The 144,179-nt window shown below is 42.9% G+C and overlaps 1 protein-coding gene, 1 non-coding gene and 1 pseudogene across 4 annotated transcripts; all 3 read right to left on the bottom strand.

The window, feature by feature from the left end:
• Nucleotides 1-24,944: 24,944 nt before the first annotated feature.
• Nucleotides 24,945-27,143, bottom strand: LOC105881360 (ORC ubiquitin ligase 1 pseudogene; annotated as a pseudogene).
• Nucleotides 27,144-39,936: 12,793 nt separating this feature from the next.
• FAM81A (family with sequence similarity 81 member A) lies at nucleotides 39,937-135,411 on the bottom strand. Of its 3 annotated transcripts, XM_076004429.1 has the most exons (10): nucleotides 135,341-135,411; nucleotides 122,016-122,126; nucleotides 90,121-90,217; nucleotides 88,833-89,106; nucleotides 68,912-69,030; nucleotides 55,239-55,368; nucleotides 53,284-53,390; nucleotides 48,946-49,081; nucleotides 46,455-46,650; nucleotides 39,988-42,280 (listed from the first exon to the last, which is right to left on the bottom strand). In XM_076004429.1, the coding sequence occupies exons 3-10, from the start codon at nucleotides 90,138-90,140 to the stop codon at nucleotides 42,156-42,158; spliced, it is 1,107 nt and encodes a 368-aa protein (XP_075860544.1). In that variant the 5' UTR covers nucleotides 90,141-90,217; nucleotides 122,016-122,126; nucleotides 135,341-135,411; the 3' UTR covers nucleotides 39,988-42,155. The 3 variants fall into 3 exon arrangements, with proteins under 3 accessions (XP_075860545.1, XP_075860544.1, XP_075860546.1); XM_076004430.1 differs by lacking the exons at nucleotides 122,016-122,126; nucleotides 135,341-135,411 and adding an exon at nucleotides 110,404-110,500 and having other exon boundaries at nucleotides 39,937-42,280; XM_076004431.1 differs by lacking the exon at nucleotides 122,016-122,126.
• LOC142871634 (U6 spliceosomal RNA) lies at nucleotides 63,095-63,201 on the bottom strand. Its single transcript, XR_012919867.1, has one exon. It is a non-coding gene; the product is annotated as a U6 spliceosomal RNA (small nuclear RNA).
• Nucleotides 135,412-144,179: the final 8,768 nt, after the last annotated feature.

The raw sequence follows: 144,179 nt of genomic DNA, 5'->3' as shown, positions 1-144,179 counted from the left end.
AGCTTTGTGGCCCAGGAACTAATAGGCTATACCATATAGCCTAGGTGTGTAGTAGGCTAGGTTTATGCAAGTACACTCTGTGATGTTTGCACAATAATGAAATCACAAAAGGACACATTTCTCAGAACATATCTCTATCGCTAAGCCACATATGACTGCAATTCCCTTTAGAATTTCTAAACTTGGAACTATTTAATGAAATCAAGAGTTTTTGCTGAAGACTCATTGTTCAGAGAAAAAATAATACGACTGAGTAAGTTGAGAAAATTAGTTCTCTTTTTTTAAAGAAGTTTTTATTTTAAAATTATTTTACACAATACAAAATTTTAATCACATAAAAAGCCTGCAAAGACTCCCATTTCCAGGAGTGGCAAATTTGACAATTTGGCCTAACCCTCCCATTCAGAACAACTAAAGCAGCTGAACAAAAAATTTTTTTAATCTGCTTAAAACATCTAAGAGCTAAAGATATAGTGAATAATTACTGGGCCATTATTCAAGAAAGGATGAATATCCAGTGAGGTGAGCCTATCATTTGTTATTTACATAATCTGAAAGAGGCCCTGGACATAAGCTTTTAGGAACAGGGGGGCAGGATGTGACAAAAGTAGAGAATCTGGTTAAGATACCTTGCATGATTTGGGTCGTGGCCCCTCAGAGCTGCATCTGAAGAGTCAACACACTGCAGGCTACCTTTGAGTCATCTGAGTGACCTAGAACAATCACACCTTGGACAAAGGCAAACCCCCAGGCAGAGGACTGAGGCAAATGAAAATTCTGGTGGGAAAATGTAATATTTAGCGAAACTCCAATTATTTTCACGAACATATTTTTAAATACGAAGCCCAGCAACACAATCAAAGATGACCAGGCATATAAGGAGACAAGAACACATAATACACAAAAGCTATCGGAAGCTACAGATCATTAAAACCAGACCCACAAAGGCCTCAGGTGTGATTGGAACTATCAGACACTGACTCTAAGATTTCTCTGCTTATCATGACCAATGAGATCAAAGATAATATGAAACATATTGGCAGAGAACAGGAAACTTAAAAAACCTAAGTTATTTGAAAAATTAGAATTAGAAATTCTGAGACTGAAAACTGTAATAGTTCAAATTAAGAACTCAATGAGCCATAGGTCTGATTGACTAAAATAAAGAAAATATTAAGACCTCAATAAATAGGTTTACCATCAGATCAGGCACAGCTGAAGTGAAAATGTGCAAATCAGAAGTTAGTCTGAAGTGATGGTATACTAGTAAAGCAGCCAGTGGGGGGACCCTGATTTGTACTGTTTGCCAATTTCCATGGTGTAAATAGTGCCATATGATGATGCCACATTCCAAGTTACCAATGGTTTTAACAACCAGCTCACAAATTTTCTTTTTCTTTTTTTTTGAGACATAGTCTTCTCTGTTGCCCTGGCTAGAGTGCCGTGGCGTCAGCCCAGCTCACAGCAACCTCAAACTCCTGGGCTCAAGCAATCCTTCTGCCTCAGCCTCCCAAGTAGCTGGGACTACAGGCATATGCCACCATGCCCAGCTATTTTTTTTAATATATATTTTTAGTTGGCCAATTAATTTCTTTCTTTTTTTTTTTTTTTTTTTTTTTTTTTTTTTTTTGAGACAGAGTCTCACTTTGTTGCCCAGGCTAGAGTGAGTGCCGTGGCGTCAGCCTAGCTCACAGCAACCTCACACTCCTGGGCTCGAGTGATCCTCCTGCCTCAGCCTCCCGGGTAGCTGGGACTACAGGCATGCGCCACCATGCCCGGCTAATTTTTTATATATATATCAGTTGGCCAATTAATTTCTTTCTATTTATAGTAGAGACGGGGTCTCGCTCTTGCTCAGGCTGGTTTTGAAATCCTGACCTTGAGCAATCCGCCCGCCTCGGCCTCCCAAGAGCTAGGATTACAGGCGTGAGCCACAGCGCCCGGCCCAATTAATTTCTTTCTATTTTTTAGTAGAGATGGGGTCTCACTCTTGCTCAGGCTGGTTTCGAACCCCTGACCTTGAGCAATCCTCCCATCTCTGCCTCCCAGAGTGCTAGGATTACAGGCATGAGCCACCACGCCCGGCCCACAAATTTTCTTTATACTACAAAATTTAATAATAGGCTCTCACAAACTGTTGTAAGCAATCTATTGAATACTTCTGGTTCTGAGGAAAATATCTACACTGAGACACAGAAAGTCAAGGATAAAAAATGCAGATGAGAGGTAAGAGAAATAAAGGATAACTGTGAAAAGATTTTACTTGTATTTAATTGTAGTCCCACAAGGAGAGGAAAGAGAGAATGGAATAGAAGCAACCTTCAAAAAGATAGTGCCTAGAAACCAAAATTGATAATAGCTTTTAATCTATAGATTTGAGAAGTCTTATAAGCCCCAAGCAGAATAAATAAAAAGAGACACCTACCAAGACCCATGATAGGAAAATTGAAGAAAACCAAAGTTGAGGAGAAAATTATGAAATCTAGAAGCAGCCAAAGAAGGAAAAAATCTTATTGTTTTCAAAGCAATTAGAGGAAGAGGTAACATTTCAAATTAAACCATAGAAACTAGAAGATAATGGAAAGATATCACCAAACTTCTAAAAGGAACTGCCAACCTAAAATTCTATAACTAGTGAAATTATCTTTCAAGAATGAAAGTAAGGTAATTTTTAGGCAAAAATTAAACAGTTGCTACTGGCAAACTGTATTAAAGGAAATTACTAAAGAGTAATCTTCAGGTCACAAAAGTTAACACCAGGTGGAAGCACAGAAATAAAAGGAAGGAACAAAAACAGTAAATCTAAATGCATAGTAAACAAGAATAGCCATGTCTTGTGGGATTTACAATGCACATAGAACTAAAATATTTAACAAGAAGAGCATGTAAGTCTGGTGGGATGTAAATGGGCTCAAAGTGTCTTAAGGTCCTAAGATTATCAGCAAAAGGATAAAAGCAACAATTAACTTCAGCTTTCCAAATTGATGTATAGATTCAAAGCAATTGATCTCAATCCAAAGCTCAGCTCTCTTTTTTGTAGAAATTATCAAGCTGATTCTAACATTTACTCTAAAATTCATAACATTCATGCAAAGGACCTAATTAGCCAGAACAACTTTGCCAAAGAACAAAATGGAAGGGCCAGTAGTATCTGATTTCAAGATTTATTATGAAGCGATAGTAATCCAAACAGCATAGTATAAGCATAAATATAGAAAGACAAATAGATCGTTAGAGCAGAATAGAGTCTGGAAATAAACCCACATACATATGAGGAACTGTTTTTTGTTTTGTTTTGTTTTTGTTTTTGTTTTGAGACAGGTCTTGCTCTGTTGCCCAGGCTGGAGTACGGTAGCATCATCATAGCTCACTGCAGCCTCCTCGAACTCCTGAGCTCAAGTGATCCTCCTGCTTCAGCCTCTTAATTGAATAGCTGGAAATAGAGGTGCATGCCACTATGCCCAGCTAAAATTTTTTAAGCTTTTTTGTAGAGACAGGGTCTCACTATATTGCTCAGCCTAGTCTTGAACTCCTGGCCTCAAGCAATTCTCCTGCCTCAGCCTCCCAAAGTGTTAGCATTACAGGCGTGAGCCATTGCATCCACCCATCTAGGGTTCTACATTTTGTTTATCGACTAACCCAGGATAAGTTACTTAATTGTTCCCCAAACTCTCATCTGTAACATCAAGTTACATCTCTTCCATCTACACTCAGTAGGGTTAAGGACTAAGTGAGTTAATATATAAAAAGGGGGCCGGGCGAGGTGACTCACACCTGTAATCCTAGCACTCTGGGAGGCCGAGGCGGGTGGATTGCTCAAGGTCAGGAGTTCGAAACCAGCCTGAGCAAGAGCAAGACCCCGTCTCTACTATAAATAGAAAGAATTAATTGGCCAACTAATATATATAGAAAAAATCAGCCGGGCATGGTGGTGCATGCCTGTAGTCCCAGCTACTCAGGAGGCTGAGGCAGGAGGATTGCTTGAGCCCAGGAGTTTGAGGTTGCTGTGAGCTAGGCTGATGCCACGGCACTCACTCTAGTGTGGGCAACGAAGTGAGACTATGTCTCAAAAAAAAAAATAATAATATGTAGAAAGGGGCTTTTCAAAAATATACAAAAATATCATTCAGATGATCAAGGTGCAGGGGGAGCCCATAGGCTGTAATCCAAGGTCTTCATTTTTTCATTTTTCTATATGGAAACTGCCAGTCTGGGAGTCTCAGCCAGAGGCAGAATTGGAATTAGAACTCTGGCCTCCCCGTGCTGAACACAGGGGCTTTTCAAAGCTGCAATGTTACAGGCCACTGGCAAGTTGACAGTGAGGCTAGAACATCACTCAGTCACTGGCATGGCATGGCCTGGGCCCCAGGTGGGCTGGACCAGAGTGCTAGCGTGTGTATAATAATGATAGCGTAACCTCGAGAAAGGCCTGTCTCCTCCCTCTGGGCCCAGGTTGCCTTATCAAACTGAAAGGATTAGCCTAGATGGGTTCTGTGTGCTCTTTGGACAATCATATTCTAAAATGTTATCTCAAGGCAAATCCTCAAACATATACACCTAATACCACAGGGTACAGAACAGGCATTTCTGATTATACAAATTTCCAACCCCACCCTCATCTTCTATGACTTCTCATTTTTTGGGATCAAGTCAAGTTCAAGTTTCTTCTCTCGACACTCAAGTTCCTACTACCAACAACCAACCTCACCGCCCTGAGGCCGTGTCACCATCTAACTGGGTTCCCTGCTTCCAGCTTTGTCCCTGGCTGTTCTGCACAAGGCAGCTACAGGGAATGAGCTAAAATGTAAGTCAGATCACATCACTCCTCTGCTCACGACCTTCTCATGGCTCCCGTCTTAGCCAAAGCCAAATTCCTTGCAAGGCCCTATATAATGTCGCTCCACCTCTTCCGATTCTTGGACAACTTCTCCATCAGCTCCGGCCATGGGTCTCCTGGCTATTCCTGGCACACACCTCTTTCCTCTGGGGCTCTGCTCTCATGTGTGCTCCCTGACCTAAATGCTCCTCCCCAGCTACCTGCATGTCCCAGTCCTTCCCATCATTACTCAAATGTCACCGTCACAGTAGAACCTTTCCTGATCACTCACTTTAAAGCCCCGTCCCTCCCCACATACGTGCATGCCCTATCCCCTTTCCTGGTTCATTTACCTCCATAGCGCTTGTCACCATGTACTTTGCTTATTTATTTTGTTTATTGCCTGTCTTCCCCCACTGCGGAATTTGCTCCATGAGGTCAGGGATGGTCCCTTTTGTTCACCACTGTAGCCTCAGCACCTAGAACAGTATGTGGCACATGGCAGGTGCTTGATATTTTTGGACTGAATTCTGGCCACAGGGAGATGGAATAACATGTTGAACTAGTTTACGTAGCTACGTGCTGAAAGAAGAGATAAGAAAAGCTTGAGTAGGTCCATGGACCAACTCCATCTGGGGGATGATTTTTAAAATTAGAGGGGTGTATGGGTGTGTGTGCACACGCGCATCGCGTGTGTTTAACGAAAGCAGGAAAAGAACCAACCTGAAAAGGTAATAGAATCATTCACCTAAGCTGAGAAGAGTTCATGGGCAGACATGAGTCATGCAGTTGCTCTAATTGTCATAAAGGTCTTCCAGATGTCAGGAAGTGACCAGGGGCACAGCCACCAGGAGGGAAATGGAGGAACATTCTCGCAACCAGTGAACCCAGAATCAACATAGGTATTAGAATAAATACAGATAGCAAAGAGGATAAAAGAGGCAAGGTTAAATATTTACCCTGTGCTCACGATAAATGCATTAGCAGGACATGGAGTTGGGGAGACAGTAAGGATTTTGTCATGGAGTTGGAGCCAGACTAGAAGCAATTATTACCTCTCCTCTGATAACTCCACTGGGCTCTCTGTCCCTGGTGTCAAGGTCACTGCGAGTTTCACAACTGCATTTGCCCAGCATGCATGGCGGGGCACACAGTTGACTTTGCCTGACCACAAATAGGAAGTTGCTGAGCAAGGAACGAGAATGATGGGAGTCTGCCAGGGCCTGTGGGACTCATAGTGAGTGACTGTCTCCCTGGCATGGTGTAGTCAGTCAGAAACTGCCCATCCATGTGCATGCTGAGAAAATGCACCATTAGACACTTCCAAGCAAACAAATAGGATAAGCTACACCTCCTTCAACACACCGTGTTTGGAGTCTGATCTTCTCTAAAGAGAGGTGGAATCCAGTTCTCGGTGAAGAGATATTTCATTCTGCTTTGGGTACAGGCTGTGCCATGCCCTCTCCCGTTCTCACCATCTATTTCCACCTTCCTCTTTGGCCTCTTCCATCTCCCCTCCTGCCTCTCAGATCCCAATTGTATTTTTCTCCCACTTCTATTTCTCTTCAATTTCCAGTAACAATCACAGGATGTGACACCTTTCAGTTGAAGGGTGTTGGTTTAAAAAAAGAAGAAATAAAGAGAGGGAAAGGAAAGAAGGAAGGAAGGAAGGAAGGAAGGAAGGAAGGAAGGAAGGAAGGAAGGAAGGAAGGAAGGAAGGAAGGAAGGAAGGGAGGGAGGGAGGGAGGGAGGGAGGGAGGGAGGGAGGGAGGGAGGGAGGGAGGGAGGGAGGGAGGGAGGGAGGGAGGGAAACTAGTCTATATTTTCTGTGTGTTTTCTGTTCCTGGAATCTGAGTAAGTTAGTATTCATTTGATTTGTTTGTTCACTACATCCAAGCTTATCTCAAAAGGAGGGTTTAATTCAAATATACATAAAATATACTAAGATTTTAAAAACTACCAGTAAGAAAGGTAAGATAAAGGAATGTTACAGCCCAACCAGGTTCCTTGCCCTCTGCCCAGTGAACTGGGCCAATACACCAAGACAGCAGGTGTTGCAGCAGAGAAAGAGTTTTATTTCACAGGGCACCAGGCAAGGAGATGGGAGTCATTCCTCAATTCCATCTCCCTGAGAATTTGGGGGCTAAGGTTTTTACAGGTGGTTTGGTGAACAAAGGGCTAGGGAACTGGGTCTGCTGATGGGCTGGGGATGAACTCAGGGGTGGGAAGCAGAAATCATCTTCTCAGCTGGGACATTTCCTGGGCAGGGGGGTCTCAAGTCTTATCGTATCCGTTCCCATGCCTGTCCATGTGTCCGGTTGAGGTCAGTGGGTCCCCTTGAATGCACGATCTGAAAATATCTCAAAGAACAGTCTCAGGCTTTACCATAGCAACTGTATCTATGGAAGCAGTTGGGGAAGTCACAAGTCTTGCACCTGTCAGGGAGGATAGTGCCATTGAGCAGTGAGCTTACAGCAGTAAGGAAGTTAGGGAACCATGGCTGGTTAACTTCTGGCTATATCTATACTTGTCTAGAAATCAGACTTTTATTGCTATTTTTCCCTATGGCTTTCTATTATTTTAATATAGGTGATTTCAGTCCTCCCTGGACTTGATGACACCTCATTCCTGAGGAATAGAATAGAATTTCGAGAGGTCTCAACTTGAGCCCGCTCCTAGGGGGCCACTATTACCGCAAGTGGGGCAACAGGCAGTGCCTTATCTCAGCTCTCATTAGTTTCTTGGCAGATGTTAGATAAGGTTTTCCTTATAGTGAGGTTCACCTTTTCAGTTTTTTCTAGTGGACTGTGGTCTCCAGGTTGTATGGAGATTCCAAGTTACAGTGAGAGCTTGGGAAATGTTCTGTGTGATCTGGGCCAGAAAATCAGCAGCAGCATCACTCTGGATGGAAACCAGTACTCCAAACTGAGAAATAATTTCTTTTATTAAGGCCTCAATTACATGCAAGTGCTTTCAAGAAAGAAAAAAAAAGAGAGAAACAAATGTAAATGAAAAATGAAGAATAAAATTTTTTTTTAAAAAGGCCTCAATGGCTTCAGAAGTTCTTTCTGTCCAACAGGGAAAGGCCTTGACCCAGCCCAAGAAGGTATCCACAAAAACAAGTAGACATTTGAAATTTCCTGCTACCTTTGGCATCATAGTGAAATCAATCTGCCAGTCCTCTCTGTTGGCCCTTCACCCCTGGCCTGAATGCCCTGTGCAGGGCGGGGCAGATGACTAGTTTCGGGGTGTTTTAAGCACAGAGGAGACATTTTTCTGTAATTTTCTGAATTTCTTTTTTTAATATGTGGACCAATGGTACATTTTTGTATCCATTGTAAGGTGGCACCCCTACCATAGTGGGTGGAGTCATGAATATGTTTAACAGTGTCATTGATAAGACATTTGGGTACCAGAACTATTCTCATCTCTTGTATATCCACCCATCCTGAGTCCCATGGTTGGGGTCAAACCCCCAACCTAGCGTTCTTTTCAGGTCTTCCTCTGAGTCTATGGGAGTTTCAGGGTCTAGATCTATTTCAGGCAGCAAGGGCATCAGTAGGGTTTGGGGGACCTTTTTCTTTGCCATTTCCTTTGCAGCCTGACCTGCCTTGATGTTTGCCCCTTGCCACCAGACGCTCCATCTGCTGCTGTGCAAGGCCATGTACTATAGCTACCTCCCTGGGGGCTAAAATGGCATCTAGCATGGCCGGGCGCAGTGCCTCACGCTTATTATCCTAGCATTCTGGGCGCCCGAGGCGGGAGGATTGCTCGAGCTCAGGAGTTCAAGACCAGCCTAAGCAAGAGCGAGACCCTGTCTCTACTATAAACATAAAGAAATTAGCCAAATGACTTTTTTTTTAAGAAAAAGAAAGAAAAAAGAAATAAATGAAATGAAATGGCATCTAGCAGGGCTAGAATTTCTTTAAACATGTTTTATTTCTTTATTGCCAGAGGTTAGGAGTCCCTTTTCTCTCCAGATGGCCCCATGAGCATGAACAACAGAAAAAAAGCACACCCAGAATCCATGTAAATGGTCACGCATGCTCCTTTACCTAGCTGGAGTGCCACGACAAGGGCTGTCAGTTCTGCCACCCTTGCCGAGGCTCCAGGGGGAAGCACTTCAGCCTCCAGTGTTTGCCATGAGTCACCTCCGTGCACCAGCTCTCCTTTGTCCCAGATCCATAAACTGCTTCTGTCAGGAAACGTCTCTAAGTCTGGGCTTTCTAGGGGTATCGTTATGGAAAGACGGGCACTTGTCCACGAGGCCACAGCAGAAGGACAAGGACAAGTGGTTGAGGAGAGAGAAGGAAAGAGAAATTTATTACTTTGCTGGCAAAGGAGGGAAATGGTAGACCATAGTTTCGAAATCCAAATTCCTGTACCTAAGCAGAAATGCAGAGCTTTTAAAGTGTGTGTGTGTGGGGGGGGTTAGTTCTAGGCTATTGTCCTTTAACTACAGTTAATGATCTAATCATCTCATCACTGCTGAAGAAAAAGTTTGACTTTTGCCCACTTGAGGCAGGGAGGCAGATCTCAGTTCCCAAAAAGAGTGGGGGCAGTTTTAAAGAGACAGAAAACCTTTTATCTGAGTTTTTTGTTTTTTTTTTTTCCAGGCCATTCCACCCGGTACATATTCCCCATTCTCACTTTACACTTCCGTATCCGTGGGAGGACGGGTGACTACCCCTTTTACAGTACTTCTGTCAGATCCGGTAGGATAGAATAAACTTGTTCGATTATTTGTGAACAGTCACGCACAGGTTCAGGTGGCATTTGAGGGAGTCAGGGTGGCAGGATTTGAAGTAGAGACTGTTGTCAGCGTTACATTTGCATTGTCTAGAAAGACAGCCTGGTATCTGCCAAGCCTCCCAGAGGGGAGCCAATATCCTGCTTTTTGTTCCAGCCACCAGAGGCCCACGCTGCAGGGGGTGTGCACAGGGGTGGACTGGCCTATGGTAAACTTTTCTGCTTCCTGAAGCAGGTCACAGGTGTTTGCAACAGCCCAAAGACAAGAAGGTCATCTCTTTGTAACAATGTCCAATTATTTTGAAAAATAAGCAATAGGTCTCTTAATATTTCCCAGGTCCTGAGTTAATAATCCCGGACTTACTTTACTCCTTATCTCTCATGCACAAAAAGATTAAAAGGTTTTCTTATATCTGGGAGCCCAATGGTGGAACAGTGAATAGCTTTTCCTTGCTATTTAAAAAAAGGCCTTTTGACAGTCCACAGTCCATTCTAAGGGTTCCTTATCTCCTCTCTTTAAGGCGTCAGATAGGGGCTTAGCCATACACCCGAAGTTAGGAGTCCCCCTACAGCAGAATCCAGCCCTGCCTAAGGAGCCCCGCAGCTGTCGCGGAGTTGTGGGTCTGGCCTTATCCAGAACCATGCCCTGGTCCCGTGAGGTCGGTAAAGTATTAAGCAGATTCTGAACATCTGCCCAAGTAGGGTTGTGGGTTGCAAATATTGAGGACAGCAAGCTTTCTGTTATTCTCGGGTTGTTACACTACGTAGGCCTGTTGTTTTTCCAATTACATAAATCAGAGGTGGAGAACAGGGAGTGGACCCAGATAAGTCCCATGGGCTGACCTGTGGCAGCATGGATGCCCCATAGGCCTCTGCTGAAGAGGAAATTCCCCTCCTGGAGCTACAGTGGCACCTGACCAAATTGATTTCTCTGTTGGGTGTGGGAGATCATTCCTTTTGTCCTCAGCCCCTGGCCCTGTGGAGGGGGGTGGGACCCTGGTTTAGGGGCTGGGGGCTCAGCTTCAGCCCCTCCATAAGGAAGAGGAGAGAGAGCTGGCGCTTGTTGAACCAGGCCATCAGAATGTCATCGTCCTTTTCTTGGAATTCAGGCAACACAGGCTTTGTCTCACCACCAGCCTTTTGGATCATAACCTTACCTCTCTTTTGCATTGGTTTATGTTGCCAACGCAGCAGAAAACACTGCACATAGAGGATCTCATGCCATTTTTCTTCTCATTTACCAAGTAAATCTAGCTGCAGAATTGTATTATAGTTAAGGGACCCATTTACTGGCCACTGTTTTCCCAACCCCAATGAGCATTGTGGCCAAGCTGTATTACGAAGGAAAACTTTTCTGAGTCAGTCGGGGGTATCCAAAAAATTTCTGATTCACCAGCAGGCAGTCCAGTGGGCTCTCCTGTTACAGCAGGTCCCTGGCTCCCCATGGGACAAACTGGCTGTGACAATTTGTCCCCAGCCCCTGACAGGGAGTCTCCAGTGATTTGTAGGGATGCCCACTCTCAAGACCAGACCCAAATCAAATATTTAATTCTCTCTCCCTGACAAGAAGCCCTAAGTGCCAGAGGGGGCATTTGGTGGCTTCTCTATAGTCTGGAAGTTCTCACAGAAAAATCAAAGGAACCCAGGGAGGGGCTTTGCCGGGATGGGGAACAAAAAGTGGTTCAGCTCTCTGTTGCCAAGGGGGAAGAATTTTAAAGGCAGTGAACAAAAACCACGGACCTGCCCATTTTTTCAAGCACTTCCCCTCCACTCTGATAGGGCCAAGTGGGAGGAGGCCTGAAAAAGTCTCCTGAGGATCCCATGGGCCGTGGCGAGCCCCTGCCCCCTCACCCTCCAGGAAACGTGTTAGGGAATAAAATGTAAGGGAGACGCGACGACACAAGAAGGGGTCACAGTCAAGCACGTGATTCCCACACACACAAACAGATTCAGGCACACGCAGACAGGACAGAGCAGACATGAACAATGGGACTGAAACAGGCTTCCAAAAGAAAGTTCCAGCCAGACGTGGTGGCTCACGCCTGTAATCCTGGCACTCCGGGAGGCTGAGGCGGGAAGACTGCTCAAGGTCAGGAGTTCGAAACCAGCCTGAGCAAGAGCAAGACCCCGTCTCTACTATAAATAGAAAGAAATTAATTGGCCAACTAAAAATACATAGCAAAAATTAGCTGGGCATGGTGGCGTATGCCTGTAGTCCCAGCTACTCGGGAGGCTGAGGCAGGAGGATTGCTTGAGCCCAGGAGTTTGAGGTTGCTGTGAGCTAGGCTGACACCATGGCACTCACTCTAGCCTGGGCAACAAAGTGAGACTCTGTCTCAAAAATACAAACAAAATTCCAAGCCGAAATTCTCAAGCGTATTCTTCCAGGCAGGCTCCCCATTCTCTGTCCGAATGGGAGAAGACTCCCCAAGATAAGACTTTCCTCATTCCTTTCCACTAATCTAAAAATCCTTGAGTATACCTATGCCCCTTCTATTAGTTTGGACTAATTACAGACTGGACCTAAGGCCATGCAAGGCAAAGGTTACGTCATGCCTGCAGGCCATCAATTTGCTCAACAGGTCACTTTGTGCTGTGGCTTGCTCTCTGATTAGCAGACCTGCTTATATAACTTAACTCAAGCATTCCTTCCTACTGACTCTAACTCTTTAAATAAAGCTTTATTTCTTTAACCAAAAAGATCTTTAAAAGGAAAGACCACCAAGACCTGCCAAGGGCCCCAAAGCCTCCACGAGAGGCTAACAAATCAGGAGGACGGGAGGGGACAGGGTGCTGGCGCACACAGAGCACTCACCAGAGGCTCTTTTTCAGTGCCAGAAACCGTCTCCGCCATAAGCCAAAGTCTCTAAGCAACATGAATTGACAATGTCCCACTGACAGAGATGGCGCCAGAGGTGACCCCACGGTTGAAAAAAGACTACTCGGCCTCAAAGGCACACACTTAAGTCCACCCCGCCAGTGAGAGGCAGCCAAACCTCAGGTAAGAACCTAAAAGGGCACTCTCGATGAGCCCCCGATTTTGTTACAGCCCACCCAGGTCCCTTGCCCTCTGCCCTGTGAACTGGGCCAATACACCGAGACAGCAGGTGTTGCAGCGGAGAAAGGGAGAAAGAGTTTTATTTCACAAGGTGTCAGGCGAGGAGATGGGAGTCATTTCTCAATTCCATCTCCCTGAGAATTTGGGGGCTAAGGTTTTCAAAGGTGGTTTGGTGAACAAAGGGCTAGGGAATTGGGTCTGCTGATGGGCTGGGGATGAACTCAGGGGTGGGAAGCAGAAATCATCTTCTCAGTTGGGACATTTCCTGGGCAGGGGGGTCTCAAGGCTTGTTGGGTCCATTCCCACCGCCTGTCCATGTGTCCGGTTGATGTCAGTGGGTCCCCTTGAATGCACGGTCTGAAAATATCTCAAATACCAGTCTCAGGCTTTACCATAGCAACTGTATCTATAGAAGCAGTTGGGGAGTCACAAGTCTTGCACTTGTCAGGGAGGATAGTGCCATTGAGCAATGAGCAGTTACAGCAGTAAGGAAGTTAGGGAACTGGTTAACTTCTGGCTATATCCATACTTGTCTAGAAATCAGACTTTTATTGCTATTTTTACCTTATGGTTTTACATTATTTTAGTATAGGTGGTTTCAGCAATAAAAGGGAGAGAACACACAGGCGTTTGAGGTTGCAGTGAGCTATGATGGTGCCACTGCACTCTAAGCAAGGCAACAGAGCCACACCCTATCTTAAAAAAAACAAAGTGACAGGACACAAAATGGAATTATGAATTTGGCTAATACAAAAATGTATACCAGGAAGTCTTATTCCCTTAAGAAAATGGGTCACAAACTCAGCTCTAAAATTTCTAGCTAAAAAAAGCTATGAGTCAGCCTGAGCAAGATCGAGACCCCATCCCTACTAAAAATAGAAAAAAATTAGCCAACCCACTAAAAATAGAAAAAATTAGTCAGGCAGGCATGGTGGCACATGTCTTTAGTCTCAGCTACTCGGGAGGCTGAGGAAGGAGGATCGCTTGAGCCCAGGAGTTTGAGGTTGCTGTGAGCTAGGCTGACGCCACGGCACTCTAGCCCTGGCAACAGAGTAAGACCCTGTCTCAAAAAAAAAAAAAAAAAAAAACTATGAGTAACATGGATACTAATGTCTACCTAATTCTAAGAAATAAATGGGGCCGGGCGCGGTGGCTCACGCCTGTAATCCTAGCTCTCTGGGAGGCCGAGCCGGGCGGATCGTTTGAGTTCAGGAGTTCGAAACCAACCTGAGCAAGAGCGAGACCCCGTCTCTACTATAAATAGAAAAATTAATTGGCCAACTAATATATATAGAAAAAATTAGCCGGGCATGGTGGCGCATGCCTGTAGTCCCAGCTACTCGGGAGGCTGAGGCAGGAGGATTGCTTGAGCCCAGGAGTTTGAGGTTGCTGTGAGCGAGGCTGATGCCATGGCACTCACTCTAGCCTGGGCAACAAAGCCAGACTCTGTCTCAAAAAAAAAAAAAAAAAAGAAAGAAATGGAACTATTTAAGAAACACGTACTTGACCTGATACCAACACAAGGAAGAAATTTCTTCTTTAGATACAATACATGAAGGTTGTACATTGGCCCGAAGATAACGCGAAACTGAGGAATTGAACTCTGCCATTCTTTGTTCCAAATTTTCCTGAGGGTCCTGTCATAACCATCTTAGCATTCCTTTCCACTAATCTAAAAATCCTTGAGTATACCTATGCCCCTTCTATTAGTTTGGACTAATTACAGACTGGACCTAAGGCCATGCAAGCCAAAGGTTACGTCATGCCTGCAGGCCATCAATTTGCTCAACAGGTCACTTTGTGCTGTGGCTTGCTCTCTGACTAGCAGACCTGTTTATATAACTTAACTCAAGCATTCCTTCCTACTGACTCTAACTCTTTAAATAAAGCTTTATTTCTTTAACCAATTGGAAATCAAAATCTCTGAACCCACCTATAAGCCCCCGTCTTCGATATGTCCCACCTTTTGGGGCCAAACCAATGTACACCTTCCATGAATTGACTTGTGATTTTACCTGCAATTACTGTCTCCCTGAAATGTATAAAACCAAACTGTAACCCAACTGCCTTGGGACCACTTACTCAAGGCTTCTCAGATTTGTGGATCCCTGGGCCAGCGGTTACTCCCATTTGGCTCAGAATAAACCTCTTTGAATTATTTCAGAGTTTGGCTTTTTCCCCCTCCATAAACAGAGAGAAACTGAGTCACGTGAAAGATGAAACCAAGAAGAAAGGCCTAGAAGGTCAGGCTGCTGACATCTGCGGAGCCACCTGGGCCCAGACCTCTCCTTGCATTTCCTCATGAGGATCCTGAGCTGCTTGAAATGACTTGACTCTAGCCCTTCTACACAAGGAAGCCACGGGGCTACTTGTTAGGTTTATTGCAGGCGGGAGCAGGAAACATGGGCATGGGACAATATGTGGTTAGTGCAAAATGCAGGCTTGTAAAACAACAGCCGCAGGAGTCTGGGGAGTCCTCGACTTGGCAGGTCTGGCAGACAGCTGCAGCCCGCATCCCTTCCCCTTCCCTCCCTGATGGACCAAGGCTCTCCCTTCCCAGCTCTCGTGATAAGGGTGATAAGGACGGCGCCACAGCAGAAGGATGGATGCGACTATAGCAAACGGGTCATAGGGGTTGGTTGTTTGAAGAAGAATTTACTACAAACAGCTGCTCTGCCCACCGTCCTGTGCCGCATGTAGCAGGAAGCAATTCTTCACCTGCCAGACTGGCCCAGAAACAAAGAACTGAACAGGGCAGGTGGGAAGGGTCAGCTGTCCCCGTTTATAAAGACCCTCACTACACCCCCTTCTGTGCTAACTCTCTTTTCGGACTCAGCCCACCCGTGCCCGGGGGAATAAACCAGCCACGCTGCTCTCACGTAGCCTGTGTGTGACATGGGTCCTTTGGGTCATTCATTCATTCACCCTTTGACTACTGTTCACTCTTTCTGTTCCTGTTTCTGTCCGAAGGGCCAGCACCAGGCCGCCTGAACCCGAGCCCCTCTTGTCTGGCTGGTGTGGGGTAAATGCCTTGCCCCCATCCTTGTCTCCCCATCCTTGTCCCCCTGGCTCCTCTCCTCGTTACAGCCCACGCGGCATCGCCTCAGATACCAGATCACAGCACGATGGGTGGGTGAGGGGCCTTTGGGGTCACCTCTGCCGGATTTGGGGGTGTCCAGAGTTTCCTCCCACACACGTGGGTGTAAGCTACTCAGCTCTCCTCACATTCTATTGTTGTTTTTTTTCCAATTTATTTTTATTTTTGTTTTATTTTTCTTTTGAGACATAGTCTCACTTTGTTGCCTAGGCTAGAGTGAGTGCCGTGGCGTCAGCCTAGCTCACAGCAACCTCAAACTCCTGGGCTCAAGCAATCCTGCTGCCTCAGCCTCCCGAGTAGCTGGGACTACAGGCATTCGCCACCATGCCAGGCTAATTTTTTCTATATATATATTAGTTGGCCGATTCATTTCTTCCTATTTATAGTAGAGACGGGGTCTCACTCTTGCTCAGGCTGGTTTCGAACTCCTGACCTCGAGCAAACCGCCCGCCTCGGCCTCCCAACATTCTGTTGGTATTTATTAGTTTCAATCCCAGACACCGCACTTATCCTGACCTCAAGCCCGAAGTTCAGGCCAGGCGCAGTGGCTCACGCCTGTAATCCTAGCACTCTGGGAGGCCAAGGTGGGAGGATCGCTCAAGGTCAGGAGTTCGAAACCGGCCTGAGCAAGAGCAAGATGCCGTCTCTACTAAAAGAGTAGAAAGAGAGGAGGATCAAGATGGCGGACGAGAAACACCGCCAGAAAGAGTGTCTCTGCAGAAAAGACAGATTCTAGCAGAAATTAGAAAAAAGAAGCAAGAAGGCGAGCATACAGCAGACGAGGGCCGGAAGGAGGGGTACCTGAGACCCCGGCAGACTCCACGGGCGGAGGCTGCGGAGGAGAACTGGAAGCTGAGACCGCCGGAGAAGCCCAGAGACCAGCGGGAAGGGTAGGTGGATAAATCACCTTTCCCCTCCCCTGCATTTGGGACTGCTGGTGGGCTCCCCAGCGGGTGGAGAGACCTGAGGACACCAGCCCAGAGACGGCCGCCGCCAGCTAGCGGTGAGCCTGTAGCGGACACGGCACCAGGCTCCCAACTCCCTCGGGGCACCTCCCTGTGCACAGACCCGAGCAGGCACCATATTGCCCCCTTCTCCCCTCCGCCGACCCTACCCGAGGCTGCCCAGAGAGACAATACAGCCACCAGCCGGAGGCACCTCCAGGGAATGGGACCTTCCCTTTTGGGACCCTACAGCTGACTCAGGGGAACTCAGACTGTGAGCTCCCTACCTGCCAGCCCTCCCAGGTGCTCCTGGCACAGTGTTCCCAGGAGAACGGTGCCGACTCAGAGGCTGAGAGACACAGACACAGCTTGGGCTCCCTGTGGGTGAATTGGGACCAGAACTCCTCTCCCTGATGGGGATACAGTTTGAACTCTGGGACCCAGAGGTCAGACCTGCAGACCAGATCCCCTGCACCAAGGGCTAGCATTGCCCGGGGCACAGAAGGGATATTTGTGAACAGCCTGCTGAGGTGTGTGTGCCTCCAGGGGCAGATCAGCGTCCTAGAGGGCAACCCTCCCACCAAAGGGAGGCTGTGCGCCCAGCCCAGGCAGCGTTTCTGCGCAGGGAACCTCCCCGCCAGCATCACAATCCGGGGAGGCCTGGTGATGTGTGGTCTGGCCTGCTGGCAGAGGCCCAGGAGTAGCTGCGGAGTTGGGGAGGGTGGAAAGAAGCGAGGCCTGCTCCAGACTGCGGGTCTCAGACAGCCCCACCCCCACAAGCAGACTTTCTGGCCATTCCAGCCCCGCCCTGACAGCTTTTCCTGGAAGCATAGAACAGAACTTTGACCCCTGCTAATGGCATTGGTGGCGCCTGAGGGCAGGCTTACCCAACCCAGCTCCACCCAGAACAAGAGCTGATAACAGGACACAAAAACAACAGTGTAGCCTGTTCCTCCAAGCAAGCACCACCTACCGACAGGGACGGCATCCTGCACAGTCTTTTCACGGCACCCACTGACTCATTATACAGGGAGTGGTCGAATCTCACCCACAGACACCACCTAACGGCTCAGAAACTAAACAAGGCGTGTGAATACCCAAACAAAAACCTAAAGGAAAGAAACAACAACTGATCGACATGGGAAGAAATCAGCAAAAGAACTCAGGAAATATGAAGAACCAAATGGAAAACACACCCCCAAAGAGGAGCACCAGCCCCCTAGAAACGGACACCAACCCAAATCAGGCAACCAAAATGACAGAAGAGGAATTTCGTATGTGGATCATAAGAACACTCACCGAGCTGCAACAACAACTCGATAACCAACACAAAGAAACCACAAAAAGCCTCCAGGACCTAGAACAAAAGTTCACTAAAGAAATAGACACAATGAAGAAAAGTTTAACTGAACTCCTGGAAACGAAGAATCAATTCAGGGAACTACAAAATACAGTGGAAAGTCTCAAGAACAGGGTAGATCAAACAGAAGAAAGAATCTCAGAGATTGAAGATAACACCCTCCAACTAAATAAAACCATCACAGAGATAGAGCAGAGAAACATGAGAAAAGAGCAAAGCCTACAAGAGATGTGGGATTATGTGAAGAAACTTAATGTTAGGGTCATAGAATTACCAGAAGGGGAAGAGGACAACACCCAAGGGTTGGACAAGCTATTTGAAAATATAATAGAGGAAAATTTCCCAGACCTTGCTCAAAATCTCGATATACAAGTTCAAGAAGCTCAGAGGACCCCTGGGAGATTCAATGCAAACAGGAAGACGTCACGACATGCAGTCATCAGACTGACCAAAATATCAACTAAAGAGGCCCTTCTAAGAGCTGTAAGACGAAAGAAGCAAGTGACATACAAGGGAAAGCCAATTTGAATAACACCAGACTTCTCTAATGAGACTTTACAAGCAAGGAGAGACTGGGGCCCCATTCTCACTCTTCTGAAACAAAACAATGCCCACCCTAGAATCTTATTCCCTGCAAAACTAAGCTTCATATATGAAGGAGAAATAAAGACATTCTCAGACAAGCAAAGTCTCAGAGAATTCACCAAGACAAGACCAGCCCTACAAGAAGTACTCAAAACAGTGTTACGCACGGAACACCATAATAAAAACTCACGAATATAAAAACAACCAAAACCCAAAGATTAAAGGCCAGATAATACAATGGCTCAAGAGAGAAATCAAAGCAACAACATCTAACCCAACAGAATGAACAGTAATCTACCTTACCTATCAGTTCTCTCAATAAATGTGAATGGCTTAAAGTCTCCACTCAAGAGACATAGGCTGGCTGAATGGATAAGAAAATACAGGCCAAGTATATGCTGTCTTCAGGAAACACATCTAACCTGCAAGGATGCATATAGACTAAAAGTAAAAGGGTAGAGATCAGTATTCTAGGCAAGTGGAAGCCAAAAGAAGGCTGGCGTGGCAGTTCTAATTTCAGACAATTTAGTTTTTAAACCAACAAAAGTAGTGAAAGACAAAGAGGGTCATTATATAATGGTGAAGGGCATGGTTCAACAAGAAGAGATAACAATTTTAAATATATATGCACCCAACTTAGGTGCACCCAGTTTCATAAAGCAAACCTTACTGGATCTAAACAAATGGATTAATAGCAACTCCATAATCACCGGAGATTTCAACACCCCACTGACGGCACAAGACAGATCCTCCAAACAGAAAATTAATAAAGAAATAATGGACTTAAACAAAACCTTGGAACAACTGGGTCTGACTGACATCTACAGGTCATTCTACCCCAAATCCACTGAATATACGTTCTTCTCATCAGCTCACAGGTCATTCTCTAAGATTGACCATATCCTAGGACACAAAGTAAATCTCAAGAAATTTAAAAAAATAGAAATCATACCATGTACCTTCTCAGATCACAGTGGAATAAAAGTAGAAATCAACCCTAACAGAAACTCACATTTCTACACAAAAACGTGGAAATTAAACAACCTCCTACTAAATGATTACTTCATAAATGAAGAAATCAAGATGGAAATTAAAAAATTCTATATTCCTACACTGCTGCTGGGACTGCAAATTAGTTGAACCTCTATGGAAAGCAATATGGAGATACCTTAAAGCGATCCAAGTGAATCTACCATTTGATCCAGCAATCCCATTGCTGGGCATCTACCCAAAAGATCTAATGACACTCTACAAAAAAGACACCTGCACTGGAATGTTTATAGCAGCACAATTCATAATTGCAAGGCTGTGGAAACAGCCCAAGTGCCCATCAATCCAAGAATGGATTAATAAAATGTGGTATATGTATACCATGGAGTACTATTCAGCTCTAAGAAACAATGGTGACATAGCACATCTTATATTTTCCTGGTTAGAGCTGGAACCCATACTGTTAAGTGAAGTTTCCCAAGAATGGAAAAACAACCACCACATATACTCACCAGCAAATTGGTATTAACTGAACAGCACCTAAGTGGTCACATAGGTACTGCAGTAATAGGGTATTAGGCAGGGGGGAGGGGGGCGGGTATATACATATATAATGAGTGAGATGTGCACCATCTGGGAGCTGGTCATGGTGGAGACTCAGACTTGTGGGGGGAGGGGGGAAATGGGCATTTATTGAAACCTTAAAATCTGTACTCCCATAATATGCCAAAAAAAAAAATTTAGAAACTGGAAAAAAAAATAGAAAGAAATTAATTGGCCAACTAATATATATATATATAGAAAAAATTAGCCGGGCATGGTGGTGCATGCCTGTAGTCCCAGCTACTCGGGAGGCTGAGGCAGGAGGATCGCTTGAGCCCAGGAGTTTGAGGTTGCTGTGAGCTAAGCTGACGCCACGGCACTCACTCTAGCCTGGGCAACAAAGTGAGACTCTGTCTCAAAAATAAATAAATAAATAAAGTGTATAATTCAGTAGGTTTAGTACATCATTGTGTGACCATCACCCCTATCAAATTCCAGAACATTTTCTTCACCCCAAAAAGAAACCTTGTTCCCCATTGGCAGTTACTCATAATTCCACCTTCACCCCAGCCCTTGGAAACCACCAGCCTACTCTCTCTATATATAGATTTGCCTATTATGAACATTGCATGTGAGTGGACTCATACCATATGTGGTCTTTCGTGACTGGCTTCTTTCACTTCAGATAGCATTTTCAATTCCATCCATGTTGTAGCATGTATCAAAATTTCATTCCTTTTTATGGCTGAATAATATTAGGGTATATATTCCACGTTTTATTTATTCATTCATCAGTTGATGGATATTTGCCTTGTTCCCACCTCTTGGCTTCTAGGAATATTGCTGCTGTGAATATTCTTATGCAGGTCTTTGTGTGGATATATGTTTTCAATTCTTTGGGATGTACCTAGAAGTGAAACTGGTGGGTCCTGTAGTACCTCTGTATTCTTTATTTTTCTCTCTCTCACTCTTTTTTTTTTTTTTTAAAGGCTGGTCAAGTGGAGCAGTGGGAACAGAGAAAGAAAAGGAACAAAGGAATCTGTAACTGGTTGTGATCAATTAGTTGTAAACAGTGCTGCACTCGGACCAACCTATATTCTCTATATTTAACGTTTTGAGGGACTGCCTGTGACCACACAGTTTTCCAAAGGGGCTGCACCGTTTTGCAATTCCCACCAGCATGCATGAAAGTTCTGGATTTCTCCACATCCTTGTTAGCACTTATTATGGCCTGTCTTTTTTTTTTTATTTTACTTTTCTTAATGAGGTTCAAGTGGTATTTCATTGTGGTTTTTTTAATTTGCATTTCCCTCATGACTAATGAGGTTGAGCATGTTTTCATATGCTTATACTATGTTCCATTTTATTCTATTAAGTTCAATTCGTTATTTCAACTGATCACATGTTTGGATCCTGTTCCTATCTTTGCAATTCTCACAAAGTGAGACTCTGTCTCAAAAAAAAAAAAAAAAAAAAATGCTGCCTGAGTCAGACTCATCTGGGTGCTGGTTAGAACTCCAGAACCATTGAACCAGAGTCTCTGCAGGGTGGATCCTGAAACACCACATTTGGAACGAGCTCCTCAAGGATTCTTCTGTACACTAACATGTGAAAAACAGACACCTAGAAGTATTGTTTTCCATTTATTGCTAATAAACATACATGTATTAATAGAATTATTTAAAAACTTTTATTTTCTTCCAAGGGTACACATCTCATAATCAGCGGAATGAAGACTCAAACCCAGACCTTCCAAATCCTTGCCTGTGTTCCTTCCCGTGTGCGACAGCTGCCTCGCTCTTGTCTGTGGAAACCTCAGGGGTGACGTCACGCAAAGCCTGCCACCTGCTTGACGCCACGGAGTCCTGTCACTTTCCTTGAAGATGCAGGCGTCCCTGGATCTCATCGCACTTCTTTAATTCTCTCTCTGTCCCTTCTAAAGCATACATTCCAAACCAAAGGGTCCTGCAGTGCATGTTAAGCAACCGTAGGATACATATCCACGTAACCCAGATAGCAGCTGATGTATGCCATCTTCCCTCACCACCTCATCCGCCAGCAAACGGGAGTGACTGCGTGGGAGTTTAAGCAACCATAGACCCAATTAAGCTTTATGCACCAAAGCGTTTCAGAAATTACTGCTCACCTGTGATTGGCTGTCCTCGGTGGGATGTCCACCTTGGTCTAATCAGCTGTGATCAGGACATAAGCCACCTGGGCAACAGAGAGGGTGTGCAGGACAGTCTTATTTAGAGTTTGGGCACAGTAGTCACCACAACTGACATTCCTAGTGCAATCCACAAGGTGGTCATGTCACAGAAGGACTATTGAAAGTCAATTCTGTGATAACTAGTGTTTCATACAGTTTCATGTCATTTGCTAATTTACTAATGCTTCACATACAAATAATACCACCTACTCCTCTGTTTTAATACATTTTCAGTAACAATCACATATTCAATAATATTTATTAATTGTCTATTAATTGTTGGTCCCTTTGCTGGGCATCAGAATATAGTTTATATTCTGAGAAGGATTCGGGGTCTAGAGAGGGGAATTCACAATGTGAAGAGGGCAGTTCTTACCACCAGCAAGCATTTTCAATGTGAGAAATCTGAGAATAAGGAACACCCTAGGAGGCTTTATTTAAAGGCCAAGCTACCAACACCTGCCCACCAAGGCAGTAGAGAGCTAGCAGAAGGAGGTGTTACAAAGACACTTTGCAAACATGACAGGAGTAGTGAGGGAAGGGAAGAGGGATTTTTTTTTTTTTTTTTTTGAGACAGAGTCTCACTTTGTTGCCCAGGCTAGAGTGAGTGCCATGGCGTCAGCCTAGCTCACAGCAACCTCAACCTCCTGGGCTCAAGCGATCCTGCTGCCTCAGCCTCCAGAGTAGCTGGGACTACAGGCATGCGCCACCATGCCCGGCTAATTTTTTCTATATATATTAGTTGGCCAATTAATTTCTTTCTATTTATAGTAGAGACGGGGTCTCGCTCTTGCTCAGGCTGGTTTTCGACTCCTGACCGCCTCGGCCTCCCAGAGTGCTACGATTATAGGCATGAGCCACCGCACCCGCCCAGGAAGAGGGACTTTTAAAGCTGAAAGAAATGAATTTTGCACACTGGTGCTGCAATGTTAACTTCCACTCCTTTCTCATTCTCCTTCCTTTTCTGTAGCTCTGAAGGACTGGGGGAGGATGACCTAAGCAGATCGTGCAAACAAAGCAAGGTGTTGTCCCAGGACTTCTTCCCAGAAGTTTTAAGATCATAATCAGATTGTACTAGGGAACTCACCAGACCTGGAGTCCAAAGAGCTGGGTGCTCAGCCTTGCTTCACTAGCTATGTGACCTTGACCAAGCTTCCTTGAGATTTCCTATCCCTATTTGTAAAATAAAAACAGTCATTTCTTACTCATCGGGTTGTTGTCCAAATTAAATGAGATATGTATTTTATTTTTTTATTATTTTTTTACAGTGTTTATGACATCTTTTATTCAATTCACATAGAAAAGCATGCAGTATTAATGTAAAACAGTATGATGTTAATGTAAAATGTTCAGTACACATTAGATAAACAGGTCATTAGCATACAGACCCATTCTTTTTTTTTTTTTTTCCCCTCTCCTTACAAAGGTTAAATGAAGACAGACCCATTCTTAAAGGCTTATATAGGCATAACAAACATGTTTAGAATAATATACTTTTCCAGAACCTAAATTAAAAATTGTGCTTACCTCTTACTTATCCTCACTCTTTGAATATTTTTCATGAAAAAAACAATTTTTTGTTTTACATAAAAGATATTCTATTAGTCAACTGAAACTTAGGTATGGAAAACACAGCAAGCAAAAATGCTGTAGTTTCCACAAACAACAGTAACATGCAATCCAGAACTTTATCACTCTTAAAAAAAAAAAAAAAACACCTCCCCTGGGATATAAGTGGATCAAGAACTTGGCAATGAGTACTTCTGCACTTCTACATCTAGAATAATGAAGCAAGGATGTTTAGGCTCTGTTAAATACAAGTGTTCCATGCCTTCTTTCTAAAGTATGCTCAATTTCTGATTTTAAACACAAAGATGAGCAAATATGTTACCTGACATAAAATGAATATTTTCACATAGTAAATGTATCCTTTCACAGTAGCAGAATGTTTTCATAAACCTGTACAAAGCATAATGTTAGAAAAAATGCAAACATATACATAAAACCTAAAAAAACAAAGGTAAATCAATATTTGACTAAAGTTAGAGTGCTGTTTCTCTATCATGGCCTTAAATAAAAGTTAAGCCATCACTAAACATAAATTTAAAAAGGCAGGCAAAATAATTTCCACCTTAGGAAAAGCTTTAAAGAAACTCAAGTGTTCTGTGAGCAGTATGTAAACAAAACTAAAAGTTTTATTTAAGAAATCCAAATTCTGAAGATAAGTGAGGCTTAGTAACAGGCTACTATATTTAACAGTTAAATAAGATTCCAAAAAAACAAAATACACCCAACCCAGATACATATAAAACTCATTACAAAAAACAAAGAAAGAAACAAAAAACAAACTAACAGCAGCAACAACAACAAAACACCCCTCTCCCTAACTTCTCTGGTTTAAAAGATCCCTCCCTCAACACCCCCTCCCCAAAAAAGAAAATCTTCTATTTTTTCTCTTAAAGTCTTTTCAAAATGAACCAAAGTATTCTAGGTGCAGGTTAATCTACCATTCTGACTTGACCCTTGACTAAAAATTATCAATTCAAAATTGTATAGAATTTTTATGAGGAGAAAAACTTTTATACTTCTCTCAGGACAAAAACACAAATGACACCTTTCTAATGAGTTAACTTTTAGTTGCTTTTGATGGGCTGGCATTGGAAAGGCTGCTCTGGATTTTTCTTTTCGTTGACTGATTCACATTTTTATTTCTCTTTTCAGGTACAAAGGAAGTAGACCAAGGAGACTGAAGGTGGTTCTGAAGACTGTGCATCTCTGAGGACATCTAAACAAAGATGACCCAAACCTTTGATCTTCAAATAGTCCATGTGAACTGCTTAGCAAAACACCCTGGGAAAACTCTGTTTGAAACAAACAGCTTGGGGGTTTGGTTTCATTAGTTCCTGGATTAGAACTAGGATGGAGTGAAAAATCCTCATTCATTTCTTGGTCAGATGGAGATAGGAGAAAAAAAGAAGTGGGTTTCCATTCATTACCATTTTCTAACTGATCAGTACTAGTTAGAGAACCTTTGGAAAGGTTTAGCTTAGTTCTTTCTTCCAACTTATCAGATTCCTCAAGAAATTCACTGCCTTGAGATGACTTTGACAACCCATCCAAATCCACTGACTTAAAGCCATTATTGCAAGGGCTTTTGCTGTTGTCTGACTCTGACATCATTGAATCCAACTCAGAGATTTTGTCAAGGTAAGCAGCATCCATTGATGCTTCGCTAGATGTTCTTGTCCGATTCATTTCAAAAGAGCGAATAGAATTCAACCTCTTGGATAAACATGAGCCTGGTTTCTCACCCAATTTCGAAGATATTTCTCCAACAGAATTTGCTATTGTGTTCCCCTCTGAACTTTCAAAATCCAAGCTTTGGGCATAGCTTGTAGAACAACAGTCCCCAAATCCTGTCTTTGGGGAAGTAAACCATTCTGATTTCTTTTCATTTTCATTTCTACTTATATCATCTTCTGAAGAATCCTTATTAGAAACATTTGAAGAATCACAAAAATCATCAAACACCAATTTTCTGAGATGGTTGGAGTGCTTTTTGGAACCTCCAGCTTTGATCACAGAGCTTTCTCTATTTTCTGGAGTATTGAGCTGAAGGCAACTAAGGGACAAAGGAGTACAAGGAGCTGGAAGACCATAAAGTTCTTCATCTTTGTAGGGTACACAATCACTTGGTTTATTACCCCACTCTCTTTCCAGATAAGTATCCGTACTTGTATCTGTCACATCTAACATGATTTCTACCCGTTTCTGAGATAGGTCTTTGTTCTTAGAACAATTTAGCTCTGTACTGCTGGTGCTTTCCTGCCTGGCAGAACCCGTGTCAGAGAGTCTGCTTGCTGGAGGGCTTTGCCAGGTGGGAAGAACTCGAGGTGGATGAGCAAGGCTGCTTACTGGCACTATCACTTTGCTTCTTTGATGCCACATCCTCCTTGCTGCCTTTGCTCCCCTTTGCCATCTGCAGAAAGGGATCTCTGGCAAATGCAATTCATAGCTTTCTTCTCTTCACTTGGATTTTTTCAGCTGTGCAACTTGAGATTCTAGTTCCTCTATATACTTATCACTTCGTTCCAGGGCTTTCTTGAGGCGATTGGTTTCACGTTCATACTGTTCTACTTTGGACTGAAGAGCTGCAACTGTAAACCTTCCAAACTTCTGGGGCGATCTGTTATCAACTTCAGCCTTCAGTCGTAAATTCTCCCTCACCAGGCCACCATTTTCCAATTTCAATTTTTTTTATTTGCCTCCTTTAATTTAATCCACATCATCTTTCACTTTTTCATAGATTTCATTAGCTGTTCTGAGTTTTTTCTTCCACTCTGCTACAGTTTCTGGGTCAATTTCACTTGAATGATCTGCAACTGGATGTTTGTCTTCATTTTGGTTGCCCTGCATGAAGGTTAAAGGATCCAGAATAGTCTTGATCTATGACTCCAAACTGAGATTTTTTTTACTCTTAAGCTCTTCTACCTCCTTCTGCAGACAATCTATTTCGTCCCCATATTCTTTGTGGAGTAACTCAAGTCTAGTTTTCCGAAGGTGCTTCCTGGCTGTGTGGCTTAGCATAGGTTCACTTTCACTTGTCCCTCCAATAATCTCTTTGCAGGGATTTTCAGGAGTGATGGGGACTCTGCAAAGCTGGACACTGGCTATTATTCTTCAACCACAAATCAATACAAACTGAACAAAATACATGGCTGTTGATGCATATGACAGGCCAGCGTACCTTCCCCAAGCAAATGTGGCACGTGATGGGTAGCGTGAGTGACAATGTAACGTTGTGCACGGTCTGAGCATGGCAGCATTCAGAATCCCGCCAACACAGAAGTCCCACCTCGAGATATGTATTTTAAAGTGTCTGACATGTAAAAAATGTTCCATTAAAATTAGTAACTTCAGCCGGGTGCAGTGGCTCATGCCTGTAATCCTAGCACTCTGGGAGGCTGAGGCGGGGGGGGGGGGGGATTGCTCAAGGTCAGGAGTTCGAAACCAGCCTGAGCAAGAGCGAGACCCCGTCTCTACTATAAATAGAAAGAAATTAATTGGCCAACTAATATATATAGAGAAAAAATTAGCCAGGCATGGTGGCGAATGCCTGCAGTCCCAGCTACTCAGGAGGCTGAGGCAGGAGGATTGCTTAAGCCCAGGAGTTTGAGGTTGCTGTGAGCTAGGCTGACGCCACGGCACTCACTCTAGCCTGGGCAACAGAGTGAGACTCTATCTCAAAAAAAAAAAAACAAAAGTAACTTCATCTGCGAATGAGAATAATAACAGAAACACAGGGTTGTTATAAGGGCTAAATCTTTTAGGTAAAAGTGGTTTGAGAGTTGCATGTCCTGTACCTGTATCAGGTTGTCATTATTGGGGACATTTGAAGAGAGGTTGTAGGTACATTCTTAAAAATTTAGCTTACTCTGGGAGGCCGAGGCAGGAGGATTGCTTGAGCTCAGGAGTTCAAGACCAGCCTGAGCAAGAGCAAGACCCTGTCTCTACTATATGTAGAGAGAAATTAGCGAAACAACTAAAAATAGAAAAAAATTAGCCAAGCATGGTGACATGTGCCTGTAGCCCCAGCTACTCAGGAGGCTGAGGCAAGAGGATTGCTTGAGCCCAGGAGTTTGAGGTTGCTGTGAGCTAGGCTGACACCATGTCACTCTATCTAGCCTGGGCAATACAGGGAGACTCTGTCTCAAAAAAAAAAAAAAAAAAGAAAAAGAAAGAAAGAAAAGAAAAAAGAAAAAAATTAGCTTATTGCTCCATCTAGTGATAGACTATAGTCCTGGATCAGTTTTAGAAAAAGAGCTGAAATGAGGTTAAACTGAAATGATTTCTGCTTCCTGCGTCTGATGAAATCAGACAAATCTACACCTTCCAGTTTTTAGAACACCTGTTTAAGAGAGGTCTGCAATAAAAATTTATTTTTCACATTGCCCAGAAATAACACATAGGAGAGATAACGTGCACAAAGGTACTTGGCATGGAGTAAGTTGCTCAGTGAATGATTAATTTGGTGGTCCCTAATATTTTTACCTTCCTTTTTGGTAGTTTACCCCCAAACATAGACCATTAAGAAAGATTACGTAACGGATTGCATTCATTAATTTATTTTATTTTTCATTAAGCAGAGATTTGAAGCCATCAGGAACTATTGATTGGGGCTTCCGATGAGTACAGGACAGGAAGCTTCACTACAAAGTGCTGTCATAGTGCAAGACAACATAAGGATACCAGAGACCTCAGCCTGCAAGTCTTTTCATGGTCAGTAACTGACTCCTGGTAGACATTTTTAAATATCTAGGGAAATGTGACCCTACTTCAAGTAGATCACAGTCTAGGGAGAGGACACGAATGTGTAGATAGTGGAGATAATAGTTTTGAAATATACTAATTTACTGTGTCATTTGCATGTCGTTGCCCCTACCTGCCCCTAGTTCTGCAGAGACATCACTTTGCCCAAGAGAAAACTAGGATTTTTACAGCGGGAATGCAAACAGGACACAGTCCACGTTCAGCTTTGAAACGCAAAATAGCTACCTTGAAAGTACAGGAAGATGATAGTCTTAAAACCCAGGCTTTGTGGTGAGAGAAAGAATGTTCTAAATTCCTTTGGCTGCTAGTAAGCTGTCCAGGGCACTGACTCTAAGCCTGAGCCAGGTCACAAGCCAGCTGCCACCATGCCAAAAGAACACTGTCTCTAGCATTAAGGGGCTAAAGGCATCCCCACCCCGGGAAGCAGGAGGATAGGCCAGAGTGGAAGGCCACTCCGGAGAGGAAGCAGAAATATTCATAGAAATCTTGACTCTCTCTTTCGCCCAAGTGGAGTGTGGGGAGGAGAGAGGAAAGTTGGCAAACACGTTCTCCCTGTCCTTTCTCTTTGGGGTGAAACTCTGAGTGAACAGACTCGTACAAATGCCCAGGGAGGGCTGAAGTAGCTAAGAACATCGTGGGGCGTAGGGAAGGCCGAAGACTTACTGAAGACACTGAGCATTTATTTGGTCCTGCCCGCATAGTTTGGGCAGCAGCACAGCAGCTGCAAGACAGGTGCACCCTGGCCAAGGAGCCCGGGGCGAGAGCCTCAGAGGTGCTGACGGACCAGCAGGGGCCTGGGGCAAGGACAAAGGGACTGCCCCATCTGGGATTTCTTGGTAGGTGCAGGGGTGAGTGCCTAGCACAATGTTGGGCATACTCAAAAAAACATTAGCTCACCATACAGGTGGCAGTTGTTTATTAGAGAGTGTAAGAGCCACATAGCACCAAAGGAAGAGTAGTGGCTAGTATAAAGAAATGGTGTGATACGTGGTAGTTTTAGGTGCAATCTGCTCTCCTTGAGCACTATGTCAGTTAGGGTCTACTCAGGGACACAGAACCCTCCCTAGGTGTTCCAAACACAGAGAAATTCATGCAGGGCATTGGCCACCCACATTATGGAAACTGAGAAGCCAACCAAGGGACACTGAGGCATCCAGAGATTGTAAGAGCAGGAAGCCCCTTACTAACCATGTAGCTGGAAAAACAACACACTGGCAACTAGATGAACATTGAATGCCTGAATTGTAAATAGCTTTATTTTGATAAAAAAATATTTAATAGTCAGTAAATTTTTAAGATTAAAATCAGCTTTAAATCATTTTTACTTAAAAATACTATATTCATCGGGCCACTGCACTCCAGCCTGGGTGATAAAGTGAGACCCTGTTCTCTAAAAGCAAACAAAAAAATTATATTCTCTAATTTGCATTTTATCTTTAATTTTAATAATTTTGAATATTTTAGAAAAAATTTAAAACATAAAAAATTTTATTTTAATATTTATTTTATCAAAATATATTCAAATTTCATATGCATTTAATATAATTACTTTTTTTATAATTACATTTTAATCCTTTATAGCTTACTTGTAATAAAACACAAATTATTTAAAAACCTCGATTGTAACAACACAATTAGTGATTCACTGAAACAAAGGTAAGCAAATATACTTTATGGAATTAATACATGATAATTTATAAATTATACATCTTTATTTGATTTGATTTGATTTTTAAAATTTTTTAGAGACAGTATCTTGTTCTGTTGCCCAGGCTGGAGTACAGTTATGCAATCCTCCAATTCCTGGGCTCAAAAGATCTTCCTATCTCAGCCTCCTGGGTAGCTGGGACTATAGGCAAGCACCACCACACCCATCTAATTTTTTCTTTTACTTTTTTGTAAACTAAAAACATAGGGTCTCACTATGTTGCCCAGGTTGATCTCAAACTCCTGGTCTCAAGTAATCTTCTTTCCTTAGCCTCTCAAAGTGCCGGGACTACAAGGCGTGAGCGACTGGGGCCAGCTAATTTTTCTATTTTTTTGTAAGAGTGAGATGGGGGTCTCCCTGTTGCTCAGCCTGGTCTTGAAGTCCTGGCCTCAAGTGATCCTCCTGCCTCAGCCTCCCAAAGTGCTAGGAATACAGGCACGAGCCACCATGCCCAGAACTATTCTAACCCCAGTTCTTTCCTCAACTTCATCTGCCAACCCTTATCCTCAATTGTTTAATCTGGTCTCTTCCTTTCATGAAAGACCATTTCCTCAAGTGCCTGCTAATTCATGGCTGTCCACTTTTTGAAGAGTGAGGCACTGAAGGAGCAAGCTAGTTAGAGAGAATGGTCTTCTGGACAGAAGTGTACAGCTGATAAATGCGGAAGGGAACAAGATGACAATGGGTGCATTGTTTCAGGATGAGAACAAATCATTGAGTACAAGGATGGTGGGAGGCTGGGTGCAGTGGCTCACACCTGTAATCGTTGGGAGGCCAAGCTGTGAGAATGGCTTGAGCCCAGGAGTTTGGGACCAGCCTGGGCTACATAGCAAGACCCTGTCTCTACAAAAAAAAAAAAAAATGTTTTATATTGGCCATGTGTGGTGGCACACACCTGTATTTGTAGCTACTTGGGAGGTTGAGGCAGGAGGATCACTTGAACCCCGGGGTTTAAGGTTGCAGTAAGCTATCATGACACCATTGTACTTGGGCAACAGAGCCAGATCCTGTCTTAAAAAAAAAAAAAAAAGGTTGGTGGCAACTGAATGGTCACATAGGGCAAGAAATCACCTGATTACTTGCTAGTCACAGGGGATAAACGTGACTTTACAATGGCAGGATCAATTGCTGCCACCTTAACCTAGAGATCAAGGTTAGCATCATTACAAATAGTGGCACCCCAGATATTGCAAATAGTTCCCCATATGATGCAATGTGGCAAAAATGCTTAATCTGGTCTTTAGATTTACCTTCCAGTTTTTTAGGAAAAACAGCAAATACAGGAGCAAGCTATAAGTCAGCAATAAGAAGCAATCAGACAACCCCAGAAAGTAGGGCCCTAGAGTACAAATGGCCCAAGGTCTTCAACAACTCAATATGGGAGATGGGTGGGAAGAAGCCAGTGGTCCCTCCTAGATCAAAAAAGACTTAAGGAACATAACAACCAAATGCAATGCGTGGCCCTTGGTCAGACCCTGCATGGAACAAAGCAGCTCTATAGGTCATTTTGTGGCTAACTGGCAGCATTAGATAATATTTGTTAGAGATGTAAACTGAAACATTGTGAGGTGAAATGTCATCATGTCTACAATTCACTTTAAATGTTTCAGGAAAAAATGATAACAGTTTAGGTGATGGGTTTATTGTACTCTCTTCTTTAAATTCTCTGTGTTAAACCTGTTTATAACAAGAATAGTTATTTGAAAGCCTCAGATGTAAAGGAGAGAATATGCCATCTCCTTTGCCACAAAACCCTGGCCCCTACCACAGTCCCTTGCGTGTAAGAAGTGCTCGGTGACTACTACTTGAATGGTACATGTGATATTTGATTTGACACTAAGGAAGTTTTTGGTGACCTTCACAAGAACAATTTTGCTGAAACAGTGAGAGCGGAAACCAAACTGAGATGGGTTGAGGGATTAGTGGCAGGTAAGGTGGTGGCAACAACAAGAGCAGACATTCGTGTCAATGTGTAGATATGACGTTAACTCTCTGAGCTGTGACAAAGGAGGGAAATAGGGCCATTGCCAGCTTTAGGCCCTGGGATCCCCTCATTCTTCTTTGCATGTTTCTTTTATCACCGTGCTGGGGGTCGTGTCTTTACACGCCTGTGTCTCTCCCTAGATAAGCAGCCCCATGAGGACTTATCACAATGCCCAACACTGACCACAGTGTCTGACATGTACCATGTTTCCCAGAAAATAAGACCTACCAGTAAAATAAGCCCTAGCAGGATTTCTAAGCATTTGCGCAATATAAGCCCTACCCAGAAAATAAGACCTAGTGATGGGTGTGGCTACGCAGAGCATCTGCACAACCTATGTATGCACTTTGTCGAGGAGCAGTAAAGAAGAGGAGCAGCCCTCTCATCTGCCCCATGAGAGCTCTATTGCTCGGCATGAGAGATTGGGGCCAATGGTTCTAAAGGAAATAGAGTCGTGAGAAATTCAGGATGGAATTCCGGAGTTTGGAGAGTTATGATGATGTTTCAGAAGACAACGACTTAACTATATCTGAATAAATGTAGATTGTTGTACCGTGCTTAAAAAAAATAACACATCTCCTGAAAATAAGCCCTAGGGTGTCTTCTTGAGGAAAAATAAATATAAGACCCTGTCTTATTTTCAGAGAAACACGGTATTAAGTGTTCAGTAAGTTTGTGGCAGACATGAATGAACAAACAAAAGGGTCGCTAATCAGCCTAACTTCTAAAGAAAGTTACAGGGATGCATAGAATTATCAGGGATTAGAGGCTGTAAAACATCCAAATTGAACACACTTTCCGGAGGGGAAAGAGGCTGTACTGCACAGAAGGTGCTAGTACCATGCCTGGCAGACAAGTAACTCCTACAGAAGATCTTCAGGCCGGGTGTGGTGGCTCACGCCTGTAATCCTAGCACTCTGGGAGGCCGAGGCAGGAGGATTGCTCAAGGTCAGGATTTGGAAACCAGCCTGAGCAAGAGCAAGACCCTGTCTCTAGTATAAATAGAAAGACATTAATTGGCCAACTAAAAATATACACAAAAAATTGGCCAGTGTTAGGGACCGACCTTCCACAGCCCCACCGGACAGAAAAGCAGAGACATCGAGGATGTAATTACACAAGAGGAGGTTTATTTTCTGGCTAGCCAGGGTCCAAGCCCTAGAGCACCAACGCAGTGGCCACTCTTGCAGGCAAGGACCCCGACCGGGGTTGCAGCGTGCCTTTTATCCCTATGGTGCATACGCTATGCAGTGGCTGATCACGCGTGGATCATGCATTGACCTTTAACATGATTGGTTGGCCGGTAGCCCCACTATACAGGGGTTCAAACAATGCAAAGTTGGCGCAAACAAGCAAGCAAGCAACGGTTTCCATGGCAAGCAAGCGACAGTTTCCAGAAGCCGGATGTTGGTTCCAGCTTCACTGGGGGTGTGGGCCTTGCAGGTATGCAATGTCTCAACCCCTCACACCAGGCATGGTGGCGCATGCCTGTAGTCCCAGATACTCGAGAGGCTGAGGCAGCAGGATCGCTTGAGCCCAGGAGTTTGAGGTTGCTGTGAGCTAGGCTGACGCCACGCCACTCACACTCTAGCCTGGGCAACAGAGTGAGACTCTGTTTCAAAAAAAAAAGAAAGAAAAGATTTTCAACACCTCGCCACCTGCTATGGTTTGAATGTACATGTCCCACCAAATTTCGTATGTTGGAACTTAATCCCCAAGTGAGGTGGGGCTGTTGGGAGATGATTAGTTCATGAGGGCTCTGTCCTCACAGATGGGATCAATGTCCTCATAAAAGGGCTGAAGAGAACCAGCGAGGCCCTTTGTGTGATGACGCGGCAACAGGGCGCCATCTTTGAAGCAGAGAGAGCAGCCATCGAATCCGCCGGCTCCTTGGTCTTGGATTTCCCAGCCTCTAGAACCGTGAGAAATAAATGTCTATCATTTATAAATTACCCAGTCTTGGATATTTTGTTAAACAACACAGACTAGACATCACCCCAAAGATGAGAAGAGAAGAGAATTGGGTCCACAAAGTAACAGCAAAAGCAACGGTTGTTTCCTACATGCCTTACTCTTTCTGCTGTGTATTTCTGAAAGTAGGGGTCAATGAACATGTATCTGTTGAGTCATTCCTCCCATTAACTCCCATCGTGTAAGAGACAACTCCCCCAGACATGCTTTCCACCCATTACAAAGTAGAAGGTGCCTTAAGAATACAATATTCAGTTTATGAAAACCTGGGAGGCAGCACAGCGGTGGAGCTAGGGGCATGGGCATTGGACTCAGCCACCTCTTGGGGCTCTGAGGAAGTTCCTCCCTTCCGTTCCTCATCTGTACAGTGTGATTAATACAATCAGCCTCATTCGCTTGTTTGGAACGTTAAATGAACTTGCACTCTTGCCCCCAGGGCCTTAGCACTGATTCCTTCAGTCTGGAAATTTCCTCCTCCGGGCATCTACCTGGGTCCCCTTCACCCCCACCAGGTCTCTGCTCACACACTGCCTTGCTGGCCATCTGCTTTGACTTTCACCTTCCCTCCTGGCACCCCCTACCTCTCTGGCCCCTGCTTCATTTTCCTTCAGCTGCCGCATTTGGTATTCACCTGTGTATTTTCTCTCCCAACCGCCACCCCTCTAGAATTAAAGCTCCAGAAAGGCCGCATTTTTGTCTGTTTTTTTTTTTTTTTTGCACTGCCATATCCCAGCCAGCGCAGAGTTGGTGCTAACTCAGTGTCAGGGTTACAGACATCCTATTCGTGCATGCTCTCCTGCAAAGCCCACTGCTCAGGTACTCAGTTTCCTGTTCTAGAACATGAGAATTGAGCTCCCTGATCTCTAAGGGCCTGAGGCATTCCCTGGGGTTCTGGGTTCTCCCTATTGAACCAGAGTCTCTAGAAGTTTCCATTCTCTCCATAGGGGGCAGCAAAGGACTGTGAAACCCAGAGGACTGGCCTGGTGGCTCTGGAGCTCTCCTCACCCTTCTCCAGTGGCTGACGGCCAGGGATGGAAACGTGGGGACATCTTTGCTCGTCCCTCCCTTCCTCCACGTCTCCGAGGAGTCACACCTGTTCAGAGTCAGATCTCTGCTTTATGTGTGGCCCAACCTAGTTCCAAGAAGAACTGAGTCACGAGTGTCAATATTAAACAAAGCATGGCAGCTAGGGATAAAAACAGACCAGAGACCATCCAGAGCAATCAGATACACCCAAAATAAGCTAATTGTAATAACTGAACACTGAATTTAGCTCCAAATTTCGACACATCCGGCCAAGGTCAGGGTCAGGGGAAAGCAGGCTCGAATGCAAGATGTAGGCAGAGGGGCAGCCGAAACCCTCAGGGAGCAAGTAAATAATATTTTAGTGTAATGTTTCTAAAAGTCAAAATTAATTAAAAAAAATCTTCACTATAAATAAAGTGTCCAATTTTTACACAAGATTGCATAAAAACACGTATATGTGGGCATACATTTTTCCTTTCGTCTCAATTCCCAAATAGCACCACACAGCACAGGCAGATCTGGTCTTTACTTGAGATTGATACTTTGTTATTTGCCTGTATTCCATTTTATGTATAAAGCACATTTTGTTTATCCAATCATCATTTGGCTATTTGGACCTTTTGGCTATTGTGAATAATGCTGCTATGAACATGGGTGTACATATATCTGAGGGTGGGGTGGGGATTATTTTGTTTTTTTGAGACAGAGTCTTACTCTGTCACCCAAGCTAGAGTGCTGTGGCATTTGCCTAGCTCACAGCAACCTCAAACTCCTGAGCTCAAACAATCCTCCTGCCTCAGCCTCCCGAGTGGCTGGGACTACACAGGCCCATGACATCATGCCTGGCTAATTTTTTCTATTTTTAGTAGAGACAGGGTCTTATTCTTGCTCAGGCTGGTCTCAAACTCCTGACCTGAAGGGATCCTCCTGCCTCGGCCTCTCAGAGTGCTAGCATTATAGGCGTGAGCCACCGTGCCCGGCTTACATATATCTGTTTGAGTCCTTGCTTTTCCTTCCTTTGGGCAGGCGGATCCACTTCTAAGTTCCCTTCACATGATTACTGGACAGTGTCAGTTCCCTTTGGGCTGTTGGACCGAGAGCATCAGTCCCTTATTATACCACGTGACCCCCTCGATAGGTCGCTCCCACCAGCACCAGTGATGAGAGAAGGAGAGAGGGAGAATAAGAAAGAAGCTACAGTCTTTTTATAACCTAATTTCAGAAGGGCGAGGCCACCACTTCCGCCATGTTCTCCATCAGAAGCAGGTCCAGCACACACTGAGGGGTGGCCGTCGCACCAGGAAGTGAGTGCCGGGAGGCGGGTGTCACCAACAGGCATTTCACAGCCTGCCCACGACCCAGAATGTGGATCCGACAGTCAGGTCAGCCTGCCGTGCAGGTATCTATGTAAAAAGATACCTACAGAGGTCTTTTAACTCTGGGTTTATAGGAAGGACAAAATAACTTTTTCAAATTAACTGAACCGAAAGCCCAGAATGAGAAATATAATCTGCCATACATTTTCCTTTTACTTTTTTTGGACCCCTGCTTTTATATCAGATGCCATACATTTTCTGTTTTCTTTTTTGAGACAGAGTCTCACTCTGTTGCCCAGGCTAGAGTGAGTGCCATGGCGTCAGCCTAGCTCACAGCAACCTCCAACTCCTGGGCTCAAGCGATCCTCCTGCCTCAGCCTCCCGAGTAGCTGGGACTACAGGCATGCGCCACCATGCCCGGCTAATTTTTTGTATATATTTTTAGTTGGCCAATTAATTCCTTTCTATTTTTAGTAGAGACGGGGTCTCGCTCTTGTTCAGGCTGGTCTCGAACTCCTGACCTTGAGCAATCCTCCCACCTCGGCCTCCCGGTATTTTCTTAAGGGTACTTCTATTACAGTTGCTGCTACTAGTCAGTGGGGATTCTAATTCAACTGTCAGTTTTTCTTCACCATGGGCACACGACGCACACCCTGCGTCCAGCCCAGCCCACACAGACCCCTCCGGTTCATACCTCACGTGCAGCCTGCCATGTGGGCCACAGCCCTGCCCCCACCCCAGTCTTGGATCTCATTTCCCAACTTGGACTCTGGGCCCTGCACCCTCAGCCTCCACATCGGCCCGCATCCTAGCCAAGAGGGAGCCTACCTTTAGCCCGGCTCTGGTCCCACCCACCTCAACCCTCTCAGCGGTGGCCTTGCCACACTCGGGCACAGGCCTGGGGAAGCCTTGCCTGCTCCTGCAATGACACTAGCTCCCCTAAGGTCCCGCCCGCCCTGGCCACAACATCCAGGGGTTGTCCCCACTCTGGCCCTGCCTACCTTTCTCGCCATCGGGGCTCTACCACTCTCCTGTGTCCCAGGCTGGGATGCCACTTTCTTTGGAGGTTGCAGTGGCTTCCCATATGTGGTCGACGAGCAGATAATGGAACAGTTTGGACCAAAACATGGACTCCATTTGCTTTTTTTTTTTTTTTGAAACAGAGTCTCGCTTTCTTGCCCAGGCTAGAGTGAGTGCCGTGGCGTCATCCTAGCTCACAGCAACCTCAAACTCCTGGGCTCAAGCGATCCTCCTGCCTCAGCCTCCCGAGTAGCTGGGACTACAGGCACGAGCCACCATGCCCGGCTGATTTTTATATTATATATATTAGTTGGCCAATTAATTTCTTTCTATTTTTATGGTAGAGACGGGGTCTCGCTCAGGCTGGTTTTGAACTCCTGACCTTGAGCAATCCGCCCGCCTCGGCCTCCCAGAGTGCTAGGATTACAGGCGTGAGCCACCGCGCCCGGCCCCCATTTGCTTTCTATGTCGCATTGCCAATATCCCCTCTCCCATGCCCCGGGTTTCACTATTTGGTGCCTACTATTGCATAAACTGCTTGAGTATTTTGAAAATTATAAACAACCTCCCTTTTAAAAATTATTATAATCTCCATTCTGCAGCTGAGTAAACTAAGACACAGAGAGGTGAAGAGACTTGTCCAAGCTCAGGCGGCCAGAAGAGTGTAGTGACAGAAAAACTCCAATTAGTTACTTTTGAGTTTCCAGAATGTCATGGATAGTTTGATTTGATTTTTTTTTTTTTTTTTTTTTTTTTTGAGACAGAGTCTCACTTTTGTTGCCCGGGCTAGAGTGCCATGGTGTCCACTTAGCTCACAGCAACCTCAAACTCCTGGGCTCAAGTGATCCTCCTGCCTCAGTCTCCCGAGTAGCTGGGACTACAGGCATGTGCTACCATGCCCAGCTAATTTTTTCTATATATATTAGTTGGCCAATTAATTTCTATTTTTAGTAGAGAAAGGTTCTCGCTTTTGCTCAGTCTGGTCTCGAGCTCCTGACCTCAAGCAATCCTCCTGCCTCAGCCTCCCAGAGTGCTAGGATTACAGGCGTGAGCCACCGTGCCCCGCCTGATTTTTTTTTATTCAGGCTGAGATCCTATCGGGATGATCTCAGTTCGGATGGCGCCAATTTTTTTCTGCTCTATGTTTGCCCAACACAACCCATCTCCCAATGTACAGAGCCACAGTCCACTCCCTACGACAGCCCAAGCACGGAGGACCAAATGCCCGTGATCCTGCAGTCCTGTGGCACCAACTGACCCCACCTCCCATGCCACCATCCATACAACCAGAGGACGACATCTGACCCAATAGTAAGATTGTCTCTTTAAGCATTTGGAATTGGGGCATTAAAAAGCAAGAGTAGGCCGGGCGCAGTGGCTCACGCCCGTAATCCTAGCACTCTGGGAGGCTGAGGCAGGAGGTTAGCTCGAGGTCAGGAGTTCGAAACCAGCCTGAGCAAGAGTGAGACCCCGTCTCTACCATAAATAGAAAGAAATTAATCAGCCAACTAATATATATAGAAAAAATTAGCCGGGCATGGTGGCGCATGCCTGTAGTCCCAGCTACTCGGGAGGCTGAGGCAGAAGGATCGCTTGAGCCCAGGAGTTTGAGGTTGCTGTGAGCGAGGCTGACACCATGGCACTCACTCTAGTCTGGGCAACAAAGCAAAACTCTGTCTCACTAAAATAAAATAAAATAAATAAAAAGCAAGAGTAGTCAGAGGGCAGAATGTTAAGCTCATACAGAGATGGGGCTGGAGTCGGTGGCTGGCACGTCGAGCCATGTGGGAAGCCCGGAGGTGTCCTCAGCAGCAGAGCAGTGTGCTGGCTCAGCAGCCAGACTGTGGAAGGAGGCTGGCCCGTTTGAATCACGGCTCCCACTCACTAGCTGTGGGATTTGGGCCAAGCTGCTTACGTTTTCTCCTCCGTAAAATGGTAACACAAGCAGACCAGGGGTGCGGCACGGGCACATGACACACACTCAGGAATGGCCACCGGCCTTAACCCAGAAGCGACAGGCAGCAGAGAAGCCCCCACCACCCAGGTAACCCACAGTCAGAGCAGCCCCCGATGACATTCCAGTTCCCAGAGCACCTGCCAGGACGTCAGCACTGTATTTCAGCCCTCCCAGGGTTTCCATGGAAAGCAAAGAGAAACATTTCCTATGGCATTTTACCTAGTTTTCACCTCAACACTAAAAAGACTTTTAAATTTAAAGATCATACACATTTTTTTTTGGAAATTTTATTATTATTATTTTTTATTATTGCAAATTTCTGGTAAAGGAAAGAACATGGAAGCCGATTCTCATGTAAACACTGGTGAGCAGAGTCCTGCGGTGGCTGGCGGCTCCCCACCTTGGCTGCACACTGAAATGCCCAGGGCCTCTGACACATACGATGCCCGCCACCTGCTGCCCAGAGGGTCCGACTTCATGGGTCTGGGGGGTGCAGACAGGCACCAGTAGCTTTGCTAACTCCTCCAGGTGATTCCAACGTGTAGCCAAGGCAGAGAACCCATGTGGTCGCTCATTGTCGGGGTAGGGGGGCTGGCAATGTCAGAAGCACCTGAGAAGAGTTCAGCTGACAGCCGAGTGTCACCTGCTTACATCACCGCCCCCACCCTGGCGGGAGTCTAGCTGGTGTCCCTCCCCCATCTTCCCAAGTGTCAGATGTGCTGATTCTTCCTCCTCAGACGCCCCAGGGGAGAGAGACGCTGGAGGGCATGTGGCTCTCTGTGGCCTGGCATGTGGCTCTTTGTGCTTAAGCGTGACAACTACACAAAACTCGGTTGCTCTATCGCAAAAAGAAATTCACTTTCTGATTCCAAAAGAGTATGAAGCTCTCTTTTCTTGGTTAAGTGGAAATTTGTGACAAAATAAGAAAATACGTGTTGGATGACATATTCCTCATATAACCGCTCACGTCCAAAGTTTAAAATAAAAAAAATTGACAAGCCATTGAGAGTAAAATGTTATGTACTCTAGCAGCATATTTTATATGGGCAAACAGTAATAGCCAGTTAGGTATTTCATTTGCGATTTATTCTAAAAATAGAAAATGCTTTTATTTTCCTGAGTCCTTGACAAACAAAAGAAAAAGAATTTTATTTTATTTTAAAAGTATTCCTGTGTTTCTTTTTCTTGGGGCACCCTCACAGTTTAGAACGGTGCGTCTCACTGTCAGTTTTTACATACAGAGGTGAACAAACATCACTGGTGCCAATTTTCAAAGACTAGTCAGATATGGCGATTGAAAATAAAACACCCATCATCTACACAGTTGCTCAAGATGGAAGTTTCTTGACAGTGTTATAAATGCAATATCAATTTGATTCTTTGTCCATACAAAAGTATGAATTTCTATTCCATTAGTAAGACTGAATGATTAATGTCTTAACAGTGACAAAAATTTTAGAACATTTAAAAAATACAGAGGATCCCATTTTTACATCATAATTCTAATGAATTATCATGCCTTCTATTCTGTCTTCATAACTTTTATAGGGTACAGTGCATTGACATGATAAAACCAAGGCACAAGAATACAGTTACAATAAGTGTATACAAACTCGAGCACTTTGTGCCGATTTTGGAAACATTTAGAGAGATCGTAAAATCTGAAAAATTATCACATTCTATTATGATTAATGAACAATTAATTGTGCAGTAAATAGACTATTAACCACCATTCCGTTATTAAAGATATGGCTATCACTATACAGGCAGTAGATAATTCAAAGGTAGTTTTAAATATTAAAACTGGCATATCTAGGTGGTTGCTGTAGATATTTTGCCTTGCATTATCTAGATGAGTTTCCATTTACTTCGCATTCTATATGGCAGTTATCAATTTTTAAACTATTTCCGTTACATAAATGGTGGGGTTTCTTCCAAATGTCAAATCCTTTCCCCTTACAAAAGACAGCAGATTTACAGGAAGATAACCAGTATAGGAAATGCATAGACAACAATAATCAAATCCAAGTATGGACTCAAAGGTTGGATTCTAACCTATCGGGACATTCTCTTAATTTAGGGTGAGGAGCAACACATTCCTGGGACAGCTCATTAGTTTCTGAATTAAAAATCACCATGACATTTTTCGAAATAGTAAACAGTCTTGGCTAGAGCATCAAGCACTGAAGAAAAATTAAGTCTTTTCATTCATAAAATGAAGAAGATAAAAAGCTTTTTTTAAAATCCAGGGGGAGGGGGATAATTCCATTGAATTTAGAGAAGTGAAATAAAGTGGTAAAAATCGTACTGAATACTTTTAAAGAAAAGAGTGTTTTCAAGACTCAAGGTAAACATTTAGACCCATGAGAACACATTTCTTGGCACATGCACGCAGTGGGTGGAACGACCCTGAACACAGCAAGGGCTACAGAGGTGTCTAGCCCCAAGCCCCACTGGCAAAACCTTCCTTTAGGTCCCTGTCCCACCCCCCTTCACACAGGAGCTTCCGGCTTCTGCATTTGTTGGATTTGCTTCTGTAGCTGGTCCTTGTCCAGCTTCATCTTGGCTTCGAGAACTTGCCTGAGAGACCCTATGCTTTCATAGATGGCTGTAAACCCTGTAAGGAGAGGTAAGTTTCACAGGAGTTAGTATTTTTTTTAAAAACACTGTATCAAATTCTGTAGCATATAATAATGGTTGATTCTGGCAAAAATTATTAATAGATGCTAAAATCCCTGGGGTAAACGTTTGATGGGAAACAAGTGAGTTCCATGCTCTCTCTCTCTAGAGATTACTTTTTTTTTGAGACAGAGTCTCACTTTGTTGCCCAGGCTAGAGTGAGTGCTGTGGCGTCAGCCTAGCTCACAGCAACCTCAAACTCCTGGGCTCAAGCAATCCTGCTGCCTCAGCCTTCAGAGTAGCTTGGACTATAGGCATGTGCCACCATGCCTGGCTGATTTTTTCTATATATATTAGTTGGCCAATTAATTTCTTTCTATTTATAGTAGAGACAGGGTCTCGCTCTTGCTCAGGCTGGTCTCGAACTCCTGACCTTGAGCAATCCGCCCGCCTCGGCCTCCCAGAGTGCTAGGATTACAGGAGTGAGCGACCGTGCCTGGCCAAGAGATTACGTTTTGATTACAAACAGGGAAAAGGAACAATGGGAGAAATCTGGCATATAACACTTTAACCAAGTGCCCAAAGCTCACATCACCAATACTGGGAACAGCCAACATTGGGTACCTCCTGATAAGATGCCCTAGGTAGGACACAACATCACTTCCGTGGCACTTCTGTCCAAAACACACAACCTGAATCATATATCAGGAGGAAGCAAACAATCCCAAACTGAAGGGCATTCTACAAAATACTGGCCTGGATTATTAAAAAATGTCAAGATCACCGAGGAATTGATGCAAATGAACAGAGACTAGATAAACATGCTTACTATGATGTGTGATTCTGGATGAGAACATCAGTGGCCAACGGGTATATTAAAAGGCGCTGAACATCACTGATCATCGTGGGAATGCTGTTAGAATGGACTTTCATCAAAAAGCGGAAAGATAACAAGTGTTGGTGAGGGTGTGAAGAAAAGAGAACCCTTGTACGCTGTTGGTGGGACTACAGAATGGGGCATCCATTGTGGAAAACAGGACAGAGGTCCCTAAAGAAATTATAAATAGAGCTATCATATGAGCTAAGGATCGCACTGCTGAGTGTACACCCAAAGGAAATGAAATCACTGCCTTATAAAGATATCCACCCTCCCAGGTTCACTGCATTATAGCTAAGATATGAAAAAAACAGTGCCTGTCAATGGATGAATGCATTTAAAAAGCTGTGGTGTATATATATATAGAATGAGTATTATTCAGCCTGACAAAGGGAGATCCTGCCATTTGCCATGACGTGGATGAGCCTGGAGGACATGATGCTAAGTGAAATGAGCCAGGCACGGAAAGACAAATACTACGTGATCTCATATATGGAATCTAAAAAAGAGACAGAAAGAGAGAGAAAAGAAAGTCAAATACAGTGAAATGGTGATTACCAGAGACACAGGAGGAGAGGAGGAAATGGGTGATGTAGGTCCCAGGATACAAACTGCAGATATGTAGCCTGAATAAGTCTAGACGTCTAATGTACAACATGAGGACCACAGTCAGTAGCATTGTACTGTATTGGGGATTTCTGCTGAAAGAGTAGATTTTAGGTGCTCTTCCCACATACCCACGAAAAAGGGTAACTATGTTAAGATTATGGATGTTAATTTGCTTGAACAGAGTAACCATTTCACTATTTATATGTATATCAAAACATCTTGCTGGGGAGGAGGGGATGGGTATATACATACATAATGAGTACGATGTGCACCATCTGGGGGATGGACATGCTTGAAGCTCTGACTGGGGCGGGGGGCAAGGCAATATACATAACCTAAACATTTGTACCCCCATAATAGGCTAAAAAAATATTGCTGTGTACCTTAAATATATACAGTAAAATTTTTTTAATTTTTAAAAAAAGAACCTGGACTGGAAAAGATTTGCTCTAAAGAAAACAATAAAATTTTTTTAATTTAAAAAAGAAAAGAACCTAGACTGGAAAAGATTTGCTCTAAAGCTGAGAATTGAATATTGAAAAACTTTTCACTGAGTTACATTGTACATTGTAGTTATTTAAGGGAATACCTTTGTCCTTAGAGTATATACGCTGAAATAATAAAGGGGTAAAAAAGGCATCATGACTTCTGCAACTTCTAAATGATTCAGGAAAAAAAATTATATTCATATATACATATGCTTACAGATATTAAGCATATTTCTAAAATATTAACAATTGGTGAATCTAGAATATATAGAGTTTTTGGACTATTCTTACAGCTTTTCTAAATTGGAAATTATTTCAAATAAAAAGTCAAAAAAAAAAACCCATTAAAAAAGGAGTTCAGGCTGGGCACAGTGGCTCATGCCTGAAATCCCAGCACTTGGGAAAGCTGCAGGAGATCTCTGGAAGCCAGGGGTCCAAGACTAGCCTGGGCAACACAGCAAGACTCCACCTCTAAAAGCATAAGAAAAATTAGTCCACACCTGCGGTCCCAGCTACTTGGGAGGCTGAGGTGGGAGGCTCTCTTGAGCCCAGAAGTCTGAGGCTGCAGTGAGCTATGATCACACCACTGCACTCCAGCCTTGGGGACAGAGTGACATTCTATCTTTGAAAAAAAAAAAAAATTTAAAAGAAGGAGTTCATATTATTCTGCATTCCTATTGGTTTTCAAATGTTTAAAAGAAAAGTCTTATCTTCATTAGTAAAATTTATAATTTTCACCCAAAAAATTCTCTTCATGCAACAATTCATGAAAAAAATAATTATACATTAAAAATAATGTTCTTACTGACATAGACAGATACAACATATTACTAAATAAAAACAGCATGTAGAGTATGAACTTTTATCTGGAAAAGCGCATGAATATCCTACATGTAGTGGACGCCTTTTCAGCCTTCACCCATCTGCACCCAGATACTCAAAATAAACAGCAAAAATATTTAAAATATATATATATATCCTACATGTATAGAAAGATGTACATAAAAGTGACCTCCAAGTGAGAGTTGTATTTTAAAAAATATTTTACCCTTTATGATTTTCCATTAAGAAATGCATTGTTTTTATAGCAAAAAATAGTTTTTTAGTTTTAATTTTCAAAAGGCTCATATGCATTTAGGTACTAAATATTAACAACCCCAGTGGTGTGTTCAATGGATAACAAACTAATCCAGGAAATGATGCGAAGATAAACATTGATGAAATATTCAAATGCCATATTCTCAGAGCCCAAAAGACTGAGAAAGAAAACTCGTTTTTATCTTTACGAGCTCTCCAATTCACAAACTTAATTGTAGCTTCTATTTAAATTAAATAATAAACTTCTGATAGCAACAACAAAATTATCCTTGGGATAACCAACTACTTTTATTTCTACGGGGCCAAAACAGAATGATTCCAAAGAAGAAAATTCATGGAATCACAGAATTGGAAGGAGCTAGGAAATAATGTAGTCGTGCTTTTCATGCCAAAAGACCGTCTCCTCCTTTCCTGACCACGATCAACCAGCATCCACTTGAATACTGTCAGTAACAAAGAATTTTCAAGCTCATAAAGCTATTAGTATCTAACAGGAACCATTAATTGTAAGATACTTGGGCCTCACATTGAGTTAAAATCTGTCTTCCAGTAACTTCCACTTACTGGTCCCAGTTCTGTATTCCTGAGTTCAAAGTGTAAATGGAATCCCTCCTTTGTACAACAGCACTCAGAACTTCAAATGAGCTCTCTAATGTTTTCCTCTAAACGAGTGTGACTTAATGGGCCTTGTTGACTTCTGAGCTAAGGGCAATCATTCATCGCTAGGGCGGTGGTGCTGTATGCTGCTAGCAGCATGAAATAAGCCCCCCAAAGCCCCTCAAAGATACATGCTTACTTCTGAGTCATGCTGACCTTGGCTATACAATGACAGGAATCTGCAGATAGTGCTAAAGAAAATGCTCAGTTGCAAGCTGAGCAATTGTAGTTTTGTTCGCCCATCCCTCGTGGCGGCTCTATATATGGTTGACATGCACACAGCATTTTAGCTCCATGCAGCACGACTACTTAGAAAATCAACAGAGTGCATTTCACTGTTACCACCATTAGCCAGGTTCATAGGTCGCTGCAGAGCCACACTAATCAATAGGCTTTTAGATGCAATAGAAAATAAGCCATGGGAGGGCGTTGGTTGGGCCTACCGGCATTAATTTCTGCTTTCATTTCCTTTAGGCTCTGGTTCATCTGCAGCTCCAGCTTGGTGATGCGCCCGTGTATCTTCTCCTCGTCCTGCTTTGTCCTCGGCCCATCACTCGGCTTCCTCTGACCCTCTTCTATTTTGTCCAGTCTGGCTGACATGTGGCTGAGCTTCTTCTCCATGTCCCTTTCACTGGCTCCCTGAGATGCACGATAAGAAGTGGACTTGATTACTCGAAAAAGAAAGTCTGTACAGTGTGTGCATCAGCCATAATAAATAACATCACTTAACAACAACCTGCGGGGAACAGAATGGCTTGCTTGTTGGTTGCTTGTTGCTCAGCCCAATATCCGTTCTCCATTTCTCCCTTAACAGATCCCCAATTTGCAGCTGGGTACAAGGTCATCCAGAATAAAGACTACATTTTCCACTGTATCCTGAATTTGGTGTGGCCATGTGATTATGTTCTAGCCAATGAGATGGAAGCACAGGTATGTGGCAGCTTCCAGGAAAAGTTAAAAGATAGCTAATATCCTTACTCCTTCCTTCTTCCTTCTGTCCCTGGAATTCAGACATAATGGCTGGAATTCTGGCAGACATTTGAATTATGAGGACGTGGGTTACTCTCTAGGACTGGCAAAAAGTTAAGCTAGAAGGATCCTGGGTCACTGAGGACTGACAAGCCATTGTATCAGTCTTTTTTTTTTTTTTTTTTTGAGACAGAGTCTCACTCTGTTGCCTGGGCTAAAGTGTTGTGGCATCAGCCTAGCTCACAGCAACCTCAAACTCCCAGGCTCAAGTGATTCTACTGTCTCAGCCTCCTGAGTAGTTGGGACTACAGGCATGTGCCACCATGCCTGGTTAATTTTTTCTACATATTTTTAGTTGGCCAATTAATTTCTTTCTAATTTTTAGTAGAGATGGTGTCTCACTCTTGCTCAGGCTGGTTTCAAACTCCTGACCTTGAGCGATCCTCCTGCCTTGGCCTCCCAGAGTGCTAGGATTACAGGCTGTATCAGTTTTATATTGCCTATACCCAGACTTCTTTTATGTGAAATATAAAATAAGCTTCTATTTTAATAAAGCCATCATTATTCTGGGATTTACTGTTAGTTATTAAACCAATCCACATGTAAAAGTAAACAATGATCCAAAGACCCTGACTTCTTAGTACCAATGTGTTAGTAGGAATCTAAGTAAATCAATCAGATCTGGTGAAAATAGGGGGGAAATATTTTTAAAATACATTTGAAATATTAAAATATTTTGGAATATTAAGTATTTTCTTTGCTTTCCTTTCCACCATGCTTGGTTTTTAGGGATTCTGTGTAGCAGGCGGGCTTTAGAGGCCAGGACTACGAACAGCAAGCTGTCAGTGGGATACAGCAAGACAAAGCTCTCCTGACTCTGCTCAGTGCACGGTGTGCAACTCCACAGCCCCGCATCTAGAAAGAGCAGAGTCAGGCATGCAAACCAGTCACTTCAGCATCAATCATCAAAGTCCAACAGGAGGAAGTAGTGCGAGAGAAGGGAAAGGGAAATGGTCACACTAAATAACCAAAACCCACAAAAATGTGCTTGTAAAGTTGCTTGTGCTTGTAAATGTGCTTGTAAAGCTTGTAAAGTGGTTTGAGCGTCTACTGATTTTGAAGACTAAATAAGCAAGACTTTTTTTTTTTCCTTTTTCAAAAACTATGTTTTATTGCTTTTGATTGACCAATATAATGAGCTCATTGGTTCCAAGGGCATTATGCTTCCATTACATGTCTTTCCATAAAAGAAATACTTAGGCTTTTATGTCTCATCACACTCATGATAAAAGTAAAACCAATGAATGCAACAGCTAAATTATACTTCCTTTGCTTTGACATTTTAAACTTCATCTTAACGCCAATGCGAATACAGATAGGAGCAAGACTTTTTTTGATACGGTTTTTGAGCAGTTCTGCGAACCTTAATTCTGAGACAGACTGGGGTGAACGGAGAAGGAAGATGAAAAAGAAAATAGTAGATTTTGTTTACATGTTTGCGCTGTGCTACCGCACACGGCCACTACGGTGGAATGGCGGGGTCTGGAGGGAAAAATCTATTCAGCACCAGTGAAAAGCAAAACCAGATCAGGAAATTAAAACGAACCAGGATGAAGTTGGTAACTGTTAGTTTTGTTTGTCTGTCTGTTTAATCAAAATGGTCCCTAGACTTTAAATAACTGTTAGTTTATTTAGAAATGGAGACGGACAATTTGGATCGTTAAGATCTTGGACTTAAATTCATCTTAACTAAAAGTACTGAAATTTTCTACTTGGTCTTTGTTAACCAAAACAGGTCAAAGTGCTCCATCTCTTTAAGGAGTACAAAGACTCAATAATGAACTAAGGCAACAGATTCTTTAGGTGCTGCCAACTAAACCAGTGATAAGTTGGCAAGTATTATTCAAACACTATAGGCCCCCACTGAGTAACTTTACCAAATTATTGCTAAACATCAATACCTACACTGTTTTCCTTAACAACCAAGGAAAGCTGATCAATTTTCTGTAAAAGTTCTTTTTCTATCCGCTCTTGTTCTTGTTGCAACCAACTTCGTGCCGATAAAATCTGGTTACTGAGTTCCTCAACTGTACCTTTAAACCTAAAAAGAAGAAAATTAGCAAGTTAGATGTAGAACAATTTCCTAATGACATCAAACAACCTCCATTTCCAACTATCAGACTTACGGTAAATACGTCAGCATTAAACTCAGCTTGGTCAGAATTACATCCTTGCCTTTCCTTAGTACTGCCTTAGTGCTGAGCTGGGAAGCGGAAAGGCAGGAGGACACAACAGAAAAGCACCTGATGATGACTCCTAGCCACGAGGAGTAGGCAGTATGGGCGCTGAGGTGACACACGGTGACACAGAGCTGTGCCAGGTGCTACCTCTACAGTTCCGGGGTCCACAAGTGTCTCCCATCTCCTCTGCGAGGTCCCCCTCGTTCCCCGCCTCCTCTTCCCTGTCCCTTCTGTCTCCCATGACTGGAGCCTGGCTCCCTTTCCCGCTGATGCTCCCCAAATTGCTCTTGCCCCAGATGGATATTTTCTAATTTAAGTCAAAAGGGAAATTGAAAGGAAAAGAAAACACCTCCCAACTTTCTAGGCCTCTAGTCCTCTCCCTTTCCAAATTCCTTTTATTAACAGTAGCTGCCCATATATGCTACCTCTCCTTAATTACTTTTTTTCTAATTTGCATTATGATGTGCAATAAAAGCACAGAAGAATATGTCATGTGATTTAATTCATAATAACATGAACATCCATTGTAGCAGAGCCACTGCTTGTGCTGCAATATCTGTTCTCTTCTTCCCTATTAATTAAGAAGCCCTTGAATGGCAACCTGGCACGTGGCTGTCTAGCCGGAGATCGCACTTCCCAGCCTCCCTTGCAGTGAGGTGTGGTCACACGAGTAAGTCGGACCGTGGGACGCACGTGGAAGTGATAAGCACACTTTTCTTTAAAAACAATGCTGCTGCCATGCACTCTCTCCCTGACCCAGCAGACTGGGAAGAAGCAAGGACTGGAGCCACAGAGAACCCAAACTGAGTTGTGGGCGCTGCCCCGCCTGCTCTGGGCCACTGTTCCCTCCACTGTTGCGTGGCAGCCACAACACTGCAGCTAACCTGAGCCCCAACTAACACAACCACGTACCCCCCAGCCCACTTAAGACTTCTAAGGTCCTGAGTGTGCTCCCCAATCACCCCACACCCCTAGACATAACCATTAACTGGAATTTACTATTCTTTATCAGTTTATTGGTTTAGATCCTAAAACGACATATTTTCCAGCATTGCATATGTTAAAATTTTACCTAAATGGGACAATAACACCGTGTGAGTTTCTACAACCTCTTTTTTCGCTCAACACTCTATCTGTGGTATTCATCCATGCTGATGGGTATAGCTGTGGCTAATTCATTTTCATTTTCATTGTTGAATGATATTCCATTTTACAAATATACAACAGTTTATCCATTCTTTTGTTGATGGATGCTTGTTTTGGTTTGTTTTTATCAATCCTTGCTATTACAAATAATGGTGTTATAAAAATACTGACACATAGCTCCTGATTCACACATGCAAGAATTTCTCTAGGGTATGAACATGTGCAACTTTTCCAGAAAACACCAGCTTGCTTTCCAGGGTAGCTGTAACACCTCACATTTTACTCGATGGTACAAAGAGGTCTTGTTCTCCGCATCCTTGCCAACACTTTTGCATATCTGATCTGAATTTTTGGCCTTTGGATTTTTTCTAACATTTGGAAATTATACACTGTAATTTTATTCCTTTCGAATAAAAATTTTAATAGACACATTTAATTTATCAAAGCCTAAAGTTATTCAATATCTGTAATGTGATCCTAAAAATCTCCTTAGCACACTTTAATTTCAGAAACCTTCCTCCTAATTTATGTGTTGTTGTAAGGTGATATTCTACAGTGTTTGGACACTGCACAAATTAGACCTTAATATTATTGTCCGTTTAGTTTTCCCATTTCATCATATTGTTGGCTCATCCTTTCTTCTTTTATCTCAGACCTTCCTTTTGTATTATTTTCTTTTTACCTAAAAGCTATCTTTTAAAAATTCCTTTAGTAAACTCTGAGTTCTTATTTGCCTGAAAGACCTTTATTTTGTCATTGTGTTGTCAATCATTCTGTCTCAGCACGTGAAGGTTTTAGACCACCTTCCTCAGCCTCCGTTAACACAGCCGAGAAACCAGCATTGGTCTGAGTTCTCTCTCGGCCTTAAGATCTTCTATCTGTGTTTGGTGATCTGCAGTTTGACGTATCTAGTATCTAGTCTTGGTTTTTTGTTTTTTGGGTATTTTTTTGAGATAGAGTCTCCCCCTGTTGCCCAGGCTATAGTGATTGCCATGGCATCAGCCTAGCTCACAACAACCTCAAACTCCTGGGCTCAAGCAATCCTGCTGCCTCAGCCTCCCGAGTAGCTGGGACTACAGGCATGTGCCACCATGCCCAGCTAATTTTTATATATATATATATTTTTTTTTTTTCTTTTTAGCTGGCCAATTAATTTCTATTTATAGTAGATATGGGGATCTCGCTCTTGCTCAGGCTAGTTTCAAACTCCTGACCTCAAGCAGTCCTCCCACCTCGGCCTCCCAGAGTGCTAGGATTACAGGCGTGAGCCACCGCGCCCAGCCTAGTCTTGGTTCTTTACTGATTCCACTAGAATGCATCTGGCTTTCTACATTCGAGACTTCTCTATCCTCAGTTCTGTATAATTATCTGCCACCAGATCTTTGGCTATTGCTTCTCCTCTGTTTTCTCTATCGTCTCCTCACAGAGTTCTGATTGGGCACAGGTTGGGCCTCCTCACTCTTGTCCTCTTATCTTCGCTTTCTACCGCTCCCACCAAACCCACACCTGCACGCTGGCCACCCCCATCCAGCCGCCTGAGTCCCACCGCCTCACCCTCACCATCCGTTCCCGCCACCCGTGCCGTCTATGCCCTCACCCTACCCTGTGTGGTAAGGCCTTCTTCAGCTCTCCCCTCAAACCTCCCTTCCTCAGGAGGGCCCTGCCACCAGGCCTCTGTTACTCTCGTAGCATTGCGCTGTTAGTTTCCTGGGGCTGCTCTGAGAAATTACCACAGACTCGGGGGCATAAAGCAACAGCAGTTTATTCTCTCACAGTTCTGGAAGCTAGAAGTCCACGGTAGGTGTCACTGGGGGAAAGTCAAGGTGTCTGCAGGGGTGGTTCCCTCTAGGGGCTCTGAGGGGAGAATCATTTCCTTGCCTTTTGCAGCTTCTGGTGGCCACCTGTGCTCCTGTAACCCCGCCCTCCATCTCCAAAGCGTGTCACTCCAGTCTCGCTCCCACTGTCACATGGCCTCCTCTCTGGACTCCGACCCTCCTGCCCCCCTCTAGTGGGAACGTCTGGCTCACTCAGTTAACCCAGGATAACCTACCTTTTTTTTTTTTTTTTTTTTTTGAGCAGAGTCTTGCTCTGTCACTCAGGCTAGAGTGCCATGGCATCAGCCTGGCTCACAGCAACCTCAAACTCCTGGGCTCAAGCGATCCTCCTGCCTCAGCCTCCCAAGTAGCTGGGACTACAGGCATGTGCCACCATGCCTGGCTAATTTTTTTTCTTTCTATTGTTAGTTGTCCATTGAATTTATTTTTATTTTTTAGTAGAGACTGGGTCTCACTCTTGCTCAGGCTGGTCTCAAACTCCTGAGCTCAAGCGATCCTCCTGCCTCGACCTCCCAGAGTGCTAGGATTACAGGTGTGAGCCACCGCACCTGGCCCATAACCTATTTCCCTAAAGTAACCACATGTACAGAGTCCCTTTTTCCACATAAGGTTACATATTCGCCAGTTCCAGGGATAGGGACACAGAGATATCTGGCGGGCCTTTATTCAGCTTACCACAACGACACTCCTTTCCTTCAAAGACCTGTCACCACTAGCAAGAATACAGCATATGCTTATTTAAGTAATTGGTTGATTAATGGTCATCAGCTCCATAGACTGTCAACCCCACAACGATAAGAATGGAATCCTCTTTTTGTGCATTCCTTGTTCCTCAGCTCCCTGGCCAGTACTCAATAAGCATTTTTCGAATGAACACATGGATTATTATCCAATCCCTAAAAACAATAATTATGAAGGAAATGTGGCAACATGCTATGTGGAAACTTCTCCTTTTAACTTCCATTATCGTTTTCACTTTGTACAAGAAACAAAATCCAAGAGGAAAAAATATATATAATATTGCATAAACTCATAAAGAACTTCAACCAAAAAAAAATTTTTTTTATAAATTGATTACTTACTTCGTGTCCAAAAGCTGAAGCTGGTGGTTACTGTCTCTGTGGGACATCTTCAGTTTGGTGCTCTGCTCCGATATTGACAAGTCCACTCTGTTCAGAAGCTGAGAAATCTGAAAAAGAAACCTTGCTTGTAAATATCATGTCTAACCTCTTCAGATGTAAATTCAGAAAACATTTAGTAAGCCATATTCTAGTCAACAGCACTAAGATTCAATCAAATTTAGTAAATTCATTTAGGAGTACACCTCATCTTTCCACCTCCGTTTTTTTTTCTTACACACCTGTCAAAAATAAAGACCAGTAGCACTGCTGAAATATTCATCATGCACCAGCCCTTAACTGTACAGCTCCCTGATGAGCATGTCCAACTCCTGCCCAGGGCCACCACTTCTACTGGCTGGCATGAAATACAGTCAACTTCACCTTGGGATTTCTAGATCAGTGTGGCTGCTAGTCACAGAAAATGAAATTTTTATTGTTTATGAAATTCATTAAGGTCCCATGTTTACCACCATATCAAGTCAGGTCACCAGTAAATATAACTTGTAGACTATATCCCTTCTGCTCCCTTCTCCCACTACCTACCCATTTCCCTTGTCTTTTTTTTTGAGACATAGTCTCACTCTGCTGCCAGGGCTAGAGTGCTATGGCATCAGCCTAACTCACAGCAACCTCAAACTCCTGGGCTCAAGCGATCCTCCTGCCTCAATCTCCCAAGTAGCTAGGACTACAGGCATGCACCACCATGCCTGGCTAATTTTTTCTACTTATATTTAGTTGTCCAGCTAATATACTTCTATTTTTAATAGTGATGTGGTCTCACTCTTGCTCAGGCAGGTCTCAAACTCCTGAGCTCAAACGATCCACCCACCTCGGCCTCCCAGAGTGTTAGGATTATAGGCGTGAGCCACCTCGCCCAGCCTCCCTTGTCTTTTTTACTAAAATTTAATGTTAAACTAGGCCTTTGTGAAATGTCTACATTTTCTGCAAAATTTATGATGTTTAATGTTCCTTACTTAAAGCTTCATGGTATTTGTCAGATCCAGAATAATGAAAAAGTATGTCTCTTTTGATGAATTTCTGTACCTATTTTACTTGGCTTGGCTACCTACCGGGAAGCTTAAGATTTCCTTACAATTTTCTGGTGAAATAATTCCATCCTCACTCATTCTTCAAAAAAAAAAAAAAAAGTATTGGACTTGTCTTTTTATTCTTTTTTCATATTTCACATAGTAGCTTCAGATCATAGTTGAAGGTAGTTAGAGTTTAAATATTTTTAACACAATAAATTGGCCAGATGCCCCTGTTTTACTGGAATAGCCTCTCTTTAAACAAACAAGAGCAAATATGGCAGATACTATGGGAAAAGTCTTAGAAGACAAGACTTAACTATGGCAAAGTGCCCAAAAACCAAACTGCGAAATGCCGAGAGTTTTGCTTTGTGAAATTAATCTGTGAATTTCAAGGTCAAATGCTCTCAGCTCCATTAGCCAGCCTACCCTCCAGCTTTGTCCTACTTTTGTCTCACACACAGACTGTGTGAAGAGGTAGCACACACCATTGGTCCTAAGTGAAAACCATAACTATTTCCTGAGCCAGAGACTGGGACAAGTGGCACGGAAAGCAATGCTTGGCCACTTACTTGTGCAAGAGATACTCTCAGAGATGGAATTTAGAATTTCTGGAATATATTAATTGTTTTAGGAACAAGGGAAAGAATCTTTTACAATTGGGACTATACAGAAAAATCTTGGTGGTTTGGTTGCCAGGCTCATGAAGAGCCGCTCCAGTCAAATAGAGAAGGAAGAAGTAAAAAAAGAGAGAGGCTTTTATTTGCATAAACCCATGCACGCTGGGTGCCCCAGCTGGTTTCTCCTGTAAGAAATAATCAACACCATGTTATTCTTAGCTAAGAATAAATTAACCCTCTTTTAAAAGCTACCTGAAACAGGTCATACCTGTCCCTCTGCATCTTTGATTTTTGTTTCCAGGATAAGTTTGGCAGCTTGCTGTTCTTTGTTCAAGTGCTGGAGCCCCTCGTAGGTCGTTTTGTGCTCTGCAGAGAGCCTGGCTATGCTGGCGTCACATCTGTCCGGGCAGAGAACAAAGCTACTTCTTATTAAAGTTTAAAAACGTGCACAAAAAAAACCAACAACAACAACAAAAAAAAAACGTGCACGAAAGCTTCTTTACATACTATAAAATGCAAAACCCCACTCAAAGAAGCTGCGCTATCCATCATCCTTTTGAACGGAGGTTCAAATAGATTCAGAGAGCTGCCCTCATTATGGTTTTTAAGCTAAACCACTTAATGAGGATAGAGACGTAACCGCCAAGAAGCAAAGTCTTTACAATGCTCATGGGTATGACACTGGATATCCGGTGAGAGCTCGATTACAAAGAGCATGTCTGGTGTGCTGGGTGTGGTCTGTCTCTGCTCAGCACCACCCTGCCCTTTAAAATTCGGGGCCTCCTTGGATCCGGGAAGCAACTTCTACCACATTGGAAAGGATCTCTTCCAAACTGCTACCAAACAGCTGTAAGGCTGCGTGCTTCAAGCAGTGTCCAGAGCACGGAAGGCTCTGCGGCTGGTCCAAGCTCGAGTGAAAGCTGCTCTGCCCCACGGGCCTTGCAACTTAGCAGATCCAAAGGTGCCCCAGAGATCTGTGGCAGATAAGTTGTGCATGAAGCCTCTGTCAAGCCCCACCAGGAGAGTCGCAGAAGAGACCCCTAGGAATTTAGAGCTAAGTGATACCCTGTTTTGAGACAATCACTCCTCTTTTGAGAAGAAACTGTTGGCTTGCTACTGGGCTCTAGCAGAGAGGACTGAATGCCTAAGCATGGGACATTAGGTGACCCTGCAATCTGAACAGTCCATCACGAACATTATGCCATAAAGGTGGGCATATGAGAAGCACTCCATCTTTGAGGGGAGGTAGATTATAGACATCAGACTTGAGCAGGTCCTGAAGGCACAAGTAAGCTACAGGATCCCAGACTCCCGTGGCATCTACCCCTGCCACTGTGCCAGCTCTGCTGAAACCCAAACCCATGAGTTCTTCAAGTACCTATAGCTTCTCAGCCAGGCGCAGTGGGCCACACCTATAGTCCCGGCTACTTGGGAGGCTGAGGCGGGAGAATCGCTTGAGCCCAGGAGCTCAAGGTCATCCTGGGCAACATAGCAAAACCTCATCTCTTAAAAAAGAAGAAGAAGAAATAAAAATTTAAAAATAAAGAAAGATGCTATGGCTGCTTGAAGAGTTCTTGATGACCAGGTAGACTGAAGGAGAAAAAGTCAGGCCTGGCTCACAGACATTCAAGGGAAGTAGCTAATTGTAAGAGATTTGAGGGGAAAAAGAAAATTGGAGGACTGGCGATAAGGAAAACAGGTTATATAAATGGATCACTCATAACTGACAAAACATTTTTGCTTCTTGTGAATTCTCTTGGTATCACAGGGGCTGAAGCGCCCAAACTATACTTCCCAGAGTCCTTTGCCAGAAGGGTTCTGAGTTAGATTCCGCCAGTGAGAGGCTCTTACGCGAGACATGGAAGGTAGAAGAGAAGAAGCCCTGACTCTCCCCTGGGAGTGGTAAATTGCAGGTGTGAGGTGTAAGGCACATTCCTGCAAAGCACTGCTGTGCTGTAGGCAGCTAAGATTATCAATGGCTTCTTTCTGTGGTTCTTACATATAAACATTAGGATCATCTTATCAAGTTCTATGTAAAACTCTATTGAGATTTTAGTTGTCATCTCGTTGAGTCTAAAGATCAATTTGAGAGAACTGACAGGGTTTTTTTGTTTTGTTTTCTTTTTTTGAGACAGGGTCTCACTCTGTTGCCTAGGCTAGAGTGCCACAGCATCAGCCTAGCTCACAGCAACCTCAAACCCCCGGGCTCAAGCAATCCTCCTGCCTCAGCCTCCCGAGTAGCTGAGACTACAGGCATGCACCACCATGCCCGGCTAATTTTTTCTATATATTTTTAATTGGCCAATTAATTTCTTTCTGTTTTTAGTAGAGACTCTCTTGCTCGCTCTTGCTCAGGCTGGTTTCAAACTCCTGACCATGAGCAATCCTCCCGCCTCGGCCTCCCAGAATGCTAGGATTACACATGTGAACCACTGTGCCCGGCCAAGAATTGATAGTTTTAAAAATATTAAAGCTTCCTATCTTTGAACAAAATTTCTATTTACTTCTGTTTTCTTGCTATCTCCATATTTAAAATTTGTAAAAATGTTCCCTGTAGAGGTCTTGAACATATTTTGTTAGAGTTATGCCTAGTTGCTTTTATTTTCTCTGATTTTATTTTTAATTGTTATCTTCTTTTTAAGTATATTTTCTAGGCTGGTGGCACACACCTATAATCCCAGCACTCTTGAAGGCCAAGGCAGGGGGATGGCTTGAGCTAAGGAGTTCGAGTGATTTAAACATAGGTTAAGGAAATTTTCTTACATTCCTAATTTACTAGAGTCTTTATCATGAATAGGTATTGTACTTTCTTCAATGTTTTTGCATCTGTTCAAATAATCAGCTGACTTCTCTCTTTTAATCTGAAATGTAAATTCAGCAAGGTGACTAGATAACTTAATATATAAAACTCAGTTTCCTTTTGTAAACCAATAGTGAACAACTAGAAAATAAACTCTTTTTTTTTTTTTTTTGAGACAAGAGTCTTACTCTGACACCCCAGCTAGAGTGCAGTGGTGTCATCGTATGTAGACCACTGCAACCTCAAACTCCTGGGCTCAGGGGATCCTCACACCTCGGTCTCCCAGAGTGCTAGGATTACAGGCATGAGCCACTGTGCCCGGCCACAAACACCTCATAGAAGGCGACTTCAGGGTTCTAACATAGCTGTGTGCATGAATACAGAGCTTTAGTTAAACAAGAATTTTCAGTGAATCTGATCAGTTTTCCCATTTCATCTTGAATGAACCAATAATGTACTCGTTACGAATTTTCCCTTTTCAGGTCTTTGGGCCACTGTTGTTTTTGTTTTGTTTTGTTTTGTTTTTTTACTATCATTTGCTGTGTACTTATGGGCCACTGTTACCTCCCAGGTACAGTTCCAGGTTATGGCCATCAGGTGGCAGAGTGACTCTATTGCTAGGCCACGTCATCAGTGATGGCAGGGAGGTGATGGCAGTGAGGGCTCTGAAGCCCATCAACAGAGTCCCAAAAGTCTAACAGCCGGCATGACTTGGAGAACCATGCTTAAGCAGAACTTCTCTGACGGCTTATGACATAGTGGCAGAGCACACGAAAGGCAGTAACATTTAAAACATTAATTTGGTTGCTTATTTTCCACATTATTATAATTTTCGTATGTATGCATAATTATTATATATATGCAACATTAAGCCCTTTAGAACTGGCAATCATTTAATGGAATCAGACTATAGAACAATTTATGTCCCAGGGCATTGTCAGAACAGTAAAGCGATACGTCAGCAATTAGCAGAACCTAAGATTTGGATGTGATAGCAACAGAGCCAATGGAAGAAGAAAGAGGTAGACAAAGGGAGCTTTGCCAAAACCATGGTCACTGCAGGTGATTGTGCCTACCCAAAACTATACCCTTTGAGGAGTGACATCAGAGGTTCCACACTGCAGGGGAAATAGAGATCCCCAAAATAGTCCAGCCATGCCACTAACCAAATAAGCAAGCAAACAACCACAAAAACAAGCCTAGGGGGCTTATACCCAGAGTTGCTATGATATACTACCTAAATGTCCAGGAAAATGTGAACTATACACGGGGGGGGTGGGGGGGGGGTGGGGGGAAGCAAGTAAAAGAAACTGTTGTGAGAAAGCACAAATGTCAGATTTATAAGATAAGGACCTCAGGCCGGGCACGGTGGCTCAAGCCTGTAATCCTAGCACTCTGGGAGGCGGAGGCGGGCGGATTGCTCGAGGTCAGGAGTTTGAAACCAGCCTGAGCAAGAGCGAGACCCCGTCTCTACTATAAATAGAAAGAAATTAATTGGACAACTAATATATATAGAAAAAATTAGCCGGGCATGGTGGCGCATGCCTGTAGTCCCAGATACTCAGGAGGCTGAGGCAGCAGGATTGCTTGAGCCAAGGAGTTTGAGGTTGCTGTGAGCTAGGCTGATGCCACACCACTCACTCTAGCCTGGGCAACAAAGCGAGACTCTGTCTCAAAAAAAAAAAGATAAGGACATCAAACAACTATTATAAATAAGGTGATCAAATATAGGATGATCAAAACCACACCTTAAAAGTAAAGGAATGTATAATGACAATGTCTCATCAAATAGAGAATATCGATACAGGGATAGAAATTATAAAAAATAAGAACAACCAGCATCACTACCACCACCACCACAACCACATGAAAATTCTGGAATTAAAAAGCACAATAACATAAATTAAAAATTCACAGAGGGGCTCAACAGAGGATTTTAACTAGTAGAACAAAGAATTGGCAAACTTCAAAATAGATGGATAGATGAAAACAACCTGACAAACAGAGAGAAAAAAAGAAGAAAGAAAAGTGAAGAGAGCCCCCGGAAAATGTGGGACACCATTACATGCACCAATATATGCGTAACAAGAATAACAGGACAGGAAAGAAAGAAAGGAGTGGAACAAATATTCAAGAAAATAATGGCTGAAAACTTGATGGAAACTATTGATCAACACATACAAGTAGTTCAACGAACTCCGAGTAGGATAAATGCCAAAAGATCCACACCAGAAACATCACAGTAAATATGCTGAAAACCAAAAACAAAGAGAAAAATTTGAAAGCAGCAAGACAAATCAATTCATCACACACAAGGGAACCAGAATAACATTAACAGCTGATTTCTCATCAGAAACAATTGAGGCCAGAAGACCGTGGATGACATATTCAAGGTGCTAAAAGAAAAAAGCTGTCAACCAAAACTACCTTCTTTCAAAAATTAAAGGCAAAATGAAGATATCCCAGAAAAAACAAAAACTGAGAGAATTTACGATAGAAAACCCACTCTACAAGAAATACCAAAGGAAGTTCCTCAGGGTGAAAGTAAATGCTCCAGATAGTAATTTGAATCCTCATGAAAAAACACAGAGCACTGGTGAGGTAATTATGTAATTATAAAGGGCAATATAAAAGAATATTTTGTCTCCTTTCTTTTTTTTTGTTGTTTTTTTTGTTTTTTGTTTTTTTGTTTTTTTTTGTTTTTTGTTTCTTTGTTTTTTTTGGTTTTTTTTTTTGTTTGTTTGTTTGTTTGTTTGTCTCCTTTCTTAACTGAAAAGATACATCACAAAAATTGTAACTATAAGAAAATTGAGTGGCTATACTAATATCAAACAAAATAAACTTTAAAACAAAAAGTTATTAGAGACAATGAGAGACATTTTATAATGACAAAAGGGTCAATCCATCAAGAACATATAACAATTATAAACATATATGACCTAACAAGAAGGCCCTAAAATATTATACATGAAGTAAAAATTGACAGACGAGAAGGAAGAAATAGACAATTCAACTATAATAGTTGGAAACTTCAATACTCTGCTTTCTTTCCTTTCTTGTTTTTCTTTTCTTCTCTCTCTCTCTCTTTTTTTTTTAGACACAGGATCTCGTTCTGTAAGCCATGCTGGAGTGCAGTGACAAGTGATGTGATCATAGCTCACTGTAACCTCAAAACACCTGGGCTTAGATAATCCTCCCACCTAAGCCTCCCGAGTAGCTGGGACTACAAGTGCGTACCACTAGCCCATCTAATTTGTTTATATTTTGTAGAGACAGGGTCTTGCCATGTTGCCAGGCTTCCACTTTCAATAATAATTAGAACAATTAAGCAGAATATCAAAAGCAAACAGAAGGCTTGAACAGCATTATATACCAACTAGACCTAACAGACTTCTATAGAACATTCCACATAACAACGAATTCTTCTCAAGTGCACTGGAATATTCTCTGGGATAGACTATGTTTCAGGCCATAAAACAAGCCTAAACAAATTTTGAAAGGATCAAAATAGTACAAGTGCGTTCTCTAATCACAATGGAGTGGAATTAGAAATCAAAACAGAAAGAAATTTGAGAAATTCACCAATATATGGACATTATTAAACACAGTTCTGAAAAAAAAAATCAATGAGTCAAAAAATTGGAAAGTTAGAAAATACATTGAGATAAATGAAAATGAACACTCAACATACTGAAATTTATGGATGCGGCTATAGCAGTGCTTAGAAATTTATAGTTGTAAATGCCTACAATAAAGAAGAAAAATGCTCAGTGTGGTGACTCACACCTATAATCCTAACACTTTGGGAAGCTGAGGCAGGAGGACTGCTTGAGGCCAGGAGTTCAAGACTAGCCTGACCAACATAAGGAGACCCTATCTCTACAAAAAATAGAAAAATTAGCCAGGCATGCTGGCATTTGCCTGTAGTCCCCAGCTACTCAGGAGGCTGAGACAGGAGGATCAGTTGAGCCTAGGAGTTTGAGTTTGCATTAAGCTATGATGATACTACTGTACTACAGCAGCAGAGCAAGACGAAAGAAAGAAAAATGAGAAGAGAAGAGAAGAGAAGAGAAGAGAAGAGAAGAGAAGAGAAGAGAAGAGAAGAGAAGAGAAGAGAAGAGAAAACCAACACTTGAATCAATAATCTAACCTTCTACCTTAAGACACTGGAGAAATAAGAGCAAATAAAATCCTAAACAAGTAGAAAAAATAATGTAATAAAAATTAAAGTGGAAGTTTATGAAAGAGAATTGAACAAAGACAGCGAAAAATCTATGAAGTTAAGTGTGGGTTCTTTAAAAAGATCAACAAATTTGACAAACCTTTAGGAAGATTCAAATTACCAAAATCAAGAATTAAAGAGGGACATTTCTACTGACCTTACAGAAATAAAAAGAATTATAATGGAATACTATCACCAATTGTATGACCACAAATCAGGTAAATCTATATGAAATGGACAAGGCCCTACATATAAACTACCAAAACTGACTCAAGAAGAAATAGTAAATCTGGAAAGATCTAAAATAAATAGATATTGAATTAGTGATTTAAAAACTACCCACAAAGCAAAGTCCAAGATCAGCAGCTTCATTGGTGAGTTCTACCAAACATATAAAGAAGAATGAATACCAATTCTTCACATGCTCTTCTAAATAACAGAGAACACTTCCCACCCCATTTTATAAAACTAGTATTATCATGATATCAAAACTAGACTAAGAAATCACATGAAAATAAAACCAAAGACCAATATCTTTCATGAGTATAGATGCAAAAATCAACAAAATACCACCAAACTGATCCAGCAATGTATAAAAAGGAGGATTACATATCATGACCAAGTGAGATTTATTTCAGGAATGCAAGTTTGGTTTAACATCAGAAAAGCAATTAATGTAACATATCATATCCATAGAAAAGGGACAAAAACCACATGATCTTCTCAATAGATGGAGAAAAAGCATTTGACACAATCCAACATCTTTTGTGATAAAAACAGCTAACAAATTGGAAGAGACAGAAACTTCCTCAACTTGATAAAGAGCATATACCAAAAATTCCACACCTAACATCATACTTAATAGTCAAAGACTGGGTGTTTTCCCTTAAAATCAGGAACAAGACAAGGATATCTGCTTTTACTACTTCTATCTAACTTCATACTGGAGGTTCTAGTCAGGGCAATTAGGCAAGACAATGAAATAAAAGTTATCCAGATTGGAGGGTAAGAAGTAAAACTACTTCCATTTGCAGATTATATGATCTTTTTTATCCTCCTTTTTTTTTCTTTTTCTTTTTTTCCCTTTTTTAAAATTTTATAATATTTTATGGAACGCTTCACAAATTTGCATGTCATCCTTGCACAAGGGCCACGCTAATCTTCTCTGTATCGTTCCAATTTTAGTATATGTGCTGCCGAAGCGAGCACAACATGATCTTGTATGTAGAAGATCCACCAAAAATTATTAGAAGTAATGAATGAGTTCAGCAAGGTTGCAGGACACAAGAATATACAAAAATAGCCTGTACTTCTATACAGTGGCAATGAAAAATCAAAAATGAAATTAAGAAAGCAATTCCATTTACAGTAGTATCAAAAAGAATAAAATACTAAGGAATAAATCTTAAGAAGTATAAAATTTGCACTCCGAAAACTACAAAATATTGTTGAATGATATTAAAGATGACTTAAATGGAAAGATACCCATATTCGTGAATCAAAAGACTTAATATTTTTCAAATGGCAATATTCCTCATAGCTTTACAGATTCAACACAAGTCCCTATCAACATTCCAGCTGGCTTCTTTGCAGAAATGAACAAACTGTTATGGAAATACAAGGGACCCAGAATAGCCAAAACAATCTTGAAAAAGAAGAGGAAAGTTGGAGGACTCACACGTCTCCATTTCAAAACTTACAGAGCTGTAATAATCAGGACAGTGTGGTGCCAGCATAAGAACAGACTAATAGATCAGTGGAATGGAATTGAGAGTCCATAAATAAACCTATACGTCTATGGCCAAATGATTTTCAACTAGGGTGCCAAGACAATTCAATGGGAAAAGAATAGACTTTTCAACAAATGATGCTAAGACAACTAGATATACACATGCAAAAGAATAAATTTGGAACCCTCCGTCACACAGTATATAAAATATTAACTCAAAATGGATCAAAGACCTAAATGTAAGAGCTGAAACTATAAAACTTAGAAGAAAATATAGGCACATAAGTCTTTGTGACCTGGATTAGGCAATGGTTTCTTAGGTATAATACCAAAAACACAAGTAACTAAAAAAAAAAAAAAAGTAAGTTAGAAATACTCGAGATTAAAAACTTTTGTGTTTCAAAGAACACAATCAAGAAAGTATAATTTTCAAATCAGCTATCTCATAAGGGAATTGTATCTAGAATATGTTTTTTAGGCCGGGCGCAGTGGCTCACGCCTGTAATCCTAGCACTCTGGGAGGCCAAGGTGGGCGGATTGCTCAAGGTCAGGAGTTGGAAACCAGCCTGAGCAAGAGTGAGACCTCGTCTCTACTACAAATAAAAAGAAATTAATTAGTCAACTAATATATATAGGAAAAATTAGCCAGGCATGGTGGCGCATGCCTGTAGTCCCAGCTACTCGGGGGGCTGAGGCAGGAGGATTGCTTGAGCCCAGGAGTTTGAGGTTGCTGTGAGCTAGGCTGACGCCACAGCACTCACTCTAGCCTGGGCAACAAAGTGAGAATCTGTCTCAAAAAAAAAAAAAAAAAGATTATGTTTTTAAAAACTCCTACATCTCAATAATAAAAAGATAACCCAATTTAAACATGGGCAAGGGATCCAAATAAACATTTCTCAAAAGACATACAAATGACCAATAAGCATATTAAGTGATGTTCAACACCATTAGTCATTAGGGGAATACAAATCAAAACCATGAGATACCACTTCAAACCCACTAGGATAGACACAATCAAAATACAGGTAAAGTGTTGGTGAGGATGGGAAGAAATTGGAACCCTTACACACTACAAGTGACAATGCAAAATGGCACAGCCACCTCGGAAAGCAGTCTAGCTGTTCTGTTCCCCACAAGGTTAAATATAGAGTTACCATATTACTCAACAATCCCACTCCAGGCACATACCCAAAAGAAATGAAAACACATGACTACACAAAAACTTGAACGAAAAATTTCATAGCAGCAGTATTTATAACAACCAAAGAGTGGAAACAACCCAAATGTCCAATTGATGAATGGATAAACTAAATGTGGATAAATTAAATACGGATAAATTAAATGTGGATAAATTAAATACGGTGGGGTATTTTTCAGCCACAGAAAGGAATGAAGTACTGACACATGCTACAACATGGATAAACTCTGAAAACATTATGCTGAGTTTCAAAAGCCAGTTCCAAAAAAACCACATTTACATAAAATGTCTACAAGAGGCAAATCTATAAGAGACAGAATGTAGTTGGTGGCTGCCATGGATTGGGGAACTGGGAACTTAGAGGAAAATGGGGAGTGACTGCTAATTGGGTATGAGGTTTCTTTTTGGATGACAAAAATGTTCTAAAATTGATTATTGTGATGGTTACACAACTCTGTGAATATACAAAAAAACCACTGGATTGTATATTTTATTTTATTTTAAAGTAGCGACGGGGTCTCGCTCTTGCTCAGGTTGGTCTCAAACTCCTGACCTCGAGCAATCTGCCCGCCTCAGCCTCCCAGAGTGCTAGGATTACAGGCGTGAGCCACTGCGCCCCGCCGTGGATTGTATATTTTAAAGAGGTGACTTATATGGGATGTGAATTGTATCTCACTAAAGCTGCTCAGAAAGAGAGAAGAGAAAGGATGTCAGAGGCCGTCATGAGTTTCTATTAGGCCTTTAGGTCTGATCAAATCCTTTTTTGAGTGTGCTGTGCTTAGTGGGTTAAATGTGTTTCTCACCTCCCTGGAGAACTTACCTTTGCCCCCCACTTTTTTTGAGACAGGGTCTTGCTCTGTTGCCTGGGCTAGCGTGTAGTGGTGTCATCATAGTCATCATAGCTAACTGGAACCTCGAACTCCTGGGCTCGAGTAATCCTCCTGCCTCAACCTCCCAAGTAGCTAGGCCTACAGGCACAGGCTACCAGGCCTGGCTAATATTTTCTTATGTTTTATGCAGACTGGGTCTCACCATTGCCCAGGCTAACTCTTAAACTCCTGGCCTCAAGCGATCCTCCCACATGTGTGAGCCACTGTGACCAGCCTAATTTTTTCTTTTTTCTTTTTTAGTTTTTATAGAAATAGAGTCTTATTGTTATGTTGCCCAGGATGGTCTTGAACTCCTGGCCTCCAGTGATCCTCCCACCTCAGCCTCCAAAAGTGCTAGGATCACAGGCATGAACCACCATGCCCCAATGGCTTTTGCCCTTCTGAGCCAGATCTACAGGGGGAAAACCAAGGCCTGTTTCCTGTTAATCACAATACCAGTGGATCCGTAAAAGCTATAAAAGTAAATATAAAATGACACAGCAGCCTGGTAACTTAAAAATATCACTTAAAAAGTTCATACCCCTTCAATACAATTACATAATCAATGCAAGAAAGCCGAAACTTTGCCAAAGAATTTTATTTCACATGAATTCATTTCAACAATCAAGTCTCATTAGTATTCCAAGGGAAAGACAAATATAGCCACAAAACAGAGCAAAAATATCTGGTATTTGTAACAAATGTTTCTGATGGTTTTAGAGTAAAAAAAAAAACCATTGAATTGTGACAGGGAAGGAAAAAGTTGGGTAGAGAAGTTGATAAGAAACTGAAGAAGTGTGGAAGGTTCCTGAAAGTATTGATTTCTCTACCTATTAGAACCAGTGCCGTAAGGACAGTCTCACTGCTATTTCCCCTACGATGAGAATAGCTACCACCTGTTGCATTCTCATCTCATCCACCCCAAGCAGTGCCCCTCCCTTGGTCTTCACCTGCAACTAAAGTGGCTATTAAGAGCCTCCAAATTGTCCTGATGTCCCTACTCTGCCCTGCAGCTCTCAAATTCGTCTAACATCTTGTTGCTCCAAGAGGTACCATAGATCTGGGGTTTCTTTTAAGCCAAACTCCACAGAGCCAAATTTTTTCAGTCCTATTACAATGACTTCCTAGATCGTTTTTTGTTCATCCAAATGATGACTGTTGAGTTTCTACTGTGCTCAGAGGCTGTTCCAGGGGCTGTTCCAGGCACTGGGCTACAGCAGTAGAAGATACAGAACCCCACCCCAGTGAAGGCGGCAGAGCGAGGAAAACAGCACAGAGATGCAACAGGGTGGAGAGCGCTAGGGGAGCTCAGAGGAGTGGGGGTGTCAGGAAAGACTCCCGGAGGAGGTGACACTTGAGCTGAACTTTAAAGGCTGACAAGAGGTTAGAAAGGGAGGAGGAAAAGCATGCTAGGTACAAGAAGAGCATGCACAAAAGCATAGTGATAGGAGAGCGTGGCCTATCCAGGGACTAACAGAGAGCTGATCGCTTCTGGAAAAGGTACAGAGCAGGGGTGTGGGGAGGAGAGGAGGCCAGCAGGGTGTCCATCACCGAGGGTCAGGATAAGGAGACTGGAGTTCATCCAGACGAGGCCAGACAACCACAGGAAGAGTGGTCAACCGGTCCTCCACTCAATCCACGCAGCCCTGTGCTATTAGACTGATCTTTACCCAGTAGACCCAAACACGCATGTGCAGCATTCAAGGCCATTAATGTGCTTGCTGTCTGCTCTAAAAAGGCCATGGATCCCGTGGGTGCCTGTCCTCTCCCCCAAACCTACTCCTTGCAGACCACCCTCTCTGCCACCTCTGGCTGACCTAAGTGCCACTTGCTCCTCAGCTTCAGTGCTGATGCACATTCATGTGCTTGGTTTTTTTGTTTGTTTGCTTGCTTTTGAGACAGAGTCTTGCTCTGTTGCCAGGGCTACAAGTGTGCTTGGCTCTTAACAGCAGCAGAGGGCAGAAGAGGCCCATAAATACTTTAGACAACCACATCCCAGCCAGATAAACAGAATCCGAGACACGGTCCTCGTGCAGCACTTCTCAGATGTTTAACGTGCGCGTGTATGCAGGGACCTTGTTAAAATGCAGGCTCTGGCGGGGCAGCTGTGGAGGAGCCCAGAGACTGTCCCTTTCCAACAAGCGCCCAGGCCTTGCCCGTGCTGCTGACCCCACTTTGAATAGAGAACAGCACTTTTCTTACTGGGGGGAGAGCTGTCTTAAAAATGTCCAATCTATCACAGACCAATATTTTCAGAAAATAAAATAAAAATGAATTATAAATAAATGAAAAAATTTTAAAAGTAAAAAAAAAAAAAAAAATTTAAAAGTCATACAAAAGGCTGGGCGCTCGATGGCTCACGCCTGTAATCCTAGCGCTCTGGGAGGCCAAGGCGGGCGGATTGCTTGAGGTCAGGAGTTCGAAACCAGCCTGAGCAAGAGTGAGACCCTGTCTCTACTATAAACAGAAAGAAATTAATTGGCCAACTAATATATATATATAGAAAATATTAGCCGGGCATGGTGGCACGTGCCTGTAGTCCCAGCTACTCGGGAGGCTGAGGCAGAAGGATTGCTTGAGCCCAGGAGTTTGAGGTTGCTGTGAGCTAGGCTGACGCCACGGCACTCACTCTAGCCTGGGCGGCAAAGCAAGACTCTGTCTCAAAAAAATAAAAAAAAAAAGAGAGAACAAGCATATGATTTGACCTGGCAAGAAAAAGAAAAAAACAAAACAAAATTACTAAATATTATAAAGTATTTAAAAAGAAAAAGAGAGAGAGAGAGAGAGAGAGAGAAAGTCATACAAAATCTAAGTCCCAACTTTGCACTACCGGATTCAATACACATAATATTGCCCTACCAAATTGCACAGGTCACCTGAATGAACTCTCCCAGCATTTCCTCCCACACAGACAACTCTAATTGCAGAAACACAAGACATCGTGGCCTGCTCACAGTCGGGCTTGACTTGTACCACTAGATTTTATGGACAAAGCAGGGAGGGGCTGTACGAAAGAGTGCAAGCAATTTGCTTTTGGGCTTCATGAATATATTCCCCACCCGAATGGAGTTTTTTAAACAAGCAGTTTTTGATGAGCAGAGTCCCCAACATTTACACACCTACCTTGCCACTCTTCCTCGAAGATCTCCCAAACCTGAGAGCTGACGCATCTCCAGGGTCTTTAAGGCAGAATTAGTTCCATAGCTAATGTTGTCCCTGGCACGGATCTGCTCCTGGAGTACCTGGCCAAGACACAAAAAAAAAACCACCAAAGGAGTCATTTGAGAATATACATGAGGCCACAGAAGCATTTTGTACTTTTGGCAAAAATATGAATGTTTAACTCGTTTTTTTTCACGAGTGGTTCCTTTTTAACAGTCACTTGGTAAACCAGATATACAGAAAACCAGGGGGCTTAGAAAGAGAGAGAGAGAGCGTGACCTTAGAGACCTTAGGGAGTGTGACTTTCAGACCAAGTCCTTTAATTTAATAATAAAAACTAAGGCCCTTTATTTTTATTATTTCTTCCTTAAAATGAACGCTTTTTTTTCTTTTAGAGATGAGGTTTCTATTTTTAGTAGAGACGGGGTCTCGCTCAGGCTAGTTTGGTTTTGAACTCCTGACCTGATCTTCAAGCTGTTCTTCACCTCCTAGGTTCAAGCCATCCTCCCACCTCGACCTCCCGAGTAGCTGGGATCACAGGCGAGAGCCACCATGCCTGGCAGCATTTTCTTTTTAATATAATATTTGCAGGGTCCATAGGTTGGGTATTAAGTGTTTTCTTTTTTATTGCTTTAATTTCGGTTTTAAATCCCTCTTTGATCTAAGGATATCTAGGTATAAAAGGATTACTTAAAATTGTGTTTTTTCATTTTCAAGCTGTTACTTTTTTGGGTAATTTTTATTATTTCTTTTCTTTTCTTTTCTTTTTTTTGAGACAGAGTCTCACTCTGTTGCCCTGGCTAGAGCTGTGGCATTAGCCTAGCGCACAGCAACCTCAAACTCCTGGGCTCAAGCAATCCTCTTGCCTCAGCCTCCCCAGTAGCTGGGATTACAGGCATGCGCTGCCATACCCAGCTAATTAATACGGGATCTCGCCCTTACTCAGGCTGGTCTGGAACTCCTGATCTTGAGTGATCCTCCCGCCTCGGCCTCCCAGAGTGCTAGGATTACATTACATGCGTGATCCACCACACCCAGCCTATTTATTTCTAATTATATTGGATTATGATAAAAATATGGTCTATAAGATATTTAATTTTTTGAATATGTTAAGGTTTGCTTTGTGGCACATGATTGATTTCTTTTAAATGTTCCACAGACATGCAAAAATATGCATTTTCTGTGTAAGGAATGAAAGGTTCAATATTGACTACTACATTGAGCTTGCTTATTCCATAATTTTTCTCTAAATCTAATTTGTCTGCTAGATCTCTCCAGCTGTGAAAGAGGAATTGCAAATTCTCATGCTGTGAAATATTTTCATCAAGTTCTCCTTATGCTTTTAATACTTTTTACTTTATACACTTAGCTGCCATTTTATTTGGTACACACAGATTTATGATAAAAGCATTGATTGCCATTATATAATAAACTTCTTTATCCTATTTAGTGCTTTTGATATTAAGTTTCACCATACCTGATATTAACATTGCTACTATGTTTTACAAATAATAAATATTTGTGTGGTCTAGGGGCTCACTTTGTTGCCCAGGGAGTGTCATGGAGTCAGTCTAGATCACAGCAACCTCAAACTCCTGGGCTCTAGCAATCCTCCTGCCTCAGCCTCCCGAGTAGCTGGGACTACAGGAATGCGCCACCATGCCCGGCTAATTTTTTCTATATATTTTTAGTTGCTCAATTAATTTCTTTCTATTTTTTTTTTTTTTTTAGTAGAGACAGGAGCGCTCTTGCTCAGGCTGGTTTCGAACTCCTGACCTTGAGCTATCCTCCCTCCTCAGCCTCCTAGAGTGCTAGGATTACAGGCGTGAGCCACCGCACCTGGCCTGAACTTAAGGCTGTCAGGAAGTCTGATGCTTCCTCCTCTATAACTATCTTGGCTGCTTATGCCTAGAAGTTTTTAAGATTTTTTTCATCATCTTTAAAGTTCAGGAATTTTATCAGAATGTACCTAATTGTGGGTCTTTTTTTTTTTTTTTAATTTAATTCTACCTAGAACTCAGTGAACTTTTCAATCCACAGTCTCAGATTTTTTTTTCAACTCAGGTAAAATTTCTTCTTCTATGTGACCCATATTTCTTCTCCATCTGTTTCTTTCTCTCCTGGAACTCCCATTAGTCACATGACGGGTGTCCTGATCTGTCCGCCAGGGCTTTTATCTTTTCCTCATGGTTTCTCCTTTTTTTTTGAATTTCACTCTGATGTTTCAGAGATTTCTTCTATTTTGCTTGTGGGCAACTAATTGCCTCTCATTCATCTACTGACTTTTAAAAATGTTGAGTTCAAAAAGAAATGTTATGTTGTACTTGGATCTCCTTAAATGCAGGGATTATTTTTTTATTCAAGACTCATCTGTTTCCTATCTCATTCGTGCTGTTTCTAAGAAGGAAGAATAATTCCTCCTTCTGGCCGCTGGGTCCATTAGATGGGATGTGACTTTTCTGTCTCTGCTCGTTGGTGGCCTTAAGTAAGTGGCCCTCAGTGGGCTAGAGGTACAGCCAGTGAGAGCACAGGGCCGGTCTCCAGCAAGGGGAAGCCTCTCTCCATCCAGCCCTCCCTCAAGGCCCCCAACGCAGAGGCAGTGGGGACACGGCCCACCTGGGTAGCTCTTCTACCCCTCCATGGGGCAGGAGACTGGTCTAGTCACATGATGTAAGGCAGTGAGCCTGGCCCCGCCTCCTCGGACTCTAACCATGAGGTGCCCGCCCTCACTGCACCATGTGTTCCAGGCTGGGTCTCTGCCATGCCCCCGCCCCTTCCTGCCTGCCTATCCCAGCTGCTCAGGAAGGTGGCACTGGGACTGGGAACACAGTGGAGGCAGGCACACCAAACCACCACCTTCGCGCTTCACCTCCTGCAACGACCCAGGCGTTTCGTGAGGACATATTCCTGGATGTCCACTTGTTGCTATTCATTTCTAGAAATGTGATGGTTTCAAGACATACTGACAATTCATGATCCCATTTGCAGATGAACAGGAAAGCCCAATTAGAGACAACTGAATTATGCTTACATAAATTGTTTTTGTGTTCCCTTTTCTCAACTATTTTTTTCTTTTCTCTCCCCCCCCCATTTTAAGTATAACATACCTAACAGAGAAGTGAACCTGTGTACATTTTTTAGGATTTTCCAACTTTCTAGTCAAAAACAGAAATGAGCAATGGGAGTATTCTGTTTTACTTATTGGAAACTTGCTTGAGGCCACCTAGGGATGGTGTGACAGTGGCAGTAAAAACTTATTGCACTGAAAGAAGTTTCGAATTGCCAGACCTATCTATTATTGCCTGTAGTTTCCATCTTTTTCTCAATGAACCTGCTTTATGAAGAAGAGAATGCAAACTAGTTACAATCACCTGTGAATGACAAAACGTTAGTCATCCGAATGTGTTCTCGCAAGGAAACTTGGGATCTGACTAATGCAATTCTGGCACTCTCCCACTGACGAAAGGCGCTGGCAAGCTCTCTCTCTCTCTTAACGGGGAAGTAACACCTATTAGTTATAGTTAATAGAAAGTAACACGTTTTATTTTTTACATACAATGCTTCAAACCTCTGTTTATAATAGGGCATGAGACCAGTGGTTCTCCAACATCTTTGGGGTCCATAAGCATCACCCAGATGGCTTGTTTTTACACACACAAATTCTCAGGCCTCATCCTGAGAAAACCAAAGCTAGAGAATGGGCCCAGGAACGTGGCTGTCCGCGGTCCACAGACCACTCTCGTGTGACACGACATTAGATGCTGTAGAAATGGCAAAGGCTCTGACCAATCTTATTTCGTCTGAGCTGTTTTCAATCATGAAGCAGAAAAATCACTAAGCAAAGACAATGGAAAGCAATTCACAAAGAAAGAGCTAAAAATAATTAAACAGTACATTTAAAAAAAAAAGGTTCAATCTTTCTGCTAAGCAAAGAAACAGGAAATAAAAATGATACCATTATAATGTACCACTCTGGCATGGGATGTTGGCAGTGGGGGAGGCTGTGGGGTGGGGGGGCAGGGGTGCATGGGAACACTTTGTACTTTCTGCTCAATTTTGCTGCAAACCTGATTGTTCTAAAAAATAAAGTCTCTTTTCTAAAAAACAACAAAAAATAACCCATACCATTTTCACTTATTAAAAAAGCAAATCTCTTTTATTTATTTATTTACTTTTTGAGACAGAGTCTCACTCTTGTTGCCTGGGCTAGAGTGCCATGGCATCAGCCTAGCTCACAGCAACCTCAAACTCCTGGGCTCAAGCGATCCTTCTGCCTCAGCCTCCCGAGTAGCTGGGACTACAGGCATGCACCACCATGCCCGGCTAATTTTTTCTATATATATTAGTTGTCCAATTAATTTCTTTCTGTTTTTAGTAGAGACGGAGTCTCTCTCTTGCTCAGGCTGGTTTTGAACTCCTGACCTTGAGCGATCTTCCAGCCTCGGCCTCCCAGAGTGCTAGGATTACAGGCATGAGCCACCATGCCTGGCCTTTAATTTATAATACTAAAAAAGTATATCAAAAATCAACAAGGTACAGTTGGCCCTTTCTGACATAGCTTTTCTAGAGACTGATGCTGCAAAATATATTGTGATAATGTTCATAACCTTTGACCCAGTAACTCTAGTTCTTGGAATTAATCTTAAAGGAAAAAATGAGAAAAATGACAAAAATGTTTGCACAAAGATATTTTCATAGTGTGTTATATATATATCAAGTATTTTATAAGATACATGATTATGCAAACACTAAGAAGTTCATGGAAGCAGAAAACAAGGGAAAATGGGTAAAATGTATTATTAAGCAAAAAGAAAGGGTACAAAATAAATGTACAGCACGATTCTAGCTGTGTATTAAGATGCATATAGCTGGGCGTGGTGGCTCACACCTGTAATCCTAGCACTTTGGGAGGCTGAGGCGGGCGGATTGCTCAAGGTCAGGAGTTCGAAACCAGCCTGAGCGAGACCCCGTCTCTACCAAAAATAGAAATACATTAATTGACCAACTAAAAATATATACAAAATATTAGCCGGGCATGGTGGCGCATGCCTGTAGTTCCAGCTACTCGGGAGGCTGAGGCAGTAGGATCGCTGAGCCCCGGAGATTGAGGTTACTGTGAGCCAGGCTGACGCCACGGCTCTCACTCTAGCCTGGGCAACAAAGTAAGACTCTGTCTCAAAAAAAAAAAAAAAAAAAAAGATGCATATAAAATCCTAGAATGTTAATGTGTTACTTTTCTCTAGGGTGGGATTATGATTGACTCCTTTGTTTTGTATTTCCCACAATAGGCATACTTTTATAGTCAGAAAAAAAAATGTGTGTGTTTTTGAAGCTTAGATATAAGAAAAACCCATTTAAACTTCCAGAATTCTTATGCAGATGAAGACTATCTTGTATGAGAAGTGCTTTGAAGAATACAGAAAAGAATTCTATCTGAGCTTAACACAGTATTCACATTACTGAAAAGTTATATGAAAACAGAAGGCATTAGAGAGCTTGCTATTTAAGGTGATTCTAGAATGAAGCTTTAGAAAAACAATTCCTCTGTCAAGTCAAATAATGTTCCCTCATTTGTCATTTGGGAACAATACAGCATCATGATGCATTTACTTTTAAAAGTTTCTATCCTTGAGTTTATATTATTAACATCAATTCTCCACTATTGTCGATTTGACTCAAATAACTGGTTTATGATGTCCACTATGTACTGAGTCCCAGGTATGTCTTCAGGGAGCTCAGCTGTGGCAGGGAAGACTGCAGGGTGGTAAGTGCATTGCCCAAGTCCATACAATATCCCAATATTCTTTTCAGATAACTGTCAATCTTTGACAAGATCTCGCTATTATTGCCCAGGCTGGTCTCAAACTCCTAGCCTCAAGCAATTCTCCCTCTCTGCCTCCCAAAGTGCTTATGCCTATAATCCCAGGCATAAGTCACCATGCCCAGCCTCAAGTCCATACAATAAACATGCTTCACACGAGCACAGAGAAGAGGCCAGCCACCTTGAAAAAGTGATGCCACCAGTTTTCATTTATTTATTTTTTCAAGATACGGCCTATCTTTGAAGAACCTCCTTCCCCAAGACAGCATGGAATAGGGACCTCCACGTGACCCTCAATGTGCTATATAATGCTATTTATGCAAAGGTGATGACAAACCCATGTCCTGGGGCCTCCAAGCTGCCCAGACAGGACAACATGGCCGAGGAATGACCAGGAAAGAAACAGCTCGCTGTGTTTCTCCTTCCCCAACTCTTCCTTGATTGGTAAGGAAACAAAAAGTGCAGCTCCAATATCACTTAGAAAAAGGCGCCACCACAGCAGGGCAGGGTCTTATAGAGTAATCCTTCTCTCCATGGCTTTATCACAGAGGGAATGGCCTGGAAAAGGCTAAAATGCTTTACGAGCTGTCTCTTTAAAGACCCACTCACCCTTTTTGGAAATCAAAACCTGCCTCCCTGCCCAAAGCCAGTAATCAGAGGGGCAGGGGAGCATTTTTTGGTTTTTTGTATCACAGGAGATGGCTCAACGGAATTGTCTGGGCAGTCACGCGATTGTCTTCACCAGAGATGCTATCATTAAGCAGCAATAGTCTGAGGATGAAAACACATTTTAAATTCTGTATTTCTGCTTATAGATAGGACGGTGGTACTTTTAGACAAGAGTCTGCCACCCTCCTCATTTGCCAGCAAACTCATAAACTTCTCTTTCCTTTTCCTCAAACCACTTGTCCTTGTTCTTCTGATGCAGCCTTGGGGACAAGTGATGAACTTTCAGTAACAGCTATTTATCTCCACACTCAAGACTTAAAACTCCCCGGAGTTCCAGCCTCACATATCAAATGGCCTTCTTGGAATTTCTAGCTGGCTATTGGATGGGCTGCTAAAACTTGCCAAATCCAAAACAGAAGTCTTTCTTTCCAGCATGCAGCAATTCCTGGTAGCTCTACCTCCAAACTCAATCCAAAATACTTCCACTTCTCTCCATCTGCACTGTGACTCCCCTAGTCCAAGGTATGTCACCTCTCCCTGACTTTCCACGCCAGGCCCTGAACCATCTCCCTGCTTCCGTTCTTGCTCCCCTACAATCCCTTCTCCATGCAGTAGCCAGAGTGACCTTTATGAAACATAAATCAGCCTGTAATCCCCATGAGAACAAGGGTTTCTATCTGTTTTATTCACGGATGTATCCCCAGCACCAAGAATGTTAGAGAATTATTTAAATTCCTTGGCTTAAAACTAAATAATAGGCTGGGCACGTTAGCTCACGCCTGTAATCCTAGCACTCTGGGAGGCCAAGGCAGGCAGATCGTTCAAGGTCAGGAGTTCTAAACCAGCCTAAGCGAGACCCTGTCTCTACTAAAAATAGAAAGAAATTAATTGACCAATTAAAAATATATAGAAAAAATTAGCTGGGCATGGTGGTGCATGCCTGTAGTCCCAGCTACTCGGGAGGCTGAGGCAGCAGGATCACTTGAGCCCAGGAGTTTGAGGTTGCTGTGAGCTAGGCTGACGCCACGGCACTCTAGCCCCGGGCAACAGAGTGAGACTCTGTCTCAAAAAGAAAGAAAAAAAAAAAAAAGCCAACACCCCAAGCCAGCAGGACATTATGAAGTCTGAGCATGAGGAAACCAGGAGGAGGACTGGAAATTCTCACCAGTCAGGTGGCAGACTCCTGCCCACCAGAGACACAGGTAAAGCCCTAAGGGGACAAGGGGTTCCAAACTACTTCCCCCTAAGCCATCAAGCTGGCATGGAAGGGAAAGCTTACCACCAATAAAAGAACCCTGGTCTGCTTACTAAGGCTTGGCTTCCAGGGATTGATGACAACTTCAACCAAAGACAGAATGGATAATCCAGACATGTATAATTTATAGTTGACTACTTTACCTCTTCTAAATTTATAATGATGATAATTTACGGAAAGTTTCCCAGGAATAAATAATTGATAACATACTCCACATCACAAGGCAAACTGCTAATGGAGACCATGGGAGGGGATGTTTTAAAACAATAGATTCTTCCATTCAACATTTATCAAGTACCTACTGTGTACCAGTATACAAGAGTCATCTGTTTTGATGCTGGAATCTGCTGATAGGGTAGGACAATAATTATAGGCCTCTGGAAGGGCCAAGGACCCCCACCCCCAGCCTTTTTTCCCCGAGTAATACCTGAAGTCCTTGAACCCCAGAGTCTTTGATTATGAAAAATGTATTGAGCTCCTACTATGTGCTAGATACCGGTAAGTGCTCAAAATAGAAATATTAAGACTCAGCTATAGCTCTTGAGGATCACAGAGGCTAGTGGATTGACAGTATATTTCACTTTTTATCCTGCATATAACTGTGTTCAGAGCCACATGATAGAGAATCATAAAAACTTACCTAGGCAAAGTTGCCAAGATGTATTAATATATCTCAATTGGACTAGCTCTATCAGGTGCCTGGCATGAGCTTTACATCTTGAGAAGGGCTTTAGCCTCATTTTTTGTAATATAAAATCACCTGCAGGGATGATTTTTACAAAGCATTTCATCAAACAATCTATTTTGGTTATGTTTAGGTAGATATGCTTAGGTTCATAATACATATAAATCCATATAACTTGTGTTTCATACTGGAGTCTTAAATTTCCAAATTTCCTTACTGTTAATTTAACATGATATATAGTTATTACAAGTTATAAAAAGGTAAATACTCAAACACCCAAAGTATTTTTTTTTACTCCAATTAGATTTTACTCAGCTTTCTCTCTCTACAAGGGAAATCATCTTTTCATTTGCAAAACTGCACACTCCAAAAATACATGTAAATGGAAAAGAGCTCTGTCTGGTTAAGGCAAGAATAATCATTACATAAAATATGTTTCAGATGTTGGGAAAACAGCAAAATTGAAATTGCTTTAAAACTCATTGCATTGTAAATTATTTTAAAATCATCTTAAAGGAACATGTTTTGGGAAAAACAATTAGCCAAAGCCTAAACAACTGATGACTTTGGATTCTTAGGTATGTTTACTAATAACCCAAATTATCAAAGCAGTTCAAGTGAACTCTCATCACAGGAATGGTGGAGCAGGGGAGAACTGAGTGAGAACTAAAGTTAGAATTCCCTAGTTTCATGAACAAGTTCTTCCTAAAACTCAGGAAGCAAAGAATGGCTGAATAGCACAGCCTGTTGCATTTGAGAGTTGGTTACATAAGACCAGGGTTCTAGAAGAGCTTCCAAGAGGCAAAGTAGAAAAAAGAAAGAAGTATATTTTAGGAGCTTTTAACTTTGTGAGTTTATTCTCAGCACTGCCACTAACTGGCCTTGAGCCCTCAGGCCATCAGGCCTATTTGAAAAGGATGTACTTTGCCTGGATGACCTCAGAGCCTCTGCCAGTCCTTTTTGCTACCAGCAAATCTGCAACTGGCTTCACTCAGAATTGGGCATTTATTCACTTAATAAGCTATTGCTATGGTTTGAATGATGGTGTCCTTTCCAAAATTCCTGTTGAAATTTAATCTCCCTTGTGGTGGAATTACCAGGTGGGACCTTCTGGGAGGTGATTAAGTCCCAAGGACTCCAGTTTCATGACTGGAATAGGGCCCCTATAAAAAGGGGCCATGGTTTCGACCTTCCTAGCCTCCAGAACTGTGGGAAATAAATTTCTGTTCTTTTATAAATCACTCAGACTCGGGTATTTTGTTAAAGTAACACAAATGTACTATGATGGCATTCATAGCATTTTGCTCCAAATATTGTGTTGGGCAATGCAAAGATGAGTAAGACAAGGTTCTTCTCTTTATGAGAAGCTCACAATCTACTAGGGGAAATAGACTGGTAAGGAAACAATGTCAGTCCTATTCAGTAAATGCTATGGCAACAGTGGCTGGTGCTGGGTGTTCAGGATACACTGAAGGAAAGGGGCTAGGGGCAAGGGAGGAAGTGGCAAGGAGGGCTTCCTAGAATGAAGGAGCCACTGAACAGCACAGAGGGCCCAGCTGAAGTTGGAAATCACATATGTAAAATGGTTCTGATCATTGGATAAGCAAAGAGCAGCCCCCAAAGGGGAAATTATTCCCTGGATTCCACAATTGCAGCTAAAGCACTATCTCTTCTCATATTGATGGAAAAAAATTAAGCCCAGGGTTTTCTAAGGGTAGAATTATACTGTCTGCTTTTACCTGATGGGACTGTAATGTCAGAATAGATTGACTCCTGTCTCTAGTCTTTTCTCCCAACCGATGAGCAAAGGGAACAGATCTGAATAGCCACAGGAAGGTGCTGGGTATGGAAGAATGGAAAGTCGATGCTATTTTGCTAATGTGAAACATGGGTGTGTCTGGATGTTTTTAATGACATCCAGCAGTCCCCCCCTTATCTTCAGGGGATATATTCCAAGACCCTTAGTGGATACCTGAAACTGTGGATGGTACCAAACCCTATATATACCATGGGTTTTTTTTGTTTTTTGGTGTTTTTTGAGAGTCTCACTTTGTTGCCTGGGCTAGAGTGCCGTGGTGTCAGCCTAGCTCACAGTAACCTCAAACTCCTGGGCTCAAGCGATCCTCCTGCCTCAGCCTGCAGAGTAGCTGGGACTACAGGCATGTATCACCATGCTCAGCTAATTTTTTCTATATATTTTTTAGTTGGACAATTAATTTGTTTCTATTTTTAGTAGAGATGGGGTCTGGCTCTTGCTCAGGCTGGTCTCGAACTCCTGACCTTGAGCGATCCACCCACCTCGGCCTCCCAGAAAGCTAGGATTACAGGTGTGAGCCACTGCCCGGCCTATACCATGTTTTTTTTTTTCTGATAACCAAGATTGCTACTAAGTGACTAATGGGCAAGTAGTGTACACAGTGTAGATACATTGGACAAAGAAATGATTCACATCCCAGGAGAGAGAGCAAAATGGTATGAGATTTTATCATGCTACTAAAACAGTGCATAACTTAAAACTTATGAATTGTTTATTTCTGGAATTTTCCATTTAATATTTTCAGACCATAGTTGACTACAGGTAACTGAAACTGCAAAAGTGAAACTGTGGACACGAGGGGACTATTGTACTTCTTTGCTATTGAGTGAGGGGATGGAAACCTGAGAATCATTTATTCCTATCACTTTGGTTTTATCTATCTCCCTGTCTAGATTTGGGTGCAGAAAAGCTATCAGCCTCCCAGCATATCTGCAACCTTTTTCAAAATTGAAATGTTTAAGTTGGGGTTCTTCAATTTTGTGCAGTTGTCAACTTGAAGATGCTGAGTAATTCATTCTCAGGGATAAAACTGCCTTAGCACCCAAATATAAAACTGGAAAGATCATTCTAAATATAGATACCACCTTCCAAACACAAGTAAATTATCTACAGCAATCTTATAAACTGTCTATGCCTCCCTGATATCATTAGACTTCTTTGGGTGAGGAAATTGAACCTGGCTCTGGCTAACAGAGGGGGAAAATGGAATTTATTGGAAGGACATAGGGGAGAGGTGCACACAACCAATAGGGCAGCTGAGTATCCAGACTGAGAAAAAGATACAACAGGCCGGGCGCGGTGGCTCACGCCTGTAATCCTAGCACTCTAGGAGGCCAAGGCGGGTGGATTGCTCGAGGTCAGGAGTTCGAAACCAGCCTGAGCAAGAGTGAGACCCCCGTCTCTACTATAAATAGAAAGAAATTAATTGGCCACTAGTATGTATAGAAAAAATTAGCCAGGCATGGTGGTGCATGCCTGTAGTCCCAGCTACTCGAGAGGCTGAAGCAGCAGGATTGGTTGAGCCCAGGAGTTTAAGGTTGCTGTGAGCTAGGCTGATGCCCACAGCACTCACTCGAGCCTGGACAACAAAGTGAGACTCTGTCTCAAAAAAAAAAAAAAAAAAAGATACAACAGTTATATCCTGAGGTCCAGGCAGCAGGAACTACTGGCCGGTATACTATAGGCACAGTGGCTGCAGGGAAGGTACTCTGGCCATTTCCAGTCCTTGGATCACTCCACTCAGGTTTTAAATTCTAGGAAAGGAGAATTTTACTACTCTGGCTGTCCTAAGCTATGGGCCCCAATCCCTTTTAGCTAAAAAGATGATAAGGTACTCTGATTAATAGCCATCTCAGTCTGTATCTGATAGAAGAAAGGTAAATCCAAAAGGAAATCAGGTGGGGTGTGGCTCACATCTGTATTCCCAGCACTTTGGGAGGCCAAGTCGGGAGGAACGCTTCAGACCAGGAGTTTGAAACCAGCCTGGGCAACACAGCAAGACCCCATCTCTGCAAGAATTGGAATGGATACCATCAGTTCCCAAAGGAACTGCACCCCCTTACTAACCAACACACAGTCCTTTTCTTTAAACATCAAAAGAAATATAGACCAGAAACATTAGAACCCTGAAGACAAATGCACTTCAATTTGGGTATGATTCTGAGTGAATCCCTGTCCTTAGCAAAAATAATCTCAAACAACAGTGAAAGTTGGTACCCATGCAGTAGGCCAGGACCAAAAGGCACAAGCTTGATGAGAATTACTAAAAAAGAACATGAGGTATGCAAACAGTAGCCATAAAAGAGCTGGAATAGCTATACTGATATCAGACAAACAAACTTTAAGACAAGAAATATTACAAGAGACAGAAGCATTTTATGATAAAATGGTCCATACATCAGGAAGATATATACAATAATAAGTGTACATGATCCTACCAACAGAGTGTCCAAATACATGAAGCAAAAACTGAGAGAGTTAAAAGGAGCAAGAGACAATTCAATAATAAGACTTGGAGATTTTAATAATTGGTAGAACACGACAGAAAATTAGTAAGAATACAGAAGACCACAAAACAAGTCTTACAAAATTTAAAGAGATTAAAAACATACAAAGTATATTGTTCTCTTACCACATGACATTAAATAAATTTGGGTAAACCTAAAACATTTGGAAATTAAACAGCATACTTCTAAGTAACACATGGGACAAAAAAAAAAAGTCACAAAGGAAATTTTAAAGTACTTTGAATGAATGAAAATAAAAACATACCAAAATTCATGAGATGCAGCTAACACAATGTTTAGAGGAAACTTTATAGCTTCAAACACTATTATCAGGCAGGGAAAAAGGACTCAAATAAATTACCTATGCTTGCACCTTAAGAAACTAGGGGAAAAAAAACTAAACCCAAAGCAAGCAAAAAAGGGAAATAATAGAGTTGAATAGAATAGAAAAAAGAAAAACAATATAAAAATTAATAAAACCAAGAGTTGTTTTTTAAAACTGTCAATGACTCAATGTTGCTCCCCATATTGATCTATACATTCAAAACAATCTGACAAAATAACAGATTTTTAAATATAAACTGACAAGCTAATCCTAAAATGTATATGAAAATGTAAACGACCTAGAATAACCAAAACAATTTTGAAAAGAAAACCAAAGTTGGAGGATTTATACTACCTGATTTCAAAACGTACTCTAAAACTAGAAATCAAGACAGTGTGGTATTGGCATAAGGAAAACCATGCAGATTAGTGGAATCCAGAAATAAAGCCTTATATTTTGTGGTCAATGATATCCAACAAAGTAACAAATGGAAAAAAGGGTATACTTTCCTTGGACATAGAGATGCAAAAAATTAACTTAGACCCTCATATCACATCATACATAAAAATTAACTCAAAATGGATCACAGACCTAAATGTAAAAACAAACTGAAAGTTTTGAAGAAAATGTAGGAGAAACTCTTTGTGAGCTTGGGTTAATAAGCAAACAGTTCTTTTTTTTTTTTTTTAGACAGAGTCTCACTCTGTTGTCCAGGCTAGAGTGAGTGCCGTGGTGTCAGCCTAGCTCACAGCAACCTCAAACTCCTGAGTTCAAGCGATCCTCCTGCCTCAGCCTGTCGGGTAGCTAGGACTACAGGTATGCACCACCATGTCAGGCTGATTCTTTCTATTTTTAGTTGTATGGCTAATTTCTTTCTATTTATAGTAGAGACGGAGTCTCACTCTGCTCAGGCTGGTCTCGAACTCCTGACCTTGAGCAATCCCCCCACCTCGGCCTCCCAGAGTGCTAGGATTACAGGCATTAGCCACCGTGCCCGGCCCAAAGCAAACAGTTCTCAAGACACAACACCAAAGGTATAAACCATAAAAGAAAAAAAAACTGATAAGCTGGACTTCATTAAAATTAAAAACTTTTGTACTTCAAAAGATACCATTAGGAAAACGAAAATATATGTCACAGAATGGGAGAAAATATTTGCAAATCACATATCTGATAAGGGACTTATATCTAGACTATAATAAGCTTATACAGGTTCTTAATAAAAAGTAAAAAAAATTATTAAAAGAGGAATAACCTAATTAAATAACCCAACTTAAAAATGGCTTCTGATACAGGCTACAACACAAATGAACCTTGAAAACATTATGCTAAGTAAAATAAACCAGACACAAAAGGTTAAATATTGTATGATTCCACTGATAGGAGTTGGCTAGATTAGGCAAATTCATAGAGACAGAAAACAAGACTAAGGTTACTTAATCTAAAATAGAGTGGGGGCTGAGGGGAAAGTAGAATGGGGAGTTATTGTTTAATGGGAACAGTTTCTGCTTGGGTTGATGAAAATGTTTTGGAAATGGATAATAGTGATGGTTGCACATTGTGAATATACTTAATGTCCCTGGATTGTACTCTCAAAACCGGTTAAAATGGTGACTTTTTTTTAGCACAATGGGAAAAAATTCAATTCTTAAAAAATGGGCAGAAGACTTGAAGAGATGTTTCACCCACGAAGACATACGACTGGTCAATAAACATATGAAAAGGCGTTCAACATCATTAGCCATTAGGAAATGCAAATTAAAACTGTGTAATGAGATACTACTACACATTCACTAGAACAGGGGTGGGGAACCTGTGGCCTTTAAAGCCACATGTGGCCTTCTAGGTCCTTTGGTGCAGCCTTTCGACTAAATCCAAATTTCACAGAACAAATCCTTTCATTTTTATTAATACATTTTTGTTCGTCTTTTATATTTTTATTTTATTTTTAAAATGAACATATTTAAAATACCAAAGAATAAAATAATTTTCAATGAAATAATCCTCCCAGATTGCCAGGCACGATTAGAATATTATTAGTAAGCCATAGGGCTAAGTTGACAGCAGCTACACTCTTGATTTAGTTCTAACTTCCCCCGCCTGACTGGCGCCGCTACCACACGAGGCTGGTTGGTGAGAGTTTATGGGGGTCCAGTATGCAAGTCTGTTATTAATTTTTGACAACGGTGCACTGTGTTTCTGTTTGAAGTGGAATTTGTGAACGGTTGAACAGCTCGACAGTATTTTTTTAATTCTGTCTGCTTAACAGCCCATCATGCCAAAGACCAAGAATACACTGAAAGAAGAAAACAGATTTTTTTAATGAGGATTGGGAATTGCAATATTACCTTGTTTCTGCTAAAGATAAGATGATTTGCTTGCTTTGTGATACTGCAACATCAACATTAAAGAAATTCAATGCTCATCAATCAGCATTATAACACTCCTAAAGATCACAAATATTTTAAATCAAAGGAAGAGGCACAAAAGGTTGTATTATAGAAATTAAAAGATAAAAACCAAAAGCAAAGACAATTCTTTTGAGCAGCAGTAAGACCTGGAAATAATGCCACTGAAGCAACTTAGAAAGTAGCTTCTATACCCAGGAAAAAAGGGAAGCCATTCACTAATGTAGAAATTGTGAAAGAATGCATTGTCAAAGTTGTAGGCTTAGACCCTGATAATGTTTCAAAGTACAAATAACTGCCTTTTTTCAAGGAGAACCATAACTGATCAGCAGCATGAATTAGCCTTCAATTTAACAGAACAACTTCATGCCATACTTTCACAGGAAAATATATATTATTCAATTGCTTTGGATGAATCAGCTGATACTACTGACTCAGCACAGGTTTTATACTTCATTCAGGTCATAACACAAGACTGTCTTTGCTATGAAGAGTTCCTCACTTTGGGCACCCTTGTGAATAGGACATAGGTAATAGATATGTTCAACAACTTTCAAGATAAATGTGAAGTTGGACTGAATTTGGTAAATTTAGTGAGTGTATGTACAGACGGTGCACCTTCCATGACAGGAAAACATGAAGGGATTATTGCACAGATAAAAAAAAAAAAAGTATTAACAGATCCAGATGCTCTGATTTCTTTTCATTGTATCTTGCATCAGCAAATTCTCTGTGCTAAAGCTACTATTTTAAGTGACACTTTGCAACAAGTTATAAGTATTGTTAACTGTATTCATGCAAATGCAACATGGCATCTTCAGTTTTGTAACATGCTAAAGTTGAACAATGAGGTATTCAGTGTGGATTTGCTATATCATTCTCAAATGTGTTGGCTATCACAGGGACAGGTGTCTAAGTCTATACATGATATGTAGCAAAAAAATCCAAGCATTTCCAAAAAAGCTACCTTTTTTCAAAACACTTCTACAAAAGGAAATTTTGGATGAACATTTTCCCCAGTTAGCAAAGGGCATTGATAAGCAGGATGATATACGTGAATCATCTGAAGAATACACAGCTGTTCTAGAACTATTAATTAGAGAATACAATGAAAGGTTCATTCATTGACTTTGAGAATCATGACATCACATCCAAGTTAGCATTTGAGCAACACACATAACCTAAACATTTGTACCCTCATAATATGCTGAAATAAAAAAAATAGAAAAAAACAGCAGAAAAAATAACATAATGAAATCTCAGGTACCTAACCAATTTCAACTAAAAAAAAAAAATTAGCATGTCAGCCTTATCTAGTTGATATCACCAAGGCATCTAAAGAACTACAGATGGGGCCAGGCGCAGTGGTTCACGCCTGTAATCCTAGCACTCTGGGAGGCCAAGGCAGGTGGATCACTCAAGCAAGGTCAGGAGTTCAAACCCAGCCTGAGCAAGAGTAAGACCCCGTCTCTACTAAAAACAGAAAGAAATTAATTGGACAACTAAAAATATATAGAAAAAATTAGCCGGGCATGGTGGTGCGTGCCTGTAGTCCTAGGAGTGTGAGGTTGCTGTGAGCTAGGCTGACGCCACAGCACTCACTCTAGCCTGGGCAACAAAGTGAGACTCTGTCTCAAAAATAAAACAAAATAAAATAAAAGAACTAGTACAGATGGAATTGATTGAGCTCTCAGTAGATGACATTTGAAAGTCACTGTTGGATGCTAAGAAAGATCCAGTTGAAATATGGAAAAATGCAATAAAATACTGACGCCTTCGGCAACATGCCCCCAAAATACTTTCTTGCTTTTCAACCACTTATTGCTGCAGATCTGCACTCTCCTACCTAATCCAAATCAAGATGCCCTTAAGGTCACAAATGACTGATACCCATCTAGAGGATCAACTGAAACCCTGGGCTGATCTGCATTCTGCAACCAAATATTTAAATGCTTTCCAACAAAAAGCAGATATAACAAAGCCATTAAAAGGCTAGTTAACTTTAAAATTAACAAATAGTTTTCATTTTCGGAAATTATTAAGTACATAGTAGTTAGATTTTTACAAAAATAATGTACATTTTTAAGTATATCTGACTGAAGTTTCTTAAATGTGGGCTTATTTGATTGCTGCTAAATTAATGCAGACTTCCAATATGAAAAGGTTCCCCAGCCCTGCACTAGAATGAATATAATGGAAAAGACAGATAATACCAAGTGTTGGTGAGGCTATGGAGAAACTATAGCCTTCATACATTGCTGGTGGGATCCTAAAATTGTACAGCTGCTTTGTTAAATCACTTGGCTATTTTGCTGTTGTTGTTGTTTTAACTCCTGAGTTTCAAATGGCCATGTTTTAAAAAGTTAAACATAAGCTCACTATAAGACCCAGCAATTCCACTTCTAGTAATTTACCCAAGAGAAATAAAAACATATTTCCACATCAAAGACCTGTCACAAGTGTTCATACCAGCTTTACTGCTAATAGCTAAGAACTGGAAACAATCCAAATGTCTACCCATTAATGAACGGATAAACAGAATGTGGCATATTCATACAACAGAATACTACGCAGACATAAAAAGGAACATGATACGCGCTAGAAGATGGCTGAACTTCAAAACGGTTATGCTAAGTGAAAGAAGCCAGATGCAAAAGATTTCATACTGTATGATTCCATATATAGGAAATGTCCAGAAAAGACAAATTTATAGAGACAGGAAGAAGATGAGTGGTTGCCTGGGGCTAGGGTGGAAGTATAGATTTGACTGTAAACAGGCTTATGTGAATTTTAGGGGTTGATGGCAATGCCCTAAAACTCAATTGTGTTGATGGCTGCAAAATTGCATAAATTTACTAAAAATCACTTATTGTACACTTATGATGAGTGAATGTTTGGGACATTTAAATTACACCTCAGGCCGGGCGTGGTGGCTCACACCTGTAATCCTAGCACTCTGGAGGCTGAGGCGGGAAGATCGCTTAAGGTCAGGAGTTCAAAACCAGCCTGAGCAAGAGTGAGACCCGGTCTCTACTATAAATAGAAAGAAATTAATTGGCCAACTAAAAATATATAGAAAAAATTGGACGGGCATGGTGGTGTGTGCCTGTAGTCTCAGCTACTCGGGAGGCTGAGGCAGGAGGATTGCTTGAGCCCAGGAGTTTGAGGTTGCTGTGAGCTAGGTTGATGAGCTAGGTTGATGCCATGGCACTCACTCTAGCCTGGGCAAGAAAGCAAGACTCTGTCTCAAAATAATAATAATAATTAATAAATAAATAAATTACACCTCAATGAAGCTGTAAAAAATAAATAAGTACAAATCTGATAACAGAAAAAATAGAAATGAGGCTTAATTTCAGAAGTATAATTAATATACAATCCCTATGACAGGGCACAAAGATTTTCCTTAATCTAGACATATAACTTTAATTTATATATATAATAATTTCATGCAAAAGGTATTAACATTATGCAGTGATGGAAGCCCAGGCCCTAAATGATCTTAAGCTTTCTGAGTTAAACTGTGTGGTCTCTATGACTGCTCAAAACATAGCAATAAATTTGTAAGTTCTAAAAATAGACAATATCGGCCTTTTATTGGCCCCTTTTCAGAGAAAAATAGAGCAATAAAAGGGGTGTCTGAGAAGCAATTCAAATGCCTAAATTGTCTGTGTAGTAAACTGTATTATTCATAATCATTATGACCTAGAAACATTTCATCTGAAGCAGCAAAGGCTGACCTAATAATTGATTTAATAGCTGTCTTCAAAGATATAAAGGTTCTTATAGTGAAACTATTTGACTAGTTCTTCTCTCTCTCCACTGACAGCCAAACAAAACAAAATGAGTTAATAATCAGCAAGGTAAATTTAGATTAAACATAAATAACACTAACAGTAACTGCTATCAAATACTGGAATAAATTTAATTAAGACATTTGTGCAAGCTGTTTCCTTGGTGATCATTAAGAAGAGGCAAGACAAGCTTGGCGCTGTGGCTCACGCCTATAGTCCTATCACTCTGGGAGGCCAAGGCGGGCAGATTGCTCAAGGTCAGGAGTTCAGGACCAGGCTGAGCAAGAACGAGACCCCCGTCTCTACTAAAAATAGAAAAATCAGCTGGGTATGGTGGCATTCGCCTATAGACCCAGCTACTTGGGAGGCTGAGGCAGGAAGATAGCTTGAACCCAGGAGTTTGAGGTTGCAGTGAGCTACGATGATGGTACTGCACTCTAGCCTGGGAGACAGAGCGAGACTCTGTCTCAAAACAAAAAGAACAGGTAAGACAGACAGCTTTGCATTATTGTTGGGAGATGGGAATTGGGTTTGGTTGACCTCCTGGCATGGAGCAATTCTATGAAAAGGGGCGGAGTCCATCTGACCTTCACACACCTTACCTCGATATCCCGATTTAGCTGCTTCACTATGGCAGTTATGTTCCGGATGTGCTCCTCCAAGAAAAGCCTGGCCAAGCGGTCACCTCCCCCTTTGTTTTGCATTTTCTGCAAACTGTTGACAATGTCGTCTTTAATCCGGAAGGCGTGCTCCACAAGGGCGGCAGTGGTTTTCTCGTGGCAGAGGATCCTGTCTTCCAGTTGCTCCACTAAGCTTATGGATGAGTAAGGTGCCATGGTCAGGGACTGGCTGTGTCGGGGCATGGTTCTAACTCGCCTACGGGAGGGAGCCACATGAGCAGGTTGTTAGTTGGGAAAAAAATAATTTTCAAAGCCAGATTCAAAACTTCCCAGAGAAGGAAATACAACTCATCTATCCCTACAAGCTAAATGGGGTTTGAGGCAGGGTTTCTGTCCTAAAGAGTTTTCTTCACGAGCCAGGCATGACCTTCAAATAATCATGCCCTCGGACTTAAGAAGTGTGCTGGTGGCAGGTTCCATGACCTCCAAGAGCAAGAGGCTGGCAGAACTGGGCACACCAAGATGTCTCCCCAATATAAGCTGTGTGATCCAGATCAACCTTACTAACAGTCACCTGACATGCTCGCCTCCTCCCTCCCTCGGAAGCAGTGGTTACAAATCAAAATGCCTATGAGAGTCAGGCAGGTGACATAAATCAGTGAGGCACACCATGTACCATGCAATTGAGAGAGGTGGGGACTTTGGAGAGCTGAAAAGGGAATTTCCCAGCTAAAGGGAGCCACAGTTCTGCTCCACCCATGAGTGACTATCTGGGAAGGCAGGTCCATTTTTCCAGATCGTCTGATATTTCAAGAAGAGCTAGCAAAGCCAGACTCGAGTGTGAAATTGCTTCATTTTCAAATGTTGACAGTTCATTTAAAAAGTATTTAGGATCATGCAAGCCAAGCAATGTACTTCCATGAGCCAATTCTGACCTGTGGACACCCTGCCTCCAACTTCAGATTTAAAAGGATCAACAGGTACATGAGCCCCAAGCTTCCAGAGTTATATTTTACTATTTTTTTTTTTATTTTACTATTGCCAGGAAGTTCTTCCCTACTTTGAGATACTGTGGGATCTCTACCTCTTGGGGTCATTGAGTGGTCCACAGCATCCCACAAATAGGAAGCTAGGAGAGGGGATACAATAGTATTTCTCTTGCCCTTAAACAAAACCATTCTCGGATAATATAACAGCACAAGCCTTCATTTTTAATGACTATCACACCCACTAGCAGCCCTCATGGGATTGGTAGAAAGAAAAAGTATACCTTAGATGCATATTTTCCATATATTATACCTTTCCTCAGTGACAAGAGAAGGAAATACAGTGCTCCGTTGGGCCATTTTCTTTTTAATAATTCACATCTGTTGAAAAAAAGTAAGTGCTAAATTATTTAACAGTTTATACCCAGAACTTAAGTAATCTCAAAAGCTTATTATTAAGTTACTAAGTGGATCATAAATTATGTTGACACTGATCAGTTATATTGTTAAATGCCTTCTATCTTATATATAAAATAAACAATAAATGCTTCTAAATAAGAAGAAAAAAAAATCAAGCAAATCAAAATGCTTCTGAAATTAATACCGCTAAGCTTCACCAGACAGATCGACAAAGACTGTTAAATGGAGTTTCCTGAAGTTTCTTCTCTCCAAATCTGCATCTTAAGCTTGAGAAACCACTTTCACAGAAACAAGAGTTTCTTAAACAGGCTTATTCAATCTTATACTTCTCTGCAGAAATTTGTAGAAAACTACCTTAGTAAATTTGATCTCAGCAGATTTAGTAAATTCCATGGCAAATTAAGGGCAATTGTTTCTAAATTAATCTTAAATAAAACAATGCATGATCAATATGATCTGATTTGAAGGAATCTATCCACTAAGAGAATGAAAATGATATTCTTCATTAGAACTTTAAAACTTTATTATAAAATACAATCATTCACATTACATCTTTCATAAAAGGAATATTTAATCATCACAACTCATTAGAAATTTGAACAAAACTAGAGGGTTTTTAAAATAATGCATTACTTAGGTTTCTCAATAGTGCTATATATATATATATATATATTTTTTTTTTTTTTTTTTTTTTTTTTGAGACAGAGTCTCGCTTTATTGCCCAGGCTAGAGTGAGTGCTGTGGCATCAGCCTAGCTCACAGCAACCTCAAACTCCTGGGCTCAAGCAATCCTTCTGCCTCAGCCTCCCAAGTAGCTGGGACTGCAGGCATGCGCCACCATGCCCGGCTAATTTTTTTCTATATATATTAATTGGACAATTAATTTCTTTCTATTTATAGTAGAGACGGGGTCTCACTCTTACTCAGGCTGGTTTTGAACTCCTGACCTTGAGCAATCTGCCCGCCTCAGCCTCCCAGAGTGCTAGGATTACAGGCATGAGCCACCACACTCGGCCTCAATAGTGCTATTAATTGCCTTAAAACAATGAATGCCTAGTAACTGAGATCTGATTCTGTCATTAATTCCCATTTAGAAGCTAGATTCAGAAAGCATTTCTGATTGAAACCATTGTTTTGGCATCATTTCACCAGTGTTTTATTTTAGAGATTCAAAATGTGAACATTTAGCTTCCCTAGACAAAGAACTTTAAATTTAAACAAATTACATTTCAGAAAAAAAAAAAAGCAGTTCATGCCAAACAAGCTCTAATGCTCAAGGAGTTCTTAAGTGTCAAAATAAGAATTTCTGCCATGTGGACTACAGTGGTGTAGCCCTCTTATCCATGGCGGATACAGTCCAAGGCCCCCAGTGGATGCCCAAAACCATAGATAGTATCAGATTCTATATATTCTATGTTATTTCCTATACATACACAAAGTTTCATTTATAAATTAGGCACAGTACTCTTGCACTTTGGACCTATGAATAAGTAAAATAAGGGTCACTTGAACACAAGTGTTGTGATACCTCGACAGTCAATCTGATCACAGAGACAGCTACTAAGTGACTAATGGGCAGGTGATAGACAGAAAGGATATGTGGGAGACCCTGGGACCACACAGGATGTCATCGCCATACTACACAGTAAAATGTGCAATTTAAATGAATTTTTTTATTTCTGGAATTTTCCATTCAATATCTCCAGACCGAGGTTCACCGTGGGTAACTGAAACCGAAGAAAGCAAAACCGTGGATTGATAAGAGGGACTACTGTAAATAAAATTAGGCCAGTATGGAAAACAGTATTATGTAGAATCATAGAATCTTTATAATTTTGAAGTTATAAGACACCTCAGTTGAAATATTAATCTATAGAACAGCCCAATTTAAGAAACATTCATTTGGCATCCATTAGGTACCCAAGTAACCTAAATAGGTAAGACAAAATCCCTTCCTTCTGGGGAAGTCATTGAAACCAATCCTAAAACAATGGGGTATACTTACACCACATTCTATTAATCCACTCATGAATGGATGGGCACTTGGGTGGAGTTCTACTCAGCCACAAAAAAATGAATTAATACCTTTTGTAACAATCTGGATGCAACTGGAGACCATTATCCTTAGTAAAGTATCGCAACAATGGAAAAACAAACACCACATGTACTCACTATTAAATTGGAACTAATCAAACAACATTCATGGAGCACAGATAGAAGTAAAACTCAACAGAAATCAAGCAGGTTGGGAGGGAGGTGGGGAGGGGTGAAATCAAACCTGAAGGGTACAAGGTACACTATCTAAGTGATGGACACACAACTTTGTCTCAAGCAGTACAAAAGCAATCCATGTAACCAAAACATTTGTACCCCCATAATACTCTGAAATAAAAAACAAAAAAAAAATGGGGTAAGTGGCTAACCATAGGAACAAAAACACATGGGAAGCAAAAAAAGGAGAGGGGTCGATTTTTCCTCCGTAGCAGGGAGGTCAGGGAAGAACCGAAGAGACTGAGCAGGCTCTCCCAAAGTGGGGAATGAAGAGATTATTCCACAACTTCACTCTTCAACACTCCAACCTATTCCTTTCCCCTCAACACAATATGGCCTAACCCATCCTTCCACCCTCATATTTAGCCACTTCACTGGCTCCAGTCAACTCTAACACTTCCCACTGCCACCCCATCCACCGCTGTCCTTGGATCTGCCATGTAGTCTCCCGCCATCTTACCTTTGCTCATGTGCCCTATCAGAAATGCCCTTCCCACGTACCCAAAAGATCAAAAGTCACTTTATGAAAAAGACACCTGCACTCGAATGTTTATAGCAGCACAATTCACAATTGGAAAGCTATGGAAACAACCCAAGTGCCCATCAATTCATAAGTGGATTAATAAAATGTGGTATATGTATACCATGGAATACTACTCAGCTTTAAGAAACAATGGTGAGGCCAGGCGAGATGGCTCATGCCTGTAATCCTAGCACTCTGGGAGGCCGAGGCGGGTGGATTGCTCAAGGTCAGGAGTTCGAAACCACCCTGAGCAAGAGCGAGATCCCGTCTCTACTATAAATAGAAAGAAATTAATTGGCCAACTAATATATATATATATATATATATATATATATATAAAATTAGCCGGGCATGATGGCGCATGCCTGTAGTCCCAGCTACTCGGGAGGCTGAGGCAGGAGGATCGCTTGAGCCCAGGAGTTTGAGGTTGCTGTGAGCTAGGCTGACGCCACGGCACTCACTCTAGCCTGGGCAACAAAGCGAGACTCTGTCTCAAAAAAAAAAAAAAAAGAAACAATGGTGATATAGCAACTCTTGTATATTCCTGGATAGAGCTGGAACCCATTCTACTAAGTGAAGTATCTCAAGAATGGAAGAACAAGCACGACATGTACTCACCAGCAAATTGGTATTAATGGATCAACACCTAAGTGGACATATAGGAGTAACATTTATCGGGTGTCAGGAGGGTGGGAGGGGGGAGGAAGGGATGGGTATATACAACCACAACAAGTAAGATGTGCAACGTTTGGGGGATGGTCACACTTGAAGCTCTTACTCGAGGGTCGAGGGGGGCATGGGCAATATAAGTAACCTTAACACTTGTACCCCCGTAATACGCTAAAAAAAAAAAAGAAAGAAAGAAATGCCCTTCCCACCCCTGGCAGCCTAGAAAACTCCTATGCATCCTTTAAGGCCCCACCAGCCCCTCCATTCTATAAAACGACTTCCTCTTTTATATTTCTTCAACTCTTTAACTATGTTTTTTGTACTACATATTATGTGCTATTACCATGTTTCCCAAAAAATAAGACAAGGTCTTATATTTATTTTTCCTCAAGAAGATACCCTAGGGCTTATTTTCAGGGGATGTGTTATTTTTTTTAAGTACGGTACAACAATCTACATTTATTCAAATATAATTTAAGTCGTCTTCTTCTGGAACATCATCATAACTCTCCAAACCCCAAATTCCATCCTGAATTTCTTGCCACTCTATTTCCTTTAGAACCATTGGCCCTAATCTCTCATGTCGAGCAATAGAGCTCTCATGGGGCAGATGTGACAAAATGCATGGGTTGTGCAGATGCACTGCGTAGCCACGCCCACCACTAGGTCTTATTTTCAGGGTAGGGTTTATATTGCGCAAATGCTTAGAAATCCTGCGGGGGCTTATTTTATGGGTAGGTCTTATTTTTGGGGAAACACGGTATTTTTTAGCTGTTTAATAGTCTGTGTCCCTTACTAAACTATATGCTTCTTAAGGGCACATTTCAAATCTTCATAGACATTGAGGTGACCTAGAAGATGCCACACGTTTGTTATTGAGTGAGTAAATGACTTGTGCTTCAGAATCAAAGACTGCAGCAATAAAGGCATTAGAGAATATGGCTCAATTTCAACGTATGGTTCTCTTTTACAGAACATACTCTTGAGTAAAAAGAAAAATAAAGAAAAAAACTAGAGGCCAGGCATGGTGGCTCACGCCTTAATCCTAGCACTCTGGGAGGCCGAGGTGGGAGGATCGCTCAAGGTCAGGAGTTTGAAACCAGCCTGAGCAAGAGCGACACCCTGTCTCTACTAAAAACAGAAAGAAATGAATTGGCCAACTAAGAATATATAGAAAAAATTAGCCGGGCATGGTGGCGCATGCCTGTAGTCCCAGCTACTCGGGAGGCTGAGTCAGGAGGATCGCTTGAGCCCAGGAGTTTGAGGTTGCTGTGAGCAAGGCTGACGCCATGGCACTCCAGCCCAGGTGATAGAGTGAGACTCTGTCTCAAAAAAAAAAAGAAAGAAAGAAAATCTATTTAAAAAATAGAAAAAGAGGCCGGGCGCTGTGGCTCACGCCTGTAATCCTAGCTCTTGGGAGGCCGAGGCGGGCGGATTGCTCAAGGTCAGGAGTTCAAAACCAGCCTGAGCAAGAGCGAGACCCCGTCTCTACTATAAATAGAAAGAAATTAATTGGCCAACTGATATATATATAAAAAAAAAAGGCCGGGCGCTGTGGCTCACGCCTGTAATCCTAGCTCTTGGGAGGCCGAGGCGGGCGGATTGCTCAAGGTCAGGAGTTCAAAACCAGCCTGAGCAAGAGCGAGACCCCGTCTCTACTATAAATACAAAGAAATTAATTGGCCAACTGATATATATATAAAAAATTAGCCGGGCATGGTGGCGCATGCCTGTAATCCCAGCTACTCGGGAGGCTGAGGCAGAAGGATCACTCAAGCCCAGGAGTTTGAGGTTGCTGTGAGCTAGGCTGACGCCACGGCACTCACTCTAGCCTGGACAACAAAGTGAGACTCTGTCTCAAAAAAAAAAAAAAAAAAAAAAATTAGCCGGGCATGGTGGCGCATGCCTGTAGTCCCAGCTACCCGGGAGGCTGAGGCAGAAGGATCACTCGAGCCCAGGAGTTTGAGGTTGCTGTGAGCTAGGCTGACGCCACGGCACTCACTCTAGCCTGGGCAACAAAGTGAGACTCTGTCTCAAAAAAAAAAAAAAAAAATAGAAAAAGAATAAGAAAAAACAAAACCAAAATAAAGTATAGTTCTTTACCAAGCCTGAATCCCAAATACTATACACTTGATAAGTATCTGAGTGACTGGAAACTTTGGCATTCCCTCCTCTGGAGGTCGTTTCTTCCGTCCGGATGGGCTACAAAAGCTCAACCACTTCAACTTTCTGAAAAAGGAGTCTGTGCACCACTCATTACCAAAAATGTTTTTCCAGTAGCAAACCGTCCTCTGAGCTATGTGCCATGATAGAAAATGTTGTCTGGCTGAGGTCACAACATACGTATTCAGAACCGATGCCCCTTCATGAATGTGGAAGGGTCTGTCTGTTAGGTCGCTTGGTTTGCTAGCATCATGATTCTCTGCCAGAACACAGGATCTACACTGCAGGTGAATCAAGACTGATGACACATAAGTCACTGGTGTAAATAACTTCTCAAGCATCATTTCCAGATCTTCCCATTGTTGATTCTGGATTACCTGCCTTTTATAGATATATTTTTAGAGAGGCAGGGGGTCTCACTATGTTGCCCAGCCTGGTCTCGAACCCCTGGCTTCAAGCAATTCTCCTGCCTTAGCCTCCCAAGTAGCTGGGGACTACAGGCACAAGCCACTGTGCCCAGGGAATTATTATATTTTTAGAAGTAATGTGATACCGAGTACAAGTATCATTTTATATTAAAATGACAAATGAATTTAATAAATCAAAATGACAATTTGTGCTAAAAAGTTGACTATACCAGTCATGTAAAAGCTAACAGTTTTTCACTTCACCGTTAAAATATAGTGCTGATACGTTAGGCTGAGTGTCAGAATAAAAAACATAGGCAAAGCATTTATGAATAAAGTGGTTGTAATTTGATGGTGGGGGGAAAAAAAGCCTCTTTCCTTATAGTTAAAAATAGAGTGAAAGGATAGCAGGCGGGTGCAGAACAGCTGAAGGTGTGTCTGGAAAGACAGGTGGGAGTTGTTCCCTAACTCATCTCCGATAATGACACGATGGGCTCAGACCTGCGGACTTTACCCCAGCAGCAGTGAGGAGTGACGGAAGTCGTGGGCTCTGGGGTGTGGAAGGCAGGAGCCTCCAGGGCAGGCAGAAGTCAGAGCAAGGGCCCAGCACGGTGGCTCACGCCTGTACTGTAATCCTAGCACTCTGGGAGGCTGAGGCGGGCAGATTGCTCGACGTCAGGAGTTCGAAACCAGCCTGAGCAAGAGCAAGACCCCGTCTCTACTATAAATAGAAAGAAATTAATTGGCCAACTAATATATATAGAAAAAATTAGCCGGGCATGGTGGTGCATGCCTGTAGTCCCAGCCACTCGGGAGGCTGAGACAGGAGGATCGAGTAAGCCCAGGAGTTTGAGGTTGCTGTGAGCTAGGCTGACGCCAGGGCACTCACTCTAGCCTGGGCAACAAAGCCAGACTCTGTCTCAAAAAAAAAAGAAGTCGGAGGAGGGAAGAGTGGCAGTGGTGACTAGGCCCAGGGATGGGATCTGCTTGAGTAGGAAAGGCTTGAGTCCAGCTAGAGCTCCCTCCTTCCTCTCTCTCCTCTTCTCGCCTCTCTCCCCACCCTCTTCCAGCTCTTCTCCCTTCCTCCTCTCTTCTAGTTTTTTTCTTTCCCTACCACTGATTATTCTCCATTCACTTTCCTTTGCCCTTTCCCTGCTCATAACTTCCCATTATTACTGTCCATTTTCCTTCCTTGTACGGTCTCTCCTGTCCCTCCTTCTCTCACTCTCCCTTCTCACAACCACAGTCCAACAGACGGGGCCCACCATATTTTTCTACCATAGAAACATGTGTGGTCAGAAGGGCCTTCACCTGAATCCTGGCTTCCCCACAAACTGTGTCTTCCCGAGCTGGCCTGAGTTTGTCGGGTTGGAGAGCATGTACCAACAGCTGCTCACGCTTAGCGAGCGCCTACCCTGGGTCAGGCACTCACGACGCACATTCACGTGCAGTAGTTTAATTCACACTCACAATCATTTGGGAAGGGACTACTCTTATTATCTCCATTAAACCAGAGGAAACTGAGACCTAGAAATGTTCAGCAACTGGCCCAGCTTCACATAGCCAGGAAAGAGCAGAGCCAGGATTTGAACCTTGGGCCTTGGCCTCTTCATCACTAGGCATTACCCACAAGGAAGCTATGGGGTATCCAGAATGGCATCTGGCCTTAGGGCACTGGATAAGCTTCCAGTAAGGGTTGGTTCCTTTTCCTTCCTTAGCTAATGTCTGTTCATGCACACACACACACACACACACACACACACAAATATATATATATATATATACAAAAAATATATATATGACACATATATATATAATTTTTTTGTTGAGAAAGTCTTGCTCTGTCAACCAGGTAAAATGCAATGTCATCATCATAGCTCGCAGCAACCTCAAATTCCTGGGCTCAAGCGATCCTCCTGCTTCAGCCTCTCAAGTAGCTGGGACTACAGGCATGCGCCACCACATCCGGCTAATTTTTTCTATATTTAGTTGTCCCACTAATTTCTTTCTATTTCTAGTAGAGATGGGGTGTTGCTCTTGCTCAGGATGGTCTCACACTCCTAAGCTCAAGCAATCCTCCTGCCTTGGCCTCCCAGAGTGCTAGGATTACAGGCGTGAGCCACCACGCCCGGCCCAGTTTCTGGCTTTATTCTGTGCACTCCATGAGGAGCTGTGTTGTCCACAGCTATCTCCCAAGCACCTTGCATACAGGAGCTGATCAATAAACATTTGCCAGAAGAGTGAACCTCAAGGACAATTCAACTGAAGTAATTCATGAAGTAATTTCATGATACTGAATTTAATCAATTGAATTACACTCTGACTGGAGAATGAATGTGCAACCAGAAAGGGGGATGGTATACACAGCGTGTCTAGTAAAAGCAGAGTATGAAGAGACAAATGTATCAGTGTTTCCAAGAACCTGAAAATCTGGAGCACTAGGACGAGTTCTGTACTAGAGCAGGATGCATTAGGCTCTCATGGTCCAGTGATATTAGCCGTTAAGATAATCCTGTCCACTCCTCTTGCCTTGAGTCAGTAGTCACCAAGCCTATCTTTTAGCTTCCTATTTAGGTATATATAAAAGAAGAGTACGCAGGAATCTGCAAACACAGGTCCCAGGCTATCTGCCAGCTACTTTTCTCTTTGTGAATTAATATATTGGAATCACGCCCCTGATGGCAACCACTGGGTAAGTTAGCCTCTGAGGGCTGATTATCTCTGACTGCTCTAATGATTCTGATCTAAACCCATGACACTGGAACCCAAGACACTGGAACGTGACAATCGAAACATGGTACCTGCGGTGGTGGGCTGACTCATAGGCACTCTCCCATCTCCTTCTCTTGGTATTCACACTTCGTGTGATCCCCTCCACTTGTGCAGGTGGGACCTGCAACTTCCTTCTAACCAACTGAATGCAACACCCAGAGACCAGCCAACTGACAGTCAGTCACCTGTACTCAGTGGGCAGTTGTAGTCAGCTGGGGTTCTGACGCCAAATCACATAGGGTATACTTCTGCTCACCAGGAATAGAATATCTATTTCACAATCTAAGTTTTAAGTCATTTAATAGATTTCCAAATGGCTGACTTGCTTAGAAAAATCTCAAAAGAATACTGAAGAAAGAATAAGAATTTTAACAAGATTTTTTCATAACAGCGGCTCTGTTCTTGCCAGTGGGAGCAAATTATAAATCTAATTTGCCACAAGAGATAAAAGTCACAAGAGTTACCGTTTCATCCCATCAGATGGGCAAAAATCAAGTCTGATAAGATCAAGCATTGACAAGAATATATATGGAGCAACAGGAACGCCAGATGGGAATGTGAATTCCCATCTGTGAACACCATCACTTTGGACAGCAATGTTCAGTATCTAGTAAAGCTGAAGATGCACAGATTTTCCCCATTACCCAATAATTCTATTAAGAAATACTCAAAAAACTTTCCAAATGTGTTCACAGGAGGCATTTACAAGAATGCTTAAGGTAGCATTGTTTCTAATTGCCAAAAAGTGGGGAGAGGGGAATGAACACCCATCATAGGCAAACGGATGAATAAACTATGATGTATTCGTGCAACAAAAGGACAAATAGCATTGAAAAAAATAAATGAATTTGAATTATAAGTCCCAATGTGAATGAATCTCCACAAATATATTACGTGGAAAAAGCAAGTTGAAGAAGGATATGGACGCTATACAATGTCATTTTTACAAAGGTTTAAAATATGCCAAATAATATGCAAAATGCATAACAACTAAAGGTGAATATGGAAATGACAAACACCAAGTCAGGTCATTATTTTATCTCTGAGTGGCAGATAGACAGTATCAGATAGAAGCTTACAGGGGGCTTTGAATAAATGTATGTTTTACTTCTTAAACTTAATTTTTCATTATAGCATTAAAAAAGAAAGGAAGAAAACTACTTCTAGGAAGTAATTTTGCCCCCACTTAAACAAAAGAAAAAAATGACCAAATACGTAAATAGTTCAAAGGAGAGTCAAATTGTTAGTGTCTCCAGGGTATTCGCAGAACTCACACTTGCCTTGCGCATTCTAAGTCCAAGAGATGGGAATCTCATGGCAACAGTAACTAAATCTCTCCATCAAATCCCTGCACTTACAGCATTTAATCCACACTTAACCTTATGTGATCTTAACAAGATGTTAATATTTCTATAAATGGCTACTGGTTCAATGTCCAACAACAGAAGAGTAGTTAATTAGAACAATGCACATCCACTCAAAAGAATATCAACAGGTATTTAAAATAATAGTTACATCCATAAGTACAGCAATCCTTTAGTGAAAATATTAAAATATAAAATAAAAAAATAAAATAATAGTTACAAAGACTATGATGTAACACAGAAAATACTGATAATATGAGCTAGCTATAATGTTAAGTTTTAAAAAAAAATCAAGGTGGATTTATGGTATATACTGTACAGAACTACAATCAAGGCCTGGAAACCAGAGCTTTGCTCCATGGTACCAGTTTAGGTGGTCCAAATGTTTTAACTTAACAGTTTAAAGGGTCCCTGCAAGTTTTTAAGTTCTCTGCCACCACTACCACGGCCACCATTGCCATACCCCACTGCTCTTCTTCCTCCTCCACCTTCTCTCCTCCCCATAGTGAGAAGCCTGCCTGAAGCCCAGCAGAGGTGGATGGGGCAGGAGACCCAAGGTCAAGGGCAAAGCAACCGCTGCCCCACTGACTGCACAGGCCACCAGTTACAGCAGGAGCTTTCCATAAATTAACCGAATGGGCCAGACTGGGGAAGTGCTTCCAAATGATGTGCAAAGGAAATGAAAATAGCACAAATAAGGACACCCTGACTCCTGCTTAGTAGGCAGCTCACCTCTCCCCACTCCTGAGCAGAATTTTTGAGACTAGGTGAGCACTTCTTGGAAGAAATACACTGGGCTTAGTACCAGGCTCACATATTTAGGGATGTAGATGGCATTATGGTTGTAAGGCAGATATGGGGGAAATTTGGGTAAATCATCTAGGTCTTACATGGTCTCTACAATGTTGGGTGTACTCACACCAAAACATCCGTCCTTGGACACACTAGGCCAAGGACACACCCACGTTTCTGACACACCTTGGCATTTTGTCAGTCGTACATTACCCCAGCAACCCAGAAATCCCTCCACCAAAGTGGAGAGGGTAAGGCAAGGGTTCCAGTACTAGAAGTACTATTATACTAATATCCTTTAAAAACAGCAGAAAGAAATAAATTGAAATGTCAATAGCGGCACTGGGGACACTTTTATCCTGCTTTTATTTTTGAAATACTTTAATAAGCGTATTATTTTCACAATGACAAAAATTTAAATAAATACTTCTTGAATAAAAGAATGAACCAAGGAACAACAAAAAACTCAGAAACTGCTCATTTACAGCTATCAAAACCAAGAAATAAGCCTGATCCCGGGTTTAAAAGATTGTATGGTTCAGTTAAAACATGCTTGCTGTCAGTTTTTACCCCGGCTCATTCCCTGTGGGCGCGTAATTAGGCTTGAGCCTGGTGCTCTCATCAAAGCTGTGATTGAAGCCTGGATTGCCTGTGCATCAGGGAATCGGGTATGTTGTACAGGTTCGGTGGCTCCAGGGTGCCACCAGCAGGGTATTCCAAAAGCCTTAGGTTCCAGGGAAAGCGTCCCTGGAACCCTGAGTCCCTCCGCAGGGTCCCAGAGCAGATATTTCCAACGCCTTTTGTGAAAACGGCCTCAATTGCACTTAGCAAGACTCTAGCAAGACTCGTGTCCTTTCCCCTTCCGCTCTATCACATTCACAAAGGGAATTCTGTTGGAGGTAGAACCATGAGGGGTGATTGTGTTTCTGACCCACCAAAATGAACTTTTTAGAATGCTTAAAACGTTTTCGGTGGTCTTCCAGCCAGTGCAGTGATCACTGTATAAATAAAAGGATGCAGCCAATCGGCAATCCACACGGCCTCTATCAGGTCCGGATGGATTTACAAACGGACCCCTCGGTGGAATGGACACTGATGTTGCTTTCATCCACCCTCCACAGCTAAGAACGGTCTTAACGTTTTTATGAGAACCCTGCAAAAACAGATTGGTTTTTGTTCTCATCTATTAATAACAGCTATTTTGAAATGCTATTTAAATCTTCTATTGTTATTTGAACTGTTCATGGATTACGTCTCCCCAGCCGAGCTGCTCTGGGGCAGCAGGGACCACATCCCGAAGGAATCTGTGACCCCCACGGAGCCTGGCAGGGTGCCGCCTCTTTGCAGACACTCATAAATATTTGTGCACTTGCCTTTTTGTTTTTCCAGTTAGGGAAGGCCCATTGTTTTAATTGTTGAGTTGCTCTGCCCAAATGACATATGGATTGCTGACTCAAGGTGCCTCTCCAGCTGTGAGCCCGGCACATGGCTTAAGGTCACCCTGCCGTGTGCCCCCGGGCACTCACACCAAAAAAAGAAGCATCTTAGTATTACATTAAGGGCGTTTTCTTATGATAAACAGCTATATTTGGCCACTTTTCTTCCTAGCATTAGAAAAGACACCTTCCCAAATGTTGAAAAGGGAATGTGCTAAATGCAACAGCTAGAACAGAAAAAAATAGTATTAAAAGCTGGTGTAAACTCTCTTATCTACTGAACTACCTCCACCCCCAGTTGCACCAAGAATCACATAGAGGAAGGGGAGGCACAACTCTGTGTATTCGTGCAGACAGAATGCCAGTGGTGATTTTTGGGTTCTACCCTGTAGGAGTCCTGGACTGAAATGCTAAGGATCTGGGCTTGGAAGAAAGAATCCAGTCTCCAGTCTGTGCCCTTTTTCTCACACACAGAGCGAGGGGGTTGGACTTCTCTGCCTAACATGAGAGTCTATGAGTGACTCTTTTATTTGGAGTAACAACTTGAGCACAGCACATTAATTTTATAACTATCTCACAGAGAGCAGGGGAGGACTCTAGAGCTTTTCCAGAGATAATTAAAAATGGGGGAGGGGGGGGGAAGGAACCTGAAATAAACAAAAAGCAAGCTCAAGGCACCAGGGCTTTCTGAATAACATCTTCCCGGTTAAACAATTTTAAGAATTCCTATAATGCAAAAGAAACCCCCACACATTCTCTCCCACATAAACATGCTTTTTATTTAAGCCACACTCAGCTCCAGCAGCAGAATCTCTCTCGCCTTCACTTCCACAGCTACTTCATCCAGAGAGGATGTCGTCTCCCCAAAAGCATGCTTTGTGAGGGGGTGGGGAGGAGAGCTGACCACCGGTCAGCAAGGCAGACACACCTGGAGGGAAGAATACTGCAGTTCCCAAATAACCCCAGCAACTCACCCCCCTAAAATCTGACTTGTGACCTCAAGGCCCAAGGTTGCTTTAGCAGAGACTGAAAAATTCGGGCTTTCTGATGTTTATCAACCAGCTCATTCCCAGTGACTTTCCTGGTGTGCCAGAACGAGGTAATTATTTTCCGATAGACCATTTTATTCTCCCCGATAACTACATTTAAAAAAATACCAGGAACCACTGAGCCATGGAAAAAGGAATCAACAAAAAGATCACTGAGCAGTAAAAAGCAATTGAGTTTTCTCTTTTCCCCAAAATCACCTGCCTTTATATGAAAAACTCGTGGAACAAAAAGACACATTTCAGTAAGTCCAAAAAGTGAAATAACCAGTAGGGAGAGGGAGGACAATAGAAGAGATGTTAAGAGAAAGGACCAGGCAGAAAGGGAAGAAGAGGAGAAATCGCAGGTGGAAGGGAAGAGGGAGCCAAGGAGGCGCATAGGGGAAAGAAGAGACCAGACACGCAGGAGGAAGCAGGTGGCTTCAGGGTTCCAAGGGAGGAAGTGAGCCTGAGAAACTACTCCTCTCACATTCAGCTGCTCATTTGGGGTGTGAGGAACTAGATGGGCCATTTTTAATATGCTATGTTAGGTTTCTCTACTGTTTTTTTAAATCCAATGTGCTCTTTCTTTGTCTTGACACACATACACGAAATTAAGATGTCATCAGAGAAAGCTCATTTTTTTTCTACCTACAACACGAAAATACCTTCTCAAAGTATCTCCTATTTTCCTAAAAGATCCAGTTTTGAGCCAACACCCATCTGACTGGGTAAGGTAAGGGTCACAAACCCACCTTCAAGGACCAGATGCTAGCAGACATTCTGCGTGCTCGCTTACCGATTTATCAAATTACTTAGTCCAGACAACAAATACTCATTGAGGCTCTGTGGTGCTGAACGAGACACGGCCCCCACGCTAGAGGGACTTCAATTCTATAGGGAAATGAGACTAGCAGGCCACCGTGCAAGAATGGAGAGGCTGGTAAGGGCCGCATGAGTGGCACCAACCAGGTGTTGCCACCAGGCAGAGTCACTTTGAACTGGGCCATCAGGAACAGCATTTGTGCAGCAGGCATTTGAGTCAGATATTCAAAGGGGTAAACTATACGCATTCAGGGCACCGTGAGAAAGGGTAGAGAGAGGACCAAGCAGAGGAACACCGACTAGTAAGAACCGTGGGCCACACCGGTTCCTCTTGCTAAGCTGGAACAGTCGATCGAGGCCAGTGTGCGGAGGCATTCCCTCCATCACTGCCTGGAACAGGAGAAAGACAGGAGGGAACAGAAAGGAAGGGACAATGGGGGAGCACTGGGCAGGGAGCACCCCAACATTCAGTGACCAGTTGGATGTGGGAGTGTGCAGAAGAGCCGCAGATATTCAAGTGCCAGCTACAGACTGGAGCAGGGCAGCGCGAGAATCACTGAGGAAGGCACCAAGGGGGACACGCTGCTGCTACTCACTAGAAAACATCAGACGAGCCCACGTTAAAGGCCGTTCTACAAAATAACCAGCCTGTACTCTTCAAAGGTGTCAGGGTTGTGAAAGACAGAATGACTGGGAAATGGTCCCAGATTAAAGAAAAATGAAAGAGGCCTGAAAATAAATGCAACGTAAGATTCTGGACCAGAAAACATCTTGTTTTGTTTTTTTTGTTTTTTGAAACAGAGTCTCACTCTGTTGCCCAGGCTAGAGTGAGTGCCGTGGCATCAGCCTAGCTCACAGCAACCTCAAACTCCTGGGTTCAAGCAATCCTTCTGTCTCAGCCTCCCAAGTAGCTGGGACTACAGGCATGTACAACCATGCCTGGCTAATTTTTTCTATATATATTAGTTGGCCAATTAATTTCTTTCTATTTTTAGTAGAGATGGGGGGAGGGTGTCTCACTCTTGCTCAGGCTGGTTTCGAACTCCTGACCTTGAGCAATCCGCCCGCCTCGGCCTCCCAAAGTGCTAGGATTACAGGCGTGAGCCACCACGCCTAGCCAGCATCTTGTTTTAATTAAGATCTTTCTTTCTCCCTTTTTGCTATAAAGGACATTACTAGGACAATTGGTGACACTTGAATAAGGTCTGTAGATTAGATAATAGTACTGAGTCAGTGTTAGTTTTCTGATTTTGACATTTGTTATACAAGAAAATGTCCTTTTATAAAGGAAATATACATGTAAGTATTTAGGGGGATAAAGGTGTGTAACATGTCTACAACTTGCTCTGAAATGGTTTAGGACAAATCACAACATATATGTTTGTGTGCATATGGACATACATGTGGACAGACACAGAGAGAGAGAGAGAGAACATGATGGAGTGAGAATGATAAAGCAAGTGTGGTAAAAAAAAATCAATAGCTATAGAATTTGGTTTAAAGGTATATTGGAATTATTTAAATTATTCTTGCAGCTTCTTCATAAATCTGAATTATTTCAAACTAAAAATTTTTTAAAGGTGGGAAAGATGATTAGGGAAGCCAGGATTACAGAACAGAAGAGAAATAGTCTAGCTTCTGAGTATTAAATTCTGAGTGGGATTTGGGGGACAGGTCAGGACTGGAAATGTCGATTTGGAGGCATCTGGGGACCCTGAGCAAAACAGGGTTAAAAGCAGGGCTCCAGGGTCAGATGGCCGGATTTCCTTTCCCAGGTCTGCTCCTGGACAAGCAGAGCCTTAACTGAAATTGTTCTAATTTCCCTCTGCTTCACTTTCTCCACCTACATGACAGGAACAATAAGAGCCTGTGCCCCACGGTTGGAGGGAGGATTCGCAGACGTAATGCAAGTGTACAAGGGTGCCCAGGGAGGCGCTGGCAAGTGCCCAGTGCTCTGGAACTGCTATTGTGGGCTTGGACGTGACGTTGAGCTGGAAGAGAGAAGGGGGGAGGCCAGGAAAGGGACAGAAAAAGACCAAGGACAGGATGTCACAGAATCCCCACATCTAGAGGCCAGGAGACAAGGAAAAGAAGAAAAATGAGGTGTGAATGGGCCCAGACAGCCAGTGCTTTGGAGACGGGGAGACATGCAGGAGGAGGGCCGATGCCAGCCGGAGACGCAGGGCAGGGATCAAGGCCGGGGAAGCCACAACCAGGACACTTCTGAGGGAGCACCCCCAGGAAGCAGTTTCAACAGAAAGATGAGGGGTGAAGCCAGAAGAGGCGAGTGGACAGTCAGAGGAGAGAAACCGAGGACAGCTCAACAGAGCAGCAGGGGCTAGAACGGCCCTGTCCCGTATAGTAGCCATTGCCCTCACGTGACTGCTTAAACTGAATTCAAATTCATTTAAAACTAACTGAAATGAAAAGCTACGTTCCTCAGTCACGCTGGCCACATTTCATGTGCTCAATAGCCACATGTGGCAGGTGACTACCACACGGGGCAGTATAGACATAAAATAAGTTCCCTCACCACAGCAAGTTCTATTGGAAAGAGCTGGGACTTAAGCACAATTTCTTAGGAGGAGAAATTTCTTATGGTGGAGTGAGGGTTGGGGATAGAGTTAGGAGGGACCCAAGAAACTGGAGAAAGTGAATAACAAATACAGCAAGTTCCCAAAAAGAGGCAAGAAGGAAGGGATAAAGTTCAGAGAATGAAGAATGTGGAGTGTATGTGGGTTAATCATGGGGAAAGGACTTGTAGACATTTTCTTCCTTTGAGAAAGAGAAAATAAAGGACAAAAAAGAGGAAGAGAGAAATGCTTCGGGGAAGCGAGGAAGGTAAAGTGGGAATTTATATTGTGAAATCAGTGGTGAAATTGGAGCCAGCATAAATTTGCTATGGCACCAGTCCGAAGGTCTTTATGATCTTCTCCTGGATAATTTGACAGGCTGGGAGAAGAAAAAGCAGATAATGAGTGTGATTTTGGACTGAGGACTGGAATATGAGAAGCTCAACATGCTAAGACAAAGGATTCTGGATTCCAGACAAAACTGAAATGGCTGGCAACCCATACACTCCAAGTCAAAACGGAGCCATAAAGGGGCAGAAGGATGGAACAGTAGGGGATTAAGGGACAAGAGTCCTCAGCGATGGTTAAAACCAGGTGTGACAGGTGTAAAGAATCAGCTGAGTAGACTGAAGTCCAAGTTCCAGATCTTGAAAGTGGAAAAATTCCCAAGACTCAACAAGTCCAACATGTTAGTAGTTGGAGAAAAGTAGAAACTGAGGCCACAGAAGTTGATGTTGAGGAACCTCAAGGTCAATGAATTAAAAGAGCCTCAACATAAACCCCAAAGTCACCGGCAAGAAACACAGCAGAGAAGAGAATGAAGCTAGTTGCTCACATTTTGTGTTAGTTTCTTAGTTTATCACTTTTTTGCAGCATCAAGTGAAGTGATTCCCACTGAACCGGGGCGGACATCAGAATTACCCAGAGTTCTCTTTTCTCTCCTCATCCTCCCTGTCCTACTGCTCCTCCTTTTGGGGTTTGGTTTTTGTTGCTCTTCTTCCTGTTTTCAAGACAGGGTCTTGCTCTGTCACCTAAGCTGTAATGCACTGCCATGATCATAGCTCACTGCAACCTCAATTTCCTGGGCTCAAGAGGTCCTCCCACCTCAGCCTCCGGAGTAGCTAGAACTACAGACATGCACCACCAAGTCCAGCTAATTTTTCCATGTTTTATAGAGATGGTGTCTCTCTATGTTGCCCAGGCTGGTCTTGAACTCCTGGCCTCAAGTGATCCTCCCACCTCAGCCTCCCAAAGTGCTGGTATTACAAACGTGAGCAATCGTGCCCGGCCTGGGTTTGTTTCTAAAAATAAGGATTTTTAGATCTTGCCTGCCTCCCTCCCCTGTGATTCTAATTTGGTATATTTGAGAGAGTCTGAAGAGTAATGTTTTTCAGAATGTTCCAGGTGATCTGAGGAGCCACCAGGTTTGGGAAGCACTGAGCCAGAGGATAAGAAGGAAGGCATGGGCGCACAAGCAGACAGCACTACCTTCTAAGAGACTTGGTTGGGGATGGGCTCATGGCTTGGAAGTGGCACTAGGGAGCCAGTGGAAGGTGTTCCCTCAGGCTCTGGTGCTAGGGGAGGGAGAGGAGGTGGGCTCAGTGACAAAAAAAAATGAAAATTCAGGAGTGTGGCTGTAGGATACAAGAAATAAGACACTGAAAGGCAAACTGGAGTCATATAAGTTAGTGGCCTGCAGAGAGAGGAGGCTGAATAATTTGCTAATGAGGGTTCCAAGTGCAATGATGTGTGTGGGTTCATTAGAGGGTTTGTGGGGTTTGGCAGTTGAATTCTTGGGCAGTAAGGATTTTTCTGTCTCTGTGCTATCAGAATTCTAACATGTAAACCATTAAAGATTATTAAGCCCTCGGGGAAAACAAGCTTGCAGAAGATTATACATCAACCTTGGAAACTTTGTCTTCCCACTCCACATTTTCATACAGATGAAATCAGATTCGGATGAATATCAAAGATAGCCTTGACGCAGAAAGTCTGAAGAGGAAACCCGAGGAATCTGTAAGAGGGCACTTCCTCCCTTCCACCACCATGGAGCAGGGAAGTTTATCCACTGAGAATATGGAAGGGGGCCTGCGTGTCTTTTTTAGTACCAGCCAATGCTAAAAATAGAAGTGCCACAGCCTACTAGGGCTCAGGAGCACTCTCCCAACTCACTCACACACACACACACACACACACACACACTCTCTCTCTCTCTCTCTCTCTCTCTCTCTCTCTCTCCATGACAGGATCCTGAAGGCAGATACAATGTGCAAATTCTAAGGACCGCTCTCAAAAAAAAAGAACATATTTACTCTCACAAACCTCACTCTCATTTAAAGAGCAAGCTGCAAATGTTTGCCCCTGCTTCCAAGAAAGCTGCACTTTTGTGCATTCAAATCATCTTAGCATTATTTCTGGTTACTCCCGTGAAATAATTTATAACGCTGGCGTACACAGACTCTAAGCTGAGGGTGCGAGCGCACGCGCACACGCAGACACACACACACACACACACACAACCTCGTGCACATTGAAGAAATGACTCACTTCATTTGCTGCTGCCTGCCACTACTGGGTTTTGATTTTACCTGTTCAAATACAAAGTTTCCTGTCAGATTAACTACGGGGAAAGAACTCGAGAGCATTAACCCTGATTTTGTTCTTGTCTTTGGGGCCCGCAAGGGGTTTTAACCTGTGCATCTTAAGAGCCACTCTCTCAACCACCAACTGCTCTATCCATAATCTTCCATAAAATGATAACATTTTTTTGCCACTTTGGGAGCCAGTTATGGAAACCCCCGTAGAACAGACAGGGTTGGACCTTGTCTATCTAGTGTGTGCAGAAGCGTACTTTGGGGCTCTTTCTCGGCTCGCAGCACAAGGCACAACAGCAGCGCGGAACTGCAAAGAGCCCGAGCCCCTCCTTCGAAAGATGAGGAAAAGAGAAGGGGCCGAGGAGCGGAACGGTTACCCCGCCCAAGGTCACTCAGCTCTGAGTGGCGGGTCTGCGGACTCGCCCCTGCCCCGGGCCATCTGCGCACCGGCGCCGCCCCCCCAGACAGTCCCTCGGGGCTCCGGCTGGGTTGCTAGCATGCGGCCCCCGCGAAAATGCAGCGCCAGTTGCGCTCCGCGCCCAACTTCATCCCTTCGCGTCAGCATGCAGTTAACCCTCTCGCCCGCGGCGTGTCACATGGGCCACGCGCAGCTCCCTCTCTCCCCCACGCCTGTCTACTGAGCGGCTGCCCCAAGGTCACCGGCCGTCCCGGGGAGCTCCCGCCGCCCGGACCCGCAGGACGCGCGGCCGGGGGTCCGGGGCGCGGCACTCACCGGCGCGGGGGGCGGGCGCGCCCCGGCCGCCCATGTCCTCGCCGGCGCGGCTGGGTGCGGCGGCCGCGGGCGCTGGCTGAGCAGGGCGCCCGGCTGCGGGCCCGCGCCGCGGGGAGCGCCGGCCAATCAGCGCGCGCCTGCCGCCTGGCCCCGCGCGCGGCCCGGCCGGGTTCGCAGCTCCCGGGCGGGGGGCGCGAGCCGCCGCGCGCAGCCCGAGCCGCTTCCGGGCGCGTTGCCTGGACGCGGTTGCCGTGGCAGCCCGAGCTGGAGGCTTTCCCCGCGCACCCGCGCCCAGCCTGCCGGCGCCGCCCCTCCTCCCGCCGCGTTCCCACACCCAAAATAGCCTCCGCGCCGCGCGGCCGGTCCCCGCGGCGCCCGCAGCCCCGCGCCCGGAGTCGGCGGGCGGGGATTTCGCTCGCTGGGACAGAAACCCCGGCGTAGGGCTGCCTGACTCGAAGGGAGAGGTGTCGAAAGGGTGCCTGATGAAGATAACAGCCACCGTGGTTGCGGCTCTGTGATTCTCCCCAGAGTCCTGACATCCCCTATTTACCAAACGTCTTTCCCACAAAATTAGTTAGCCCCCAGCCCCCCCGAAAATAAAACCTGGGGAGAAGTTCATTGATTAGGCCTCGGCTCGCGCGCCGTCGCCCCACCTGTGCAGGTGAACCAACCCTCGGGGGCTGCTGTCGTCGAATGAATCACCTAGACACCTGCGGCTGAGACCAAGGACCGCGCCTGTCTCCTCGCAGCAGACACGACGCAAGAGAGAACTGCTAACAACCCCCTTCTCCCCCTGCCTTTCTGCTCCCTCTGCTTCGCGCCCCTCCCGAGGCGCCCGAACTCTTTCCGCCTCCCTCTGGGTTTGGGATTCTCGTTGTGATTCTGCCCTAGCCGGTTCGCTCATCCTTTCGCTTCCTCTCGGTGGGCGGAGTTGGGGACCCCCCACCTTCGCCAGCCTCGCCCGCGTCAGGTTCCCACCTCCGTCGCAGTCGCTGGTCCTTGCCCTGCGCAAGGTGGTCCCGTCTGCCTGCCCGCGACAGCCCCGCGAGCTGCTGCGGAGTGAGGCTGAGCCGTTTGGGGAATCCTCGCTCCGGCAGCGATCTGTGTGTGGCCTCGGGTGAGCTGCGGCTGCTTCCCCGCCTATGGAACGGGACACTGCCCCCCGCAACGGGCTACTGCATCTGTAGCGTGCGTTCAGTCCATGGTGTTTATTGGATGCTTGCCAAGTGCCAGCAACTATGCTCAGCCGTAAGACACAGCGGTGGAGAAGGAAAAAAAAAAAAAAGAGAGAGAGAGAGACATCACTGTCTACGCTCATGGAGTTGCTAGCCTGGCATATGTTAATCGAGCCATCACAGACACATGCAAGACTGCCATGGTGACCAGGAGAGTCGTGGCCTTTCTACTCCAGCGATGCGGAGACCTGAGCTAACAGCATCCCTGGAGCGCTGTAGAAAGCTCAAGGATTATTCTTTCCTTTTCTCCGCCAGATTCCCACTGGCTGGTGCGGGGTATGTTCTCGGTAAATACATATTGAATAGAATCCTATGTCGTGGTGGTGACAGTATCACTCTATTTCCCGGTGACATTCTGCCACTTTAAATACATTCAAAACATATGTAACTGCCACAATTTCTGGAAAGGTGCGAAGGTATTAATATTACCAGAAATCACCCATGGAAACCCAGAGCCCATCACAGAGAGTCCAGAAAAAGATTCAATATGTTTCGTGCCTGTCTCCAACGCGTTGCCTTCCAGTGCGTAGAGTGTGCATCTTAGACGGGCACATGACGGCCCCCTCTGCCTCAGCCTCCCCTCTCTCTTCACTGCTCCTCACTACTGGGCCCCCCATCCTGCCCCTCCCCCTCCAGTCAAAGCTTCCCGCCTCCCTAGGAGGGACCCTTATATATTCCTCAGCATGGAGTGCCTGTAAAACAGAGGAAACTCCCTCTTCCTACTTCTCATGACCTTCAAAGACACTCTGATATTTTATTTTCTACAAGACTGCTTCACTCTCAAGGATAGGGAGGGAGAGGCCCTGGAAGGTGAGGGGCTCCTGCCATATGTATGCACCCTTTATAGAAGCTGCCTTGAATTTCCTTTCTCAAAATCATACCAATTAACAAATAAAAGTCTGGGCGCAGTGGCTCACGCTTGTAATCCTAGCATTCTGGGAAGCCGAGGCGGGCAGATGACTCTAGGTCAGGAGTTCAAGACAAGCCTGAGCAAGAGTGAGACCCTGTCTCTACTAAAAATAGAAATAAATTAATTGGCCGACTAAAAAAAAATATAGAAAAAATTAGCTGGTCATGGTGGCACATGCCTGTAGTCCCAGCTACTCGGGAGGCTGAGGCAGAAGGATTGCTTGAGCCCAGGAGTTTGAGGTTGCTGTGAGCTAGGCTGATGCCATGGCACTCTAGCGCAGACAATAGAGTGAGACTCTGTCTCAAAAAAGCAAACAAACAAACAAACAAAAAACAAATAAAATCCAATATTTAAAAAGATTCACTCATGATAAGACAAATAAGTGTAGTTCTTTGAAAACATGAATTTCTCACTATGAACTGAGGTTTCAAAGTGATCTTGAATCAGGCCCACTGCTTCCCACTTCTGACTTACGTTTTTTCTCTCCAGGTGGTTTGTTTTCAATCCTGAAGGGAAGAAATTTCATGCACAATGATTCATGCCTACGCTAGTTTGTTTCCAATTTCTTGTACTGTTTCTGTAGGCTAAACTGCAATGCAATATCCATTTTTCCAGAATCCGTTTGATTGTAACTTACTATAGGAGATGGATTTGTGTGTGTGTGTGTGTGTGTGTGTGTTACTTTAATTAAAAACCCAAGATTGGGCCGGGCGCGGTGGCTCACGCCTGTAATCCTAGCTCTTGGGAGGCCGAGGCGGGCGGATTGCTCAAGGTCAGGAGTTCAAAACCAGCCTGAGCAAGAGCGAGACCCCGTCTCTACTATAAATAGAAAGAAATTAATTGGCCAACTGATATATATATAAAAAATTAGCCGGGCATGGTGGCACATGCCTGTAGTCCCAGCTACTCGGGAGGCTGAGGCAGGAGGATCGCTCGAGCCCAGGAGTTTGAGGTTGCTATGAGCTAGGCTGACGCCACAGCACTCACTCTAGCCTGGACAACAAAGCGAGACTCTGTCTCAAAAAAAAAACAAAAACCCAAGATTGGCCAGGTGTGATGGCTCGTGTCTATCATCCCAACACTCTGGGATGCTGAGGTAGGAGAATCTCTTGAACCCAGGAATTCGAAACCAGCCTGGACAATATAGCAAGACCCTGTCTCCACAGGGAAAAAAAAATAGAAATATTAGCCAGATGTGGCAGCACGTGCCTGTAGTCACTCCTACCTGTAGTCCCAGCTACTTGGGATGCGAAGGCAGGGGGATCACTTGATCCCAGGAGTTTGAGGTTGCAGTGAGCTATGATGATGCCACTGCACTCTAGCCCAAGCAACAGAGCGAGGCCCTGTCTAAAAAAAAAAACCTCTCTTTACTGTGGCTTTCAGACTCCAACTACACTGTGCTCTGAATCCATCTAGGACCCTTCTTTCCCTCTTTTTTGAAGCTCCACCCCCAACAACCTTCTTATCCACCATATATGCCATTCACCTTCTGCACTGGCTGCTCCTTCTCCCTGAAATTCTCTTTCCCTACATCATCACATAGCTGATTTCAGATCATCCAGGTGTCAGACAAATGCCACCTTCTTAGATAAGTCCACCCTTCACATCCTTTCTAAACCAGCCACCATGCTCACATCAGTCCCTATGGTATGGCTCTCTTCCTTTTCTTTTCTTTTTTTTCTTTTTTTTTTTTTTGAGACAGAGTCTCACTTTGTTGCCCAGGCTAGAGTGAGTGCCGTGGCATCAGCCTGGCTCACAGCAACCTCAATCTCCAGGGCTCAGCGATCCTACTGCCTCAGCCTCCCGAGTAGCTGGGACTACAGGCATGTGCCACCATGCCCGGCTAATTTTTTGTATATATATTTTTAGTTGGTCAATTAATTTATTTCTATTTTTGGTAGAAACGGGGTCTCGCTCAGGCTGGTTTCGAACTCCTGACCTTGAGCAATCCGCCCGCCTCAGCCTCCCAAAGTGCTAGGATTACAGGCGTGAGCCACCACGCCCGGCCTGGCTCTCTTCCTTTTCTCCATGACCTTCATCACTATCCAAAATTGCATTGCTTGCTTGTTGATGATTTTTCCCCTTAGAATGTAAGTTCCATGAGAGCATAGACCACACCATGACTACTGTGTCCCCCATGCCTAAAATCATGCCTAATAGGGTCTAGGTGCTCAATAGATGAGGAAATTGAGGCTCAAACAAATAAAATTACTTACTGAGACTCATCCAATTAGTAAGAGATGAATCCTAAATTTCAACCCAAGTCTTTGAATCTCAGAGTCCATTTGTTGCATTATAATTCATTTAATATATGTTCAGCAAGTAATTATTTTAAATATACTGAGTCATGGAAAAAGGTCACCTGGATTTTTGTTATTCATAATGCTTATAAAATACTTGCTAAAATATTTTTTTTCTTTTTTGCTGCTCTACGATGTTATTATTGTTACACACATACATAGGAAAATCATACTTTAAATGACTACTCTATCATGAAAATATTTTTCTATTAGTAAAATAGGCTTTACCTTGATTATTCTATTTTTAATGGGCTAAAACTGACATTACGAACAATGTGCTGATTTTTTTTTGTCAGAAAGTTATCAAAATCTATGTGGAACAATTTGCTATGCAGTTAATGGGTTCATGTTCTTTTAAACAAAATTAGTTCTTAATGTCTTAAGTTCTCCAAAAAAGGTTTTATAAGGACATTCCAGAATGGAAGAATTGTGGCTTGTTGATCATACCTTTTGAACAAGCTCAAAATAGAAATACAAAAAGTATGTCCTGGAAAAAAGGCAGTATTAAGACTTACATTTAAAAACAGAAGATTTTAAAAATAATAGGTACATGTACTTTTAAAATGTTCTATACATTTTTCTCATAACTCTGGATTTTTCTTTTTTTTTGTATCAAAGAAACTTAGTTTATAAAGTCAAACATGCTTATACTGGTGTTTCTTGATCTTTCAGTATTAGACATTATCTATCCATTTCCTGCTATGGAAGATGGGAAATTAGCTCTCTTCTATGCTTCAACCTACCTTCTGCCACACACATTTCTCATGCCTACCCTTCTCAATATAATGACATAATTTGTTATTAAACCAATAATCAGTAATGTGTTTACATTATGACTAATGTTCATGGCTTAGTCAAGTATGATTGTACACCTTTATTTTAACTCTTGGCATTAATAAGTGCTTTTTCTGGTCACGGACTTTGTTCTTTATGTGTATCTACCACTAATTTATCTATAAACTTTCTGGCAGAACTATAACTCCTTTCTCTATAATCCAACATACCAGGCAAGCTATTTCTCTCTCTTTCTCTCATTTTCTTGGGGGTATCCTCCCTGTAGTGCTTCACTTCTTAATCTACTCTATACTGGTTGCTCTCCATCAGACTTGCAGAACATCAGTCCTGGGACTTTATTTTATCATACTCCTGAGAATTCTCTTTACTATTATCTTGGGGGTGGATCTTCCATTTCCTAAACCCATGTCTACTTTTTGATTTACTTTCTCATACCTAGAAAACATTTCTCAGTAGATTCCTGAGAAAGGATAGATATGGGGTACATTTTTGGGAACTACCATACATGAAAATTTATTGTGCCCTCATACTTGATGGATAGCTTAGCTGGGTATAGAATTCTAGAATGGAAATAAGTTTCTTTCAGAATTTTAAAGGTACTGTTCTTTCTTCTAGTGTTACTTTTGGGAAAACTGGTGCCATTCTGACTCCTGATTCTTTGTTTGTGGTGTATTTACTGTCTGGAAAATTTTGGATCTTGCCTTTATCTTTAGTGTTCTAAACTTTCAAAATGAGTTGCCTTGGTTTGTGTCTTTTTTTTTTTTTTTTTTCATTTACTTTACCAGGGTCTTGGTAGTTATGTTCAATGTAGACTCTCATGACCTTCAGTGATAAGAAAATTTCTTGTATAATTTCTGCCACATTAAGGGGCTTTATTCTGAGCATCCTTATTGGTTGTCCTGTCCTTCAGTATTGCCCATAAAAATGCCTGCGTTGAAGATTTTTTAAAGCTTTATTTATTATTCTCTTTCTTTAAACTTAATAAAAGGAAAGCTGATATTTCTTGTGGAAGTGTTCCTACGGATACCATTATTAACTCTCCTTAGAAAAGGGCTAGACCTTTTCTTGGAAAAAGAAGAGTCAAACCAATTATGTTAAGGTTAGGTATTAGAAATATTTGGGTTTTAAACTTCTAATGAATTAGCAATAATTTTGTATGTGTTACTGAGACCTGTTCAAAAAAAAGAATGTTGACTTTTAAGTGCTGTAATTATCAAATTTTATCTCCATGTGTAAAATAAAAATAGTTGAACCGGTATTAATTAGACTTTCACTCTTCTGACTGGATTTGGGAAAAAATAAGCTATAGAAAGCTAAACCCTAACTTCTGATGTAAGAGATCTGGGCAGAGGTCCTAGTCAGAAATAGATGCACTCCTGGTGCTGAGAACAGGGCAGGCAGGTGGAGGAATGAGACTTAAAGGGCTGAGCCTGGGTCAGGTGATGGGACTAGAAAGGTGCCAATCTTCTTTGTTTTGGGGGATGCTTTGAAATCTTACTTCATTACTCCTGAGAGCAAACAATGGAAAGCCAGGGGTCAGATAATTGTCTGGTGGTGGCGGTCATTGACTTCAGCGCCATTGCCAGCCTCATTCATCCTCAGAGATGTCCACTGGGAGAAAGAACGACTTCAACCAGCCGTGGGAACAGGCAGGATGCCACTTCCCCCTTTCTCACGGGACCAAATACATAGTCCTCTTTCCCTTTTTAAGGGCCTCGTTTGATACTTAATTTGGTTGAGTCATGTAAGTGGGGCAGGAAGGATTCAGAAAAACAAGGCAGAAACCATACTGTGACAATGTCACTCATTGTTCTTGAAGAAGAGAGACCTTGGAATTTGTAATAGGTACAGCCCAAATGGTCCAGGATATTAGGAGCTGCACAGACATTTGACTAGGACATTGATAACCACATGCAAGGGACGGAGATGGTTCTGGAGTGTGGCTGACACCAGAAGGATACCTAGAATCATTCTAAGACAAGCAATGGCAGTAATAGTGTGAGGAATGAGTCAACCAGACTAATTAAAAAATTCTGTCTTTTTGTGTAAGATATAATAGTTGAGCCAACATTAATTAGGTCCTCACTCCTCTGACTAGGTCTTGAGAGGCAATAATAATAAAATTATAAAATGTATATGTTAGACATAAATGATATTATAAATAATGACAAAGGTGTTTTTAAGCTCTTTACATGAATTAGTGCCTTTGATCTCCATTATAACCCAATGAGGTAGGCTCTACGATATCTTCATGCATGGGTAAGGACACTTAGTCAAAGAGGAATTAAATAACTTGCCCAAGCACATATAGTTTCCAGCACCTTCACAGAATGAATTCCCTTAAGGGGAAAAAGAAAATGTCAATTTAAAACAAAAATTTTTTTTAGAAACAGGGCCTTGCTTTGTCACCCAGCCTTGGGTACAGTGGCACGATCACCGCTCACTGCAGCCTCAAACTCCTGGGCTCAAGCCACCCTCCTGCCTCAGCCTCCCTAGTAGCTGGGACTACAGGCACACACCACCATGTCCTGCTAATTTTTAAATTTTTTCTAGAGACAGGGTCTCGCTATGTTGCCCAGGCTTGTCTCAAGCTCCTGGGCTCAAGAATCCTCCCACCCTGGCTTCCCAGAGCTCTGGGATTACAGGGGTGAGCCTCCATGCCACCATGCCCAGCCAGAAAGTGTCAATTTTATTATTTTTATTTCCCAGGAGAAGAAAAGGCTATTTCCTTGCTCTCCAGTGATGATAACCTACAACGTGACTATGTGGGGCTCCAGCGAACCCATTCTGCAAACCCATTCATGTTGCCTTGGGAAACCTGATGTGTGCATGAAAATGATTAAAGTGTATTCATATGTGGGAGGGGAAACAAAGAGGATTACACTTGATATTTTTCTCTTTAAGAGCAACTGCATAATATTAATTTTACTTTAAGTGCAGGATATGTATTATCAATTAATTACAATTTTTTAAAAGTACATCACTCTATATGTTTTTCCTGGCAAGCATGTACTCGTAACAAACTTGCCTCAGTTTCTTTATTTAGGAAATTGCTCCCCTAAATATTTTTGGCTCTGTATGTTTCAAACTAAAGATTCTTTTATCGGATTTATCTGGATAATTATACTAAATCTTCACTTCTTTGCGAGGGTAGACCTGGGGTGAAGGTGTAAGAAATCAGAGAGAATGTTAAAATTAATTTGCTTCCTCAAAATAATTTTTGTAGGCCGGGCACGGTGGCTCATGCCTGTAATCCTAGCACTCTGGGAGGCCAAGGCGGGCGGATTGCTCGAGGTCAGGAGTTGGAAACCAACCTGAGCAAGAGCGAGACCCCTGTCTCTAAATAGAAAGAAATTAATTGGCCAACTAATATATATAGAAAAAATTGGCCAGGCATGGTGGCGCATGCCTGTAATCCCAGCTACTTGGGAGGCTGAGGCAGGAAGATCACTTGAGCCCAGGAGTTTGAGGTTGCTGTGAGCTAGGCTGATGCCATGACACTCACTCTAGCCTGGGCAACAAAGTGAGACTCTGTTTCAAAAAATAATAATAATAATTTTTGTATTTTACTATTCATATTCTTCGATATGTGCTGTCCTTGGGAAATGAAGGAGGAAAGGAAACAGCATTTATTTAGTTCTCACTGCGCCATACACTTTACCTGCTAAAGTTTGTGATGCCCTTTGCCTCCTTTAGACTCATTTGGTTCTTGGAAGGCAAGTTAACACCTGGTTAAAGGCGCAGCTGTGGTCAAAATGGCACAAGTTCAAATTCCAGCTCTAACACTTAACAGCTTTGGGACCTAGGACAAGTCACATAATGCCTCTCAGCCTCAGTTTACTCACGAACTATTACAAGGAAGTGATGAAATACTGCAGGTAAGCACAGAGTCTAAACACTTGCTATCTATAGTGCCAGGGCCGAGGGGAGGTGAGTGAGGCAAAATTTAAGGTACAAAATTTAAGGGAGTGCTAAAAAAACTTAGTGATCCAGATAAGTAATATCTTAATGAAATATTTTAAAAATAAAATTTGATGCCAAAAATCCATGATTAATAAAATATAAAAATTCTCCATAAGGACAGGATCAATATTCTTAATTTCCTTTGCCTGGCTTCAATATGGCTTGGCATGGCACTACATAGCACAGCCTCACATGGTGGGTATTGCCATTTCTTTTTTGTTATTGAACAGAAGTGCAAGCTGCCTTTTAGTTCTCCTACAAGGATCCAATAATGCACTACTTGGCAAAGAAGCCAAAACAAGAGTGTCAGCTTGTGTGGGGTTTCATTGTCTAAACCGTGGTGTCATGACTGGCTAACACAAGGTAGTCCATGAATGCTAACTGAATTAGACTGAACTGAGCCAATGTAACATCAATCTTCAAAATAGCTTAAAGACTATACATGTATGTGTTTTGGCCAATTTTTCTGAAAACTGATGGAAAGAACATTTTTCCAATATCAACGTGTAATAGAATTCTCCATAATGCTTCTCTTACCACTGAACTGGGTTTTGGATAAATCAATTTTATTATGAGGTTATTCTAGAATTTCTAGCCATAAACTCTTCGTACAAAGCCTCCTTTATTTCAGATTCCACTCTCTAGTAAGTAGTTTTATGTTAAGGCTCAGTTGTGTGCTGTGTAAATACACCTCAAGATTGAATTTTCCCTCCTATATACACCCACAATTATTTAAGTTAAGATATAAACACTAATAGAAAATATCTTCCTAATATTAGTTGCCTTAGTTGTAGTTACTTTAAAAAATCCTTATGAGATGGATAGACACCAATAACTTCATAAGCAAAACATATTTGAGAGAATGAGCCTGCAAATAAAGAGAAATTATTAGCAAAAACAACTAAACCAATTATAGTTTATTCAAAACATATGAAAAATCCATTATTTTTCCACATAAATGAGGGTAAAAAGGATTTCCTTAACTCTCTGTTACTATTATCAACAAAGAAAACCTACAAAGGAGAGGCATAAAGAATAACAAATATCATGTTAAATGATAACAAATATCATGTTAACCCAAGTATTTTTGGTTTTTTAGAGACAGAGTCTTGCTATGTTGCCCAGGCTGGCCTCAAATTCCTGGGCTGAATCCTTTCACCTCAGCCTCTGGAGTAGCCAGGATTATAGACTTGCATCACTACGCCTGGCATAGCTCAAGTTTTTAGTTGGTTATTCAGAGAATAATGTCCCAAGATCTGAATCCCACCTTTGTTGAATGCAAGAATTCTTTTATTTGATGAAACAAATAATTTCATTTGATGATAAAATTAATCATAGAATTTAGACTGAGCCAGTCAGTGCAAACGAGGTATTGCTCTCTCCCTTGTTTCAGCGCTACAATAATATATTTAAACGCAGAGACTATTTTCTCCTATCTTAAAACATCCACTTGGCACTAGAGAGAGACCTCTCTAGCGATATTATTTCTCACCTTCCTCAAACTTCTCTGAAGAGTGATCCACACCTTTCTTTTTCTTTTCTTTGTTTTTTGAAACAGAGTCATACTTTGTTGCCCAGGCTAGAGTGAGTGCCATGGCGTCAGCTTAGCTCACAGCAACCTCAAACTCCTGGGCTCAAGCAATCCTGCTGCCTCAGCCTCCAGAGTAGCTGGGACTACAGGCATGCGCCACCATGCCCAGCTAATTTTTTCTATATATATTAGTTGGCCAATTAATTTCTTTTTTTATTTATAGTAGAGACAGGATCTTGCTCTTGCTCAGGCTGGTTTCAAACTCCTGACCTCAAGCAATCCGCCCGCCTCAGCCTCCCAGAGTGCTAGGATTACAGGCGTGAGCCACTGCACCCGGCCCATACTTTCTTGCATTTCTCAAGCATCCAGGCTTTTCTTAGCCCACAGCAATCTGATAACTAATAAATACTCTTGAAGATCACCGGTGACCTTCTATTCACTAAATTTTCTTGACCCTCTGCAGCATTTATCCCCCTGAACCTTTCTGTCCTTGCATCTTTTCACCGGTCCCTTCTCTGACATTGTCTTCACCTTTACATCTCTGCTTCTTCCTCACTGTTCTCTCTGGAAACCTTCTTCCTCTTCTTGGTCCCTATGTGTGACCATTCCTTGCAGTCCTATTGTTTGGCATTTTATTATTAGAGATAAACAATGTGTGACATACTTCCCAATGGATCTTGACACCCTACTGCATCACAAGCCATGGTGAAGAGTGGCTGAAGAGGCCAGGTGCAGTGGCTCAAGCCTGTAATCCCAGCACTCTGGGAGGCCGAAGCGGGAGGATCCCTTGAGCTCAGGAGTTCGAGACCAGCCTGAGCAAGCATGAGACCCCGTCTCTACAAAAAATAGAAAAATTAGCCAGACATGGTGGTACACACCTGTAGTCCCAGCTACTTGGGAGGCTGAGGCAGGAGAATCACTTGAGTCCAAGAGTTTGAAGTTGCAGTAATGATGCCATTGCACTCTAGCCAGGATGACAGAGAGAGTCTCTGTTAAAAAAAAAAAAAAAAGAGAGAGAGAGAGACAAAAAAAATGGCTGAGGACAAAAAGTGCTAACTCTTTATCCATTCCAAACTCACCACAGCTTTGGCCCAAGTGCTTTCCAGGCTTTTTACAAATACTGTTTTTGACCTTCACAAGCTCTTAACCATTACTTAGATGTACCTGCTTGCTGGCCTCATGGATGTGTGGTACATTTTATCTTTATGACTAGAAACAGTGCAGAGACACAGGTAGGGCCAGAACCCAGCTGTGCAATAAATCACTTTTAAAAAAATTCCCGTAGCGACTAGCACAATATAGTGCACAAATTATTTATACTTAATGACTGGTTGGGGAATACTATTGCAGCCATCAAGTTTATAAAATTGTTTTCTTTGATAAAAAATTATTTTTGGTAACCTTTTTGCAGCATAAAATACTTTGCAATAAATCATGGCCTTTTTTTATTACTTTTTTTTTTTTGAGACAGGGTTTCATTCTGTCACCTAGGCTAGAGTGCAGTGGCATCATCATAGCTCACAGACACCTCAAGCTCCTGGACCCAAGTGATCCTCCTTCCTCAGGCCCCCCAGGTAGCTGAGACTACAGACGGGTACCACCATGTCTGGCTAATTTTTCTATTTTTTTTTTGTAGAGATGGCGTCCTGCTCTTGCTCAGGCTGGTCTTGAACTCCTGACCTCAAGTGATCCCTCCTCCTTGGCCTCCCAGAGTGCTAGGATTACAGACATGAGCCACTGTACCCACCTGGCCAGGTTTTGGTTTTATTTGAGAGAAGAAGTCATGGGCTGGTTTTAAGCAAAGGAGTAACCTGATCTGATCTATTCTGGTGGTTGTTTTGAAAATGAATTACATGGGGTGTAAGAGAAAGGAGAGAAAACAGTTTTTAGGCTATTGTAGTAGTGAGGGATGAACGTGGCTTGGACTATGGTGATCACAAGGAAAATGGAGGTGGACAGAAATGGACAGGATTGGACTGACTTTGGATATAACATAGAGGTTAAGTCAAGCAGGCTTGTGAGGCATTAGTCAGGGGAGGAGGAGAGATAAATCAAGGGTTTTGTTTAGTTTTTCTTTTTCTACCCAAGCAACTGGGTAAATGGTTGGTGCCATTTATGAAACAGAGAACTCTGTGGGAGAAGCAGTTTCAGGGGCAGAAATCAGGAGCCCAGTCTGCAACACGTTAAGTGTGTGCTTCCTACTAAACCTCTGACAAGGAATATCAAGATGGCAGCTGGAGCTGAAGATGGCAGCTGGAGCTGAGTCTGAAGTCTGGGGGAGAACTGGAGCAGAAGCTATCTTTTTTTTTTTTTTTTTGAGTCAGAGTCTCACTCTGTTGACCAGGCTAGAGTACTGTGGCGTCAGCCTAGCTCACAGCAACCTCAAACTCCTGGGCTCAAGTGATCCTCCTGCCTCAGCCTCCCAAGTAGCTGGGACTACAGGCATGCGCCACCATGCCCGGCTAATTTTTTCTATATATTTTCAGTTGGCCAATTAATTTATTTCTATTTTTAGTAGAGACAGGATCTCCCTCTTGCTCAGGCTGGTTTCGAACTCTTGACCTTGATTGATCTGCCCGCCTCAGCAGAAGCTATCTTTTGACTGGCATTAGCATGCAGGAGGTACTTAAAGCCATGGGTCTAGACAAGATCATCTAGGGAAGATGTGCATGTGGGGAAATGCAAGGGGCTCAGAACCAAGCCCTGGGGCAGAGAAGGAGGAGCCAGATGCCAGAAATCAAGAACCAAGAACCAGGAAAGGAGGTGAATAAGAAGAAGCCCATGTAGTTGAAAGAAAACCGGGAGAGTGTGATGATGTAGAAGCCAAAAGAAGAATTTCAAAAACAGTGTTGACCCACTGGTCTGCCAGACAAAGGCTGCTGAAAAGTTTCAAAAGTTAAGGCCGCCGGGCGTGGTGGCTCACGCTTGTAATCCTAGCACTCTGGGAGGCCGAGGCGGGCGGATTGCTCAAGGTCAGGAGTTCGAAACCAGCCTGAGCAAGAGCTAGACCCCTATCTCTACTATAAATAGAAAGAAATTAATTGTCCAACTAATATATATAGAAAAAATTAGCCGGGCATGGTGGCGCATGCCTGTGGTCCCAGCTACTTGGGAGGCTGAGGCAGGAGGATTGCTTGAGCCCAGGAGTTGGAGGTTGCTGTGAGCTAGGCTGACGCCACGGCACTCACTCTAGCCTGGGCAACAAAGTGAGACTCTGTCTCAAAAAAAAAAAAAAAAAAAAAAGTTAAGGCCCAAAAAGTGAGCGCTGGCTTTGGCAACATGGAAGTCACTGGAACCGTGACAAGGGCAGTTCTGGTGGAGTGGAGAGGACAGAATCTCTACTGGAGGAGGCTGAGGAAACGATGGGAGGTGAATGAGGATGTAATGACCATAGGCGATGTTTTCAAGAAGCTTTACAGTGAAAAAGACCAGAAAAATGGGGAGGTAGCCAGAAAGAGATCATGTAGAGTCAAGAGAAGTGATTTTGTTTTATTTTATTTTATTTTCTTTCTTTATTTATTTGTTTGTTTGTTTTTGAGACAGAGTCTCACTCTGTTGCCCGGGCTAGAGTGAGTGCCGTGGCATCAGCCTAGCTCACAGCAACCTCAAACTCCTGGGCTCAAGCGATCCTCCTGCCTCAGCCTCCCGAGTAGCTGGGACTACAGGCATGTGCCACCATGCCCAGCTAATTTTTTCTATTTTTAGTTGTTTGGCTAATTTCTTTCTATTTATAGTACAGACGGGGTCTTGCTCTTGCTCAGGCTGGTATTTTTTAAAAATAGAATATATTAGAGTAGGTTTTCTTTCTCATAGGAATGATCCAGTGAAAGGAGAGAAATCAGTGATGCAAGAGAGAAAGTAATAGTTATAAATCATAAATTTTAAAAACCTGACAGGTGAGTAACTAAATACAAGTCTCTTAAATTATATCAAAAACTTTCAGCAAAAAGCCTCCTTGATTTTTGAATGGTTCTGTGAAGATTTCTGGTATTTCATTAGCATCTCCTCATTCCATGTTTCTAAATATTTAATCTTGAGTTTAGATGTATCCAATTTCTTGCCTGCTGAGAGTTTAACTGTCTCCATAATTTATATTTGTTACATATAATAAGTTTGTGTCCACACTGGACATTATTACGTGTGATTAAGAGGTCAAGTCCTGAGTCAGACTGGCTCGAATTAAACCTCAGCTGAGCTACATGATACCTGTGTGGTCTTGGGAAAGTTAATTAAAATCTCTGAGCTGCAGTGTTCTTTTCTACCAGAAGTTAATAATAATATTTTTCTCTTTAGGTTGTTGTGAGGACTGAATAAGAAAAAATATACAGGCCAGGCATGGTGGCTCACACCTGTAATCCTAGCACTCTGGGAGGCAGAGGCAGGAGGATCGCTCAAGGTCAGGAGTTCGAAACCAGCCTGAGCAAGAGCGAGATCCCGTCTCTACTATAAATAGAAAGAAATTAATTGGCCAACTAATATATGTATATATAGAAAAAAATTAGCCGGGCATGGTGGCGCATGCCTGTAGTCCCAGCCACTAAGGAGGCTGAGGCAGAAGGATTGCTTGAGCCCAGGAGACTGAGGTTGCTGTGAGCTGGGCTGATGCCACGGCACTCACTCTAGCCTGGGCAACAAAGCGAGACTCTGTCTCAAAAAAAAAAAAAAAAAGAAAGAAAAGAAAAAATATGCAATGTGTGTGGCATGCAGTAGACATTCCACAAAAAATGGCTATTATCATTATTATCATGACTACATAGGTAAATAAAAAACAAAGGGAAAAAGTATTCACATAGTTAAGAAATTTACAATTGTAAGAGTTAATAAATTGCCTAGTGAAATCAATAAATGACAGAAATTTCTTATAAATTGCTCAAATAATCTTTAACTTCACTTTCATGCAGCTTTCAAAAGATATGCATTAAATGTTTTGGAACCAGATAGAGGTGTGAACATACCAAATGCCACTGAATTGAACACTTTACAGTGGTTAATTTTATGTTATGTGAAATTCCACTCCTCTGAAAAAAAGAATGCATTGAACATCTGCTATGTGCAAGGCACATACTATGTGTCTTATTTTGTTTATGAGGATATGGCCACAAGGTTCTTTTCCTCTCCTGGTCAAAAACATCAAATTAAAGCAGAGATAAATAGATGATAGATAGGTAGATAAAGGTTGAGCGTTTAGAAAATCTGTCCCCAAGGATAAGAGCTTAAAAACCTCAGTACTTTCTCCTAGATAGTACCAGGGATTCCAGGGTATAGACCAGCAGTAAATATGAGGTATAGTTAGGCAGCAAAGTCAAAGCAGGGCACAGGTACAAGTAAGGATTTAGACTGATGTTTTAGATGAAAGAGCAGAAATCCAAGAGCAGCTCCTGTGAGGAATGCAGACTTGAGAGGAGTCTTAAGAGCAGCACCAGGGAGAGCTCCCAGCCAGTAGCGGTTTCCTACTATACCCTAAGAAGAAATTACCCATTTTCTTCCAGAAACTAAGGTCTTCCCCAGCTTGTCCTGCCTTTGAAGCAGGGACGTCTAGGGCTTAAGGACCTTTCTGACCTCCAGTGATGGGAACCACATCAGCTTCCATTCAAGAATCTCTGGCCAGGCTCTCAGGGACCTGCCTTTCTGCCCAACTCCAAATCTACCTAGAACATTGTCACCCCAAATGTGGTCTTATCAACAGGAGCATCAGCCCCGTTGCTGTGTTAGGAGTGTAGAATCAAGGGTCCCACCTGAGGTCTAAGAAACCAGAATCTATCTGCATTTCAACAAGATCCCCTGCTGATTCATATGCCCATCGAAGTCTGAGAAGTATCAGCCTAGAGAATGGAACAGAGTGTGAGTCTTCATGAGCCTTCAGGAGGCTTCTTCACTGGATGAGAAATAGTGGTCCCAGTGGTAGGAACCCTGGTCATTAGAATCATTGAGAACAAATCTTTAGCAGGGCATGGTGGGGCATACCCGAAGCCCCAGCTACTCTGGAGGCTGAGACTGAGGATTGCTTCAACCCAGGAGTTTGAGGCTACTGTGAGCTATGATGATGCCACTGCACTCCAGCCTGTACAACACAGCGAGGCCCTGTCCCTAATAAAGAAAAAGAAAAAAATCTGGAATTTTGTGTTATAAAAGATCCTGAATCAATACCATGCCATTTGGAAATTATAAAGAATATCTAATTGATTATACAATAAGTCATATAAAACACTGCAAAGAAATGTAATAAAAATGAAGAAACAATGGGGAAAGTTCTCTCAAGACTGATAACCAATGTGCAATAATATCCAACTGATATTCAGTAATAAATGTGTTTATTTTTCCATTAAACCCTGGTGTCCTAATTTGAAAGAGCCTCCAAAAATACCAGTTGCTATTTAGCTTCCCTTAGTTAAGAGTTGCTTAATTTCGTTAGACAATGAAGTTAATTCTCATCACTGCAGGAAGCAGAACAGAGTGTCATAAAACCACCAAAGGATGTCCCACCTACATACGGTCACAGTGGCATGGCTCAGGGACACTGCGACCAAAGGCATGTCCTGGTCATTTAAATTTACAAAGGTAGAATGAGGACCCCCAGAATCAGAGCTAGAAGCTGCATGGGAGAGATGTGTTCTTCTTCTATTTGCTTTTTGCATTTTAATTTCCCAGCAGGAACATTTTTGCCCTGCTTCTTAGATGGCAGTCCCTAAGGAGCAATTCTCCATTTTTATCCTGCAATGGATTTTCTAGGCCACCACATCAGGTCTGCTCTCTGCGAATCAATCAAGTATACAGGAGGCACTCACTCTGAGTCCAGCTCTGGGCTGGGTGGTGTGAGAGGAAGGGGCTGGGTAGTGACACCCAAAATGTGTTTAAGTTGCATGAACCCCTTACCCTTGAGAGGTTTCTTGTCTTGCTGGGCAGAATTTAAAAAAAAAAAAAAATAGATCACCCTGGAGGGCGTGGTGGCTCATGTCTGTAATCCTAGCACTTTGGGAGGCTGAGGCAGAAGGATTGCTTGAGGCCAGGAGTTCAAGACCAGCCTGAGCAAGAGTGAGAAACTATCTCTACAAAAAAATAGAAAAATTAGTCAGCTTGGTGGCTCGCACCTGTAGTCCCAGCTACTCAGGAGGCTGAGGCAGGAGGATCACTTGAGCCCAAGAGTTTGAGGTTGCAGTGAGCTATGATGATGCCACTGCACTCTAGCCTGGGTGACAGAATGAGGCAGCCTGTCTCGAAAAAAATAAATAAATAATAAAATAAAATGAGAATACCAATTTCTGATTTTGCAGCTAAAGATAAAACCAGCCAGAAGATTTGTGTCAGTCTACTGAATAAGATTTTTTTTTTTCTTTTAGAGTGAGTCTATTCAGAAAACAAATTACAGGTCAGAAGGATAATGATGACAATAATATTATAATACTGGCCATCATTCATTCTATAGCGATGGACTAGGCTCTTGGCACACATGGCCCTGTTTTTGTCTGTTTGTTTGTTTGCTTTGGGTTTTTGTTTCTATTTGTAGTTGCTCAGCAAATCTTTTCTATTTTTAGTAGAGATTGGGACGCACTCTTGCTCAGGCTGATCTCGAACTCCTGACCTTCAAGCAATCCTCTTTCCTCAGCCTCCCAGAGTGTTAGGATTATAGGCATGCACCGGCCCACATGATCTTGTTGATTCATCACAGCAGTCCTGGGAGGAGGAAACATCACCCCCATTCTGCAGAAAAGGAAACTGAAGCTCAGAGAATTTATTTATTTATTTATATTTTAAAGGCTGGTCAAATGAAGCAGTGGGAGTGGAGAAGGAACAAAAGAATCTGTAACTGGTAGTGATCAATTAGTTGTAAACACCACTGCATTGGGACCAACCACTCAGAGAATTTAAATAACCTATCCAAGCTTCACATCTAGTAAGTGATGGAGCCTGGGTTTAACCTCTTGCTTGTCTGGCTTCGAAGCCCAAGCTCTTTGCCCATCTGTTCCTTACCAGGTATGAAGAAGGAATCAGAGCAAGAAAAGTTATTCTTTAGGGTTTTTCCTATCATGTCCGGATAAAATGAACAATAACACGTAGAGGTAAAATAGCTGAATAAATGAACTCAATTGAACATTGTAGCAACCTTGAGAAACACTTTTGCAACCTGGGTTGAGCTATTATTAGGCCAAATTCTAATAACCTTCTTAAATTTTCTTTGCTTACTCTTGGAGAGAACAGATTCACAAGAGACCATGGAACCAGCTTGCTTACTCCTGGGATTGTTTCCTAAAATGTGAAAGGTGGAGTTATAGCTAATGGATTATGACTGGTTGTAAAAATAAGTTTGGGTAGGCTGGGTGCAGTGGCTCACACCTGCAGTCCCAGCTACTTGGGAGGCCAAAGTGGAAGGATCTCTTGAGCCCAGGAGTGAGGTTGCAGTGAGCTGTGATGATGCCACTGCACTGTAGCCCAGGCAACAGATTCTTTAAAAAGAAAAAAAAATCAGTATGGATAAATTACACCCAACGCACTTCTTTTGCACATAAAGTAGGTTTTCTGTTGTCACTGTTGTCACCCCCTCCTTTGTGGCTCACCTATTGTCACAACCTCAGAACTATCTCACAGCTCAGTGTGCTTACACTGTGAGGTTTATGCTACCATAGTCATTTGGTTCTCTAGAACAGAAAAATGTGTCAGCCTGCTTAATGTCTTCCTGGTAAAGTAGAATGAATCCTTATTATTATTATTATTAGACATAGCTACATTGATCATAAAGTAAGTTTAACACTTAGAGCTCGCAGAGGCAACGTTAAGAAAATCGAGTCATTGGCCGGGCGCAGTGGCTCACGCCTGTAATCCAAGCACACTGGAAGGCCAAGGCAGGTGGATCGCTCAAAGTCAGGAGTTTGAAACCAGCCTGAGCAAGAGCGAGACCCCCGTCTCTACTATAAAAAAATAGAAAGAAATTAATTGGACAACTAAAAATATATAGAAAAAATTAGCCGGGCATGGTGGCGCATGCCTGTAGTCCCAGCCACTCGGGAGGCTGAGGCAGGAAGATTGCTTGAGCCCAGGAGTTTGAGGTTGCTGTGAGCTAGGCTGATGCCACGGCACTCTAGTCTGGGCAACAGAGTGAGACTCTGTCTCAAAAAAATAAAAATAAAGAAAAATAAAAATAAAGAAAATCGAGTCATTATAAAAGGGAAGGTGACAGTTTGGGATGGCACTTGAGCCACTGGCTTGGCATCCACAGACGTGGGGGAGACAGAGCCCGGATGCTGAAGAGCAAAGCCTGGGTGTTGAGCGCACATCCATCTGGATCTTCGGCGCGCTGAACTCACTTTCTATCTATAGCGTCCCTCGCTCTGATTTTCCTTTTAAAAAATGTATTTCCCAGGATCCTTCCAGGGTAACCACGCAAGTGCCTCAACTGCTTCCCCGCCCCCCTCCCCACCCCAGCCCCCACCAACCCTTCCGTGATTCTGGGCATGCCACCAGATGCAGGCACGACTGCACACGTCGAGGACACGGCGGTTTACAAACTCTTTGGCTGCTTCCTTGCAGAAAGAATTTTGCAAGACGATGCAATCTCCATGTATATTTTTAAGTTGGCATCTAAAATTTTTCACCATAAGTTCAAATAGTTGCGAAAGATGTCATTTCTGGCATAATGACATTTTAAAATAGAATGGTTCCAGCACTCTTTGGAACGGTTCTAGTGTGCTCTAGCCACCATCTCTGTTGGATACCTACTTCATAGGGGTCACTGGGCGGATGAAAGGGTTTAATAGAGGCACGGTACCTGGCACGTGGTAAATACTATGCATTTGCTGCACGCGTGGGTGCACAGAGAGAGTGCAGGTGGTGGCAGGATGTCTGCAGTCAACCTCAGGAGGGTTGTAGCAGGTGATGTCGTCGCTGCACCGCATGGCCCCTCGGCCCCCATTTGAGTTAACGCACAGCTCTGGTGCCCAGTTTCTGCCATGGGAAGACTTCACCCCTCAAATGATGCATCTCACTGCTTCTCTGCCAGAGGGCTTTCTCCGGCACAAGGAAGTTTGCTAACACTGTTCATTAGGCACAACATGTAAACTGAGGTAGTTGATTCCATCAAGGGGGCAGGAGGCATCGGGTTAAAGCCCCGGCCTCCCCCATCCTGGTGAGACCACTGTGAGGCATGTCATGCATGGTTTGTTTCCCAGAGGGTTCCCAGCAGGACTGAGGCCCAGGTGGCCTCGGTGGTGACTGTCTCGTTAATGAACATGTCATTGCTGTTTTTCCTTTTCCTGTCTCATGTCCTGCACTCTCTCCCTTGTGCTTTCTGGGATCACCCCACACGCACAAACCACCTGTACCCACATTCTCTCAGGATCTCCTTCTGCAGAAACCTAAACCAAGACTGGGACAGATGGGTGTTCATTCTACTGCTCTTTCCATTTATCTGTGGTTTGAAATGTTTCAAAGCATATGTACAAATAGATTTTTTAAATGTTTCAGAAGAGCAGCCCCATGGCCTGGTTGGGTGTCATACCTGGCTATGTGCTCCAGAGCCTGGTTTGTGCCCCTCCCAGAGATTCTGTAAGCTACTGAGTGTCCCTTAATAAATCCATTTCTGCTTAAAAACAAATCATGGGTATAGAATGTTTTGGGAAGCACGAGGTACAGGAGAGTGGTTCTGAATGGGGGAATCCTTCTGTCACCCAAGGGCAGCCAAACCCCTCCCAATCTCTGTACTATTCCTTTTGCTACCATTAAAAAAAATTACCATGAACTTGCTGACTTAAAACTGTACAAACGAAGTATATTACAGTTCTGTAGGTTAGAGATCCCAGCATTGGCTCACTGGGCTGAAATCAAGGTGTAGGCAGGACTGCAATCTTTTTTGGAGGCTCTGGAAAAGGCTTGGTTTCCTTGCCTTTTCCAGCTTCTAGAGGCTCCCTGAATTCCTTGGTATGTGGCCCCTTGCTCTGTCTTTAAAGCCAGCAACGGGAGGGTCAAGTCTTTTCCACAAGGCATCTCTCTGACCCTGTCTTCTGCCTTCCTTGTCCACTCTTAAGGATTGGTCTCATCTCAAGATTAGCAGGTTAGCAACCTTAATTTTCTTTTACCATGCCAGGTAATGAAGGAGTTGAGGAAATGCCACCCCACAACACTTTAGTATGTTGATTACTTTGAGCTGGTGGCACTTAAAAAACAGCAAATGCAGAGAGAAGATTTCTCTGGATTCGCCTTATCTGCCTAAATACAGATCCTCCAGAACAACTCAATTGTTGCTAATTCCCCCGAAATTTCAGCCACCTGGGAAGATTGACTCTTATCACAGCAGAGGAGACGAGCAGTCAACCCCACAGCCACACAAACTTTGTTCTTCTAAGGGCCCATTCATCTTTCCCCCAAATTATTTACTCTCCCATAAGTTGCCTACATCCCTGCTCCCCTCTTCCCTACAAAGAGGATATGTAAGCACCTAAATCTCACTGGTTTACTGGGGATTCACTTTTCTTCCCTGTGATACTCCTGTACATGTGATAAATTTGTAAACTTTTTCTTCCATTAATCTACCTGTTGTCAGTTTATTTCACAGACTCAGTTTTCGAACCCTCAGAGGGTAGAGGGAAAGTGTTCCCTCCCCTCTGGTCACATATTCACCCCTTCATAAGGTTAGAATGTGGACATCTTTTTTGTGTGTGGGGAGGGGGCATTGTTCTACCTGTCAGAGCCTCACAACAGATGGACCCTCATCTCTCCCTTCTGGGAGGATGGTAAGAACAGCTGGGAGGAAGCTGGGGCTGCCCAGGCAAATAGGTTTCCTGAGGAATTGAAAACAGCCGCCTACCCGTTAAAAAATTAGCATTGAAAAATTAAAATTAATGTTTAATTTAATTAAAATTACCCGTGGCTGAAACAAGAATCTTGCCTGCTAAAATAAGGTAATGGCTTAGAATTCTGTTTGCAAACTTAGGCTTAAGTGGGGAGACTTTTTTTTTTTTTTTTGAGACAGAATCTCACTTTGTTGACCAGGCTAGACTGAATCCCATGACGTCAGCCTAGCTCACAGCAACCTCAAACTCCTGGGCTCTAGCAATCCTTCTGCCTCAGCCTCCTGTGTAGCTGGGACTACAAGCATGTGCCACCATGCCCAGCTAATTTTTTCTATATATATTAGTTGGCTGATTAATTTCTTTCTATTTTATAGTAGAGACGGGGTCTTGCTCTTGCTTAGGCTGGTTTCAAGCTCCTAACCTCAAGCAAACCCACCCGCCTTGGCCTCCCAGAGAGCTAGGATTACAGGCGTGAGCCACCGTGCCCAGCCAAGTGGGGAGACCTTATATTTTTTTCCCAAGTTTATATCCCCTAAAACAAGGAAATTAGTTATTACTTCCTCAGTGCACAGAGTGTATTACAGTTGTTTTTTTTTTCTTTCTTTTTTATTACTGTCAACTCATTTTGAGGCCCTGGCTAGAGGTGCTTAGTTCCTCTTCTTGAGTAGCCAATTAAGCCCACACCCCCAACCACCTGCCTCTCTGGGCTGTCACACTCCTGGGCCACTACACGCCTACCCTAATTGCCTGGGGACAGGAACCAGACAACTAGGGACAGCCCCTCTGTCCCAGAGCTCAATTTACTCAAATTAGCTAAACCTAACTCTTCTACTCTGCCTCACCAGGTCCTTCCCATGGAGACCACAATGAAGGTGCTTGTCCCAAGGTGCCCTCTCCCTTTGCCTGGTGACTGGTCCCCGTGCTGTACCCTGTGGCCTTGTGTGTTGTGCCGTGGGAATGGTGACTGTAACGAAACTGAAGCTTTTTGGTTTCTCTCTCTTGACCCTCACCCTCACCCTCGGTAATATGTTTATGACACAGGGCCGGTGTGGTCAACTGAGTTTTCTCACTCCTTAATTTTTGGTTTTCTCCAGTTTTCTCCCTGCAAAAGGCCCAGGGAGGACATTTCTCAACCCGCACATGGCTGATTTTAATGTCAACAGAGGAAAGTTCAGAACAGCCTGAGGTGACTCTCTGCCCTCCCACCCCTGACGCCCAGAACTTCCCTCGGGCCACTCCACAGCAGATGGCAGCAGAGAAGGTGCAGGGACGGAGACCCACTGTAATCTTTCTTTGGGACTGTATTTTTTAAATTTTTATTATTATTTTATTTTTTTGAGTCAAAAGTCTCACTCTGTCCCCAGGCTAGAGTGCCGTGGCATCAGCCTAGCTCACAGCAACCTCCAACTCCTGGGCTCAAGCAATCCTCCTGCCTCAGCCTCCTGAGTAGCTGGGACTACAGGCATGCGCCACCATGCCCGGCTAATTTTTTCTATATATTTTTAGTTGGCCAATTAATTTCTTTCTATTTTTAGTAGAGACGGGGGTCTCGCTCTTGCTCAGGCTGGTTTCGAACTCCTGACCTTGAGCAATCAATCCTCCCGCCTTGGCCTCCCAGAGTGCTAGGATTACAGGCGTGAGCCACCTCGCCTGGCCTGGAACTGTATTTCAATTGGTCCAGACGCCACCCTCCAGAGTGGGAACATGAATTCTGACCGGAAGAAACAGTTTCCCCTTCACAAACCACCTGCCTCTGCTTCCCAGACTCATCATGCTGCAGCAAGTCTTTTCTGTTCCCAACGAAACTCCTAGACACTAAACTGCCCCAAACTTGCAATCATACTGCTCCCTCTTAGGAATCCAGTGCCCGTTCCCACTCCTGAGCCCCGACTGTCTCTCCAGCATAACATCCACACTCAGGGTGGACCAGAGAAGCTGAACCCAAGTGCAGCTCTGGGCTAACGGCCCCCGGAATCAATGGCCTTCTTCTCCTCCTCATCGTCCTTCCCCTCTCCCCCTCCCTGCTCATTCTATCCTATTCTCCCACTTTCTTTTTACAGGGACAGTCCCTCCTCCTCCATTCTTCTCTGATCACTCTAGCAAGGGCTGCAGCAGATTTCAATCCGGTGCCCCAACCTAGGGCAGGTACAGGTTAAAATATTTCATTCCTCCCGGTGGAAGGAGGTGATTTCATTCCCAGGAGGGTGAGAGGGTGGAAACATTTCCTACACGTTTTTTCTTTTCCCTGCTCTAAAGAAGTTGGTGCAGCTGTGTTGAGTTTGTTGCATTTGAGGCCTATGTTTAAATTCCCATTAATACTCTGAATAATTTCCTTCCCCTGTTCATGCTTCCGGAAGCCTACCTGCTTGTCACCTTTTCTTGGAGGGAACTCTAGCGGTCCCTTTGGGAAGAGGCATACATACCACTTTGTTTCTGCTGAAGACTGATGTTCATCCTGCTACTCTCAGCGTCCAGCCCTGGGCTCCCCGCTGCCTTAGACAGAAAGAACCCTCCCTCCCCATGTCCCCTGCTCGGGTGACTTCGCCCAGAGCAAATCACAGCCAGTGCTCTGTGCTTCCTCCCTGCCCCTCCCTCGCCTCTGAGACTGGGGTTGGGGTTCACTCCTAGAGCAAAACCTTAGAATAAAATAACCTAAAAGCCACTGTAATTTAATGTAACTTTCAAAAGCCAAATGAATAACCTAGTGGAAAATCTACACTAAAGAAATACCTGTTACTTGAGCTCTGTTTAAATGTAACATTGTTCAAACTCATTTTCTAACTTTTAAAATGCTTGCTTTCTTTCGAACACAGGATGTGGGACGTTTCCCAGGTTAATTAGTTACCCGTTTCCCTGTTGGCTCTGGGTCACCAGGAAAGACCCGTAGTTCGTTTCTCCTTCAGTCACTGTGAGTCACTGTGGTTTCTCATAGTCCCTCTCCCTCCTCCCCACACCCCTCCGTGGGCAGGGGAGGACGCTTTGGGGATGGGGGCGCTGAGTATTACTGAACAGTTAAGAGCTAACAGCTAGTGCGGTATTGAGTTCAGCAGCTGCACTCACAAATTCTGTAAACTTAGATAAGTTTAGCTTAACCTCTCTAAGCCTCAGTTTTCTGAAAAACGCATAGTAGTACTGACACTATCTTCTGTACTAAAAATTTCTATACTATCATAGTACTGCCATCTAATAATTTCTGTACTATAATAATAGTATTAATACTACTTTCTATACTAATACTTTCTGTACTATAGTAGTATTGATACTATTTTCTGTACTAGTAATTTCCAAACCTTAATAATTTCTGTACTAATAATACAAATACAATAAAAAATCTGTGCTACTAATAATTCAATAATGATGGTAATTCTGCCTAATTTCTGTACTACTAGTATCTGTACTAATAATATTTATAATTTTTTATAAAATGAAGTTAATACTACTGATCTTATAGAGTCATTTCTGAACATTAAATGAAAAAAACAGGTAAAACAGGTGTAGCACACAGTAAGTGCTTAATAAATGTTAGCTATTGTTATTGCTGGTATTATTAGTCTTGTATTCTTTCTCTCCACCCTGCCCCCCTTGCACCTACGAAAACCTGTACATCAAATTAAAAACTGGCTTGTTGTCAGGTCTGTCTTGGTGTAGAAAAGGCAGGAGAGTAAGATCACTAGTGTCAACTGCACTGGACCCAGGTCTGGAGTAGAAACAGACATGCAAACCTCACGTGGCCATAAATTCAATGAGTGGTGTTTGGAGAATGAAAGGGAGGTGACCCTTTGCTATTGTCTTCCTCCCTTCCGCTTTCAGGGAGGAGCTTCCTTACGGGACAGAGTGGGCCGAACCACTTCAGGTTGGCCCTTTGGGTTTCATTTTTATTTCTATTCATTTCGTATTTGTTTGAGACAGAGTCTTGCTCTGTTAGCCAGGCTAGAGTACAGTGCTGTAATCACAGCTCACTGCAGCCTCCAACTCCCCGGCTCAAGCCATTCTCCTGCCTCAGTCTCTGGAGTACCTGGGATTACATTTTTAAATTAGATTTTTAGGGCTTCATGTTGTGCTTTGTATTTTAATTAACTAATTAATTAACTTATTTACTTATTGTATTTTATTTTAAAGGGGAGTCATTCCTGAAACTATTTGGAGTAAAAGCTTGTGAATTAAGAACAACCATTTCACATGTTTTGTTTGTTTGTTTGTTTGTTTTTTTGTTTTTTTGGTTTTTTTTTGAGACAGAGTCTCACTTTGTTGCCCAGGCTAGAGTGAGTGCCATGGCGTCAGCCTTGCTCACAGCAACCTCAATCTTCTGGGCTCAAGCGATCCTCCTGCCTCAGCCTCCCGAGTAGCTGGGACTACAGGCATGTGCCACCATGCCCAGCTAATTTTTTGTATATATATATTTTTAGTTGGTCAATTAATTTCTTTCTATTTTTGGTAGAGACGGGGTCTCGCTCAGGCTGGTTTCGAACTCCTGACCTTGAGCAATCCGCCCGCCTCAGCCTCCCAAAGTGCTAGGATTACAGGCGTGAGCCACCGTGCCCGGCCTTGTTTGTTTGTTTTTTGAGGCAGAGTCTCACTCTGTTGCCCAGGCTAGAGTGCTATGGCGTCAGCCTAGCTCACAGCAACCTCAAACTCCTGGGCTCAAGCAATCCTCCTGCCTCAGCCTCCCGAGTAGCTGGGACTACATACATGTGCCACCATGTCCAGCTAACTTTTGCTATGTATTTTTAGTTGGCCAATTTCTTTCTATTTTTAGTAGAGATAGGGATCTCACTCTTGCTCAGGCTGGTTTCGAATTCCTGACCTTGAGCGATCCACCTGCCTTGGCCTCCCAGAGTCCTAGGATTACGATTTCACATATTTTAAGAGGTAAAAGAGACCAGCTGAGGTGTCACATGCCTGTAATCCTAGCACTTTGGGAGGCCAAGGCAGGAGTATTGCTTGAGGCCAGGGGTTTGAGACAAGCCTGAGCAAAAGCAAGACCCTGGCTCTACAAAAAATAGAAAAATTAGCCAGGCATCGTGACATGTGCCTGTAGTCCCAGCTACCCGGGAGGCTGAGGCAGGAGGATCGCTTGAGCCCAGGAGGTGGAGGCTGCAGTGACCTATGATGATGCCCCTGCACTCTAGCCTAAGTGACAGTGTGAGATCCTGTCTCAAAAAAACAAAACAAAAAAATAGAAAAAAATCAACATGTGTAATTCCCCAACCCCACACCCACCTCCACCCTGATTTTCCACTTCTAGCCTGGCAGTGCCCAGGTCTGTGTCCTCAGAAGCCTGAAATAGTGAGTAAATAAACAAAAACATTCCCCCCAGGCCTCCTGGAGAAGTGGAGGTATAATACATTCCTTCTCGTGTTAGTCCCATGTGCACTCCTGAACTGAACGTTGAGAACTGTGCTAAACAGTCTTCAAGAACAAATGCAGTTTGTAGTAAAATAAAAGATAATGCAGAATGATTTCATTTATGTAAAGTGTCTAGAACAGCAAATTTATAGAGACAGAAAGTAGTGCAGCAGTTGCCTAGGGCCGGGGGTAGGAGTGAGGATTAACCAAAAATGGGCATGGAGAAACATTTTGAGGTAGTAGAAATGTTCTAAAACTGGATTGTGGTGATGGTTGCACAACGCTGTAGGCTTACTAAAATCATTGAGTTGCACACTTACGACGGTGAATCTTATGATATGTAAATTATGCCTCAGTAAAGCTGTTGGGTTTTTTTTTTTTTGTAAAGTTAGTGTAGGTAACGGATTTAAATGGGCATGCCAAATAACGTAGTGCTTAGTATCTACATTAGCATTCTGACTCCACCACTTGCAAACCACGTGAATTGGAGTAAATCGCTCCTCCTTCCCCAGCCTCAACCTCCTCATCTGTAAAGTGGGTGATGATAGCGTGATGGTGTGTATCTCCCAAGGCAGAGTGCCGATGAGATAACTGACAAAAAGCACTTGGAACAGCAGCTGGTGCAAAGTCACTGCTTCTTATAGTATTATATTTTATACTAGAAATGGGAACAGGAGAATGCCCCATAGGGAGATGTGGGAAAGTTGATCCTTTCTTAGCTTGGGGAGGGAAGTTCATTCTGGAGTCTTCAACGAGAATGATCTGGGAAGAAGATTCTGTAGCATTGTTTTCAGCCTCTCAGGCCTACCAGTGCCCCTGTGCCCAGATGGTTCTGCAGTTCCACTCTCCCTTTCCAGAGCTCCCTGGGCATTGACGTTCACCTCCTTCTGGGTCAAGTTGTAAGGCTACAAGGAGGGAGATTTGTTCCCAGGCAGATGGAGTGAATGGGAGACTGCAGGAGGTCCAGGCTGGCTGTCCCAGACTGGCTGCCCTGGGAGGTCTCTCTAAGGCAGATATGATCTGGGCCACTCAGTGTGTACATAGTCCCTGATGCCCGGATGAACCCAGAAAAGTCAAGGCTGGCCTTGGGAGCAAAATGAGATAACTAGAATGAGGTGGTGTGGGAGGGAGGAGGTTGGTCCCAAGGCCAGTTGGGAGGGTTTGTTTTTTTCCTTGTGGGTGGAGGACACTTTATTCTGAAGTTTTTAGGGACCAAGGATGGACAGGATGAAGTGGCAGTAATTCTTGGAGGAAAGAGGCACATGGTTGAGGGTGTGTTGTACCCTCACACACCTCATTCCCAGGCTGACCTACCCACTCATTCATTCAACACACATCTAGTCCTGCTGTGTGCCCAGGGCTGTTCTAGACAATGTCCTTGTTCTCACAGACTTTATATTTTAGTGGGAGATGCAAACAATAAGCAAATAAGCAAATGAATCTATAACCTAAATGCTAACAAGGATAGGCTATGGAGGAGGCTGGGTGGCTGGTTTAGATTGAGTGGTCAGGGAAGACTTCTCTGAGAACGTGACATTTTAGCAGAGCCTTGAGGGATGAAAAGAAACAAAGGTCTGGAGGAAGGGCATTCTGAGAACACACACATGTCCTGGGCCAGGTGTCGTCTCTGTGTGTTCAACGAGCACAAAGAAGCCAGTGTAGCTGGAGCAGAATGAGAGGGACGGGAGGTGGCGGGAGATTATTGCAGGGCAATGGTCAGGGGCCAGACTTCTTGGCATAATTGGCCATGGGAAACACGTGGATTACATTTTGGGTGGATGAAAAGCCATTGGAAGGGTTTTGATCAAGGGAGACAAGTGATCTGAATTTTAGGTCATTCTGGCTGTTGTAGAATAGACTTTTGGGAGCAGGAAGAAATAAGGGCTGTGGACCTTGAGTTGCTGGATTGAGGAGATGGGTCTCTATTCCTGTTTTCCTGATGGCTCTTCTCCTTCATGTTTAAGTCGTGTGTGTGTGTGTGTGTGTGTGTGTGTGTGTGTGTGTGTGTGTGTGTGTGAATGTGTCTCCTCCCTCTCTCCCCAACCCTGAGAATCAGTGGGTTTCTTTGTGGAGGTTTACCTTTAGAAACAATTCAGTTCCCATCAATTCTCTGGCATTGAGTCTTGAAGACACTGAAGAAAAATGTTAAGATTTGAAGGAAATTTTCTATTTAAAATATTTTAACATAAAAGCAATCAATTACCTCCCAGTGTGCCATGAATGCTAATTCTTTTCTTTCTTTTTTTTTGAGACAGAGTCTCATTCTGTTGCCCGGGCTAGAGTGCCATGGCATCAGCCTAGCTCACAGCAACCTCAAACTCCTGGGCTCAAGCGATCCTTCTGCCTCAGCCTCCTGAGTAGTTGGGACTATAGGCATGCGCCACCATGCCCGGATAATTTTTTTCTGTATATTTTTAATTGGCCAATTAATTTGTTTCTATTTTTAGTAGAGAGGGGGTCTTGCTCTTGCTCAGGCTGGTTTCGAACTCCTGACCTGGAGCAATCCGTCCACCTCGGCCTCCCAGAGTGCTAGGACTACAGCCGTGAGCCACCGCGCCGGGCCTTTTTCTTTCTTTTTTTAAAAAATATTTCTATAGGCTGGGCGCGGTGGCTCACGCCTGTAATCCTAGCACTCTGAGAGGCCGAGGCAGGCGGATAGCTCAAGGTCAGGAGTTCGAAACCAGCCTGAGCAAGAGCGAGACCCCGTCTCTACTATAAATAGAAAGAAATTAATTGGCCAACTAATATATATAGAAAAAATGAGCCGGGCATGATGATACATGCCTGTAATCCCAGCTACTCGGGAGGCTGAGGCAGCAGGATTGCTTGAGCTCAAGAGTTTGAGGTTGCTGTGAGCTAGGCTGATGCCACGGCACTCACTCTAGCCTGGGCAACAAAGCAAGACTCTGTTTCAAAAAAAATATATATATATGTGTATATATATATATATACATATATATGTATATATATGTGTGTATATATATATATGTATATACATATATTTCTACAACTCTAATAGGTCTCCACTGCCTGAACTGAAAGAAGACCCTAGGTAAGGCTTTCCAGCCAGAGACACCCTCCCATAAGATAACTCAGAGGAACCACAGAGCACAGAGAGTTTGTACTAATCTGCTCAGGCTGTGGTAACAACGTCCCACAGACTGGGTGGCTGAAACAACATAAATTTATTTTCTCATAGTTCTAGAGGGCTGGAAGTCCAAGATCAAGGTGCCAGCAGGATTGAGTTCTGGTGAGGCCTCTGTCCTCAGGTTGCAGGCAGCCACCTTCCCACTGTGTGTGCTGGAGGGTGGGAGAGCTCTGATGTCTCTTCCTCTTTTTATAAGGACACGAGTCCTATCTCATTAGGACTCCAACCGTATGACCTCATTTAACCTTAATTTTCTCTTTTAAAGGCCCTATCTCCAAAAGCAGTCACATTGAAGGTTGGGGCTACACCATATGGATTGTGGAAGGGCAGGGGGGCACAATTCATAACAGAAGTTCCCAGTGAATGTTCGGTGAGGGTATGGCTAAATGAATGGATTTGTCCTGGAGCTATCAGAGCCCTCGGATGGAGCATAAGGTAAGGACTAAGTGGCTGAGGCAGAGAAATTGCAGGCTCATAAACTAAATGAGCTAGAGCCTCAATAAATCGGTAGTGTTCCTCTACATCAGCAATAAACAACTGGAAAATATAGTAAAAATTAAGGTTCAGTTCACTGTAGTAACAGTAATCATAGTATCTCAAGTTTTACCTAACAAAGAATATACAAGACCCTGATGAGGACAATTCAGAAATACTGCCGGGCGCTGTGGCTCACGCCTGTAATCCTAGCTCTTGGGAGGCCGAGGCGGGCGGATTGCTCAAGGTCAGGAGTTCAAAACCAGCCTGAGCAAGAGCGAGACCCCGTCTCTACTATAAATAGAAAGGAATTAATTGGCCAACTAATATATATAGAAAAAATTAGCCGGGCATGGTGGCGCATGCCTGTAGTCCCAGCTACCCGGGAGGCTGAGGCAGAAGGATCACTCGAGCCCAGGAGATTGAGGTTGCTGTGAGCTAGGCTGACGCCACGGCACTCACTCTAGCCCGGGCAACAAAGTGAGACTCTGTCTCAAAAAAAAAAAAAAAAAAAAAAGAAGAAGAAATACTATTAAAGCACATTTTTTAAAGAGTTGAATTACTGGAAAAATTAGTGGGGGGGAGGGGGAATTTTTGGACAAGCAATTTGGTAAAGATGTCATTTTTCCTGAAATTAATATATAAGTGGAATTCCAGTCAAAATTCAAGCAGGATTTTTTTACAAATTGATTCTAAAATTTGATTGGAGGACTTAAAGAAAAGCTGGTCGGGCACAGTGGTTCACACCTGTAATCCTAGCACTCTGGGAGGCCGAGGCGGGAGGATCACTCAAGGTCAGGAGTTCGAAACCAGCCTGAGCCAAAGTGAGACCTCATCTCTACTAAAAATAGAAACAAATCAATTGGTCAACTAAAAATATATAGAAAAACTTAGCCGGGCATAGTGGCGCGTACCTATAGTCCCAGCTACTTGGGAGGCTGAACCAGGAGGATCGCTTGAGCCCAGGAGTTGGAGGTTGCTGTGAGCTAGACTGACGCCATGGCACTCTAGCCCAGACTACAGAGTGAGACTCTGTCTGAAATAAGAAAAGAAAAGAAAAGAAAAGAAAAGAAAAGAAAAGAAAAGAAGAGACTCACCCTACCAGAGAATAACACAATTTTGAAGCCAAGAAAATACCACCAATAAAAATAGGGTAGTATATTAATTCAGAACCACACAAACAATTGGAACAAAATAAAGAGCCCAGAAACAGACTCATGTGTATGTCGAAGTGTAGCACGGGAAAGAAAGGGCATTCCCAAACCATAGTAAGAGTAGATTGTTTTAGTAGATGATGTTGGGGACAATTTGGCTCACTTTATAAAGAAAATGAAATTAAATCCCTACATCACAACATAATACCCAACTCTGAATGGATTAAAGACTTAAACTCCTAAATGTAAAAGATAAAATAGAAAAACGAACAGAAGAAAATATCATAGAACATTTTTGTGACGTCAATATGAGGAAGACTTTCCTAAACAAGATCCCCCAAAAAATAAACCATGAAAAAAAATGATTAATTTGACTCGGAAAAAAAAAAAATAAAGGTTTTTATTCCATGGAGGATACCACAGACAATAGACTAGATAACATTTGCAACATCTACAGCCAATGATGTGTTCATATCCAGACTTCCAAGGAACTCCTACAAATCATCATCATGATCATAAACAACGATCAAACAAAAAGATAGGAAACCCAATAGAAAAATGAACAGAGGACATGAATAGATTATTTTCAGAAGGGAGACTTCTAATGGCTAATAAGTCTACGAAGATGTTTTCAACCTCATTAGCAACTAAAAAATGCAAAATAAAAGCACAAAATGTCTAAAAATACCAAATAAAAGATGAGACAAAATTTTACACCTAAGCTTTGAGCAAAAAATTATGATGTCGAATAATACCAAGTGCTGGCAGGGTTGTTGGGAAATGCAACTGTTACTACTGGGGAAAGTGCAAACTTGCGCAGAGGTGCTGAGTTACAATCAAGCAGTACTCATTGAAATTGACTATGTGTATATCTGATGACCCAACACCTCACTGCGAAGAATATTCTCTAGGGAAATGCTCTACTAGGTCCATTAGGAGCATGTATATGCAGATGTTCATTGCAGCATTGTTTGTGGTAGAGAAATCAGGAACTAGAAGGTATAAGCAAAAATGCAGAGTGTGGATAGAGTAGACTACTGAGGAACCAAATATTTCTGTAGCAATATGATAGATCTTAAAAACATAGTGTTAGTGAAAAAATAAGAAATAGAGGCTGGGTGCCTGTAATTCTAGCACTCT

Source organism: Microcebus murinus, chromosome 6, assembly GCF_040939455.1.
Source record: "Microcebus murinus isolate Inina chromosome 6, M.murinus_Inina_mat1.0, whole genome shotgun sequence".
Taxonomy (NCBI): domain Eukaryota; kingdom Metazoa; phylum Chordata; class Mammalia; order Primates; family Cheirogaleidae; genus Microcebus; species Microcebus murinus.
This window is presented reverse-complemented; position numbering and strand designations above follow the sequence as displayed.

Bases quoted from the DNA above. Each gene is read 5' to 3' on its own strand.
- FAM81A (XM_076004429.1), bottom strand. From the start codon at position 90,140: ATGGAAAATATGCATCTAAG. The intron at 89,107-90,120 runs GTATACTTTTTC...TCCCTCCCGTAG, and splicing joins ATGGAAAATATGCATCTAAG to GCGAGTTAGAACCATGCCCC. The intron at 46,651-48,945 runs GTAGGTATTGAT...CGTGCATCTCAG, and splicing joins TGGTTGTTAAGGAAAACAGT to GGAGCCAGTGAAAGGGACAT.